Source organism: Brassica napus, chromosome C9 (assembly GCF_020379485.1).
Source record: "Brassica napus cultivar Da-Ae chromosome C9, Da-Ae, whole genome shotgun sequence".
In the NCBI taxonomy this organism is placed as follows: domain Eukaryota; kingdom Viridiplantae; phylum Streptophyta; class Magnoliopsida; order Brassicales; family Brassicaceae; genus Brassica; species Brassica napus.
The window spans coordinates 17112932-17230734 of record NC_063452.1 but is presented as its reverse complement, the minus strand read 5'-3'; the positions used below and the strand labels follow the sequence as shown (position 1 = coordinate 17230734).

General features: G+C 37.4%; 11 protein-coding genes, 1 long non-coding RNA gene and 2 other non-coding genes across 15 annotated transcripts; 7 read left to right on the top strand and 7 right to left on the bottom strand.

Annotated features, from left to right (window-relative positions):
* Positions 1–7919: 7919 nt before the first annotated feature.
* On the bottom strand, positions 7920–10521 carry LOC125593468. Its single transcript, XR_007329382.1, has 2 exons — positions 10163–10521; positions 7920–9135 (listed from the first exon to the last, which is right to left on the bottom strand). It is a non-coding gene; the product is annotated as an uncharacterized LOC125593468 (long non-coding RNA).
* An 18799-nt stretch (positions 10522–29320) lies between these two features.
* LOC106362862 lies at positions 29321–30255 on the top strand. The gene has a single exon (XM_013802698.3). It carries the CDS (start codon positions 29574–29576, stop codon positions 30102–30104), a length of 531 nt encoding a protein of 176 aa, XP_013658152.2. The 5' UTR covers positions 29321–29573; the 3' UTR covers positions 30105–30255.
* Positions 30256–34561: 4306 nt separating this feature from the next.
* LOC111209416 lies at positions 34562–36380 on the top strand. Its single transcript, XM_022709304.1, has 2 exons — positions 34562–34993; positions 35043–36380. The coding sequence occupies exons 1-2, from the start codon at positions 34562–34564 to the stop codon at positions 36378–36380; spliced, it is 1770 nt and encodes a 589-aa protein (XP_022565025.1).
* Positions 36381–37818: 1438 nt separating this feature from the next.
* On the bottom strand, positions 37819–39729 carry LOC125592498. The gene is made up of 5 exons (XM_048767702.1): positions 39409–39729; positions 38753–39138; positions 38593–38674; positions 38259–38510; positions 37819–38169 (listed from the first exon to the last, which is right to left on the bottom strand). The coding sequence occupies exons 1-5, from the start codon at positions 39727–39729 to the stop codon at positions 37819–37821; spliced, it is 1392 nt and encodes a 463-aa protein (XP_048623659.1).
* A 32-nt stretch (positions 39730–39761) lies between these two features.
* LOC111209415 lies at positions 39762–41035 on the bottom strand. Its single transcript, XM_048767701.1, has 2 exons — positions 40286–41035; positions 39762–40112 (listed from the first exon to the last, which is right to left on the bottom strand). Exons 1-2 carry the CDS (start codon positions 41033–41035, stop codon positions 39762–39764), a joined length of 1101 nt encoding a protein of 366 aa, XP_048623658.1.
* A 15298-nt stretch (positions 41036–56333) lies between these two features.
* LOC111210042 lies at positions 56334–57714 on the top strand. Its single transcript, XM_022710319.2, has one exon. The coding sequence runs from the start codon at positions 56986–56988 to the stop codon at positions 57514–57516; it is 531 nt and encodes a 176-aa protein (XP_022566040.1). The 5' UTR covers positions 56334–56985; the 3' UTR covers positions 57517–57714.
* Positions 57715–59122: 1408 nt separating this feature from the next.
* On the bottom strand, positions 59123–61810 carry LOC111211195 (squalene epoxidase 1-like). The gene is made up of 8 exons (XM_022712139.2): positions 61457–61810; positions 61225–61336; positions 60824–60998; positions 60492–60660; positions 60195–60413; positions 59850–60125; positions 59502–59780; positions 59123–59430 (listed from the first exon to the last, which is right to left on the bottom strand). Exons 1-8 carry the CDS (start codon positions 61733–61735, stop codon positions 59308–59310), a joined length of 1632 nt encoding a protein of 543 aa, XP_022567860.1. The 5' UTR covers positions 61736–61810; the 3' UTR covers positions 59123–59307.
* Positions 61811–68864: 7054 nt separating this feature from the next.
* LOC111211193 lies at positions 68865–69603 on the top strand. The gene is made up of 2 exons (XM_022712134.1): positions 68865–69428; positions 69514–69603. Exons 1-2 carry the CDS (start codon positions 68865–68867, stop codon positions 69601–69603), a joined length of 654 nt encoding a protein of 217 aa, XP_022567855.1.
* Positions 69604–70178: 575 nt separating this feature from the next.
* On the bottom strand, positions 70179–70796 carry LOC111211192 (uncharacterized protein At4g04775-like). The gene is made up of 2 exons (XM_022712133.2): positions 70638–70796; positions 70179–70553 (listed from the first exon to the last, which is right to left on the bottom strand). The coding sequence occupies exons 1-2, from the start codon at positions 70794–70796 to the stop codon at positions 70179–70181; spliced, it is 534 nt and encodes a 177-aa protein (XP_022567854.2).
* A 6165-nt stretch (positions 70797–76961) lies between these two features.
* LOC111211183 (protein SOB FIVE-LIKE 6-like) lies at positions 76962–78622 on the top strand. The gene is made up of 4 exons (XM_022712122.2): positions 76962–77377; positions 77570–77668; positions 77857–77929; positions 78233–78622. Exons 1-4 carry the CDS (start codon positions 77054–77056, stop codon positions 78262–78264), a joined length of 528 nt encoding a protein of 175 aa, XP_022567843.1. The 5' UTR covers positions 76962–77053; the 3' UTR covers positions 78265–78622.
* A 7890-nt stretch (positions 78623–86512) lies between these two features.
* On the top strand, positions 86513–88545 carry LOC111211184 (RNA-binding protein 1-like). 2 transcript variants are annotated; one of them, XM_022712123.2, is made up of 3 exons: positions 86513–86629; positions 86882–87122; positions 87415–88545. In XM_022712123.2, exons 2-3 carry the CDS (start codon positions 86901–86903, stop codon positions 88282–88284), a joined length of 1092 nt encoding a protein of 363 aa, XP_022567844.1. In that variant the 5' UTR covers positions 86513–86629; positions 86882–86900; the 3' UTR covers positions 88285–88545. The 2 variants fall into 2 exon arrangements, with proteins under 2 accessions (XP_022567844.1, XP_022567845.1); XM_022712124.2 differs by having other exon boundaries at positions 86553–86629; positions 86887–87122.
* Positions 88546–89302: 757 nt separating this feature from the next.
* LOC111211188 (GDSL esterase/lipase At3g43550-like) lies at positions 89303–98495 on the top strand. Its single transcript, XM_048767700.1, has 3 exons — positions 89303–89432; positions 89526–89656; positions 98316–98495. The coding sequence occupies exons 1-3, from the start codon at positions 89303–89305 to the stop codon at positions 98493–98495; spliced, it is 441 nt and encodes a 146-aa protein (XP_048623657.1).
* On the bottom strand, positions 93444–93550 carry LOC125593644. Its single transcript, XR_007329544.1, has one exon. It is a non-coding gene; the product is annotated as a small nucleolar RNA R71 (small nucleolar RNA).
* Positions 98496–104329: 5834 nt separating the features above from the next.
* On the bottom strand, positions 104330–104436 carry LOC125593643. The gene has a single exon (XR_007329543.1). It is a non-coding gene; the product is annotated as a small nucleolar RNA R71 (small nucleolar RNA).
* Between the last annotated feature and the right edge of the window lie 13367 nt (positions 104437–117803).

Below are 117803 nucleotides of genomic sequence, written 5' to 3'. Positions count from 1 at the left end.
ACAGAGCCATTAGTATAAGCATAGAGAACATTGTTGAGCTCATAATGTTCTAGATTAAAGGCCTTGAGATTAATTGCGTCTTCATGGTGTTTCTAAACCATCACGGTTCTATAAGTGATTGGTTCTTGTAAAATCTTATTGATCTAGTGGATTTCGGGAGCAAGAGATCTCCCACGAGACGTACTGGTTAGAGGCCGTGAACTCGTTAAAGTTGCTTGTGTTCATTAAGCTTAACTTACAAGTAACAAGTCGATTGCTTAGGTTTGAGATTCACAAGACTGAAATCGTAACAAAGTGGAATCATAGCTCAGGTCAAAAGCGTGTGTTTAATCTAAGCTAAGAGGAAGGTCAGCATGTCCAACTCACGGATTGAAGTGGACATGTTTGATGGTACTGGAGATTTTTCGTTGTGGAAGGTCAGGATGTTGGCACACTTCGGTGTACTGGGTTTGAATAGTATTCTTGATTATGAGAAGCTGCTAAAGGATCCACCAACGACAAAGAAAGAGCTTGAGAAAGCTATGAAAGATCCACAGAAGGAACTAGCAGGAAAAGTAGAGACAGTTACAGATATAGATCCAATCAAGTTCGAAAATTCTGAGAAGGCAAAAGACTTGATAGTGTTGAACGTGGGTAATAAAGTCCTACGTATTACACACTGTGAGACAGCCGCATCAATGTGGTCTACATTGAACAAGCTGTACATGGAGACATCTTTTCCGAATAAAATTTACCTTCCGCTAAGGTTCTATATTCAAGATGTCTCTGATTCCAAGAGAATCGACGAGAATGTTGATGACTTTCTGAAACTGCTGGCAGACCTCAACAATCTACAAGTAGATGTGTCTGAGGAGGTACAAGCCATCCTTGTTATTGAGTTCACTATCACACCGGTATGATCAGTTGAAAGAGACTTTAAAGTATGGTAGAGACACTCTGAGTCTCAACGAGGTTGCTGAAGCTGCAAGGTTAAAGAAACGAGAGTTGATTGAAAGCGGAAAGGGTTCTAGGTCCGCTGGAGAAGGATTGTACGTTGACATGGACATATAAGATAACAGGTCAAACCGTGGCAGTGGAAGGAATGGAAATGGAAGATCGAAGAGCAGATTTGGTAGGTCAAAGTCTCGACCTAAGAACAACAAGGGCTGTTTTATTTGTTGAAAGGAGGGGCACTGGAAAAGAGATTGCCCTGATCGGAAGTACAACAAACCAGAGAAATCAGCCAACATTGCAGAGGAACCGAAACAGCCTCTAGTGTTAACCGTGAGCACTCAAGACATGCACGAAAGGGTCATGGATTCTAGTTGTTCTTTTCCCATAACCCCAGAGAAGGAATTCATGTTCGATCTGGAAGAGTTCAAAGGAGGCAAGGTACTGATGGCAAACAATATGCACAACAATATTCAGGGAATTGGAAAGATAAAGATAAGAAATCTTGATGGCTCGGTTGTAGTCCTTACTGGTGTAAGATACATGCCAGGAATGAGCCAGAATCTAATCTCATATGTAATGCTGGAGACTTCAGGTTGCATGTATGAAGGGAAAGAATTAATGGTTCACTTCTACAAGGATGATAAAAAGGATAAACTTGTACAACAAAACATCTGATCGGACAAGTCTGTGGCACTCAAGACTTGGACACATGAACCTGAAGAGTATGAAAATTCTAGCCAAGGAGGGATATGTGCATGAGAAAGAGGTTGATGAGTTGAAGTTTTGTGAGGAGTGTGTATTGGGAAAGTCCCATAAACAAAGTTTCACCGTCGCAAAGCATGTTACAAAAGGATTCCTAGATTATGTACATTCAGACATGTGGGGTTCACCATCAACGCCAGACATCTTGGGAGGTTGCAAGTACTTCATAACCTTCATTGATTATTACTCTAAGAAGGTATGGCTATACTTTCTAAAGAATAAGAGTGATTCATTCGCCACATTCAAGGAATGGAAGACTATTGTGGAAACTTAAATAGAGAGGAAGATCAAGTGTTTAAGGACAGACAATGGTCTTGAATTTGCAACAAGGGAGTTCGATGGTTTTTGCAAAGATGCAGGCATTAAACGGCATATAACATGTACTTACACTCCACAGCAAAATGGAGTGTCGGAGAGGATGAATCGAACTATAATGGACAAGGTCAGGTGTATGCTTGCTGAGACAGGGTTGGATCAAAGTTTCTAGGCTGAAGTTGCATCAACGGCTGTCTACCTGATCAATAAGTCCTCGAATTCAATAGTTAACTCCAAGTTACCTGAACAAGTTTGATTAGGATAAAAACCGAATATGAAGCATCAAATATGGCTTGGATGTTCAGCGTTTGTTCATGTTCAGCGTGTATTCATGGGGTACCCGTTTCCTACAAAAGGATACATGGTTTGGATACCTGAAGAAAGAAAGTGCAGAACAAGCAGAAATGTGGTGTTCAATGAGAATGAAACCTACAAAGATACGTTGAACAAAAGAGTTGAACAGGTTGAATCAGTTGCTCAAGAGGAAATTCAGAAAAGAAGAAGCCCAAGAAAAGAGTGTTATTCAGTGATGATCTGATTCAGGGTCCAACCATAACTACTAATGAGTTGGAAAGGAGTGTCACGTCAGATCATGGGAATGATATGGAAGATTCTTCATCATCAGAAAACTCAGAAAGCAAAACATGTCCAACCGAGGAAGCTGATGAACATGCATACGACGACACACCTCAATCATTAGACAATTATGTTCTTGCACGAGACAGAGAAAGGATGAGGAACATGAGACCTCCATCGAGGTATGAAGATGGAAATTTTGTGGCCTACGCTTTAACTATTTCTGAGGATTTGGAAATTGATGAACCAAGATCATATGCTTAGGCAATGAGGAGCAAAAAACAAAAGCTATGGAAAAAAGCTGCACAGGAAGAGATGGATTCTCATAAGAAGAACATGACCTAGGATTTGATCGAAAAACCAGACAACCAAAAGCTGGTTGGGTGCAAGTGGATCTTCAAAATCAAACCAGGTATACCAGGGGTTGAGGATGTGAGATACAAAGGAAGACTGGTAGCAAATGGGTATTCACAGACTGAGAGAATTGACAACAATGAGATCTTCTCTCCAATGGTGAAATACGTCTCCATCAGGTTCATGCTATCAGTTGTTGTAAAATTAGATTTCAAATTGGAACAGATGGACGTTAAGACTACTTTTCTACATGGAAGTTTAGAAGAAATAATCATAATGACTCAGCCAGAAGGGTTCATACAACCAGGAGATGAGAATAAAGTTTGCTTATTGAGAAGGTCATTTTATGGACTTAAGCAATCTCCAAGAAGGTGAAATCACATGTTTGATAGCTTCATGAAAGATCAGTTGTTTGACAGAAGCACCAAAGATCAATATGTGTACGTCAGAGATGCACAAACTGATAAAGTTGCCTACTTATTGCTCTATGTCGATGATATGCTCATTTTATCAGGAAATAAGAAGGTGATTAAGAAACTCAAAGATTGGCTGAATGGGAAATTCGAAATGAAGGATATGGAACATGCTTCGAGAATTCTAGGAATGGATATTCGAAGGGACAGAGAGAAAGACACACTGACATTGTCGCAGGATACCTTCATTTAGAAGGTATTGAAAAAGTTTGGGATGATAGGTGCACGTTCAGTGATTACGCCAACCGCTGCACAATTCAACTTGAGAAGTTTGACTGAGAAAGAATGGAAGCTCGAAGCACCATACATGGAAAACGTTCCATACGCTAGTGATGTGGAGAGCTTAATGTATGCTATGGTCGGTTCAAGGCCAGACCTAGGGTTCAGCAGGTTCATGAGTAAACCTAGCAGAAAAAATTGGGAGGCAGTTAAATGGGTGTTAAAGTATCTAAAGGGAGCATCTAAGATCAACCTATAACTCAAGAAGCATACAAAGTTCATTATTGAAGGTTACACAGATTCAGACTATGCAACTGACTTGGACAGGCGGAGATCAGTCACATGATACATCTTCGAGGTTGGAGGGAACACGGTTTCATGGAAATCGTGTCTGCAGTCTGTGGTTGCTCTTTCCACCACAGAAACAGAGTACATAGCAATAAATGAGGCAGCAGAGGAAGGTTTGTGGTTAAAAAGATTATGTGCAGAGTTAGGTTTCAAGCACCACAATTTTCACTTGCATTATGATTCACAGAGTGTTATAACCCTAGCAAGAAACCCAATTCATCACGAAAGGACAAAGCACATAGACAATAAATTCCACTTCATCAGGGATCTAATATCATATGGAGTTAAAATCCTAAACAAGATCCACACTACAGTCAATCCAACAGATTTTCTAACTAAGACCGTACCTGATCAGAAGTTCCAGCTATGCTGCAAGATTGTGAACCTTCACTGAGACAGGAACGGCCACGCCAGGTAACTCCAGAGTATACAAGAATACCTCACAAGACACGTCACAGAGCAGAGGGCTAGCATGTGTCAGAGTCAGAGGATGAGTTACTCTAAGTGTTTGAAGAAGGACTACCTAGCAAAAGGGGTGGACTCGTGTTAACACTCACGTGTTCAAGGTGGAGCATCTTTCACCTGAGAAGCAAACAGAGAGACATAGTCACTGTTAAGAAGGCTTAATTAAAGAAAAAGGCGATTCAAGGTTAGACTTAGCTCGAAGATTCTTGTGAAAGACAGAGGAAATGCGCAGGAAGAATTGGGTTGAACAAGTTGTTATGAATGATTGTAATCTTGAGGATTAAGGGTATGAGACAACAATAATCAACACTTGGTCAAGAAGCATAAAGTCGCTACCACATCTAGTAGAAGCGTCTGTGAGTTTAGCTTAGAGGAATCGTCATGAAGTGTCTGAGTCGGAGGTGTTCAACTTTGAATTGAACAGGCTCGGAAGAAGTAAGGGACGCAGTTTGGTCTCACGACCACTGTCGGAGTTAACTTGGGTGGACTGACTCACCTCAAGTAAATAGCTGAAAGACCGAAGCTTTAGCAACATCAACCATCATAGATTGAGGTGGAGCTCCAGATTCATCATCAGAGTTCGTCAAGAGGAACATACATCAAGATCGGTGGACAAATTGATCAGTTACCTTTACAGAACCAAAGTTATTTCAAGAGAAAGAAGTCAAGGAAGAAGGCCAGAGTTACCTAAGGTTCAGCAGAGTGAACATAGATGGTGTTCGACGGATTCATTCACCGGAGGCAAATCGGTAACTCATCCGAGATGAGAGAAGGAATACGAAGAGAGAAGGTGGTGACTTTCTCAGGGTCGTCACAAGTGAGAAGAGACAGAGACAAGGAAGTGTCATCAGAGAAGCAAGGGTTATGGACTTAGGCCAAACATGTGAAGTTTTGTGAGGTTTGGTCAAAGTCCATCAGACTTGTTCAATGTTGGGCTGGTTTGCACAAGTTACACACGGACAATCTATGGACTTAATAGACGAAGCCCATTAGGTTAAGTGCAACATAACAAGTGTGTTAGGTCAAGTTACAAGACACGGTTCTTCTTCTTCAGGCACAAGAGATCGAGACAAGTTGCACGAGAGAGACATAGACATTAGTATAAGCATAGAGAACATTGTTGAGCTCATATTGTTCTAGCTTAAAGGCCTTGAGACTAATCGTGTCTTCTTGGTGTTTCTAAACCATCACGGTTCTATAATTGATTGGTTCTTGTAAACTCTTATTGAGATACAAGTTGCACAAGAGAGGCATAGACATTAGTATAAGCATAAAGAACATTGTTGAGCTCATATTGTTCTAGCTTAAAGGCCTTGAGACTAATTGCGTCTTCTTGGTGTTTCTTAACCATCACAGTTCTATAAGTGATTGGTTCTTGTAAACTCTTATGGATCTAGTAGAGTTTGGAGCAAGAGTTCTCCCACGAGACGTACCGGTTAGAGGTCGGGAACTCGTTAAAGTTGCTTGTGTTCATTAAGCTTAACTTACAAGTAACAAGTTGATTGCTTAGGTTTGAGATTCACAGGCTGAAATCGTAACATAGACCGGTCCATGTTTTGTAGATTGACTGATCTCGTGTGTTGCAAATCCACTTAACATGAACCAACCAGAATCCGACAAAAGAATAGCATTTATACCCGAATACATATTAAATCAAGAAAACTCGTATTTTTATGTATTATATTCACTTTTCTTTTCTTTTCTGAGTTCTGGAGAAGCCATTGAGATTTTGTAAACATATGGAGAAGATCTCCTCTTCTTCTCAATTTGGAGAAGTTTTCAGAACCCTCTGGCTTATTATGTTCAATCACATGATGTTAAAACAGCTTATATGAATTGACCGTATAAATCAATGTTATTAACAAAATCACGCTTATATAAATTGACTATCGGAGTGTTAGTCATCTGTTAATTTATGAAAACAGCATTGTTTTGGATAAATTTTGTAAAACTAAAAATTAATTTTCTTGGAGGTTTGAACTCTTACACAAGTGGACAAGTAAGAGCATATTAGCTGTTAGACAAAGTAACGTTCTTGTATAAATTGTGTAAACATTAATTTATATATAAGTTTTAGTTTAATCAAATAAATGTTATCAAGTTTTTATTTTTTTAGTTTTATCAAATAAATAAATTGTTATTTATATTTTTTAATTTAACTTTAAAAATCATTGTTTTACATATTTTAATTATTTATTATTAATTTAAATATTTACTTTATATTATTGCTAAAAAATTGAATTATATTGTAAAGTTTTGAACTCTGTGTTCTTTATTTATATAAAGTTACATTTTAAAATACCATTAAAGAAATATTTTAAATTAATTACATTTAAAAAAAAACTTTATTTTAAAATTTGACAATCAATATATATATAAGCACGATTTTGAGAGTTTGTGTAGTAGTTATCAAAAATGATGTCTTTTTGATAAACTAACGGATGACTAACACCTTGACGGTCAGTGTATATATAAGCACGATTTTGAAAGTTCATGAAATATTTTTAAATTATTTTTTAATTAAATATGGAATATGCACTAGTATAAAGTTTGGGAAGGAAAGAGCACAACGCATAAATTTCATGTAGTATTTTTGAATTTTTGTTTAGAGCATCTCTAACCCACTTCTATTTCTACCTCTATAATAGCATTTCGAGCCAAAACCATTCTAACCCATCTCTATTTTAGACCATCTCTATTTTTGCCTCTAAAATAGAGATTGCTATTTTTTCTGTATTTATAGAGTAAAAAATAGCATTCCTCTGTATTTTGCTCTATATGTAGAGATCTCTATTTGAGAGAAATACATTGGAGTAAAACTCATCTCTATTATAAAGTTCTTCTATTTTAGAGGTAAAATTAGAAGAATACATTGGAGATGGTCCACTATGGAATATACGGTGCTATAAAGTTTGAGAAAGAAAATGCTGGACGCTTAAAATTAACGTTGAAAATGAAAATATTGATATCTTCGTAGGAATCACCCAGGTATTCGCAATACCTAAAAGGAAAAAAAAAGTTAAGGAATGGTTTCGCAAGGTTGAACAAATTATTCTTAACCGGTAAAAAACTCTTGAAGAATCAAAAGTTGGAATTGCTTCCATCCAGTTTTATGGGATACCAGAAACATGGCATCAATCATTATTACAAGAAGAAGATTACAAAGTTGTTAGGAATTGGATAACGTATAAGAATCTGCTCATAGAAGGATTTGAGGAGGTGTGTTAGATGATCCTGTAGCAAAGTTGAAAGAACTGAATGAAACAGATTGCTGATAGATATCACAGTGATAGAAGTTTTGGAATAGGTGATGCAGTCTATGTGAAGCTTCAGCCATATATGCAGGGCTGGCCTATGGCGGAAGCAAGAGAAGCATCTGCTTAGGGCCACTTAGATTTTTGTTTTGTTTCTTATGAAATTATCATATATTTTCATAATTAGTATTGAGAATGATGAGAGTAGAAGATGGGAAGATGGGAAGAATATTGTATTTACTCTCATAATCCTTAGCTTTATATTACACACGTTTATATACTACTATGATTACTTAAACTAGACTAGATATAAATATACGAGAATCTAATAATAAAAACATATACATCATAATTATGATATACAGTGAAACATCTATGAATTAATACTCGATAAATTAATAATCTCTATAAATTAATAAATTTCGTCGGTTCCAACTTGGGCCGGTGTAAAATATGACACAAATCGATAAAATAATAAGAAAATAATATTTTTCAAACTCCCATGTAAATATATAGTCCCATTAAAATCATAAATTAATAATATATTCTATATATGTTTTATATAAGTACAAACTATCATAAACTAAACATTATATTGTTGGTTTTATATTCACAATGAAAATACTTTTATTTTTTTTATTTTTTAATAATATTTAGTAAATTATATCGAAAACCACGTAACAATTCTATGAAACATAACAATATACACCAAATAAGATAATACAATAATATGAAAATCAATGTTCTAAAATTTAAATAATTTATATACGGTAAAATCAAATATTTTTTTTATTTTATTAATAAAAATATTTAAAAATTGACAAAAATCTAAAAAAAAGAAATTTTTGTAAATTAGTATCTCTATAAATTAATAAAATTTTAAAATTCCAACATTATTAATTTATAGAGGTTCTACTCCAATATCTTCAACATCTTTCTATACGCCCCTCAAGCTCAAGGCGGATAAAGTGTAAACGGAAGCAACGGCTTGAGATTGACTTGCAGATTCGAAGTAGTGATAGGAACATGTGAGTTATGGTGGCTAATTTGCTTGACACTGAGAGAGATGGACCTGTAGATGGAGGCTGGTGCGAAACAAGGTGGTGTAGATGAATATGCAGATTGTAGACTCGTCCGGAGTGTAAGGCTTGAGACCCACGCTTGCGCAAAGAGATTTCGGAAAGCTCATGCGAAGATCGGCTGATCTTGTGACGGTGATTGAGATCCAAGGTTAGTAGATCCAGTGTACCAACGGCCAGTGGTGATGGTGGGAGGTGATCATTTGTGGTGATGGTGGTGATTACTGATTTAAAATGAAGCGATATGATGCTTGTTGAGTAAGGAGCAGAGATCAAAGATCTCGTTGTTAGGCATCCTTAAGTGACTTGAGTTGCCGCAAACGTTAAAAAGCCTAGAGTTGCCATGGAGATTGTGCTCTGGACGAAGAAGATTTTTTTTTTTAAAGAAAATTTAAATAACAAAAATTTAAATAAATAGCTAATAAGTTTTCAGAAAATATAAAACTTTTATTTTTTTTCTTTTATAGGAGAAAACTGTTTTTTTTTTTATTTTTTGCAAAAGAAACAAAAATTAAATGACTAAAATGGTTTTAGAATCCAGAGGCATGTGATATGCTTGAATTGTAGAACTAGGCCTGGATTCAGAAGTTTATAATAGGCTTGGACAATGAGAAGCTCGATGGCTTAGATTCAAGGGTTCATGATGAACCTGAATAGTGAAAACATTTAGTTTGATAAAAATAACATAAAAAGAGGCTCAATGGCTTGAAAACGAAAAAATAAAGAAGATCTGTGGCTTGAAGAGCAAAAAAAAAACAGGAACGGAACCAATCGTTAGATCATTGTGGCTCTAATACAATTTTAAGTTAGATGAACTTCCAACCTAAAACCAATTGGTGATAAGTAGATTGTCTCATCTATCTTATATACTGATTAGGATCCCTTCAAACTAACGATACACTTTGTGTCTAATAATTATCACTCATGTTTATAGTTTTTTTTTTTGGGTCAGAATCTCTGTTTATAGTTTAAGCATGACATTTTGTGGTTTAACTTCTTCGCCCATCATTTTCCTGCATATATGTGATGCAGTCTTTTTTGTTCGAACGATGATTCTGTTTATAGAGAATCCTCTATTACAAATGATGATGAATTTTGTATTACACATTGATCTTAGTATATGTTGTTCTAGCTGAGACACTAGCTAATTAACGCGCTTCATACGTAAATGTCTTTAAAGATGAAATTCACATTTATTTGCAAATAATAGCACCAATCAAACTACCAGAAATTTCTAAGGACAATGTTTTACTGTGAAGACTTGAGAGAAATAAATAAACAAAAGAAAATAGAGATCTTATTCACAGCAACCAAAGAAATTTGCTAAGGAAAAAAAGAAAAGAAAAGAAACCAGATCGATAACATTAAAAGAAAAATGACTAACCTCTTGATGCCGCCTGGGAAGAATAGAGAGATTAATTCCTAGCTCTTTCGTTCCTCCAAACAAAAAGATTTAGGTTTATGTTTTCAAAGTTAAAATATCCCGTTCTTCAGGTATTTTTCTTAGATTTCTCGCAACTTGTGGTGTATCTTCTTATCCATTAACCTCACATTCTATGATTCAGACTTTACAACTCTCCACAGACAACAAGGAAACTACGTAACTGTGTGGTATACTCGTCTTCCATATTTGTACTCGCAGCAACTTGTTGTGTGTCTTCTTGCCCATCAATATCATAATCGATGGTTCAGACTTTTCAACTCACCACAGACAACGCTGTACTCGTCTTCCTCTTAACTCTCCACAGAAACACTACAAGAAAACAGCAGCATACCGAGAGAAAAAAATCGTCGGTACGTCGTCGGAATAACGTTATTCCGACGACATACCGACGAAACAAGTCCTCGGAAATAACTCCTCGGAAATTCATTTTTCCTCGGAAATCCCTCGGAAATTTCCGACGGAATTCCGGGGAAATGAATTTCCGAGGAAACTCCGAGGACCACCAGTTTGTCGGAAAGGTCCTCAGAATATACCGAGGGAGAATTTCCTCGGGATATTTCGATGGACTTTCCGATGGTCCAATCCTCAGAAGTTCCGACGAAATGTTCCTCAGAATTTTCATCGGGAATTTCCGAGGAAGGAGCCCTCGGAAAATTCCGAGGAATGAGTCCCTCGGTATATTCCGAAGAAGGAGTCCCTCGGTATATTCCGAGGAAATGTTCGTCGGAAATTTCTGAGGGTTCATTTCCTCGGAATTTCAAAAAAAAATTATTTTTTTTAAAAAAATAAAATTTTTGCAATTTAAATTCGAAAATATAAAATTAAAATTAAAATTGAAAACATATTAGATAATATTCAAAGTTGTACAAATAAAAATAAAACATTCCGAGTTTTTGAAAAAAAAAACTACGGGTCTTGCACGTTCGGGAAGACCTCGTTCGGGTACATCATCTGCATCATCTCCATCATTTGCTGGTTCAGCCTCTTCTGTGCCTCATAGCCCGCTTGTTGAGCCGCCATCTGGGTCCCCAACAAAGATATGCGATCATCCTTGTCCTTCAACTGAGCCGTAAGTACTTCTGGATCAACAAAGGGCTGTGGTACAGAAGAAGGAGGAACCGACCGGGTGCGACGACCCAAACCGACCAAACGTCCCTTCTTCTTTGGAACCGACTGAAATAGAAAATAGCCAAATTTAAATAATATAAAAAGATGATAAAATAAAAATCAAGAAATAAATGAATTGAACTTTAAAAAAAAAACTTACCGATTCAACGATTTCGTTGATTCGAAACCGGGACAAGTTGGTCGAAGCCGTCGAATCGTCATCCTCGGTTTGAAGCTGAGACACTTCGTCTTGCACCTGAGTTTGGACCAGGGTGACCACTTCCCTCACAAGACCGTCATCAATCTGGCTGGTCTTCTTGTTGGTATACGCCCTCTTCATTAGGGCGAGATCATCAACCGGCTCGCCATCATTTTCTTCCGCCTTGAAAAAAACATAAATTAAAAAAACATTAGAAATTAGAAGAAATGCACAAAAAATAAAATTTCAAAACTTAAATAATTGAAGAAAAAGCGGCTGAACTTACCATTCGATCCCCCAGAGTGGCAATAGATTGAGCACCCAAGTTATGCTTGAAGACGCCCTTCCCTTTACGGTCGCTCCTGCGGTTGGTGGAGTTGGTGGAAGAAGTTTCTTTCGTCTCTTCCTTATCCCAATGCCCACACAACTTCGTCCAGACCGTGTTGTTGATCGACTTTGGGACCTTTTAAAAATAAAAAAATAGTTTAATAAATTAAAAAATTGTTTAATAAATTAAAAAATTGTTTAATAAATTAAAAACAACCTTGTTGATTTTCCACTTCTTCTTCCCCTCGTGGATCTGCTTCTCATAGTTGTCCATAACTTTATGGACGAAGTGGTGATAGATAAAGAGCGTCTCATCGGAATTCCAGTTGAATTCTTGCTAAAAAAAACACAATTAGTGGAAAATTTATATTAAAGATTAAAAATATAACTAAAAAATTAGAATACTTACCGCAAACTAACGAAACCACAGATGCTGCTTCTCGGTAGGGAAGTCAGTGAAAGTCGGATGTCCCTTGTCGAGCGCCGAGTACATCATACGGTTGATCCATGCGCTGATCCCGTTCCCGGATCGGTTGAACCCTAATAAAAAGAACAAATTATTAATAATGAATCAAATTTTAATGAAAAAAAAATACGTTTAATTACCATGTTTGACCCCGTCCATGTGGATACGGAGTGAGATAGGGAAGACGGTCACGACCGGGCTGTCGAACCAACTCCGTAACACTCATCACTCCCGGAGGACCCGGAGGACCCGGAGGAGCAGGAGCGGGTACAGCAGCGGGAACGAGAGGAGCAGAAGCGGGGAATGGAGAGGGAAATGTATGGTAGGAGCTGTGGGGCGAAGCATAATCCTGAATCTGGTTGGAATCCCGAGACTGGCTCCCCGTACCACCACGACCACGACGCTGTCGAGGCCGGGTCTGATCATCATTAGACCTGTAAATTAAAAAAAAAACATATTTAAAAATTAGTTATAATAATTTTAATAAATAAAAAAACATATTTGAAAAATAGTTTTTAATCACAAATAAAAAAATAGTTTTACAAAAAATAGTTTTAATAAATAAAAAATAGTTTAATAATTACAAAGAAATAATTTTAATAATTAAAAAATAGTTTAATAATTACAAAAAATAGTTTTAATAAATAAAAAATAGTTTAATAATTACAAAAAATAGTTTTAATAATATATAAAATGTTTAATAATTACAAAAAATAGTTTTAATAAATAAAAAATAGTTTAATAATTACAAAATAGTTTTAATAAATAAAAAATAGTTTAATAATTACAAAGAAATAGTTTTAATAAATAAAAAGTAGTTTAATAATTACAAAAAATAGTTTAATAATTACAAAAAATAGTTATAATAAATAAAAAATAGTTTAATAATTAAAAAAATAGTTTTAATAATATTAAAAATGTTTAATAATTACAAAAAATAGTTTTAATAAATAAAAAATATTTTAATAATTACAAAAAATAGTTTTAATAATATTAAAAATGTTAAATGAATATAGAAATTTATATTATATATATAAAAATGTTAAAAAAATGTTTTTAACGAAAATTCCAAATAATAGTTTTTAATCACAAAATTAATAAAAACTAAAAACAAAATTCCAAATCAAGTGAATACCATAATCAAACTCGATTTTACACAATCCTACCATTCACCCTAACAAAAATCTATAAATATCATTCCAAAATCATCAAATCTACTTAAAAACCTAACAAATCTAACCTAAGAGAGTGAGATAAGGTTCATACATGATCAGTGACTGAAATTGAGGAGGATTAGGGCGTTTGGCGGAGAGAGGAAGAGAGAAATCGCGAGAGAGAATAAGGAGGCGTACGGCGGAGAGAAGAAGAGAGAAATGGGGAAGAAGATCTGGTTCGACCTAATGTTATGAGGCGTCCGACGGAAAATGTCCGTCGGAATTTCCTCGGACTAATTAAATATTTCCGTCGGAATTTCCTCGGAAATCATTAATTCAATTTTCGTGAAATATTTGGCGGCTTGGTTTACCCGGTTTGGGGTTTCAAAACATCAGTTTTTTTTGTCGTATTTCATTTCTTATACAATTGTAATGCATACCATTAGGCATGGGCGTTCGGGTACCCGTTCGGGTTCGGATCGGGTTTTTCGGATTTCGGTTCTATTTTGTAACACCTCCTAGGTCCCATTCTAGTAAATTTACAAGTAAGGATCGGATTCGGATATAACACTTCGGTTTCGGATCGGTTCGAATATATCCAATGTAACCACATATCATTCGAATTCGGATTATATCGGATCGGTTCGGATATATCCAAAGTAAAATCTAAAATTTAAAAGTAAAACATAAGAAATATATGCTTCTTTGTAATATAATGGAGTATTTAAGGTATTTATTTAAATTTTAAATAGTTATTGTTAGATATCATATCCAAATAAATATGAAATTGAATATTTGAAATACATATTCATGTTTCAAATATTTATATTATATATTAATTTGGACATTCGGATCGGTTTCTTCGGATATATTTCCGGATTTTTGGGTTTTTCGGGTTTTCGGATTACCCGTTCGGATTCGGTATATAACACTTCGGGTTCGGATATATTTTGTAACACCCTACAAGATCCATTGAGGTATTTTTTACATTTCGGATCGGGTACGGATCGGGTTTTTCGGTTCGGATTCGGTTCGGATTTCGGGTTTCGGATTTTATGCCCAGCCCTACATACCATTGAGGATTCTTTGTATAGATGATCATAAACCATGAAATAACAAAATAACAAAAAATTGTAAGTATTCCTTTTACCGTTTATTAAAGTGTATAAGTGTTTCTCTTATGTTGTGTGGTTTTCGTTCATGCAATCGTAAAAATGTTTGTTATTGGGTAAAACACCAAAGTTTGACTTCATAATCTGGTTAAGACACGTAATGAAGGTTATATACGTGTTATTCAATCCGCAAAACGTTGTTTTCGGTTAAAAACTCCTAGTTCCTCGGAATTTCCTCGGAATATTCCGAGAGAATTCCGAGGAAACCCCTATCTTCCTCGGAATTCCGTCGGAATATTCCGAGGAAATTCCGAGGAAAAAAACTCTATAATCAAATCCCTAAATCGACAAGGTCTATTCCGAGGAAATTCCGAGGAAAACCTATCTTCCCTCGGAATTTCCTCGGTATTTCTATTAAAAAAAAAAAAGTCGATGCTAGTCTGTTTCTGAGTCATCATCACCAGATGAATCTGAATATGGATCTTGGTGAAACTCTCCAATCACTGGTTCATCCTCTACGTGAACGACGGCTTCCTCTCCGAAGTCGGTTAAATCGACTACAAGGCCAACTCCAGGTAAATCTTCTGCTGCACTTAAGTTGCCGGATGTGCTTGGTTGTAGTGGGTCTTCCAGCTCAGAACTTCCCTGAACTCGGCCTCTCGGGTTGAGTCTTGTAACAGTAACCCATGGATCATCTATGTTCCTTACCCGGGGGTACTTGATATAACAAACATGTAACATTTAAAAAATTATTAGTAAAATTATAAATTAATACACATGATGATGAATCATTCTGAATAATTAACATTTAATTACCTGATCGGCCTAAGAAGCAAGAATGAAAGGATAATAATATTGCAGCTTTCGCCTCGAATTTACTGATGTAACACCAAATGCATCTGTTCTCACACCTCGATCTAGAGTGTTGTCGTGCCAATCACAATAGAAAACAGTACAGCGCATTCCAACCATGCCCAAATACTTGATTTCCAAAATCTCATGTATGTGTCCATATTATACATCATCTCCTGATGCAGAACAAATGCCAGCATCATAAGTCGTACTTGAACGTCTCCTCTTCTGAGTTATGAATGCATATCCTCGAGTACAAAATCTCGGATATGACTTCACAACAAAGTTTGGTCCAATGACCATCTCACGTATCCAATCGTCAAATGTTTCACCTCTGGCTAAACCAGCAGACACCTATTAATATCACATATATATGTTATATCAATAAATGTGAATTAGTATAAATATGTGATAAATTATATTTTAATTTGTTTAAAGCACTCACATAAGTAAACGTCCAGCCAGCAAATTCTCTCTTCTTCATTTCTTCTAGTTTGTCCTCTGTGGCGTATCTATATTCGAACCGCTTTTCTGCCATGAAAATCCTGTACATATGATGACAATAGTGTAATTAATTAAGATTTAAATTTTAACTTGTTAAAATAAAAATTTGTAAGTTAATCTATTTACCTCTCATATTAAAGAACATCTTCGCAGTTGGTGAGCAAATATGTTTGCAAATTACTGCGCTCCTGCTCAGTAAGTCGACGGTCCTTTGGTTTTCCGCTAAGTCGTCCAACGTCTGTGAAAATGTCTGGAACCGTAACATGATATGTTGCCCGTTCGCCTCTATCATCATGCCGAGCAGGTCATCTGTTTTTGGTCTGAACTTCTGCTGGAAAGTAGTACTCGGCAAAGTTTGAAGTTTCTTCATTGATCATCGGTGCGACTATAGAACCTTCCACCCTACTTAAATTTTTCACCATCTTCTTCAAATGGAACATATACCGCTCATACAGATACATCCATCTATACTGCCCAGGACCACCAAGTTCCAATTCTCTTGCCAGGTGAATAACAAGATGCTCCATAACATCAAAAAATGAGGGAGGAAATATCTTCTCAAGGTTGCACTGAATCACGGCTATGTTAGTCTTCAAATTTTCAATAACTTCAAGAGTCACTGATCTCGTGCATAAATCGCGGAAGAGACCACTTATCCCTGCAATTGCTTCATGAACATTTCGTGGTAATAGTTCCTTGAAGGCAAACGGAAGGAGGCGCTGCATCATTACATGGAAATCGTGGCTTTTCAAGCCAGTAAACTTTCTTTCCTTTCTGTCGATACAGTTACGTAAATTAGATGCGTAACCGTCTGGAAATTCTACATCGTTTGAAATCCAATCAAAGAACGCATCTTTTCCCTCTGCATCAAGTCGGTATATGGGAAAAGGAGCCTTACCATTCTCATCAACATGAAGTTCTGAACGAGCACATATATCGACTAAATCCAGTCTTGACTTCAAATTATCCTTTGTTTTACCTTGAACATTAAGGATCGTGTTCATGAGATTGTCAAAAAAGTTCTTCTCAATATGCATGACATCTAAATTATGCCTTAGCAGATGATCCTCCCAGTATGGCAGATCCCAGAAAATACTTTTTTTGTGCCAGTTATATAGGTCTCCAACAGCATCTACCGGAAAACGCTCATGTCCACCGACATCTGGCGTCCTTTCTACACCAAAATCTCTTAGTTGTGTCTTCAAATCTTTCCCACAAATTTCCGGAGGTGGACTGTCAAACACCCTCTTGTTCTTCGTAAACAAATTCCTACTCCTACGATATGGATGATCAGGTGGTAGGAATCTCCTGTGACAGTCAAACAAACACGTTTTCCTTCCGTGTTTTAGTTGGAAAGCATCAGTGTTATCTTGACAATATGGACATGATAGCCTTCCATGCGTTGTCCATCAAGATAACATACCATATGCTTAAAAATCACTTATTGTCCACATTAGTACTGTCTGCATTTGAAAGTTTTCTTTACACAAAACATCGTATGTTTCAGCACCTTGAGCTCATAGTTGTTGCAACTCATATATTAGTGGCTGAAGAAACACATCAAGTGATCTCTTAGGATGCTCTGGTCCGGGAACGAGAATCGAGAGAAACAAAAACTCTCGTCGCAAGCACAAGTTTGGGAGTAGGTTGTATGGTGTAAGAATGACTGGCCATAGAGAATACTGTCTTCCACTCTTGCCAAACGGGCTAAAACCATCAGTACATAATCCAAGGTAGACATTTCTTCTCTCATACGCAAAGTCGGGATACTTTGATTGGAAATGCTTCCACGCTTTTGCATCTGAAGGATGTCTGATCTCACCATCTGTTGAGTGCTCCGCATGCCATCTCATTGGTTGCGCTGTGCGTTCAGACAGATACAACCTCTGCAACCTTTCCGTCAAAGGCAAATACCACATCCTTTTATATGGCACTGGAACTCTTCCACTCGTATCTTTATAACGAGGCTTCCCACAAAATTTGCATGTAACCCGCTGTTCATCCGCCCTCCAATAAATCATGCAGTTGTCGCTGCATACATCTATTACCTGATACGATAAACCAAGACCAGCTACGAGTTTCTGAACCTCGTAGTATGAACCAGGAGCTACATTATCCTCGGGTAGAATACCTTTTACAAAATCAGCAATCGCATCCACACAGTCTTCAGCCAAATTATAATCTGTTTTAATGTCCATCAATCTTGTAGCAAATAATAAAGCTGAATGACCATCTCTGCAACCTTCGTACAATGGTTGCTTTCCAGCATCCAACATATCATAAAATCTCCTAGCTTGTGCATTTGGTAAATCTTCCCTTCTAAAATCATCATTTACCATCTGCTCAGTACCTACACCATAATCTACATCCGTTCTAATTGGTTCTTCTAATATAACCGATGGCTGAGGTTCGCTAGTACTACCATGTTCATAATCAGTTTCCCCATGATGATACCAAATTTTGTAACTTCGTGTAAACCCACTCAAATATAGATGAGTCCAAACATCCCACTCTTTAATAACCTTTCTATTTTTACAATTAGAGCAAGGACATCTTAACATACCTGTTTTTGCTTCCGGTTGTCGGTGAACTAACCCCATGAATTCGGTTATACCTCGTTGGTATTCTTCCGTAAGCAATCTCGTGTTCGGATCCAAATGAGGTCGATCGATCCAAGAACGAAAATAATTTGAATAAGACATGTTTTTTATGAATCAAATTCGTGTGTAAAGAGAGTAAGAGGGAGGATGAAGATATGGAGTGAATGAAGAGGAAGAAGGGTGCTTGTATTTATAGTTGAAATCCTGCCGACAGACCGAGGAAATTCCGACGCCAACGGCTAGTTCGTCGGAATTTCCTCGGAATTTTTAAAATCCCCGAACGGCTCTCCAACGGCTATAATATATCCTCAGAATTCATCGGTTTTTTCCGAGGAATACATTTTTCCTCGGTATTCCATAAGAATATTCCGACGGATTGATATTTCTTCGGAATTCCGTCGGTATATTCCGAGGAAACCAAATTTTGTGTTTCCTCGGAATATCTTCGGGAATTCCTCGGGATATTCCGAAGATTTAATTTTCCGTCGGAATGTCTCGGGATATTCCGAGGATTTCATTTTCCGTCGGAATGTCCGTCAGAATACCGCTGTTTTCTTATAGTGAAAAACTCCATATGTTGTGGAACTTCTTGACGCGGACTACGTAGTTTTTTTCTACCTTTCTTTTCTTATCTTCATTGCAGAAATTATTTTCACTCCCTCTTATCAGCCTCTTAGAAACAGTTTTAGGTTTAGGCTGTTATATCTTCTTTTTTTTTTTTTTTTTGTTAGGCTGTTATATCTATATACATATTATTATTATTAGATGTCTTCCTGCACGTGCAGTAAAAAAATTTAAAATATTTTTTAACAGATAAATATAAAATATTTTTTAAAATAAAATTTTATTAATATTGTAAATTTTTTTTTTCGTATCAATACTTTAATATAAATTTGATTTAATTAAGCATAAAATTATATTTAAGAATATGCATGTATATATCAAGTTGAATTTAAATTTAAGATTTTTTCTCTGCGATGGCGACGGCGACTTTCTGTTTCTAGGGTTTCTTGGGTTTGATGTTGATTTTCGAATGGGATCTGGGGGTCTATGGGAGTTGACTTGATCTCTATCATTATGATAGGATTGGAGGGATACATAACGAATGATTGGAATCAAGGGTTTTCGAAGGAGAACATGGCATGACGGGGTTAGAACAATGAGGGGGCTTCAATGGATCGGGATTTTCACGCGATCTGAGGAGAAGATGGGGAATTCGGAGTATCAATCACGAGATCTGAGAGAGGAGCATTAGCAGGGGGGGACTGGAGATCAGAGCACTCAAGCAGGAGATGAGGAGACGAAGAAAGGAGCACGCAAGGCCTTGTTCAAGAGAACGACGGCGATCGCAGTAGGGACCTCTAGGATGAGGTTTGTCCAGCAGTGCTTCCACCACGAAAGAATGCTCCTGCTAAGCCAGGGAAGTGTCGTGGAGGAGGAGATGGAGCAAGGCAGACAAAGGATGAGGGCCCATTAAACCCTAAACTTTCCTCTTCCAAACCGTTTAATTGATTATGCGGATTAAGACTCAGGAAGTATTGTGGTGGGGTTGGGGTTTTTCGTTCTTTTTTATCAATAAGCTATATGAACATTTTGTTTTTGGGGTTTGGGGGTTTATGGCATTGGGTTGGCCGTTTGGTTTGTGTATTTCTAGTTTATCTGGTTCTGGTTTTATGTTGGAACAAATTTGGTGCTTTTGATGTTTCTTGTATCTCTCATTGGATATGGTTGATATGGACTGTGAGAGACTTGGTAATGTACTGGTATATATTTAGGTGGAGGGAGAGATATTGGTCTTTAGATGGTTCTCAGGTTTTTTGGAATCCGAAAATGGATCACGGAAGGAGCTTGCAGATGTGGTCTCTGGTCTCATCAAACCGAAGACGGCCACATCGCGCATTAGTTGGATTTGGACATGGAGGTCATCAGCGAGTTGTGGGATATAGAGATTCTTTTGGACTTGGATATGGAGTTCAAAAGTGGGTACTTGCACATATGGTTTTAGTTCTTTTATAAAGAACGTATTATGGGATTTAAATCATCATGGCCTTATGTTTTGGAGTTTCCCCGATGCCACAAAGGATCACTTTTAATGGGTTTTATGAATTGGTGTAATATTTTCTTTCTCATGATATGGAGCAGGATTTTTATAATTTATTTAAATTATAACTTTAGACAGATATTTTTGTTACGTATTAAAGGCTTTACGGAGGACGCTCGAGGTGTTTCAATGGGATCTTATATGGTATTCGGAAGAATAACGAATCACAAGAGACGGTTGGAGATTAGGAACTTGTTGTTAGCTAGAGACCATTCTAATATTTTATTTCATAACGGACACACAAGTGTTTTCTTTGGAGGTTTCAAGGAAAATTATTATGGGATGGGGAGATAGTAAAGTTAATAAGCTTGAAGGCATTAACGTGGCGGAGAGCCTTTTTACTATGGGGGTTGGAAAATTCAGGGTATCATTACACCTAATTTAGACAGCTCAAAGGAGCCTTTCTATATATTTTTTAAATGAGAGCACTAAGTTGGAATTGCCGAGGAATGGGAAGTAAGTGGACTATAAGTTATTTAACGGAGATATGGCATAAACATAAGCCGTATTTTTTATTTTTATCGGAGACAAAGCAAGAGTTTGAGTTTGTCCAGAAATTTCAATCTCATTTCGGATTTGATAATCTAGTCACAGTGGATCCAGTGGGACGAAGTGGTGGACTAGCGATTTATTACAATAATGAATATCAGGTTAATGTTTTATATTCAAGTAATCGAATGATAGATGTGGAAGCAGTGGCTCTTGGGAAAACGGTCTATATGACGTTTGTGTATAGAGATCCAGTGCAAGACCTACGAGAACAAGTGTGGGAACGTTTAACTAGATATGGAATTTCGCGATCCGAACCTTGGTTTATTATTGATGATTTAAATGAGATCACATGAAATCATGAAAAAGAAGGTGGAGCTTTGAGAAGTGCGAACTCATTTGTTCCTTTTAACAATATGATAAGGAATTATGGTTTACTGGAGTTTCCTGCCAAAGGAAATAAGTTGTCATGGCAAGGAAGAAGAGGCAAAGGCAAAGGGGCAGTAATGGTTAGATGTCATTTAGATCGTGCATTAGCGAATGAGGAGTGGCACACGCTATTCCCATGTTCGTATACAGAATATTTAGGGATGGTGGCATCGGATCACCGCCCAGTGGTGGCTTACTTAGAAGATAAAGTTCTCAGGAGAAAAGGGCAGTTTAGATTTGATAAGAGATGGGTTGGACAAGAAGGCCTTCTGGAATCAATTACAATGGGATGGTCCGATAATAGTGAAGGAACATGAACTGGTATAGTGGCAAAAATTAGTAATTGCCGCCATGAAATAGCCAAATGGAGGAAAAATAATCCACCTTATGGGAAAAAAAAAAAGATCAGACTTACAGAAAGCTCTTGAAGAGGTACAAACAGATGATACTAGATCTCAGGAGGATATTATAGAGGTGTCTAGAAAGTTGCAAGAGGCATACAAGGACGAAGAGGAGTACTGGCATCAGAAAAGTAGAAATATGTGGTATTCATCTGGAGACCTCAATACAAAATTCTATCACGCTTTAACTAAGAAACGAAGGGTCTGTAATAGGATCGTAGGGCTATATGATGCTGAGGGAAATTGGATTACAGAGAATAATGGAGTAGAGAAAGTTGCGGTTGACTATTTTGAAGAATTATTTACTACAACTTCTCCATTGGAGTTTGATGATTTTCTCTCAGAGGTAACACCGGGCATAACTCCACAGATGAATCAACGATCATTGAGGATAGCAACAGAGGATGAGGTCAGAGAGGCTATGTTTATGATGCATCCAGAGAAGGCACAAGGACCGGATGGCATGACACCTCTCTTTTTTCAACACTCATGGCATATTATTAAGAGAGATTTGGTGGAGATGGTGAATGATTTTTTGGTTTCTGGAGAAATGGATTCAAGGTTAAATATTACTAATATATGTATGATTCCAAAGACAGAGAGACCTACAAGGATGACGGAGTTGCGACCTATCAGTTTATGGAATGTAGGGTATAAAATTATTTCGAAGGTTTTGTGTCAACGTTTGAAGTTATTTCTACCCTCTCTCGTATCAGAAACACAATCGGCATTTGTAGCAGGACGACTGATTTCTGATTATATTCTTATAGCACAGGAAATTTTTCATGGATTACGGACTAATGAGGCGTGTAAAGGAAAGTATATGGCAGTCAAAACGGATATGAGTAAGGCCTACGATAGGGTAGAATGGGAGTTTATTAAGGCATTACTACAGAAAATGGGGTTTCATGATCATTGGATTAAACTAATGATGGAGTGTATATCATCGGTTCAATATCGGGTCCTTTTAAATGGCCAACCTCGGGGCCTCATTGTGCCACAAAGGAGTTTACGTTAAGGAGATCCTTTATCTCCCTATTTATTTATTCTGTGCACCGAGGCTTTGATAGCAAATATTAAGAAGGCGGAGAGGGAGAAACAATTAACAGGAATAAAGGTGGCCAGAGCATGCCCTTCAATATCACATTTGTTTTTTGCGGACGATAGTCTCTTTTTTTGTAAAGCTCAAAAAGAAGAGTGTCACACCATTCTCAAGATTTTAAAGGAATATGAGATAGCTTCAGGTCAACTAATAAACTTTGATAAGTCTTCAATTCAATTTGGGCACAAGATCAAAGAATCTATCAGACAGGAGCTAAGAGATATTTTGGGCATACAAAATTTGGGAGGGATGGGAACTTATCTAGGACTGCCGGAAAGTCTTGGGGTTCTAAGATACAAGTTTTTGTCTTCGTACAGGATCGGCTAAATAATAGGGTCAATGGTTGGACTTTTAAGTTCTTTACGAAAGGAGGAAAGAAAGTGATCATCAAATCAGTGATTACGGCTTTGCCAAATCATGTGATGTGTTGCTATCGTTTACCCAAAAAACTGACGAGTGCGGTAGCACAATTTTGGTGGAGCCCTGGCGGTAATACAAGAGGAATGCATTGAAAATCATGGGATAAAGTATGTATTAGTAAGGACGATGGAGGTTTAGGGTTTAAAGATATCACTGATTTCAACACAGCGATGCTTGGTAAACAATTATGGCGGCTGATAGAGAAGCCAAATATTTTATTTTCTCGAGTTTTTAAAGGTCGGTATTACAGGAATGCATCACCGCTAGATCCGATTCGTTCATATTCTCCGTCATATGGCTGGCGAAGTATTGTATCTGCTAGATCTCTGGTAAGTAAAGGACTAATCAAAAGGGTGGAACATGGTCCTCTATATCCGTATGGAATGATCCTTGGCTCCCAACCACTCGCCCGAAACCAGCTAATAAAAATCAACACAATCTTTACCCAGACCTTACAGTGGATTCTCTTATTGATCCTCATTTGCGAAGATGGAATGCGCCGGCGCTTCGGGCTTTGGTGGACCCACATGATGTGAAATTGATAGAAAGTATACCACTGAGTAGAACTCGAATGGCAGATCAAGAAGGATGACATTTCACAAATAATGGAAAATATACGGTTAGATCTGGATATCAGGTTGAAAGGATATACCCAGATAAGGAAAGACCACCATTGGTGTTTGGACCCACAGTGGATATTTTGAAGGCATATTGTTGGAAAATACGGTGTCCACCGAAAATTAAGCATTTTCTATGGCAATTGCTGACAGAGTGCATAGCAGTTAAGAAAAATTTGCATATGCGAGGAATACCCGGAGATATCTGTTGTGCAAGATGTGGAGCTGAGGAGGAATCGATCAACCATTTTTTTTTTAATGTCCTCCTGCACTTCAGGTATGGGCTCTTTCAAAGATTCCAACAAATCCATCTATGTTCCCAACAAGCTCTCTCTTTGTGAACATGGATCATCTCTTTTGGAGAGTTGTTCCACAGATGGAGGATCATCAGTTTGCATGGATATTGTAGTACATCTGGAAAGGAAGAAATAATAAAGTCTTTAGTAATCTGGATGTGGATACCCTTAAACTGGCAGAAACAGAATCAAAACTCTGGGGTGAGACACAAATATTGAATGACAAAAAGAGGACTCCACAGGTAGAGGCTACGACTCTTCCGTCAATTCCAGGAAGATGGTGTTTTACAGATGGTTCCTGGAAAGACAATGATATTTTTTCAGGTCAAAGATGGTACAGTACCTTAGAAGGATTTGAGGGTTTGATGGGGGCAAGGAATGTCCGGGCTTCCCTCTCTCCTCTTCATGCAGAGATGGAAGCGTTACTATGGGCAATGGAATGCATGAAAAACTTACGACAATTTCAGGTTACGTTTGCAACGAATTGTTCTCAATTGGTGAAGATGGTTTCAGAACCAGAAGAATGGCCAGCGTTTGCAAGTTATTTGGAAGATATAAACAGCCTGAAAAAGAGTTTTTTCCGAGCAGAGATTATCTATGTACCAAGAACGCAGAACAACAAGGCGGATAGCTTAGCCCGCAGTGCTAGGAAGGAAACGTCTTTTGAAGTTCACATGGATCAAGATCTCCCAGTGTGGTTCACAGAGTCAATATGAGTCTGTAAAGTTGATGACAACAACAAAAAAAAATTATTTGAAATTATAATCTTACATAGATTTTTCTATCTATTTATTTTAATTAAATATATTAAATAAATTTGTAAAAGTTGCATAATTACCAAAAATTAAAATTAAACAATATTTATAAAAAATTTAGATATATAAGAAAATAATGATTTTACGATTAAATTTTTATAATTTTCTAAAAAAATTGTATACATTTTTGAAAATTTTAGTAATAAAATTGTATAATTAAAAAATATATAATTAAATTATATTTTGAAATTTATAATGCCATATTTGAATATATTTATTTTAATGATGATTTATGAGTTATTTCCATATTCTAAAAAAATTTCCAAAAATATAAATTGACATTAAATGTAATATATTAGTTATTACCATATTTTAAGAAGTTTACCCAAAATATAAATTAACATTAAATGCAATTGTCCATGTTATATTAAGATATAAGACATGTCATCAATTTCAGTAGCCTTGTCATATTTGTTTTGTGAAATTGATTGTAGAAAAGACATGTGGCAAAATCATTTCGCAAATATAGTCTAAGGGATTGCCTAAGATGTTACAATATATAATTGATCAATAATTAAAAAAATTAATTCCCTTTCGATTTGAAGTTATACATATTTTTGAAAGATTCCTGCTAAAAGTTCAATACATTTAATTTGACATAGACAAAATGTGTTACAAAATGAAAACAAATGCAGCGTATTCCGTATGAATTATGGTAAGAAACATCATCATCCCATATAGCTGAAAAATTGTTGGAGATATTCTTTCATACCATATCGAGTTCAGAAGGATCTCGATCTTTGACATCAAAGATAATAGCATTGTTTCTACCTCATGTGATCTTGCAATGTTTATATTAGCATCAGCAGTGGCAACCGTGTTTGTGTACATATCGTTTGTTTTTTTGGTCTTTTCTCTATGATCACATTTGGCATCTAGCATAACATGCCTTTTCCTGCTGACAAACAACAAATCAAACATGCTTTAGAATGAATGTGCTTAAAGATAGTGTCGTGCGAGCATCCAAAGGTGCCCTTAGATGTAGAAGGTGGATTATATACCTCCACAAGGCCCACCAAATAGCAGGCTCGGCCCATCATAATTAGTATCAGCTCGCCTCCACGAACTGAGTGACGAAACACCAATTCGACTAGTGACTGCTTTTAGCCGGCTCAATCATGCGACTAAAAGCAGATCGTCCCAGCGGCTTAACTCAAACGGCCTAACTGTTCGGTTTGACGGGCTGAAGCCCCTCAAACAAGGCGACCTAGGGTAGGGAGAAGTAACGACCGGCTATATAAAGAGACAAGGAGACATCAAGAAAGGGATCCGAAATCAACTACACACACTTTGCGGCTAGAATTAGGGTTTTACTTCTTCTTATTCTTCTCGACTTGTACTTTTCTGGTGAACTCATCTTCACCGGCTTGTTTCACCGCTTGTTTCCTTATTTGTAAACCGACAAAACTTCTTCTGATCTAATAAAACGTCTTTGTTACTAACTCACCGACGAGTTTCGTCTCTCTCACTTGTTTCTGACCAAACTCGGTACAAACATTAGCGATTAAAAATTATATACCACCACGTAATTATAATTCATTAACTAGTCCATATAGTAAAAACAAATGAAAAGTTAAATTACTAAAAAAATATAAAAAAAATAATAAATATTTTACAAGATGATCTTAAAAGTTATAAAATAGCCAACCAAATATATATTTTTTTACATGACACAACCAGATTTTATTTATTGTATTGCTTTTTACCAATTAAAAATGAGTATATACCAGTTTGGTTGCTTAAGTATGAAAACCATAATTTATAATATACCCTTTTGTTTTCAAGTATCATAAAGCCTTAATTTTTTTTAACATTTTTCTATATTTTTATTAATTGAGTTTAAGTAGATGAATCTTAAAAATTTGCGCTTTATTATTTTTAGAAAATTAGATGCTCTAAGCCAATGCTTCAATTTTAAACTTTGAGGCACGGCTCTGCTTAAAGAGAAACTATAACCTCGAGGAAACATTAAAGACAACTAATACCAACACTTGCATACTACTTTAGCTTTGGGTCTGCCGTTTGAACAGAGCTGTGTATTTTTTAAAGCAATAGACTTTGTATTACCTTTCCGTCAATAATCGTTTCTATAGTGGAATCTAAAGGCACTTTTCACTAACCCTGGCTTGAAACCCGTTTTTCCTTGATCAATCTAGCCAATGTTCAAAATGATATTCTCTCTTACCTGCAATAAAACCATAAACAACAACTGAGTGATTTTTTTTTTTGAATGAATTGAATGAATGAATGTTAAATTTATTCATCGCAAAAAAACATGTGTTACAATCAATGCATCGTTTGTGTGGAAAGAAATAGAGATATAGAAACTTTTACAAGCAGTGCCGCAAGAACTGGTGGAGCCTAGGACTAGTAGTAGCTGATTCCACTCGTTAGAGTATCCACTCCCAAGGATGTTTTGAATAACTTTGCGCCACACTTCTTCTGAATACGAGCATGTGAAGAACAGGTGATCCCTGGTCTCCATAGGATCATTACACAACCAGCATTTTGTTATAGCATGTGGATTCCATTTAAGCATACAAGCGCCGTGTGCTTTGGAGTGCTTCTTGAAACCATACACCTACCGACCATGGAACCTTGGGAAATACCATTCTCGTTAGGTTCCAGGTTCCTGTTGTGCTGAATCCCGCTTGTACATACCATTCTCGACCTTCCACCGCCAATTATCCTCTGATTTCGTTAGACCTCTTTGTTCTCATATCAAGAATTATCTCATCTATTTGAACCAGAGAACTTACTCTGCGCCTTCGACCTCTATACGACTGAATTGCCATCTCGAATTAATCGGAATACCAAGATCAATACATCCCCTCTCAGCTAGTTTCTGCTCTTGACATTTTAGCTTCATTATTTTTGTTAAAGACAAGTTCCCTGGAGTTTGATCAAACTGTGCATCATATCCACCATCTGTTAGCTATAAGTAAAGAAGATTATTAGCAACGTTGCACGAAAGCAAATCTGCTAAAATCAACCGAAAGGTTGACACAAACTTGTGCATAGTAGTAAATGTCATCCAACGGGTCAAGATTCTTATTGCAGTCACCAACAAAGAAAAAAGAACCAGCCTTTGAGGATCTAGCAGACAGCCTTCTGCCATGGCAACTACCTTGGACATACACTCTTTACTATAGAAAAGAAAACGACAGTCGTATACGACAGTCGGACATGATATATCATATTTTTTTGGATAAAAGCAATTGAAGCTTTGAGGTCACCTTACATACTAACATCAAACACAAATACATCATTTTAAAGATTCTGAGAATCAGTAAACCCTCCAAATACAAAGTAGTTCCTCTCAAGTGCAACAATGACGTGACCGGCCCAGGTGCTTCCCTGAAGTTTCCAGCTGCGTCCATACAAACATATCTGAAAAACATGACTAGAACTATCTTAAGACATACACACGTACACATTAAAGAAGATATGACTCAAGAATGCTTTTCGGACATGTATCAAGGATGTGAACACATGGAGAGCTAATAGTTATCCAATATGAACATTCGAGAGATAATATCCAAATTTTTACTGCCGACTTCAATGATTTTGTTCTTCCTCGTTGAGTAAGCTTGGCTATCTCGTGGAGAGAGAGGCTTCTCATGATATTAGGGTTTGACAAGACTATGACTCATTTTTATACTAAATAAGAGAAGAAACCGAACCATTTTGTGTGTGTGATAAATGTGTCCGTTCGGAGGAGGAAATGGAAGGAACTAATAACGTGAATTGATGTGATAGTGTGATTTGTTGTTATGGAGAGTTGACATGGTACAAATCCATATTTTTGATTGGATGGTTATTTTTTTCTAACATGGCATATCATTGCCTTTAAAATTTTCCTTTTCTAGTGTAAAATTTCCTTTTATAACTATTCAATTTTTAATGTTACAAAAAAAAAACTATTCAATTTATATATTGCAAAAATTATGACTTTACATTCAGTTTATTTAAATATAACAAATTACTGTTTAACAGTCCAATTTAAAAATTCAATTTGGACGTTTTTATTTTTCCCCTACCCCCGATCAGATATATCACAAGTTACGTATATAAAATGGCAGAGAAATAACAATTACGCGCTCTTGGCAGCGTGCTAAGGTAGCCTTTTTCGTTAAAGAAAAGAATACTAACGTAGACTTTGTCCAAAATTTCACAACATAACTCCGTATCACCAAGTCAACAAAACCATAGTCCATTTATTTCTTCAACACGCTATTTTTCCTTTCTCAAAATTGACTTCAAACAATCTACCTACCTATACACAAAACCATTTCATGCTCCAAAACCAAACCCATCATCACTACTTCGAAACCAAAACAGAAACACAAAAACAGAGAATATGAGAAAGAGAGGAGAAAACAAGAACAGATTCTTTAGAATCATTACCATGCCTCTAAAAGTTTTAGGCAAGGCTCGTGACCTCTACATGCGAAGCATCACAGGCTGCGCAGCTCGCACTCACTACTCCTCAGCCGATGCCGTCTCCATTCCCTTTCCGAGAAGCCGAAGCACCTCCTCAGCCTTCTCCTCCACCACCTCTTCGCGGAGGATGTCTTCCGATTTCACCTTCGACGATGACTACAGCGAGCTGGTCAGAGCTGCTTCCGTTAGGAGTTTAGGTCATAAGAACGAGATTGACATGATCAGACACCAGCAACTTCAGCAGCGGCAAGAAAATCGCGTGGCGGTGGGAGCGGTTGCGGCTGCAAAAGGAGGTTTGCCAAAGAGCTCAAGTGTAGGGATGCCAATGGCGAGGATTGATGAAGAAAATGAAGAAGAGAGATCACTGAAGAATCATAAGAAAGGATCTGATTTCTTATACCCTCGTAGCAGATCACACGCGGTTACTATTAGAGGATCCAAGTTTTAATTTACTAATTATATAAGTCTCATTTTTAGTTTTAAAGAAGTATGATTCTTGAAAATTTACGTTGGGGGGGATTAAGGAGAAGACAGAAAATGATCGCGAGGTATAGTGTTATAGATTTGTACCAAAGGAAGCTATTTAAAAATATTTTTAATATAAAAAATCGTATTTACACTAGAAGAAAACATCGGTATTCTGACGGACATTCCGACGGAAAATGAAATCCTTGGAAATTCCGAGGAAACCCAAAATTTGGGTTTCCTCGGAATTTCCTCGGAATATACCGACGGAATTCCGAGGAAACATCAATTCGTCGGAATATTCCGAGGAAATTCCGACGAACTAGTGATCGATCGATGCGTTTTTGGACATATACCCATCGATCGATCACATTGTTACGCTTTGGTCCATCTTAGTGATCGATCGATGCGTTTTTGGACATAAATACATCGATCGATCCGTTTATAAAAAAACATTCGAGATTTTGAAACCCCAAACACTAGTTCCTCAGAATTTCTTCGGAATATTCCGAGGAAATTCCGAGGAACATTTGATATCCTTGATCGATCGATGGGATAATCTCATCGATCGATCACATTGTTACGCTTTGGTCCATCTTAGTGATCGATCGATGCGTTTTTGGACATAAATACATCGATCGATCCGTTTATAAAAAAACATTCGAGATTTTGAAACCCCAAACACTAGTTCCTCAGAATTTCCTCGGAATATTCCGAGGAAATTCCGAGGAACACTTGATATCCTCGATCGATCGATGGGATAATCTCATCGATCGATCACATTGTTACGCTTTGGTCCATCTTAGTGATCGATCGATGCGTTTTTGGACATATATCCATCGATCGATCCGTTTAAAAAAAAATTGACGTTTTGAAACTCCAAACACTAGTTCCTCGGAATTTCCTCGGAATATTTCGACGGAATTCTGAGGAAGAAAAGGGTTTCCTCGGAATTCCCTCGGAATATTCCGAGGAAATTCCGAGGAAATAGGGTTTTTAAACCGAAAACAACGTTTTGCGGTTTGAATAACACCTATATAACCCTTATTAAGTGTCTTACGTTCATTATGAAGTCAAAAATTTGTTCATTACCCTATAATAAACACTTTTCCGATTGTATGAACGAAATCCCCACAACATAAGAGAAACACTTATACACTTTAATGAACGGTAAAGGGAATACTTACAATTCGTTTTGAAATTTGTTATTTCATGGTTTATGCTCATCTATACAAAGAATCTTCAATGGTATGCATTACAATTGTATAAGAAATGAAATACGGCAAAAAACATTGATGTTTTGAAACCCCAAACACTAGTTCCTCGGTATTTCCTCGGAATATTCCGAGGAAATTCCGAGGAACAATATAAATTAATAGAAATACATGCACATGATATTCTTTTTCCTCGAATTAATGAAAATATTCAGAGGAAATTCCGACGGATATTTAAGTGGCCGTCGGAATTTCCTCGGAATATTTTCATTTAACCGGGCAAACAAGCCGCCAAATATTTCGCGAAAATTGAAATTGAAAATACTGAGGGAATTCCGACGGAAAATATCCGTCAGACCCAAGGTTTTATAAACTCGAACCGCATCTTCTTCCCCATTTCTCTCTTCTTCCCCATTTCTCTCTTCTTCCTCTCCGGCGATCTCTCTCTCCTTCCGGCGTTCTCCACCTTCTCTCGCGACGATCTCTCCGGCGAATCCTTTCCATTCCTTTACAAATCATGTAAGGACCTTATCCCACTCTCTTAGGTCCTATTTGTTAGGTTTTTAAGTAGATTTGATGAATTTAGAAGTTTTTTGATAGATTTTTGTTAGGGTGATTGGGTAGGATTGTGATTTGTTGTGTAATAGGTTTAGAATTGTGATTTGGTTGTGTTGAATTGATTAAGAACTATTTTTATAAATTGTTTATTATTTTTGTATTTACAAAACGTTTATATAAATTCGATTTTACAAAACGTTTTTGTATATAAATTCGATTTTTGGATTTATAAAAGATGATTTCATATTTATAAAAATATTTATATTTATTAAAACTAATTTTGTATTTATAAAACATTTTTTTTGATTTATAAACACTATTTTTTATTTTTGTATTTATAAAAACTATTTTTAAATATGCAAAACGTTCTTTGTATATAAATTCGTTTTTTTGATTTATAAAAGATGATTTCATATTTTAAAATTAATTTTGTATTTATAAAACATTTTTTTGATTTATAAACACTATTTTATTATTTTTTGTATTTATAAATACTATTTTGTATTTATAAAAAGATGATTTCATATCTATAAAAATATTTATATTTATTAAAACTAATTTTGTATTTATAAAACATTTTTTTTATTTATAAAAACTATTTTGTATTTATAAAAAGATGATTTCATATTTATAAAAATATTTATATTTATTAAAACTAATTTTGTATTTATAAAACATTTTTTTATTTATAAAACCTATTTTATTATTTTTTGTATTTTAAATATGTTTTCTATTTCAATTTTAATTTTATATTTTTGAATTTCAATTTAAAAAAATAAATTTATAATTTTTTTTGAATTTTGGAAATATTCCGAGGAAGTGTATCCCTCGGAATATTCCGACGACATATTCCTCGGAATAGTCCGAGGAATTTCCGACGAAAAAAGTTCTCGGAATTCCGTCGGAAATTTCCGAGGGATTTCCGAGGAAAGATGAATTTCCGAGGAGTTATTTCCGAGGACTTTTTTCGTCGGTATGTCGTCGGAATAGCGTTATTCCGACGAAATACCGACGATTTTTTCCCTTAGTATGCCGTTGTTTTCTTGTAGTGTTAATATAACGGCATAATCTAAGTTTCATTACAATGTTTGGTAAAGAACCTGAGATTTTCTTTTGAAGAACAATCATCATGATCAATTCCTTTTCCCGAATTTAATACCTACCATATATATATATATATATATCAATAAAAAAATACAAAAAAATGTAGCTGAAATGAAAACATATAGAACAACTATACCAAAGTTTTTACCAAAAAAAAAACTATATCAAAGTTCCAAATAACAAACTTATTTTTGTTTTATCTAATTGACTTTTCTACGCCAAGAAAATCAAATTATTCGAAGTCTCGAACAAAATTAATTAGGGAAAACTGTTTTTTAAGAGCAAAAAATTAGTAACTATGTCCCTTTAGACTAATCTATATTTTGTGTCATATTTTTCTATAACACCCTTTAATATTTATGAAAATAATTTTAATAAATAGTTTTACAAACAAAAAAAATTGAAAAAATAGTAACATTTGTTAAAATACCTATATGAACTTAATAGTATATTTTCCAGTTATAAAAAAGTTAAAATTATAAATTTCAGATTATGTTCTAAAAAAAGTAGAAATGACATTCTACGTAGTAGAAAACGAAATATACTTTTTTCATTGAATCTACAATGTTTAGAATACGTGATCTACGTATATAGGAGTATTCTACAAATATGTAGAATACACATTCCGCGCTTAACCTACCATTCTAAAATTCTTAGAAATCGAAATCTACACATTAATCTAATTCTAAAACATGTAGAAACCGACTTCTACAGATTTACTATAAATCTAAAACATGTAGAAATCAAATTCTAAACATTACTATAATTCTAAAAAACTGTAGAAACTGATTTCTACATATTAGTTGTATTCTACGGATAAGAAATCAGTTCCTAAAAATATGGAAACAAAATATTTGAGAATATTCACTTTTATATTTTTAAAAAAATCGATTTTTAAAAAAAAAAATGAAAAAGGAACAAAAAAAAGCGACAAAAAAAACCTTGGCAACCTTCTTCGCCGTCTTCTATATTCCATTGATTGTTCACAAAATTTTCACAAAATTTTCACATTATTTCTACCATGATTCATGTCTATGCTTCATGTGGTGTTTTGGAATTGGTTGTATCTTCAGGTTGGAGTTTTAATGTTGATAAAAAGAAAGGGGGAAGGTTACTTGCTTTGGAATTGAAGTCTTCTCTGAAAGAGTTACAAAAAAACGTTATAGAGGATTTTGTTTTTGAAGAAACAGATGCTGATTTGGAGTTGAGTTACCTTCCTATTGGATTGATCAATTCATCAAAATGTCCACCAGTGATCATTGGAAACTCAAGGCAAGTTCAAAATTTTCTAGGGTTTTGTAAGAAGCATCAGTCAACTCAATTGTGTGTCAGCTATAAAGCAAAGCAAGGAAATCCAAATAAGATCGACATTGATCTTAATAAGATGCCAACTGATGCAAGTACTAGTGAAGAGAACGAGCGAAATCCTTGTGACATTGGGACAGCTTCAAATATTGTTAAGGGGGCTAAGCATAACGAGAAGAGGAAAGGGAAGATGAAGCAAAGTGAAGTTGATGGAGATGATTATGATGCTGACAAGCATAACGAGAAGAAGAAAGGAAAGATGAAGCAAGACGAGGTTGAAGGAGATGATTATGATGCTGGCAAGATCAATTCTGAAAAAGAAAACAGAGAAAAATTGGCAAAGAGTCAGGTGGTGGAATTGGTTAAGACGGGAGATCTTTTCCTCAACAAAACAGTTTTGAAAGCGAGGTTTGAGTTATGTGCAATGAAGCATAACTTTCACTACACAGTGACCAACTCCAATAAATCAGTTTGGTGTATTAGATGCGCTGATAAAGTGTGCTTTTGGGGTGCTCGAGCTGAGTGTTTGAAGGGCTCCACATATTTTATTATTAAGAAGTATGTCGGTGTACATTCCTGCGCACCTTCAAACAAAACCAGTGCCGGAAAGACAGCTTCAGCGAAAACGATAGGCAGTCTGCTAATGCATAAATATGAAGGTATCAAGGAAGGGCCTAAAGCGAAAGATATTGTTTAGATTATGCGTAATGATTATGGATGTGAGATCTCTGATTCTTTAGCATGGGATTCCCGTGAATATGCAGTCAACGCTGTTAGAGGTATTGGAAAGTTATGGGAAAATACCAAAATACTTACACATGCTGCGAGAGGCCAATCCGGGTACACATTCCTCTTACAAGACTGACGTCGATGGTAGATTTCGATATCTGTTTATAGCGTTTGGTCAATCGATCAGAGGCTTTAACACAGTCATGAGGCGTGTCATTGTTGTCGATGGAACATTCTTGAAGAGTAAATTCAAAGGGGTGCTACTGGTTGCAACTGCTATAGATGGAAATTCAAATTTATATCCTATTGCATTTGGGATAGTAGACTCTGAGAATGAACAGTCTTGGGAATGGTTTATGAGACAATTAAAAGTTGTTGTTGCTGATGATAATGGTTTGGCTTTTATTTCGGATAGACAAGTGTCAATAGCGAAGGCACTGGAGAAAGTGTATCCGCTAGCGAGACATGGTATTTGTATTCATCATTTGTTGAATAATGTGATATCATATTTCAAGGGGAAGGGATTAGCTAGGTTGATTTCTAAGGCTTCAAAGACTTATAGAGTGGTTGATTTCAAGAAGACGTTTTCTCATGTTTGCAATATCAGTCCAGCAATTGGAAATTATCTTATAGAAGCAGATGTCAAAAAGTGGGCTAGATGTCAATTTCATGGATACAGGTATGACATTAGGACAAACAATCCTGCAGAGTCGATAAATTTTGCGTTGCATTCGCTGAGAGAGTTTCCCGTAATTCCTTTGTTGGACAGTATTAGAGAAATGCTGACACGCTGGTTTTTTAAGCGTAAGAAGTTGATTTCAAAGCACACCCACCGTTTGACCATAGATGTGGAGGAAAAGATTGATAAGAGAATTGGAAAGGGGAAAACTTTCAGAGTTTACCATGTAACCGATAGCCAGCTGCTTGTTAAAGGCGATAAAATTGACTGCTTTGTTGATTTGGACAAACGGACTTGTTCTTGTGGGAAGTACGACCTCTTGAAAATCCCTTGTAGACACGCAATAAAAGCTGGTTTCTTTGTTGGTAGAGAACTATATACATTGACTGATTTTTTGTATACCACGGGAGCTTGGAGAGAAGCTTATCAAGAAAGCATAAATCCCTTTTCAGTTCCTGAAGATGGTTGGTCTGTCCCACAAGTTGTGGAAAATTCTGAAGTGCTACCGCCTGAGACAAGAAGATCTCTTGGAAGAAATAGAAAACGCAGATATGAAGCTGTTGAAGACAAAATCCGATCACCACAAGGATCACAGGGGGGTCAGTCTCGTAAGTGCAGTAGATGTGGTCTTGGTGGTCATAATAGAGCAACTTGCAAGATGCCAATATAGTGGATTTGTTTGCTGTGTTCTTCACAATTTAGTGAAAGTTTTCCAAACTTCATTTGCTTGATTTCTAGTAACTTTGTTTCTGTTGTGACAACTTTGTTTCAGTTTTTCTGATTATATTTGCTTGAATTTTAGTAACTTTGTTTCAGTTTGGGACAACTTTGTTTAATTTTCATGCCGTATTAACTTGGTTAGAAGATCTGAGTCAATCAATCCCTTAAACAAACTGTGATGTCCACTACGTGTGGATCGATCGATCTGTATATTGAACGGTCGATCCATCGTTCGATCCTGATCAATATGCAAAACAAACAAAAACACGGACAATCTTTTGATCGACCTGGTACAGTTCTCTCGATCGGCAAAGCTCGATCTCGTACCGACCGATCGATCGAAAATATGGATCGATCGATCAGAAATTTGGATCGATCGATTGACAGTTTGGAACGATCGATCTCATACTCTGACACATCTTATTTGAACCGAATTTAACTCAGCAAAATAGAGAGAATATGATAAAAACCTCCATTTACTACATAACTATACTTAATAGAATGATAGCTTACTATAGGTTATATAATTTATAAAAGTTATAATCCAAACTGGACTAATAAAACATGCAAACAATCCAGATCCGAATTCGAAATGCGCAGAAAATTTAAAAAACCGGTGGAATACAATGGAAAGATATAACTGATACTGATCATTGGTGGTCGTCAGGATTGCAGCTCCTACTCTGTCCTGGTGCTCGTCTGCTCCTATGGAGGTGTGAACCTCGCTCTTCATCGGTTGCTTCATCAGATGGTTCATTTCCTGCGTCGTCTCTAGTCATACCAGCTGCCTCTGAAGTCTTTGGAGCGCGGCAGCAGGAAGGAGTAGGTGGACATCTAATCTTTGCAAGTGCACCCCACACAGTCTGCATCATCGTCGAGAGCTTGACTAATGTATCGGCAGTCCATGCGAACTGCTGCTGCTGTGTACCATCTAATGGTGGTGCTCCAGAATCAAACTGACCAGTATATGGTGGTAACAAATACTCCATAGAAGGGTTTGGAGTATGATTGACTGAGATATCCGGGATGGTGTCATCCTCACATTGTGTCTGCGCAGGACCAGAAGAAGAAGAACCACGGCGACGTTTTGAAGCTGGTGGAGGAGGCGTGTAAAGAACTTCAGCAGGAGGCATGAACTCCATGTTCTCCACAGACGTCAGAGATGTGATAGCGGGTTGTGTCAAACAGCTTATGTCGATCGATCGATCAATTTAGGCTGACCGGATTTGCAATTGTTTTTTGAGTTTAGTGAACTTTATGGTTTCTCAATTGATAATGTTATCTTTCATTTTGTAAACTCAAGTACTGTATATAGAAAAAATACCATTATAACAGAAACTCCTAAAATCATTACAAAATAAGTTTGAAAAAGCATAACCAACAATAAATCATAAATCATCAATCTCAACATACTCGGTAGGCTTACTACACTTAATAGGTTCATACTTTGACATTCTCTCAATCAGTTCTAGATCATTAGCTGCTTCCCATAGATCCCACATAATCTTTATTCGAGCTCCCCAGATGTTCTCATCACTCACCATAGATATGTCCAACCCAAGCACGTGGCATTCGATGTGTTTTATAGTGTACACACCACAATGACATTGAAGTCGGTTAAGACCACTCATAGGTACATAGGAAACATTGTACGGAGTGATGTGGAGATGCTTCTGTATTGTCAATGACTGCACGGCCTTGACAATCCGAGGAATAAACTGCGCGAAAGCTTCCACTTCCTTGATTTTTTTTTACCCCCGCAATCAAACACCTGGATATTCCTAGTCACAAAACTGATGCATAAAGCAATCCAATGGTTGCAATTGACCCAGACAGGAACGTACATCCGATCCACATCGACATTCCACAGCATCCGTGTTTTTCCATGGGAAGGCAGTTCACCTTTACCGTATTGCAGTAATAATGGATCCATAGTGTATTTCTTAATACCCTTACAGAAATTCTGGTAATCCTTAGCAATGAGGTCGCTGAAGACGCATGTCATGAAAGCAACACGGTCTACGTTCCATCGTTTCAATGTTGTTCTTTCCCGAAAAACATACATTATAGCATCAATTTCCTACAAAAACAAAGACAAATCTGTAATGTATACATTTATATAATAGGTAACATTTTATAGAAATAATCGGTTGAATGCTTACGTAGTTTTTAAGCCAACTGCTGGCAGACATAATACGTCCGGCTAGATCACCGTCTAACATAGATGGACCAATCTGTATAACTCTGTAAACAAAATACAATGGTAGAGATGTCAATTATTAAGAAAATCAACGGAATGATATATACAAAGGAATAACATACGTTCGTGTATCTTGCCAGTCCTGCATCTTCTTAAAATCTGTAGGATGCACAAACACCAAGCAGCGATCAGGGAAATCTTCGCCGTCTAGCTCTATATCTCGGTCATCTAATCGGACCGCTGGCTTCTTCAATGATTTTAGAAGTTCCAATGAATCTGTTGGCTTCTTCAATGATTTTGAAAGTTCCAACCAATCCAATGAATCTTCGACTTTAGCTTGAGAAGGATTCAAACCTTTCACAAATGTGTCTAATGGAAGGTTCTTCATGCAACTTTCCAAAAACTTTTGTGTACCCATACGAAGATCACTAGCTGATGCTTGAGTAACTTTTGCACGAGGTAAATTGACACACGAATCAGCAGTCTTTAACACTTGGTTTTTTACAGCCTGTTGACAAACACGTACAATTACAAATTACACATACAAATTTCAAGTTCAAAATAGAGAATAGACATAAATGACAATTTTCGAAATCCATAATAAACATACAAACTTCCAAATACATATTACATTAAATATAGTCATTACATATACGACAAGTTTCAAATACATATTACCGCCTCATTCCAAGTTCCAACAACCTAGCTTCAAAGACCTACATTCCATCGCCTAGTTCCAAGCTTTCAACAATTTTTAACTCTTTCTCTTAGTAGTTACCTTTTTCTTTGATGGAGCAGTGCCTTTTTTGCTGGTGCTAGGACCACTGTTGATTTTGGTCATGCTAGGACCGCTTGCTTGATCACTCTTTCCCACCAATTTAGTCACCACTATAGTTGTCCTGAGCTGTGTAACCTCAGCCTCAATTTTCCCCAATCTGTCGGTTACAACTGTCTCAAATTGCTCAGTTCTCTCCGAAGCTGTCCTGAGTTGTGTAACCTCAGTCTCAATCTTACCCAACCTGTCCGAGAACTGCTGACAGAATTTCTCCCCAAAAGTAGTAAAAGAAGCTTGTACCAGATCCTCCAAGAAATTTTTCATATCTGTGTCAATATTCCCTTTTGATGAAGCAGCTAGGTGGCACAAAACATTCTTCTCCTTGACTCTACTCCTCGGTCTGCATGCTTTCTTTTGTTTCTTCCCGAAACATCAGCTGTGCCATCAACATTCCCTGCAACATGACTATTTTCACCTCTCTCAGTATCAACTGTTTGATCCTCTCCTTTCTCTTCGCCAGATTCCTCAAATTCAGAGTTCGTAGCTTCTTTTACTCCCCAAACATGATTGGAACAATCATGTTTACTATTGATCATATCCAAAATGCGATCTACTCTTTCATCTTTCTTCTCATCCTTCTGTACAAAATCAGTTGCCAAAAGGACCACTCCATCTATGTGGGATTCCATGAATGAATGCAAAATCCCCTACAAACAATCAAATCATTAGTAAAGTGAACAAGAGAATAAATATTTTAATTTGAAAAATATATGCATACATTTTCTGTAAATAAGTTCTCAACGCCAATGATATCTTCATAAGAACATTTTGCACATCCTCTCCAATTACCACACAGTGGACCTGTAAAATTTTTACTGACTTTTGTGCCACAAATCTCTCCTAAAGCAGGAACAGCTTCCATTATCCAAATTTGGAAACCAAACAAGAATTCTTCCATTAGATACCCCTCTTTCTGCTCTAATTTATGCCTTGTTTTATCAATTTGCTTCAGAAGGAAATCAAACGAATACAGACCCCATGGGTAATTCCGAAGCTTCTCCAAATCCATCGCCAACTTCATGTACAGATGCGGGATATTCACCTTCTCATCCTTCCCCATCACCACACCCATAATAACGCAAAGATATATCAGTCTCACCCTATCAACCCAACTCCAGGTATTGCTCTCTTCTAAATGCTTCTTTTTAATGATCTGCAAATTTATTTTTCCATTTGTCTTTATCTGCTTGCTCCAAAAACCATCATCATCTTTCCATGTCACTAACCCACTGTTATTCTCTCGCTTCACTTTCAGACCAGTGACAGCATGATACTCTTGCAATCCAAAACGCAGAGGTCTCCTAGCGAAAGTGAACCACTTCTCATGTTTCTTGCTTGTCATCAACTCCTTACACAAGAAAGAGTGTACCAACCTCGCCGAAAACTTCAGATCATTCTTCTGGATAACCATAATCTGTGAAAAAATGGGATCTTTCATAACTTCATCGAATTCTGGCTCCATTTTTTCTTTCAGCAATTCGAGAAGTTTTAGTCGGCATCTGTTATTAATCTTCTTAACCTGAGGTTCCAATCCCTCACCGTATAAACGATTAGGCAACTCCAACTCCATACCTGAAAATTGAAAACAATACAACATATATCTATTAATAACAAATATCACAGCTCAGTTAAATAATGTCTCTTAATACTTTATCAATAACCAATGTCAAAGAATTAGCATTCTCACTGTATTAATTTCAATTTTATGGTGTTTTAATTTTTTTTTTTTTAAACAAAACCTAAAATTCCTAAATCTATCCCAAAAATATGATTTAAGCCATGATTGTGTACAAAATCTTCTCTAATCATCACCTTAACACATGATTGAAGCCTAAACATCCAAACTAACTCAAAAAATTAACCTTTTACCTTTCTATTTTCAAACTCTAAAAAGAAGTGGAGATAGAGTTTCATACCTTTGCAGAACGAACTAAAGAGTGATAGATTCGTAAAAAGCTCACGAAATCGTATGGGTTAGGCCAAATAATCGTCCAAATCAGAGTGAAATTGAGTGAGTTAGGGTTAATGAACTTGGGTGAGAATTTGATTTTGTCTCCCTTTATTCGTGAATGGGAAATTATGGGTTTCATCCAAGAGAAATCGAGTTTAAAGAGTTGAAATCATGCTTGGTCGGTTCAAATCAAGTGTGAATCAATCCGGATATAATCATGCAAAACCAAAAAAAATCGATTTGGGATTCTTTCCTCGGCACGGGATCGATCGATCTATTCTTACAGATCGGTCGATCTGTGTAAATCGACCTTCGCCGATCGAGTGAAATGGACCAGGTCGATCAGTATATATTTCGCGTTTTTTTGTTCTGAATAATGATCGGGATCGATCGATCCACTATAACTTGTAAAGTGGGATCGTTCGATCCCCCTTGTCGAACTCAATATATATATTTTTTTTTAAATTACAATTTTAAGGGCATTACTGCCATTTTGGAAAAAAATAGTCTAATAGGACATAAAATAGTATAAATTAGTCTAAAGGGACATAGTTACCATTTTTTTTGCACTAAAAAAACAGATTTCCCAATTAATTAACGTTATTTTTGGTTTTAAGCATTTCTTGGAAAAGTGGACCAAAATCTGATTTTCAGGTGGTAGTTAGAATTTAAAGTATGAAAACTTATGCAATTGTGTTTCAAAAGAAAAAAAAAAAAAACTTATGCAATTTTAATATAGACCTTACGTATTTTACTATGAATGAAACAAGTTTTTATTAGGAAATATACGATGATTGGTAAAGTTAGAAAAGCGTCGTTGTAACTTATAACGCCTAAATCACGGGAAATCTATGAATTGTTTTTTTTTGTAACAAAAAAAAGTTAAACCCGGATCTATTAAAGACACAGATCTAACCTCCGGGTGGAGATACAGCCCACGGATAAATTCTCTCCTAGATATTCAAATGAGGCGAAAGTATAGCTCATATCCATGTGGCCAACAAAATTCAAACCAGGGTTCGCCGTAATGGATTTATTCCCTCAAGCGTCACTGAACTACCGCCACCTCAAGCACCAATAGCACCAATAAATCTATGAATTATTGAATTCTTGTTTACAAATGTATAAACTTTTGACAAAGTTTTACAAATATATACATTTGTTTCGCGTTTCTGGTTGCACTTTTATTTACTTCAGTATCGAGTTGTTGTTTACACATGTACACACACACTCGTGTCTTCATGTGTTCTGGTAGCAAACTTAAATAAATGATTATTTTGTTCTGCCATTTAATATAGCTGACCAATAGGCTGTGGGTGTGTCACTGTTTATAGTTCTTCTGAAACATTAAATTTGATTTGTCTTCACTGTGGCTTAAGTCATATGTTCACCAGACCTTTTTTGTCGCATTAATAAAATGAAACTAACAACCACTGATTTTCATAACTGCATATGCTGACTACCTTTTTTTTTTCTTATTATACGCTGACTACCTGCATATACGTAATGGACTTGCTGCCGACTTTCTCAGACTTTATAGCTTATATATTTATGGGTTCATCTGAATTTAAGCCTTCTGAATTCTGTACATGTACCTAGTAGGTAAGCAACTACAATTTCGACAGAAAAAAACACTAATGTATTCTTCTTCACCTTAAGGTCTTCAATGTTATCTTTGTAATCTCAAAACAAAATTTCTAATAATTTAACAAAATAATATATAGCTTATATATTTATGGGTCCATCTGAATTTAAGCCTTTTGAATTCTTTACATTTACCTAGTATGTATGTAAGTAAGTACAATTTCGACAAGTTTTTCTTGGGTTGATCCCATATGTATTTTGTTATTTCATATTTCATATTTTAAAAAAAAAAACAAAATAATAAGAATTTGCAAAGTTATATTATGTTTTTCAAATAAAAAGATAAAAATTAATAATTTTCTTTCTCTCGAGCGACGCCAAAGGCGATTTTCCAACAACTGTTTTTTATGTTATAAATCAATTGATGGATGTCCATAACCGGCCTGATCTATTAGAGACACAAACCTCAGGAGAGAGAGAGGAGAGAGAGTCGGCCGAGTATGAGAGAGAGGCGGCCAAGAGACTTTCCATTCTTCTAGTTTTCCTAATTTACTTATGTTTATGATTTGTAATCTTTCCTATTCTTGTATTTCCATTTATCTCTCGTGTAACCCTTATATAAAGGGAACATTTATTCATTAATAATACACAGAAACTTACAGCTCTAAATCCTAAGTTTCACAACATCTGAAACTTTTTTCACCGGATTTCTGCGATTTCCGCGGCTACGGCCGCTGGATTTTATCTTTTGTTTTGTTTTTCTTGATTGGACGAATCTCACGATCCAAGACTATAAGTCTGTGGACGAGTATAACTCTGCACTATTTAAGATCGTTTCTAAAATGAAACTGTGTGGTGAAAGTATTACGGATCAGGATATGCTTGAGAAAACTTTTTCCACTTTCCATACAAGCAATGTATTGTTACAACAACAGTACCGTGAGAAAGGTTTCAAAACCTATGCTGATCTTATTTCTTGTCTCTTGCTCGCTGAGCAGAACAATGAATTATTGATGAGAAACATTCATATGAGACCTCTTGGATCAGCTCCACTACCTAAAGCACACACGACAGAGGACAATAAAGAGTCCAACCACGTTCAAGGAAACGGCCAGCATGGCCGTGGTCGAGACAAATCGAACGGACTTGGCCGCGGTCAAAAATGTTTTGGCCGCGGGCGAGGGAATGGTCGAGACCATGGACGAGATCATGGCTCATTTGGAAGAGGCCATGGTCGCGGCCGTGGATCTACATTCAAACCCCAACACTCGACCAAATCATCAGACAAATTTGTGTGTCATAGGTGTGGAATGAGCAATCATTGGGCTAAGACTTGTAGGACTCCCAAGCTTCTAGTTGACCTCTATCAAGAGAGTTTGAAAGGGAAGAATCCTGAAGCCCATATGACATATCAAGATGATGAAAATGATTTCGATCATGAAAATGACGATCTTATGGATTATGAAACTTCAGATTGTCTTAAAGACTAAAGTTTGATTTCGACATTTGTAATCTAAATTTTGGTGTTCTTTGATTTGGTGTTTTCATTTACCAATGTTGTCATTTCCAATGTTATCACCAGTTAAAGTCACTAAGGAAATGATAAACTTGGCATTTGCCAGGTTACTTGCTCGAATAATTTGATTACGAGCTCATTTCCAGACTATACGTCTTGGTAATACTGGTGAATTCACTTCCCAAGCGTTTAATGATTACTGTATGTCCATGGGGGTAAGTGTGGAACACTCCGTGGTACATGTACATACACAGAACGGCTTGGCCGAATCATTTATGAAACGCTTACAGCTCATAGCTCGACCATTACTCATGAGGTCAAGACTTCCGGTCTCAGTGTGGGGACACGCGGCCGATATTCCCCATTACAATTGCTTACAGGTCACGAGCCAGACATTTCCCATCTAAAGACATTCGGCTATGCCGTTTATGTTCCAATTGCTCCACCATAGAGAACAAAGATGAGACCTCAAAGAAGGATGGGAATATATGTTGGATTTGATTCCCCCACGATTTTAAAGTATCTCGAACCAATTACGGGTGATTTGTTTAAAGGCCAGATACGCAGATTGACATTTCAATGAATCTGAACTTCGAACATAGGGGGGGGAGATAGCAGTAAAATGGTAAAAGAAATATCATGGAATCAAACATCCATATCTTGGCAAGATCCTCGGACTCAAGAATGAGATTTAGAAGTCCAAAATATTATACAAAAGCTAGCTTAAACAATTGCCAGATTCTGTTACTGACCCGAATAGAATGACTAAGTCATATATACCAGCTGCTAATGCACCAATAAGAATTGATGTTCAAGAAGGACACAATCAAGTTGCTACTGAGTCTAAGGCACGCTTGAAAACGTGGTAGACCAGTAAGTTCCAAAGATAAGATCCCTCGGATATTAAAGAAATGTGCTAATAAATATGTGGACGAAGGAATCCTAGACATGGTCGATCCTAAGATGGACAAACTTAAAAGCCACAGCCGTGGATAAGGAAACCATAAAATGGTTGTACCTAAGCTACCTAACAATGAGGCTTGGGACGCCAAGCTTCAGGGTACTGAAGGTCATAATGAAACCTCAATAAGTTATGTAATGTCCGGGACACAAATGGAACAAGAGAAAGAATGTCGACATTGATGATATATTTGCATGCAGTGTAGCACTTGAGATTATGAAATGAATGAGGATCATGAACTCACGTCCATACATGAGTGCACTCAACGAATCAGATTAGATCAAATGGAAAGGGGACGTGGAGTTAAGTTCATTAAGAAAAGAGAGGTTTTGGTCCCATAGTTCGGACACCTCTGACACAATGAGTCTTTGTGAAAGAAATGATACATGGCGAGATAGCAAGATATAAAGCACTGCCATATGCACAAGGATTGCACAAAGACCAGGAATCAATTATGAGGAGACATACTTCCCTGTGGTGGATACAACAAACATTTAGATTCCTAACAAGTCTGGTCATCAAAGAAGAAAAATAGACTTGCGGTTAAAGGATGTAGAAATCGCCTACTTGTATGGTCCACTGGATAATGAGATATATATAAGAGTCTCAGAGGGTATTGAGTTGTCTAATGCAACAGGTTCTCGAGAACTAAAGTATACAAGCATAGGTTAATGATATAAAATATCCTAGGAACCTCTGGAGAGATTTTCCAAACGGTTGAATACCTTAAGAAAGAATTGAGATGAAAGATCTCGGGAAAACGAAATTTTGTTTGGGATTACAGCTTGAGTACATAAATGACGGTATCCTTGTGCATCAAATGACTTATACAGAAAAGGTACTCAAGAGGTTTAATATGGCCGATTGCCATCCTCTGACAAGTCCCACGGTTGTGAGATCTCTCGGCCTGGACACTGATCCATTTCGTCCCAAAATGGACGATGAAGATGTCCTAGGTCCCGAAATGCCATATCTCAGTGCCATATGAGCTTTAATGTACTTGGCAACTCACACACGGCCTGATATAGCCTTTACCGTGAACCTACTATCTAGGTTTAGCTCCAGTCCGACCCAAAGGCACTGGAACAGGATAAAACATGTTCTCCGTTACCTGCAAGGAACGAAAGGCTTGAGTCTATATTATACTAACCATAACAACGATGGTTTAGTTGGCTTTGCTGATGCTGGTTATTTATCAGATCCACATCAAGCTCGATCACAGACAGGATATGTCTTTACACATGGAGGTACGGCCATATCATGGCGTTCCATGAAACAAACCATCGCGGCCACATCATCCAATCACTCGGAAATCTTGGCCATATATGAGGCCAGACGTGAGTGTGTTTGGTTGAGGTCGATGACCCAACACATCCGAGCTGATTGCGGGATGGCCGAGAGCATAGAGCCAACCGTGATGTATGAGGACAATGTTGCGTGCATTGCTCAGCTCAAGGACGGTTACATAAAAGGTGATAGGACGAAGCACATATTGCCTAAGTTCTTCTTCACTCACGTGCTTCAGAAAGCCGGTGAGGTTCAGGTCGTCCAAGTATGATCAAGTGACAATTCAGCAGACCTATTCACCAAAGCACTTCCTACCTGCACGTTCAGGAAACTCACGCATCAGATTGGGATGCGTAGGCTGAAGGACCTCCACTAAGGTTCACATCAGGGGGAGTAGTGCGTGTTGTACTCTTTTTTCTTCATCATGGTTTTGTCCCACTGGGTTTTCCTGATAATGTTTTAATGAGGCAACATTAAGTGTATTACAATCCATGTATGGTTATGGCATCCAAGGGGGAAGTGTTATAAATCAATAGATGGATGTCCATAACCGGCTCGATCTATTAGAGGAACAAACCCCAGGAGAGAGAGAGAGAGAGGAGAGAGAGTCGGCCGAGTATGAGAGAGAGGCGGCCAAGAGACTTTCCATTCTTCTAGTTTTCCTAATTTACTTATGTTTATGATTTGTAATCTTTCCTATTCTTGTATTTCCATTTATCTCTCTTGTAACCCTTATATAAAAGGGAACACTTATTCATTAATAATACACAAAAACTTACAGCTTTAAATCCTAAGTTTCACAAATCTGAGACTTTTTTCACCGGATTTCTACGATTCCGGCGGCTACGGCCGCTGGATTTTATATTTTGTTTTGTTTTTCTTTTTTTCTACAGTAGATAATAAACCGCTTGATGTTGATTTCCACAACAAGTGCGATGATTTGGGGTAAACCCAATCGTTTGATCTTACCACCTACCAATCGGTGCTCATCCTATATCACTCACCTATTAGATACCTTGAATATCCTATATATTATGTATCAGTACGTTAGAGTAAATATAGGGAGATCCCTCAAATATTGTAACCAATCTGTTTATATATTGAGATGATCAATAGAACGTACATTCAAGGGGAATACTTTGTCTAACATGGTATCAGAGGGTTCCTTTCCTGAACCATTATAATCCTTCGATCTTCTTCTTTCATCTTCTCTACTTCTTTCTCAACTCATTCTCTTCTCTTCTCATGGCGGCTCCTCAAACAAATGTTGATCGTATTTACGGTGTGACGAATATTAAAACACACATACCGATCATCCTCGACACTGACGATCATAACTATGATGCCTGGAGGGAGCTATTTCTAACTCTCTGTCAGAGTTTTGATGTTGCGGGTCACTTGGATGGCACGTTACTTCCAGCCAATGACGACGATGTAACTTAGACAAAACGCGATGGAATTGTGAAGCTCTGGCTTTATGGAACATTGTCCAAAGAGATTTTCAAGAGTACTTTCAAAACTGGGGGTACATCTCGTGAGATTTGGAATCGTATTGAAAATTTTTTCCGTAACAACAAAGAGGCTCGGGCCATTCAACTCGATCATGCTCTCCATAACACAGAGATCGGCGACCTCACAATTCAGGCTTACTGCCAAGAGTTGAAGTCGATTGCTGACCTCCTATCAAATGTCAATGTGCCAGTAACTGATCGTACGTTGGTCACCTACTTGCTGAATGGTCTCACGGCCAAATATGACAACATAATCAATGTTGTCATGCATCGGCAACCGTTTCCATCATTTGATGATGCTCGATCGTTGCTACTCCTTGAGGAGGAACGTCTCAACAAAGGAAAGAAGCCAAATCCTTCAAACAATGACACGTCCTCATCAGACAAAGTCCTGTTGACTTCTTCCTCTCCGCATGATCAGAAAGCGGTTCAAACTATAAACCAGCCACAGCAACAACAACGATACAACAACAGAAGACAAAGGAAGAATCGAGGAAGAGGCCGCAACAACAACTACACTCAACGTCCTCAGTACCAACAATGGAATGCTCCGTTTTGGACCAACAGCTACCCAATGTGGACTCAGCAACAACATCAGCCTTGGCTTCCAATGCAACAGCAGCAGTTTGCTCAACAAGGTGTTCTTGGACAGAGACCACAGACTCCTCATCAACAGTTTCAACATCCAAATCAGTTCCAGAACACGGCACCACAGCCAACGGTGGACTTTGCGTCAGCCTTCAATACCATGACCCTTGTCGATCCATCAAACACACAATGGTACATGGATACTGGTGCCACTGCCCATCTAGCAAACACCGCAGGTATTCTAAAGTCTACTTTTAATCTTAGCACTGGAAAAACGGTAATGGTAGCCAATGGCAACCGCATTCCTATAAAAAAAGCTGGATCAGTTTCCTTTCCAACTAGAACTCGGCCACTTGCTTTAAACACTGTTCTGGTTACTCCTTCTATCATCAAAAACCTAATCTCTGTCAGAAAATTCACTAAAGACAATCTTTGCTCTATTGAATTTGACCCTTTTGGTTTCTCTGTGAAGGATCTTCTAATACGGAGGACGATTCTCTGCAGTGACAGCACTGGAGACCTTTATCCAGTTTTCCCTTCACCAAATAAAATGTCTCAAGATCATTCTGCTTCTCTCTACATCTTCAAGCATTTGGCATCAACGTCTGGCTCATCCTAATAACCAAACGTTGAACTCTTTATTTTCTTCTTCTCTTTTGGCTTGTAATAAACATGACATGCATACTCTTTGTAATGCTTGTCAACTTGGAAAGCAGAATAAACTTTCATTCTCTCATTTTGATTCAATTGTCACTGCACCTTTTGACATTATTCATTCTGACCTCTGGACCTCTCCAGTTCAAAGCTTAAGTGGCATCAAATATTATGTCATTTTACTAGATCAATTCTCTCATTTCCTTTGGGTCTATCCTTTAAGACACAAGAGTGAAGTGTTCTCCAAGTTCTTACATTTCTTTGCATATGTTAAGAATCAGTTTTCAAAATGCATTAAGTCTCTCCAATGTGATAATGGAGGAGAGTACGACAATGCTGAATTTCACAAACACTTTGCAACTCATGGCATAAAATTCCGCTTTTCTTGCCCATATACTTCACAACAAAATGGACGCTCTGAAAGAATGTTACAGACCATAAACAATGCGGTCCGTACACTCTTGTTTCAAGCCAATCTCCCATCTTCCTTTTGGGTAGAGGCTTTGCACACTGTTGTCTACCTACTCAACATCCTTCCTTCAAAAGCTATTCAAAACCACACACCTTACACCACTCTTTTTAAAAAGCCTCCTATCTACTCTCACTTAAAAACGTTAATTTGGTTGCCTTTGTTACCCCAACCAGAACAACTCCACAAAACACAAGCTCTCTCCTCGGTCATCTCGTTGTATCTTTCTGGGCTATCCCACAGACCACAGAGGATATCGATGTTATGACTTCACTTCTCGCAAAATCATTCTTTCGCGTCATGTGCGCTTTGATGAAACTTCCTTCCCTTACCCAAACACAGTTCCTCAAGACAAGTCATCATATGACTTTCTTGATCTTGACTCAGGGCCATCTGCTCTGTTTCGACAAATTCTTGAAAATACTTCTCCTCCGGTTCAAACTTCACCGGAGACGCAAGCCTTGTCCCAGGAGCCAACTCAAGTACGTCAAATGACTACTGAGGCACCACGGCATGCCATGACAACTCGCTCGAAACATGGGATTCACAAGACAAAACAAATAATGTCTTTACACACAAACACCTTCTCTCCTTTACCAAAAAATCACCGAGAAGCTCTAGCTGACCCTTTTTGGAATCCACCCATGAACGATGAGTACAGTGCTATTATTAAAAATAAAACTTATGAGTTGGTACCTCGACCGCCTGGTGCTAACATTATCAACTCATTGTGGCTTTACAAACATAAATTTGATGCTAATGGAGTCTTTCGCAAGCCAAAGGCAAGACTTGTTGCAGATGGTAAAACACAGGAGCAAGGAATTGATTTTACAGAAACATTTAGCCCAGTAGTCAAGCCAGCTACCATACAAACTCTTCTACACATCGCGCTTGTTCATGACTGGCCAGTGAATCAACTAGATGTGCAAAATGCATTCTTGCACGGCAAGCTAGAGGAGACTGTGTACATGTTTCAACCACCAGGTTTTGTGGACAAATCTAAACCTAACCATGTATGTAAACTGAACAGGTCCATCTACGGCTTGAAGCAGGCGCCTCGCGCATGGAATGCACGGTTTGTCAACTTCATCACCAACCAAGGGTTCAAACGAAGCAAGAATGACACGAGCTTGTTTACATACGCAAAGAATGGAACGAGGGCATATCTGATCCTGTATGTCGATGACATTGTCATCACGGCTTCAACGTCGGAGCTCCGCAACTCAGTTATTGCGGCTCTAAAGATGGAATTTCCAATAACAGATGAAGGCCAGATAAGTTCGTTCTTGGGCATCTCTGCACAGTTCAATGACAAAGGTTTGTTCTTGAACCAAAGTCGATATGCAGAGGAGATAATTGAGCGTGCGGGAATGAAAGAATGCAAGCCGTGTGCCACTCCTGTTGACTTGAAGGCTAAACTAAGTGATAAAGAAGGCAAAGCTGTTGACAATCCAACAGAGTATAGGAGCATGGCAGGAGCTCTCCAATATCTCACATTCACACGCCATGACATCTCCTACGCAGTACAGCAGATATGCCTCTTCATGCATGATCTGCGCGAACATCATCTTGCAGCTCTGAAGCGAGTGCTAAGGTACCTTCAAGGAATGAAACATCTTGGTCTTCAGCTTTTGAAGCACCAGAAGATGTCAATGACAGCGTACTCGGATGCCGATTGGGCAGGCTGTCCATCAACAAGAAGATCAACCTCCGGCTTTTGTATCTATCTTGGTGACAACCTCATCTCCTGGTCTGCGAAGCGACAACTAACAGTGTCCCGATCAAGTGCCGAAGCAGAGTACAAAGGTGTAGCTAACGCGGTGGCAGAGGCATGTTGGCTTCGTAACCTTCTTCTCGAAATGGATTATCACATTCCTCAAGCCACAATCGTCTATTGCGACAACATTAGTGCAGTATACTTGTCCTCAAATCCGGTACAACATCAACGTACAAAGCACATTGAGATAGATATCAATTTTGTCCGAGAGAAGGTGCAATTGGGTCAAGTATGTGTGCTACACGTTCCATCTGAGCTCCAATATGCCGACATTTTTACAAAAGGCCTTCCAACTTCTCTCTTTCAATAACTTTCGCTCCAGTCTTGGCGTTACGTGAACACCACGCTTCGACTGCGGGGGAGTATTAGATACCTTGAATATCCTATATATTATGTATCAGTACGTTAGAGTAAATATAGGGAGATCCCTCAAATATTGTAACCAATCTGTGTATATATTGAGATGATCAATAGAACGTACATTCAAGGGAAATACTTTGTCTAACATCACCTACTGATGTCATCTATGATGTTGGCAAGTAATCTCCTTTTGTTTCTACATCCGCGTATTAGGAACTTGGAGAGCAGTTCAATGGAGTTTGATCGATTGGTTGTTGTGTTCCTTTTCTCCTTATGTGAGTGTTTCTATCCGAGCATGAACTTCTGGTGTCTAAAGAGGCTTATGATCGATGTTTTGATTTGTTGTTTGATGGCTTTGGTTATCGATGGTCTTTTCTCCCTCGTGGAGTGTTATCCAGCGACGAGATCTTCTTGGCGATGTTTGTTAATTGGCATACTGTCTTTGCTTTTGCAAAATTGTGTTCTCTCAGAATTTCTTTGGGGGTCACAAGATTTTCTGGTTAAAAATTGGTGGCTAAAACAACCTTGGCCTGGAGATGAACCATTGCAACATATGGTCTGGATAGATTATACGACTTGTCCAAAGGTGGGCTAGATTCAGTTACCTCTGATGATGCGGTTCTGCAATTACCCAACAACATCGTTTCCATAATATCAGCAAGTGAGGCTACAAGACAACACCCAAGTCACAAAGACAGATCAGATGCTATCGTACGGAGAATTGGAAGTTTGTGTGATTATTGATTTCAAACCGGGAAAATATGTAAATCATAGATAGTAAGTACAACATCAACACATGTTATCTCGGGAGTATTTGGGACGGATTGCAATGTAACAGATGGATCGCATCCAATGATCTTTTTAGAGAAAAATGCATTTACTCACAAGAACTGAGAGCCATAAAAAAGATCTTATAAGACCAAGAGCGAAGTAGAGAAAAGTTAGCGAATCCGCCTGTCCTACGAATGCGTTAGGAAGCATCGTGTTACTGCTGTCTCTATTAAAAGTTCTTTTTAACAACATTTTTGTTGTAATTTATGTTTTATGTAATGTGTTACATTGATTTGAAATCAATAAAGTTAGATGTTATAAAAAATAAATAAAAATTAATAAAAAATAGTTGCAGTTGCCAAAAAAAAAGATTTTTTTAAAAATAATTTTAACAACGTCAGCAAAACAATAAACTCTAAATCCAAAATAATAATCCCTAAACTTTTGGGTAAACCCTAAACCTTTGGGTAAACCCTAAATCCTATGATAAATCTTAAACCCTAAATTATAAACACTAAACATTAAATCTTAAAAATACTAAACCCTTAACCCCAAACATTAAACTCTTCGATAAGTTCTAAACCCTAGGGTTTATGGTTTACCAAAGAGTTTAGAGTTTAGTGTTTAAGATTTAGGGTTTTGCTGAAGTCGATAAAAATATTTAAGAAAAAAATTGGCAACTATTACTATTTTTATTCATTTTTACTTTTTTTAATTTAAAAACATAATATAAAGATAAACCCAAGAAAAACTCAATTTCGACGGAAAAAAAAAAGAACATTAATGTATTCTTCTTCACATTAAGGTCTTCAATGTTATCTTTTGGGTGTACCAACAATATGTACATCTATTTCCCCACGATAACTATCGTATATCTCCATATCCCCACCAAACAACGATCTTGTGCTAAAACTCTATGAATTTAAAGTTGTAAACTTATTTCTCCTTAAATTATAAGTTGAAAAATGATTTCTCCACAAATCAATAGTTCGAAACTTAATTGTCCATAGACCATGGTTTTAATCGGTTTACTATTAACTCACCAATTTTAAACCAATTAAACCCAAGAAAACCTAATTTTTATTTTTATATTTTTTAAACTGATTCGTAAGAAAAAATTGAATTAAAATTGCCAAAAAATTGTTTGTCTACATAGTGTCCATCTCTATCTCAACACCGATCAGCCATAGCTTCCGGGCAACACCAAAGACTTATTAATTTTGCTTAGTCTCACCAGTCAACAGTCACCACTCGCCCTCCTCCCTCCACAATCTGCGAGGAATAACTCACATGTAGCAGTTCACCACTCATCCACCGCCTTCAAATTCACCTCCTCCCACGGTTCAAAAAAGCTTAAGAGAGCAGTGATGATTTGTTTAGAAAACACAAGTACACTGCTTTGATACGTGTGATTGAGATCGAAGGAGAATGTACAGATGTTGATAATCAAAACAAAAATTCTGGGAGTCACTTTTTTCTGTCTTTGAATCAGATTTTTTTTTTTTTTAAATTTTTTTATAAAAATATTTTGATATATAATTGGTTTAATTGGTGAGTTAATAGTAAACCGATTAAAACCATGGTCTATGGACAATTAGGTTTCGAACTATCGGTTTGGGGAGAAATCAATTTACAACTTATAGTTCGTGGAGAAATAAGTTTACAACTTTAAATTCATAGAGTTTTAGCACGAGGTCATAGTTTGGTGGTGATCCGATGCTATACGATAGTTCTTCTGGGGAAATAGATCGTTCATCACCCCAAATAAAATGAAACTGCTTTGGTGTAATGTCACGGAGTGTATGAGGAATTTGCATCAGATTCATGTCACGTTTGCAGCGGATTGTTCTCATTTGGTGAAGATGATTTCAGAACCAGAAAAATGAACATCATTTGAAATGTATCTGGAATGCATTAAGATTTTGAAAACAAATTTCCGCAACTCAGAGAATATTCATGTTCCTCAGACGGAGACTTTACGGACGGATAGTCTAGCATGCAATGTCAGAAAACAATCGTCCTTTGTCGTTCAAATAAATGGATGCAGAGTTACCCGTTTAGTTCACAAAGTCGTTTAGTTCACGAAGTCAGTTTATGATGACAAAACAAAAGAAAATATAGTAAAAATGCATTGAACACTTTTAATAAAGTAAGACACTTAGCTACGAAAAAGAATGATATTCCATTAGTAAGATACAACCGTCCCAACCCATATAACAGAAATAATCATTCACACGTTTAAAAAACACAGACACAACAAAACTCGCCACAAAGTTCATCTCTTTAGTGCCTTTTTCATTTTCTTTTGGACGTCATTTCTTGTGATAGAGAATCAAACTGGAGCTATGAACATTTGGTTTCTCCTTTAACCGGAGGAGCTCTGTAGTATGCAGGCACAGTCACTGGGAAAAACATCTGCCTAACTCCTTCCGCCCTTATTATCGGAAATATTATCCCCGATGCTCCCTGCCATTTTCGTGTCAAGATCATGCAACTTTAAAACAAGAACTGATTAAATAGAACAATGTGATTTGTACCGAGATCAATTTGGCTCCAAGCCACATGCGTTTTGGAGAAGGGAACGGGGTCAACAACTGTATGACTCCATAAGTAAAGAAGATTATTAGCAACGTTGCACGAAAGCAAATCTGCTAAAATCAACCGAAAGGTTGACACAAACTTGTGCATAGTAGTAAATGTCATCCAACGGGTCAAGATTCTTATTGCAGTCACCAACAAAGAAAAAAGAACCAGCCTTTGAGGATCTAGCAGACAGCCTTCTGCCATGGCAACTACCTTGGACATACACTCTTTACTATAGAAAAGAAAACGACAATCATATATATATATATATATATATATATATATTGGATAAAGCAATTGAAGCGTTGAGGTCACCTTACATACTAACATCAAACACAGAGAGATCATTTTAAAGATTCTGAGAATCAGTAAGCCCTCAAAATACTAATTAGTTCCTCTCAAGTGCAACAATGAGGTGACCCGCGCGAGGTGCTTCCCTGACGTTTCCAGTTGCTTCCATACAAACGTATCTGACAACATGACCAGAAAATATCTGAAGACATACACACGTACACATTAAACAAGATGTGACTCAAGAATGCTTTTCGGACATGTATCAAGGATGTGAACACCGGAGAGCTAATAGTTATCCAATATGAACATTGGAGAGATAATATCCAAATCTTTACTGCCGACTTCAAAAATACTTTGTTCTTCCTCGTGGAGTAAGCTTGGCTATCTCGTGGAGAGAGAGGCTTCTCATGAGATTAGGGTTTGACAAGACTATGACTCATTTTTATACTAAATAGGAGAAGAAACCGAACCATTTTGTGTGTGTGATTAATGTGTACGTTAGGAGGAGGAAATTGAAGGAACTAAGAACGTGAATTGATGTGATAGTGTGATTTGTTGTTATGGAGAGTTGACATGGTACAAATCCATATTTTTTATTGGATGATTATTTTTTTTCCAACATGGCATATCACTGCCCTTAAAATTTTCCTTTTCTAGAGTAAAATTTCCTTTTATAACTATTCAATTTTTATATGGTAAAAATTATGACTTTTTTTTTTGCTAAAGTTCTGCAATCGAACCCGAAACATGTTTCAACTAAAAATCTGGAAATACCACTACACCACAGATAATCTTTTAAATATTATGACTTTACATTCAATTTATTTAAATATAACAAATAACTATTTAACAGTCCAATTTAAAAATTCAATTTGGATTTTTTTTCCCCTACCCCCGGATCAGATATATCACAAGTTACGTATATAAAATGGCAGAGAAATAACAATTACACGCTCTTGGCAGCGTGACTAAGGTAGCCTTTTTCGTTAAAGAAAAGAATACTAACGTAGACTTTGTCCAAAATTTCACAACATAACTCCGTACCACCAAGTCAACAAAACCATGGTCCATTTATTTCTTCAACACGCTATTTTTCCTTTCTCAAAATTGACCTTAAACAATCTACCTACCTACACATAAAACCATTTCATGCTCCAAACCCAAACCCATCATCACTACTTCAAAACCAAAACTGAAACACAAAAACAGAGAATATGAGAAAGAGAGGAGAAAACAAGAACAGATTCTTTAGAATCATTACCATGCCTCTAAAAGTTTTAGGCAAGGCTCGTGACCTCTACATGCGAAGCATCACAGGCTGCGCAGCTCGCACTCACTACTCCTCAGCTGATGCCGTCTCCGTTCCCTTTCCGAGAAGCCGGAGCACCTCCTCAGCCTTCTCCTCCACCACCTCTTCGCGGAGGATGTCTTCCGATTTCACCTTCGACGATGACTACAGCGAGCTGGTCAGAGCTGCTTCCGTTAGGAGTTTAGGTCATAAGAACGAGATTGACATGATCAGACATCAGCAGCTTCAGCAGCGACAAGAAAATCGCGTTGCGGTGGGAGCGGTTGCTGGTGTAAAAGGAGGTTTGCCAAAGAGCTCGAGTGTAGGGATGCCAATGGCGAGGATTGATGAAGAAAATGAAGAAGAGGGATCACTGAAGAATCATAAGAAAGGATCTGATTTCTTATACCCTCGTAGCAGATCACACGCGGTTACTATTAGAGGATCCAAGTTTTAAATTACTAATTATATAAGTCTCATTTTTATTTTTAAAGAAGTATGATTTCTCGAAAATTTACGTTGGGGGGATTAAGGAGAAGACAGAAAATGATTGCGAGATATAGTAGTTACTAGTGTTATAGATTTGTACTAAAAGAAGCTATTGTTAAATATTTTTATACAATAAATCGTATTTAATATAACGACAGAATCTAAGTTTCATTACAAGTTTTTGTAAAGAACCTGAGATCTTCTTATGAAGAACAATCATCATGATCAATTCCTTTTGCTGAATTTGATACCTACAATAGAATTTATATATCAATAAAGAAATACAAAAATTGCAGCTGAAATAAAAACATATAGAACAACTATGCCAAAGTTGAAAATAACAACCTTATTTTTGTTTTATCTAATTGACTTTTATAAACCAAGAAAATCAAATGACTCGAAGTCTCGAACAGAACTAATTAACGTTATTTTTGGTTTTAAGGTGTACTTTCTTGGAGAAGGTGGACCAGAATCTGATTTCAGGTGGTAGAAATTAGATTTTAAAGTTTCAAACGTATGCAATTTAAATATATAAATTACATATTTTACTATGAATGTAGCTAGTCTTTTTTTCTAAAGAATAAAAACAAGTTTTATATTAGGAAATAAGTTAGAGAAGCGTTGTTGTAACGCCTAAGTCAAGGGAAATCAATGAATTTACTGAATTCTTGTTTACAAATATATAAACTTTTGACAAAGATTTTAAAATACATTTTTCGTGTTTCAGGTTGCACTTTTATATATGAGTTGTTGTTTACACATGTACACATACTCGTGTCTTCATGTGTTCTGGTAGCAAACTTAAATAAAATCATTTATTTTGTTCTGCCATTTAATATAGCAGACCAACAGGGCAACAGGTTGTGGTTGTGTCACTGTTGATAGTTATTCTGAAACATTAAATTCGCTTTGTCTTCACTGTGGCTTAAGTCCTATGTTCACCAGACTTTTTTGTCGCATTAATAAAATGAAACTACCAACCACTGATTTTCATAACTTCATTTACTGACTACCTGCGTATACGTAATGGACTTACTGCCGACTTTGTGAGACTTTTTTTTTTTTTTTTGACTTTTGGACTCTGTAAGACTTGTTATAGCTTATATATTTATGGGTTCATCTGAATTTAAGCCTTCTGAATTCTATACAAGTACCTAGTAGGTTAATAACTACAATTTGGACAGAAAAAAAAAAAGAACACTAATGCATTCTTCTTCACATAATGTCTTCAACGTTATCTTTGTAATCTCAAAACAAAAATTCTAATAATTTTACAACAAACTATAACCTTTAAAGTATATTTATACTGTTGGGTGTACCAACAACATATACACTGAGACAATGTACTCCGATTCTGCATATAAGCAACCAAATAAAATAAAGCTTGCCTTAGGAAAGAAGTGCTTCAACTTTAGTTGGCACTTTAGTTTCCGATATGTTAAATTCAGTAACATGATATAATATTTACCAGCTTTGGTGTAATTTCACGGGTGGCAAAATTTTCTACAACTAATTATTGCATAAAAATAGTAAAAACGCATTGAACAATTTTTAAAAGTAAGACACTTGGGAGCTACGAAAAAGAATGATATTCCATTAGTAAGATACAACCGTCGCAACCTATAAAACAGAAATAATCAATCATTCATACGTTTAAAAACACACAGACACAACAAAACTCGCCACAAAGTTGATCTCTTTAGTGCCTTTTTCATTTTCTTTTGGACGTCATTTCTTGTGATAGAGAATCAAACTGGAGCTATGAACATTTGGTTTCTCCTTTAACCGGAGGAGCTCTGTAGTATGCAGGCACAGTCGCTGGGAAAAACATCTGCCTCACTCCTTCCGCTTTTATTATCGGAAATATTATCCCCGATGCTCCCTGCCATTTTCGTGTTAAGATCATGCAACTTTAAAACAAGAACTGATTAAATAGAACAATGTGATTCGTACCGAGATCAATTTGGCTCCAAGCCACATGCGTTTTGGAGAAGGGAAGGGGATTAACAACCGAATGACTCCATAAACGGCAACCGCAAAGAAATGGCAGACAAGAGTCAACGGTCGAGGGTTCAAACCCGAAAGCAAAGACACTGGTCCGCTCGTGCACATACCACCAAGGCTCAGATAATCAAAACAAGCTTCCCTCATCTCGTTTCTCGCTTCATCTTTCGACGAACAGAACACTTTGTAAAGCGCATTCGCAAGGGTGTTGATCGTTGACGCCACTGGCTGCAAAGTGAGAGATCATTTTCAGACAATGTTTCACAGTTAACACCACAAGAAAACTTAATATCTCACCTTCCGTAGAGTGTAAAAAGATTCGAGATATTTGCAGAGACTAGAACCGTCACTAAGGTCACGGAGCGGTCTAAGGAGATTACGCAGGACAACAATGTCGGATAACGCAACCGTCATGCCTCCACCTGTTAACGGATGACGCATGTTGAATGCGTCTCCCATCAACAAAGCTCCTGGAGTAGGGTAAGGAGAAGCCGGCATGCTTCTGTTGGGCATGGACTTGATGTTTCCTTTGTTAACCGCGGCGATGAAAGAGTCATAGACCTCATGAGGCATCTACAACACACCAAGTGTGTTACCAACAGAGAGAAGAAAGTGCACAGAATGATAAAAGTAGTCATTTACCTGAGGAGCCACAACGGTTTTCAAATAGTTTTCCATTTCACCGTTTGCGATAGAAGGCACTTTCTGACCAGGGACGTCGACCAGACATCTGACCTCTGTGCTGCTGATTGGATACATCAAGATTGGTGATGGATCTGCTAAGACGACGTGTCCGTGGTTTGCGTATGGGAGGTTGCAGTTCTCTAGGACCAAACCCACAAAACATGATGGTACATCGACCTGCGCCAAGATAATACAGACATATACTAACTTGTAGAATCAAAAAAGAGAGAGAACAATACTAAAGAGCAAGTTAACCTGAGGATTGCATAGAGAGCGACGCAGGTTTGAGAAGCAACCGTCACAGACTATAGTCAAAGCTGCAAATGCTGTTGATTCCTCTCCTGCTTTATTCTTATATCTAACACCTTTGATTGTTCCATTCTCTTCTAGAAGAGAAACAACTGTTCCTTGCTCTAACTGAACACTGTTGAGTAAATCAGTTAAAAACAGTCAGTACCATTACTCTAAGAGTGGCTACCAAATATATTGCCTCATATCAAAAACATATCAGTGATTCAAATAATGTTCTATGCATCTTCGTTTGGTTTTAACATAAGCTAATACTATATGTGAAACCAGAAACGTACTTGGGAAGTGAAGCAGCTTTCTCACGCATTCTTTGAATAAAGCGACCATTGTGAAAGCTCCTTCCAGATACATCTGTGTGAAACTTCTCCAAGGGGTAAGCTAAGCGAATGCGTTTCCCGTTCTTGAAAAGTGCATAACCATACACTCGCTGAGCATCTATTTCCTCCACGCAATCTGTAGATTAGCTCCCATGATGTCATGTTATAACAGATGCGAGAAGATAGTGCAGAAACAGATAGATAAACAAAAAAAAAACACCAAGATTCAACGCGGTTCAACAACTCGACTATACCGGTTCGGGTTAGGATTCGGATTGGACAAGTGAAACCGCGGTCTAGATATATAACCATGTCATTTACTACAAAACATCTACAGAGTTCTGAAATAAATTTGTCCTTACCTTCAATACCCAACTCAAGTAACTTGAGATAGCCACCGGGTTGTAAAAGCTCCCCAACGATACGATCCGGCTCTGATAAATCTCTTTCAATCACATGAACACGACGATTATCCTACAACATATAAACACTTGTCTCTTTCAATCACGTGTCCTGAATCAATACATCTAAAAACCGTCACCACCTAGTTTCGATCATTAACCTCTCAAAATTCAAAACATAGAGGACAATGACCTTTCCAAGAGTGTAGGCCAGAGCAGAACCAGCGACTCCGGCTCCAACAACGATAACATCAGAGACTGTATCTCCGCCGTTAACATTCAGGGATCCAACGGTTGATGTGACTGTGCGATCGTGATGGATCTTCGAAGTTGTAGAGTCTAGTTTATTACTGTTCCGCCTCGTCTTCACGAGAAGTCCGTAGAAAGCGAAGACTGAGATCACTAGAACGACAGAGATCACGAGAGGCGAGAGCCAACCGAGTAATTGAGGCTCCATCATCGTCGTTAGCATTAACAGAAAAGTTTCGATTTCTCAGCGGAGAGAACTAGAAAGGAGATGTGTCACGAGACTTTTGCTTTGGTTTTCTATTTTCTAATTTTTATTTGACTTTTTTTATTTGTTTTGTTTTAACTTTTACGCAAACGCCAAGTTAATTTACGCTGGCAATTTGAATTAGGACAGGACATCCAGTTCAAATACTTAGAGCATCCACGGTGGGAGAGTTCTTAAGTGAATCCTTAGTGGGTGTGGAGCCCACTTTCTTAGAGTTTGTGCAAAAAAGAATCCTTAAAATCCTTTGATAAGGATTGATCCTTACACTGTTCACGGGTCTCATTGACTACGTGGCGGCCCGTGAATGGTCATTTTTTTTTTTTTTTTTTTTTTTTTAAAAAAATCCAAAATATCCAAAATTAATCCGAAATGCCTTTGTGTTAAGGACTCCAATGAGTCTCACCATTGCGGATGGTCTTATGCTGGCCAATGGTATTCTCTGATTCTCAGACTACAAAATAAGATAAATTACACCAACTAACCATAAAACTAAAAACTAAACTAAAGATAACATAAATAGATGTTTTTTATAGAATGTTTTAACGCAAATAAAGAGTTTGCAAAATTTTGGACCAGTTTTCCTTTCTAGAATTGTTGGAAATCTATAACTAGTTTTCAAAATATATTAGTTTGTTTATAAACGATTTTATGGTGATATGTCACAGATTTTTTAATTTCTTCATTCTTTTCCCCCAAAACAATAATCTTCTTTCTCAAGTCACTTTTCAATTATACTCATACGTATTGTAATTATTAACATTTTAGATTCTAAAATGTGTATATATATATATGTGTGTGTATTTGTTTACAAAATAAATTATAAATAATTTTATTTGTATTTTAATATTTGTAGGTATATGTTAAGGATATATAATCGATGAAGCAATTTTTTGTCTAAAAAAGAACGCCTATTTTATTTTCTTGATACAATTTCTGGTTTGTGAGCTTAGCTCGAAGCCTTACAGAGACAAGTAATCAAAGCCTTACAGAGACAAGTAATCAAAGATGAATTTCACACGAGAAAACAACAATGCCTTTGCGGGTGACCCTAGAATTATTTTCGGAAGGCTGGACCTTAAGAGAAAGGATGGAAATATACTTTTAAACAGTTGGAGCAAAGTGTACAAAAGTTATCACCACTCAAAGTTGAGAACTTGGTTCTCTAGGAAGAAAACTCAGCCCTGGCGATACAAGAAGAACACGCCACAGATTTCAAACTAATGTTTGACCAATGCAACCCCTGGACACTCCCGCTGGAGGAGAGAACATGACCCGTGAACTCCTGCAACAAATGGATAGCCAACTGAAGGAGTGACCATCTAAACACGGACCGTAGGTAGATGACGATAACTCAGATACAGACACGAACAACTAAATGCAAGAGACATATGTGGCCAAGAAATCAGTAAAAACTACCTACATGGAAGAGGTTTTCTCCAAGAAATTTAAAGTAGTACGTGCATTAATCTAAAGACTCCTTGGTGTTGCTCTCCCAATCATGAGGAGTGCTCTGAATTCCTACGCGGATACTCCATTCTTGGACAACATCGCCTTGATCGAGATGCCAAAGAATTTTTTTCAAAGCATGAGAATGTATAACAGGACTAATGATCCTGATAATCATGTATCACAATACAAACAAATGATACTCATTATAGCTATCCATAAGATTTGTATCCAGAGTCTGGATCACTTCTCAACAACAGCAACCTGGGAATGCATTCCGTCTAAGTGACATGAGATTTATTGGCATCGGATTGTTTGGTATGCTCAGGGAATTCCTAGAGATTCATTCATGGTTTGGTTGGCTCTAAAGGAAAAATTATCTACATGCGTTCGTATGAGACAAGGGGTATCATCCAAGAGTGTGTATTTTTTGGAGAGTGAGATGAGAGTAGAGATCACCTCTATTTAGCTTGTCTTTACACTTACACAATATGGATGACCCTTGTGGCAAAGCTTCTTGGCTTCAGGGCTACTCCAGATTGGCCAGACACAGTTTCACTGCTGCTGCGCCCAATCTTAGTCCGTACCATTGAAAAGACGATCCCTAACAAAATTATTTATCTGAATTATCATGGCACACATAGGCTGGAGGGGAAACAAGTGAACATTCAAATTAGGCGTCTATCTCACTCTTCAACTCATAGCTATAAAAACCAGAGTTAACGAGATCACATTCAACCGCATTAAATTGCTAAAAGATAGCAACTGCGAACACCTTTGGGACCTTTTTCAACCCTAGGATGTGATGAGTCGATATCGAGGTGCCAAGCGACTCTATCGATAAAATCTCTTTGGTGTCATCAGCTTGTTATCCCCGGCGTACCTTTGCTCGACTTTCGTCTCTGTTCTACCAGTCTGTCTCACAGCCAGGCATGCTTATACCATTACACTTACGAGCAGAATCTTTGCTCGAGCCTACCTTCTCACAACTTCCGTTACTCTTTAGGAGGCATCGGCAAGCGTAGATGGCTGCTTGAAGGACCTGCATCTTTTCTTTTAGTTTTCATACGAGTTCTATAGTGATTTAAATTTATAAATTCATATTGCTCACAATTTATAAATGTTCGTCATTCATTTGATTGATCAATATAAAAATTAATCCAAAAATCCAATTTTGTTGTTGTTTACAATCTCATATGCCATTTTGGTAATTAACTAATTACACATCATTTCAATGTTTACTAAATATTATATACTTTACACATATTTACATAACTGCCATATATATTTTAATATTTACAGAAATAGTCATGCATGTTTTATATTTAAATAGAAACCAATAATATTTAATATTTACAAAACTATCACTTCTTTGATCTTTCCAGTTATATAAGTGCGCTTTATTTTAATATTTTCAAACATACATTTTATCTTTTTCTGTTTACAAAATTGTTATATATCTTTAGGTATTTGCAAATATACTCCATATCTATAATATTCATGACCCCTTGTGTTTTGTATTTATAAAAGTATCACATATCTTTCAACATTTACAAAAAAAACTTATATGTTTTGTTAGTTTTGTAACTACCTCGACTTTTTAAAACTTACAAAAATAAATACATTATTTATTTTGGTATTTATTAAAAGTACCTTGTTTTTAATTAAATCTAAGTTAATTTAGGTACATCATAACATTTTGAATTTTTTTATCTAATATACTAATATATCTAATCTAAGTGGTTTTATCCAAAACCGAAGTATCAAACTAAAATGAACCAAGAAAAAAAATCCGAACCAAATTTCATAAGTTGCCAAATGAATTAGATTTTCTGAAATTATGAACTAAAGACAAACTAAAAAATGAATGGTTATCCGAATACCTAAAATACAATTTGTACCAAAATATTAGTTATATTTTATTTTGAAACAATAAATATCTACAAATAAAATTTACAAATTGAACGTTTATATATGTAAATAGCTAAAATTACCTAAAACTTTGAATTTCTCATATATAAATTCAATCTTGTTATCTAAAATAATTGAAATTATCTAATTTATCTGATATTTTAATGTGCATAACCCTAACAACATGATACTTTAGTCCAAATGTTCTGATATTTTATTCAAACAACCAAAATTTTCAAATATATTATCCAAATTATATGAAATAACCAAAAAAAAACGGAACCAAACGTGACATGCTTTTTGGGTATTAGCCTTTTAATTTTATTTCTCGAACCAAACCAAAAAATATAGAAAACTTACATAAACTGAATAACCACAAACCGGAAAAGATAAACTAAACAAAATTTTACATATGCCATACAATAAAAGGTTTTCCAATGTTGAACCCAAATTAAGAGCACCGGCAACGGCCAAGAGACCATATGGATTTTTTTACCAAATATAATACTAATATTTATATGTGACTTAATTATTCAATTAACTTTAAATTAAAAATATTGAGAATGATCATTTGTGTATATAATCTCTTATGAACTTTCATGAGTTTCTCAGTTAAGAACCTATTCCGAACTTACTTTTTTATTGTTCTTTTTCTCTTTCTTATTTTTGACTATTTTCTATTTTTTAATAGATAAAGTATTGCCTCACGTATCAGAAATGTTGGTGCTCTATAAAGTTCCAATATCTGAATCTGAGCCCAAGTGCTATATCACAAACTTTATTTGGTCACTGTAAAATAATTTATTTTGATAATTCTAATAATATTCCATTTCCATATTTAAATGATATTGAGTTTGGTAAAATAAGAAAAATATACTTCACTTTGATATTATAAATAAAATATAAATTTAATTTTCTAAAATATCAAAATTATATTTAAAAAAAAATCTTCATATTCAACAAAAAAAAATCCAAAGGTAACCTAAATACTCATTTGATACTTAAAAATAACTACTATCTGAATACTCAAAGTGGTTTCATTAGTAATTACTCAAATATCCAATGAGTTGATTACCAGAAGGGACACAATATATCTTTTGTTTGCATATAGAGACACAATGAGCTTGTAAGTCACATTATCTTGGATCAAGTAGGAAATTAGACATTTCTGCCTCCATAGTTGCTTTAGGGAAGTTGTTGTCCGGTTAGGAAACCGGCTTGCTAGTTGTCTGGCCGGTTTGTACACTCCAAGGATCGTGTGTGTATTTTTTTTTTTACACCGTTGGATTGGAAAAAGCACTTTTAAATCCAAGGGTGAGTTTTGAAAGTTGTGTGAGCGTTGGGTGTGAAAATGACGTGAGTTAAATGCACATTGGTGCTCAACGTTTAAGAACAAGTTACAGACACTATATTCTGTGTTTGCGCAAGAGGGAGCAAACTAGGTTTTTTTTTTTTGTTTCCTTTCAGCATAATGAAGGCAAAAGAAGCTAAATCCTCACTCGTATTTCGTATTCTGTTATGTCTTTTTGAGTTTTTCATGCGCTATGGAGGAGCAGTGCTTGGTGATGTGCGGCGACTGGGTGTGTGGACATGGAAGCAAGTGAGATTTTGTGGTTGTTAAATGGCAAATGGCGCGGCTTGTTCCTGTTTCATAAGGTATTACAATGAAAGAACTTCAAGTGAGTGTATTGACGGAGTTTGGTAAAGAAGAGAAGCTGTGGAAACCTGTTCTCAGTTACTGGCCGCCGAGTAGCTTGGAGCTAGCAACGGGGATTCGAACACCTCCTGTCCAGCTTACAAGTGATGGAGCTATAAAGTATTTTGTGCAGCACTTTAGGGTGAAGGGGGCTATGAATCTGTTTGTGAGGTTTGAGCAGAAACTTACAACCTGTGATGTGAGCGAGAATGTTGACGACTCTGGAATGGGTTTCGTTACGCCGGTTGCCTTTGGACCTAAGCGTTCATCAAAAATAGGGTCTGGTATCTCCAACGGGGGATATGTTACAACGGATGGTTCGAAGGCAAAAGCTGTTGACTTTGTCGATGTGGAGTTTATGAGCGAGGTGGAGAGAGTTGAGGCAGAGATTGAAAGCGGAAGCAAGTGTGGGAAAGGTGACACTTTTGGGGCTAGTGGTGGTGGGGAGAAAAGCAAAAGCGGTAGCAAGTATGTCAAAGGAGAAGCTTTTAGCGGTAGTAGTGGTGGGGAGGACGAAACTGTAAGAGGAGAAGAAGTGAACGAGCTAGACATTCGCCCTCGAGGGTATGACAAAGATTTCTGGAACCCATTACTAAGCAGTGACTATAAAGGCTCCAATGCTGTTAATGTCATCTACAATGAGGACGAGATTGTTGATGGTTTGACAAGAAATAGTGGACCTCGCCGTTACACTTGCACCACTAATGATGCTTTTGACCATATTGTTGAGTTGGGTGCTAGTAGCAGTGGCGTCAAACTCCCGAAAGATGAAGACTTTTGTAAGCAAAACCCGTGGCTCTATGGCGTGGTTGCCCATGTTAGTGTGGATAGGCCGCGCAGGGTGTCCACAAGAAAATTAGATGAAGTTGATGATGAGGAGTTTGATATCCCTCCACTGTTTGATGATACTAGCTACGCTGCAGCAGAGATCCCGGACATGGATTTGGATGACAGGGATGGGAGGATCTATGTTGGGAAGGTCTTTGGTAACAAGGAAGATTTTCAGATATCTTTGGCAATATATGCTATTAAGAATCAATTTCATTTCAAGCAGACAAGAACCAAAGTTGATTCCTTTGTTGTTGAGTGTCCTGATGAACACTGTGATTGGAGGGTTACATCTCACGAGATTAGAGGATGTGGGTATTATGAGATAAGGAAAGCTCAACTAGATCATCGTTGCCCCATCGAGTCAAGGCAGGGGTATAAGAGCAAAGCTACATCTAAGGTGATTGCAGCGGTTTACAAAAGTAAGTTTGGGCAACCCGGTAAAGGGCCAGTGGCGTCTGAGTTGCAGAGGCTAGTGCTGGAGGATCTCCGAGTGACAACATATTACATGAAGTGCTATCGGGCAAAAGAAAAAGCTATCATTGACATTCGTGGATCAGAGGAAGAGTCGTACTTGAAGCTGCCCGAGTATTTACACATGTTAAAACTTGCTAATCCTGAAACTGTTGCTGATTTGGAAACTGATATAGATGAGGATGGAGATGAGCGATTTCTTTATATGTTCCTTTCCTTTGGGGTGTCCATAGATGGTTTTAAGAAGCTACGTCGTGTGCTGGTGATAGATGGTACACACCTAGGAGGTAAGTACAAGGGGGTGCTATTGACTGCTAGTGGGCAGGATACAAATTTCCAGATATTTCCTCTAGCTTTTGCTGTTGTGGACAGTGAAGACACTGATACGTGGACATGGTTCCTCCAGAAGGTTGAGCGTATATTAGCTGATTCCCCAAGTCTGACTATTATATCTGATCGTGCTACATCAATCTCTAATGCTGTGAAACGTGTATATCCATCAGCTCAATATGGGGCCTGCATTGTCCATTTGGCAAGGAACGTCAACTCACGCTACTCTAGCAAGCACTTGGCCAAGATGGTGACTGATGCTGCAACTGCATATAGACAACGGGATTACAGAGATCTGTTCAGTAAGGTGAGAGCAACGAATAGTGCATGCGGTGTTTATTTGGGGAAGATCGGTTCTCCTCATTGGTCTAGAGTAAACTTTCCTGGCGAGCCTATAATATAATGACTAGCAATATAGCTGAGCAGCTGAACAACGCTTTGGTGGAAGGGAGGACGTCTCCGATAATGGAATTGATAATATTCATTCAGAGGATGATGACAAGGTGGTTTTCTGCTAGGAGAAAGAAAGCAGAGAAGCATAGGGGGATTGTTAGTGTGGAGGTTGATAAAGAGATGACCAAAAGTATGGCAATAATGAAGGGTAGCAAAGTGAACTCGGTCTCTAATTGGACTTGTGAAATTGTGGGAAAGTTTAGAAGAAAGGAGCGTGTGATGCTTGCTGAAAAGAAATGTGATTGCAAGTATTTTGATAAGCTACAAATTCCCTGTGGTCATGCAATGATTGCTGCTGACAGTTTGGGAGTGACATATGAAACATTGGTGGGTCACTGGTACAAGACAACGACTTGGAGGGAGACATATGCTGGTATAATTAATCCGGAGGGAGATCCAAGAGATGTGGATGTTCCTGAACACGTTAAGGAGATGGTGTTGATGCCGCCCTTAACGTCGAGGCCAGCAGGGCGTCGTAGGAAGAATAGAATCCCCTCTACTGGTGAATTCCCGGTACGTACATGCATAGTTATGTCTTTACCTCGTGAACATAATGTGTGACCAATGAGAATCATTAAAATTGGTAAATTTGTTTCAGGTGTTTAAGAAGACAAAGCTGATTCCTAATAGGTGTGGAAGATATCGTGGTGTAGGGCACAACAGGAGCCGTTGCAATGAACCCATATAGAGAGGAGAGTGAGATTTTTTTGCAGGAAACATAAGTGGGATAGGACCCCATTGGAGGAGAGAAGCATTTTTCAGAAAAAACGAACTTATCATGTTTAAGTCGTTTATTTGGGATCAATATTGCTTTTCGGAGTATTTTGAGACTAAATCATTTGCTTATCAAGACTTAAGTGTATTTTTTTTTGAACTAAGTTGGGATAATTGTGTTTCCAAAAATTAAGGATTTTGAGTTGTTGTTGATTTTTGTTATCACTTTTGATTGTCGGATTAGGTAGTGTGTAGTGCATGTGGGTGTTGTTATACGCACACATAAATAGAGGTGTGGATGTGGATATGTACATGGAACACATGTACAACGAACCTAAAGTAAGGCAAACACAGAGTAAATCCCCTCCATCACAAAAAACACTTTGAGATCATTTGTGCTAATTATATATGTAAAGAGTTGTAAATCAGATTAGATTATATGATGAGATAGTTGGTTGAACTAGGATTCATAGATTGACATAAAAACTTAGAGTAGTGACGAAGAAGAACTAAAACGAGAAGCAAGCATCGATAACTTAGTTATAATGTTCAGAGGAGCTTCCAATAGAGGCATGCGATAGCTAACACAATGCCAACAGCAGATGCGAAGTTATGAACCGGTCCATTGTTGCTGAGAAGTGTTGTGTTCGTGTTTGAATTGAGAGTAGCATGCATGTCTTCTTTGAACTGTCGAGTTGCTTCATCCATAGATTGGGCCACCTTCGACATGTGTTCATTGAGCTTAGACATCATCTCAACCTCAAGCTCCTGTAGCCAAGTCTTGTGTGAGTCAATCTGTTCAGTTACGCTCTTCGAGAGGGACTGAAAGTCGTGGACGAGATCCAAGACTTTGGCCTCCACCGTACTAACTTCATCTAGTATTGCTTCGTCTTTCCACTTAAAGAGGTGGGACTCATATTTCCTCTGTTTTAGGGGCAGAACAGAAGAAAAAGTTACGACTTAAAGCAGTGATATTCGAATAATAGATAACTGGGGTGAAAGGAGGACCTGTAGGGCGATTTCGCAGCGGTAAAATCTTCGGAATGGGTTCTCCTTGGTTTCTGAAGCCCAGATGCTGAGTCCTTTCCCACACCAACATTTTTTTGGGACGCCGTGAACGGACCTGCGGGCAGCGGATCCGGAGCTTGAAGAAGACGAACTGGTCATCTTCACTCCGACGAGGATGTAGAAAGTAGTGAGGCGGAGATGGTTTTCAGAGTTTTAACCCTAATTGAGAGATACGTCTTAAGCTTATCGTTTGGTACATATATAGAAGACCTGTTAAGTAATGGTGGTTTAGATTGATATAACCGGTCGGTATGTACATCCAATTATAAGGTGATTTAAGGGACCATTATGCAGCTATGTTGGTTCCAATTAAACAGAAGCAACAATAGGAAACTTAAAACAATTCCAACACAAACTGGGCAAAAAGTCTGGAAAACATTATCACCCTAGAGAAAGCCGATTAAGAAGCCAACTAGTGACTCTACAAAAAAAGGTTTTGCAGTCACCAGAGTGTACATAGCATAAGACACAATTAAAAGCTTAGAGACAATAGTACTAGAGTGGTGATGGAATGGACTCGTGATCAAGGAAATGTTGGAGCGTGATAAGCAGGTAGGACGATGGTTTTGTAGACATCCATGGCATACTGCTTATGTAGATCATCAACTGCGATGTATGTGATTCCAGACATGTGGGGTGCTGGATCACCGTGAGCGTGAAACTCCATGAACTTGATGATGAGAGGTCCACAATCACCCGAGCGTTCGTTGATGTAGATATCCTTCATCCTTTTCCAATAGAAAGGCTCGAGACCACGGAACTGAGTTTGCTGTGGTTTGGCAACCTTCTTCACGAGGTAGAGGAGTGCAGTGAGAAGCGCTTCCATAAACGTGGACACCTTCTTGTCTTTGTTCAACGAAGGTTGTGGGTCCATAATCTCAACGTAGCCCATGTCGAGGTTAATAGCGAGCCCCACCCAATGTTTATCGGCCCAGATCATTGGAGTGTATATCGTGGTCACATCCTCCATCCACTTTTCCCCCGCCTTTAGCACCAACTCAGTCAGACGCTCGCCCCATGGGAATAGGTCTTTCCTTCTCAACGGTTTGAACCTCTTCCATAACTCCTGAATTCCGGAAACTAGAGGTGTTGTGAACGCAAGAGCCTCTCGATGAAGCATTTCTTTGTGCCTTCCAGCGAGCATGTACATGAAAATTTCCATATGCTGCATTAGGATGAAACGTCTTATGTTATAACGTGATAAGACAAGTATTGATCATAAAATCTACAAACCACAATAAAAAGAACTTACAAATGTGGTGACCCATTTTGAGGTTCCGCTATTTCAAGAATGAATTTGTTGGAAAAGTCAAATTTAGAGAGCGTGATGTGAAACCTGTTCAAGTGTTAGAACTTGAATGTCAAGATGGCGGTAAATGCTTAAATGTGTCGTTTGGACATGAATAAAGGTAGCAACACCTTACACTTGAATATTTGACTTAAGAGTCGACTTGAAGAGCTCCCACTGAGTATGTGGGAGCGGAACCAAGAGTGCAAGGGCTGATATAGAAGGGCATTTCCTGAGTTCTACTGCGAGGTGGCATTCCTCATCTGATGGCTGATGCCATGGAGTGGGCCTTGCCGGGGAGGAGTCACTTACATCAACACAATCCTCCTTTACAAAAGAGGTTAAGGCAGTAAGGATTGGAAAGAAGGAATGATAGATTAAAGGTACATCTACAATCAATTTCTACCTGGCGTTGATCAAAATTTAAGATGGGGGCGGAGGTACGTTTAGATGTAGCGGTTGCAGCGAAGGCATTGACAGAGTCGGCATGTTCAGGAAAGCCGCTGCTCTTAGTTGGAGAAGTCTCTGGTGTGATGGGGTTTAGTTGTTGCTGAGGATCTTTGCGCGATGAAGTGTCGTATCGAGGATTATTCAGTGAAGAGGGCTCTTGACTGAAGGGCTCGAAGATTTCAAGACCTTGGTTAAGGAGGTGGTGCAAGGGCGGGGGGGGGGGGGCTGTTAGGATGATCAGCAGTATCGTAGATGAAGAACGATAAATGACAGGGAAGGACTCGGGAGTGTACAACCAAGGAGGTGTGCCAGAAGGGGAAGCTGGGAATGGTGAAGTTCGTACATGTGCAATGAGTTTGGAACGTGGTGGAACAGAGGGAGTGTGTTGCGGTGAGTTGTGGACGGTGGTGGTTTGTTTGGGTGAGTTGTGGACGGGAGATGTGTGTTGTGGAGAGTTGGGGACGGGGTGTGTGTGTTCAGGGGATCTGTGGATGGGAGAGGTGTTCTCAGGGGAGTTGTGGACGGGGGGTGTGTGTTCAGGGGATTTGTGAACGAGAGAGGTGTTCTCAGGGGAGTTGTGGACGGGGGGGTGTGTGTTCAGGGGATTTGTGAACGGGAGAGGTGTTCTCAGGGGAGTTGTGGACGGGGGATGTGTGTTGGGGTAGTGCAGGGATGTGTAACGGATCTGATTTGCTTGTATTTTGGCCGTAGTGCTGAGCTGCATATTGGCTGACGACAGGGGAGTTGCATTGAGGCTGGTCTTCCTCCATAGGTGTCGGTCCCTGCAATTGGTGGCGGAGACGAGTAACGAAAAAATATTTTTTGTGAATTTGAAGGAAATTAATAAATTGTACCGTTTTGTTAGGTGGAACATCTGTAGTTTGGACCATTGGGTCAGTCTGACATCCTCTATGTGATAGATGAGCTTTCTTAGAACAACAAATGACAGAGTGGAAAGCAGATTGCTTGCTGTGGATACGAGACTTTCTGCGTTTGATCAGCTGGCGCATCACCTTGTTCTCTTTTCAGAGTTTGGAAACCTGGGTAGAAACTTTAGTCAACATTTGAAGAACCTGATCGTTTGAGTTGCTGGTTGAACCAGTTCTGGGGAAGTAGTTACTGATCCTCCTCTGCTTACGAGACGATGATGGTTTCTTTAGGGTTTTCCTGGGCTTGAGAGCATTCCTATTCGGTGATGGTTGCTCCTCAAGAGGTACATAAATTAGAATGGGCCCAGACCTGTCTCCTCCAAGCCAAAGATGCTTCTTGAAGGGGTAGTGGTTTGCTATGAGGTTCTCCATGTAAGTTACCCGCTCAACAGCAACAACGTCAGTCCAAACTCCCCATCCCGATTGTGTTTGGCTTTGTATTTGTATCAGTGATGTTACTGCAAGCTGTAAATGGCAAAAAAATGAGCAGCATAAATCATAATCTCAACAATTATCAGACATAGCTTATATGCACATATCTCAACCAGCATCAGCCTAGCTCTAATAGACAAGCAAACTAAACTTAAAAAACAAAGACAGTGAGGTTCTTACATTCTGCTCAGCTTCCACGCGGAGTATGTCAACGTAGTTAATGTTCGAGTGAAGAGGAAAATGAGGTTCTTCAAGTTGACTGATTGATAAAGTGTCTACAGGCGCATGGATTATGGTCTGAAGTTGTGGGACAGCTTGAAATGCAAGAAGTTGTAATGCTAGGGGGAATCCCTTGAGTCTGAAAGAACCCTGCCTCAACACACAGACAAGCTCTCCGATTGCGTCTTTGCATTCCTAGGGAGGTTTCATGCAAGTAATGGTCTTCAGAAAAGACTCCATGCTCCCAAGGGTGTTGGCAGAAAGCGTCGACGTTCTGGACCATTTTGACATACTTCAAAGTAGGGCGTGTCTTCTGTTCATGAGCAATTAGAACACCGTCAACAATTAATATTAGAGCCAGTTGCAGCTTCTTCCACCCTGGCATTTGTGCGTCGGTCTCGAGCTTGTGGCGTAGATCAGCAATGGTAACAATTTTTTCCTTCCCGAACAGCTTGACTCAGTCAGGATCTCTGATGTTGTTGCTCTGGACTTCTAGTTTGGTGTCATAGTCTGTAGGGAACTCTCCACATGGTAACCCTGTGATTGTGCCAAACTCTTGAAGCCCAAACCGGATGGGATCGCTACGGAAGACTGTCCAGAGTGTGTTATTATCCTCGCAAAGTAGTTGTCTGGTGAGAAAGGCGTGAAATAGTTTACACGAGACATGACAATGACGTGCTGCGAGCTCAAACAACTTCCCGAAACAAGAGTTTTTGATGTACCGAAGCTCCTTCGTGTTCCTTAAGACATGTTGTATGAAAGGTAGAATGTCTGGCTTGGAGTAGATGTTGAGCCGACCGGTAGGGAACCGGTCTGTCGCGAAAAGCCTCGGTGGGAGGCGTTTGTCCGGTTTGTTGTTTCCTACAACGAGATGAGAAAAAGATTATAACCGTGAGAATAAAACAAACAAAACACATGAATAGAGAGGGGAGAAAGCATAAGACAAATGGATAGAGAAGGGGGAAATCTCGTAAATTAAAAATCAAATCTTTAGTAAGACAGAAAAAATCGCGAAAATAAAAAATCAAATTTCAGAGTTTGGTTTGAGAGACCAGTTTCAGAAAGTGTTTACTTCGGAGTAAACCTCGAATGTTGGAATCTGTCTACGCCGGCGTAAAAAGTCTTATCGGCTGGGATAGTAGAGGTGAAACAGGCGAGTCTGAAACTAGGGTTCTTAGTCTCCCCCGCAAACGTTGGAAGAGAGTGAGAGAGTTAGAAAAAAGGGGAAATGAGGGAGATAGATCGATAGGGTTTCGTATAAGTTGGTCTTGGTATGATTTGGTTTAGGGGAATACTCAGTTCGGTTTGGTTTCATTTACTATGAGGGTATCGATTTCTTTAACTTATATGAAAGGTTGCCTCAGGTGAGATGTGCCTCATCATGAAATACCTAAGTTAAAAAGTGCCTTGGAGAGTAAAAAGATCATATCCAACTGCATGATTCAGATTGCGTCAATACCAGAAACGATTCAAAATACGTAATAAAATTTTTATGGGATTAACAATTAAATACCTACTCATGTTTTCGTAACAAGTAATACAATTATTTAAGCAGAAGAAAACAAGTAATACAATTACTTCTATTATCCATTTTAAAGTATAAATTTCCGAGGTAGTATAGTCACCTATAAAGGATGGTGCAGGGCGTAGGTGTAAAGTATTTTGTAAGATGGGATGTAAATGAATAGTACGTGACATCTATTACTACTACCACTAAACTATGGCCGTTTCATGGCCCAACGTTTATAATCAGTAAGCCAACTGTCAATTATCTACTGAATGCAAGCTAGAGTGTCCAAAACGAGTTCTGCGCTATAAGACAACATTTCTTAAATTATATTGCCTTTCTTGTCTTTTTGAGTTTTGTATTCGATCTCATGTTTAGACTTAAAACGATAGGAACAAAATAATTTTGTTTGTTCTCATACAAAATGTCAAAAAATATCACATCATTTCAATCTCTAATGATATGTTGGATTAGTTTTCTATAGGTGGAAGAACAAACAAAAGAAAGAATGATCTCTCACTTTAAATAAACTTTAGACAAAATTAAACGCTTTTCGAATATCATGAAAATCTATTTACTTTTCCGGTTTTGTATTGCTCATAAATTGTGTAACTATCTATGTATGGATTTTAGATTAGTAGGTGACTGAAAAGTGAAAACCCCAACTTGAAAAACACTAAAAATATCTTTGATACCAAAACATTTTTACCATCGAGTTTAATACTTAACTAATTTTTTTTTTTCAATACACTAAGTTTAAAATGGTGCTTACAAACTATTCTTCCCAATGAAAATATTGATAAGTTTTTTTTAAAAAAAAATTAAAAATCTCCAAAATTCAAAAAATAAATCTGAAAATTTTATAATTTTATTTTAAGTTTCAAAATAAAATTTATTATTGATAATTTTAATATTTATTTTTATTTATAATATCAAATTTAATATATTGTCTGAAACTTAATACTAATTTATTTATTTTTCATTCAAAATTAAGTTTTCTACAATTTAAAATATCATCCAAAATTTAGTTAGTTTTTAAATTAGATATTTTCAAATATTTTTTATGAATTTAGAAATTTTTTCAGTTGAAATCTATTAATATTTATGATTAAAATTAACATAGCTTGATAATCAAAATGAACATTATTTTAAAGTTAGTGTAATAAAATGAAAAAAAAAATTATTAGTTGAAGTATTAAACTGAATACTAAAAAGTTTAGATATTAAAATGTTTAACAAAATTTGGTTGATATATTTTTTGGATATTTCTCCCCAAAAAAACCCCAAACTAGCTTGTAATTTTCGACAACCATATGTTTATTTTAAAGTTTCAAAAGTGAAATAAATTTCAAGAGATATGTTACATATATATATATATATATTTTTTTTTTTTTTTTCCAAACATTACCCTTATAACTACTGCAATGGCTGCATCAAAAGAGTGTATCTTCTTCTTAAAGGCCTTGAAGCCTAGAGAGAAAGCAAAAAAATAACAAAAATAATTAGTATTTTCGGAACGAATCAAAAGAGAATGGATTTGTCGGATTTAGAATACAGCGATGCGGGAGAATCAGGTTGGACAATGTACTTGGACCATTCTTGTTCTGTTACATTGCATCATTTTGATGATGACAATGGAGTAACAAAACAAGAACATGATGATGATTCTTCAATGGTGTCGGATGCATCATCCGGGCCTCCTTATTACTCTGAAGAGGCAGTCCCCGAGGTTCCCCTCCAACAAAACACACAATATTGGTGCAAGAGCAAAATCAAGAACAAGAAGAAAGTTCATGAAGAACAAGGATATATTGAGGGATTCAATTCTTGTCTTGATGACACAGCTTCTTCATTGGTATTGTTTTACAAACTTGTCATGTCAACATACTTAGAATCTTTTCTTAATACTTATAGCCAAATTGTTCCTTGCTATATGTTAACATTGTCATTATTAAAAAAAAGAGTTCTTACATATTTCGTTTCAACTAAATTCATTTGTCTCAGTTATATCATTATACTCTCAACTTTTGTAAACTTATGTATATAGGCAACTGGAAAAGAAGTATCAGCACATAAGAAACATCGAGATCAATACCAACAATTAGATTATTTCTCCCAAAGCTACTCCACGAGAAGAATAATCAAGGTTATTAGTTATTACGACTTTGGCGCTTCTAAAAATTAGTGTATGCCAAATATTTTTTAATTTTTTTGTTTTTTTAACTAAACGAAAAGTTGTGTTTAGTTACATCATCGCATCTGAGAAAAAAAATTCTTAATTTTTAGTATGATAATTTCCTTGAATCAGTTTTCTAATATTATGTTTTTTTGCAGGGAAAATATGAATCGGGTTTCCTACAACAAGCTTTCCCGGTTGAGAAATTTGCATCGGATCATCAAGGTTATGGTATGTTCATTGCTTACTGGCCATTAATTAATACAACTATTATACATAATGATGCAGAAAAATCGCATACATTAGTCAATTTACTTAATTAGTTCTTGTAGATATGTTGTAATGTAAACAAACATCCTTTGGAAAGTATATTGTGGATCCAGTTATTCACATTCCTATATTAAAATAATGCATTTTAAAAATTTATGATGTTTCATGCATGTATGAGTATAAATGTATGCATGTATAAGTGATTTATTTTCTTTTTGTCCACGTATAAGTGAATTCTTTGCTTGGGTATATGTGTATTTGCAGGCGGCAGTAACCAGATAAAGAGAACAGGATAAAAAATGGCGGATATTTATTGTTTTATTCCATCTCTTGAACAGAGAACACCTTCTTCCTTTGAGTATGTTGGCTATATATGTCTTTGAGAAAGCCATGTGGGTTTCTCCATTTTTTTCTTGATAATGCCCATACTATGTTGTTGTTTTTTCACTTTTCTCGATTTTGCAACTATCAAGTTATTTTCCTTAACAAATAAAAAAATGCAAGTAACGTTTGAAACCAAAAAAATGGATGACAAAAAACAAAGAAGAGAAAACTTGGATTAATCTTTTGGGTTATTTGACTATTTCATAGCACGATAAATAAGTCTGAGAAAAGATAAATAAGTTTGTAATAGCATATTGATAGTACGTATTGTATAGTTCAGCTTACCATCGGTTTAGTGTGGTATAGTTTCCTTTTTGTTAAACCACTTATGTATAAATACAGAACCGTACCGTTGAACATATTTCAGAGTAACTAGAGATATTCTGTTACAAACTCATCTTCTTCAATAGTTTGCATTGCATCTAACCAACTTGGAACATTAAGAGGGGTTTTATGTCAATCATTTGCCATGTCAGGCTACGGTAGAATTATAGATTGTCCTAATTAGTACAAGTAGATTTCGTTATTCGTAAAACTCCAACAAAAATACGTCTTGACTATCGAAATCAGATGAATATTGATGATAAGGGAAATTAATCAAAGAAGAAGCAACAGTACATTGATTGAACATGTAAACATAGCTACCATTTCTACTTATTTACTACTTTAAGTTTCGTACTCTCATTACTTGTATTGTACATTCCTACACAGCAGCTGGTCATGGACCCTTCTCATTATTGTACACTTTTCTGTGTATTAGTGGTTACATTTAATTGTTTTTATATAAAGCATGTTATGCAAAGTCAGATTTATATTATTCTTTACTTGTAAAATCTTTTTTTTTTGAAAAATCTTTGCTTGTAACATCATAAAGAAGTTGGAAGCTGTTTTTTTTTTTTTTGAAAATATGTTTGAAAAAAAAAATCTGTTTCTTGACTGTTCGAACTTGTGAAATAATTTAAATACAAACGGTAGAAATTTAAACAGATAAAACTTTAGAATAAAATAAACCTATCTTCCACGAGCGCAAAATCAGATTTCAGACTCTCTAGCTAGGACTGCTAGGTCTTTTCATAGGAAAATTTATTTTATTGGTTGTTCTATTCCGGTTTTGTTACTCGGACCACCTCAAGTTGAGTAATAGAATAGCTTTAGAATAGAACGAGTGAAATTGCCACAGATACCACATTCATAGTACCACTTTTCAAGTTTACACTAATCACTTTTGCCTTCACTTTTAATGAAAGGTAAAAGACACATACCCTTAGGGTTAACTAATCTAGACTTAGGGTATGACTGGTTAAAACGCAGCGGTTGCGGTTGCGGGAGTTTGCGGATGCGGGTGGTTGCGGTTTCTAGCGGTTTTAAGATTTTTGTACGACAGGTTCTGCGGTTAGAAATTGGTGCATTTGCGGGATACTTATGACTGGTTAACTACCAAATACAGCAGCGGTTAAATAATAAATTAACAATATTTACATTTTATTTAATTATAAAATATCAAAAATCATAATATTATAATAAATATGAAAATTATATTTAGAAAGTTATAGTTTTAATTTTTTTTATATTATAGAAAATATTTTTATTTTAAAATTTTATAATAGTAACTAAAATATAATATATTTATTTTAGTATTTTTATAATTCCAATTATAAAATTTTATTGAATATTTTTATTTTTGTATTTATATGTTTTAAAAAAAAGAAAAAAAATTATCCTCCCACAACCGCAAATGCTAGCTGGAACCAGCTTTTGATTTTAAGAGGTTCAGAGCGGTTTGAAACGATTAGCGGTTTGTATGATTGTTTCGAATCACCGTCACCGTTACCAGCCGCAAAAACTGTGTTTGCGTGTGGTAGCGGAAAAACAAGTCAGGCCCTTAGGGTTTAGAGTTGAGGAGTGTGATAGAGTTTTTGGAATGTGAAATTTAATATTCTAATAAATATATAAATAAATACTTAAAAATTTATAAAAAAATAGTTTCAAACATAATTTTTGATTTTCAAAAAATAATTTTAAAAAAAAATTATAAAAAAGTTCGAATTTGAAAAAGTATAATTCAAAAACATAAAAAAAAAATATTATTATTTTTTAAAATAATGATTTATTATATATATAGATAACAAGAGTATAAGAGTCTTTTGCTACTTAATAAATAAGGTACTTTTGAAAATGTCTCTTTAGTTGGGTAAAGATGAAAAGTAGTACTATGAAAGTGGTAAACATACACGCCAGCGAATATAATTTTTTTTTTTGTAAAAAATGTTAAATCCGGATCTATTAAAGACACGGACCTAATCCATGGATGGGAGGTGTAGCCCACGGCATAGTCAGTCTCTCGAGTTATCATAAAGACGTATCTGCAGCCGTAGTGAACAAAATAATGTGACTTAGTTTCCGCAGTAGAAAGATTAAACTCGGAATGTGTTTGCTTCCGCGGTCCGTCTATTACTACCGGACCACAAGACCCGTCCAGATACGAATTTTTAGAAAGAGATTTCACGCTAGAGCCGGTGCATTAAATCTTGACCACCTTAATTTGGGGTGACCACAATATCTTTCTCAAACCAGTTTTGACATTTTACCCAAAAAAAAATCAGTTTTGATATGAAAATATATGAGCAGCACATGATGACAAGATATGGAAAATTGTTTAAGCAAAAAAAAAAGATATAGAAAAATATTGTTTGTTTATCAATACTACTTTCAAATAAAATATAGTTGTTTTTCAAGGCGGTTTAATCTTAAAATCTTACTTAGCTGCAGATTTTGGTTACGTTAATGTAAAAAAAAAAAAGATATATTCCAAAATAGACAAATTTAATTTCTAAATCGTAAATTTTGATAATGAAACAAAGATAAATCATAAACGAGTTGGTGAAAGGAACAGTTTTAACCTTTTTTATATAAAACAATTACGTTGTTGCTATTGGAAAAACATTAAAATGATACACTAGATAGATTTTTTTTTTTTTGATCAAAACACTAGATAGATATGTTATTGGCCTTATTAGACGATATTTGTTTGTTCATATCTTATTTTTCTTATCAGTACATAACTCAACTGTGAACATTTATTAAAAGTTTTTATTCATCCATTCAACAGAGGTTACAATATTCCAGTTGTTATCATTGTCTTTTTTTTTTTTTTTTGCTAAATAGTTGTTATCATTGTCGACCAAAATATTATAAGGTTTGTTAATATTGATTTCCTTGGATTCGTATAGTGAATATGTACATTTGAAAGATATTTACTTCCTTGGATGTGTATACGCAAGGGGTGTTCAATCCGGATATCGGTTCGGTTTCAGTTCGGTTTTTTTCGGTTTTTCAGTTTTTCGGTTTGTAAAATATAACTACCATTCTAAATCCATATTTACTTCGGTTCGGTTTATATACCGTCGGTTTTCGGTTGATTCAGTTTTATACCAAAACATAATTATTTAGTTTGGGATCATTTTATATAAATTGTAGAGTCATATTGTCATCGCAGTCATTTATTAAAAAAATATTATATTTTCAAATAAAAGAACAAAAAAATAAAAACGCTTATACCTTCAGATGAAATAATCAAATTTAGAATTAAAATCAAAGCTAGAAATTTTGAAAATAAAAATAAAAAACAAAAGAGAAGTATGAAAGAAAAGTTTTTCCACTCTTGCATATTTAGTGTTTATTAAAGTCATGCTTCTTCGAGTGAAACTCTATTCGTTTATAAACAAGAAAAAAATCGCGAAGAATTTTTTCTAGTTATTATCCATCAAATTTATAACATTCAATTCAATTTAATTAATGCTAAAAAAAGCAAAATAATTAAAAGAAAAAGACTAAGAAAATAAAAAGCCTCAGTTGCGATGAATTGTTATTTAATTATATTTTAAGTGTTTTACAAATTAGAATTTTTTATTACTATAAAAAATATGGTAATAATTATTAACAAAAGAATAATTTATATAACAAATAGATTTTCATGTGATGTTATAAAATATGTACATATTTACATGTTTATACTTTTGATCGGTTTTGTTTGGTTCATTCGGTTTAATCGGTTATAAATCAAACTATATCCAAATTCCACGTTTTTGTAAAATTATGTCCATTCGGTTTATATGGTATATACCTAAACCATGCCATATTGTCTATTTCGGTTCGGTTCGGTTCGGTTTTACCATATTGGATAGACCATTTCGCATGTAAGTGAATGCATGTGAGACTATAAATGTATTTATGTATATGTTTGTAGATGATGAATTTATAAAATGGTAATAATGAAAATGGACCAAATGGTCCCTTAGGAAGTGATATTTCATGTTCACATGGCAAATTGGTCAGTGGCTACTGGTCCTTTTGCCAGTCTATGGTCCGTAATCTGCGTTTGTAGGTACAACCCCCATCGCTTCTGTCATTTTATTTCATGTATGTCACAAAATTTAAATATGTAGATAAGAGTAGATATTATAGTGGTTTCAGGTACAGATTCAGTTGTGATCTTTCGGGTTTTTGGATTCTTAGGTTTATGAGATAACTCAGCTGAATTAGAACATAATCTATGTCTGTTTGGTGATGACTCAGTTTTGAGTATAAGACAATAAATTGAAGCTACTTGTTATGTAAATCTTAACAAACTTGATATTACCATTAAAATGAAATTTTTACTTAATACTTATTTTGATTATTTTTAACTACATATTTTCAATTAGGAGTTTGAATGATTTAGGTTAAATTGACAAATCTAATCTTATTCGAATATGAATTTTAAAATTTATTTTAACATCAACTGTTATTGAATTTGCTATTTGATAAACTATTTAAAATCTACTACTATTGAAATTTTTTAAGTTTTGAATTTTAAGATTCTTTTAGTCATTTTAGAGTATTTTGGTGTTGTTTTAAAAATAACAATTCAAATCTCATAATTTTAAGCGAGATTCTGAATTTGTTTAACTAAAATCATATTAAATTCTCAATTCACCTTAAACTATCTAAAACCTTAGGAAAAATCAAATCAATTTCAATTCTAGATTGAATACACTCCCTAAGTTTTCAAAATATATTTGTAAAGTGTACATAATGTAGATGATATCCACATTTGGAGATGTGAAGTCATCACTAGTGGTGGGGGAGGAGCTGCCAAGAAGGAAGCGTGGTCGGCCAAAAAAGATACCTAAGGTAGAAGAGAGCACTCTAAAATGGAAGAAGTTTTGGATAGTACTAGAGTGGTTGGTTCATGATTAATTATAAAACTTATAATGAATGCATTAAAATTATAAAAAAAACACATGTGCAGTTTGCTGAGCAGACTCTAGTAAATTCTTATTTTTGAGAAAAATGTTCATATTACATAGTAAACATGTTTTTGTAAAATAATAATATACTTACCAGGAAAAAACTCACATCAATAAAATTAAATTGCATAGTTTTTATATACTTTTATAAAAACAATCAAATTTCATATGATTTTGTATATTTATTTTTTATAAAGCTAACCTACATAAGATTAAATTTCAGGAAGATCCATGGATCCAAACAATCTGTGGGAGGCCCTACCCAAAACTATTGTACATCCAATTTTAATATCATATCAGCGCTAAATTAAAACTATTACACATGTGGTCTATGATGACAATGAGTGATTTATTGTTGCGGAGGAAAAATATGGAATACAAAGTTATTAAGCATGTGGAAGCGGAATGCCAAACAAACAACCAGAAGAACGATTGAATCCAGAGAAGGTTACGTAAAAAGACACATTTCGTCTTTTCTTTGCAGCAAAAGACACATTATGGTTTTAGCGCACTTTATTTGTACGGGTTGGTAGATTCGAGACCAAAATGCCCCCGTCTTATTTTTAGAAGGAAGTAACAAATAAACTAGTTATTTCTTTTTATGTTAATAAATTAAACGGTGCGTTTTGCTAGGATATGGTGGTTACAGAGTCGTGGATAGGAGATAGTGGTTAGGCGTGTATATTAGAACGCATTATTATTGTTGTGGACGTGATTGTTGTGGTTAAAGTACAAAAGATACAAAGTTTCTAGCACATATAGTATGGATGTGATACATTGAATAGGTCAAATATCTTAACTTGATAAGCATACATAATGTTTGATAATATAAAAGACCTAGAAACCCATATATTACAAAAACATACATAATGTTTAGGAAGGGGATGTATGGACAGGCGTGATGTTTCCAAGTCAGTAACCACGAACTTCATATCCATAACCACACAACCTCATTTACGGTATCTATCGTCACCACAGTCTCCACCTCTGTATCCACTTTCGCATTCATCGCCTCTGTATCCATAACCACCATATTCTCCACTCCGGTGTCAACCACCATCTCCACCTCCGTATCCCCCCTACTATCCCGTCTTCCACATCCACTGTATCCACCACCATCTCCTCATCTCGAGCAACCACCTTAGTATCCACCATTTTCATATCCATAACCACCTTCCTAAGTCACCAAAATTAGTCTCGTCGGAACTCAGATCTCCTCAGCGACTCAACCACAATCCCAGATCTCTGCTCAAGCTTCAAAAGCTCACTGTTCTCAACTTTAGTCTCAATTCGAACCTTCTTGACGGATTAATTGCCTTAGTCACCGGAGCTGGATTTTGGAATTCACTCTCCTCTGTGACTTCACTAAACTCTCCAAATCTCCTCTGTTCAAGTCCAGAAAGCTTGAATCTGCTTCTAGTAATAGCCATGGTAGCTACAACCATCTTCTCCTCCACCCCCAATTTCTTCCAATCTAAATCCTCACTGACCTATGTCCCTTCTGTCCCTGACCACCTCCTCTGCCAGCTCCACAAAATCCACACCGCCATCAACCGCCTCACAAACCACCAGCAAGAAAAGTCCATTTCAACTGCTTCCAGCCTTACACCGTCTCCTCCTCCGTGTCATAAGATCTTCTCATCTACTCTAAGTTATCCTCATAGCTTATGCTTGACATAACAACCCTGGCCTCTATAAGTACATGGACTACACTTGTTTCTCTCTTTGCCCTTTCGATCTGGTTAGACTCATCCTCTGTGGCTGCAACACACACTGTCGTTGCTTCTCGTGTACGCTGCGTAATTCTATAGACACGAAACCACGACAATTATTTTCGGTGAGAGATGTGTCTTGTGATGGAGGAGGAGCCTGAATCTTGGTGAAAGACAAAAGATCGGTGGATTTCTCATCTAATTTGATTTTTTTAAAACATTTACTCAATTTGGAATTTGAAATCGAGAAACGAAGAAGAAGATAAATTGTTATGCTTTTCTATTAACTTTTTCATTTTCATTTTTTCTTTAATTTTGGTTTAGAAGAAACTAGAGATGGTGTTGTACAAGGATAATAAAGTCTTTTCGCAGCTAAAAAGTGTGTCTAGTATTCAATGTGTCTTTGAATGTAATTGATATGTTGAAATGTGTCTGTGGTTGTAATTTTCTCTTGAATCCATCATTTATCCGAGGAGTAAGCTCACATGAGAGTTGTATGGTTGGTGGATCATGCACTCATGACTCATTCTTTAGTGGATGTGGATGGATGGGTCTGAATATATTCATCATGTAAAATTCAAGTTTTGAGAGCTAAAAGTCATCGATACATACGGAGGTTGATACCCTATATTTGAATACGGAATACATTCTATAAATGTCAATGTGTCAACACTTTGATACTAATTGCAACGACTTGATCTCGATGATACAAGATCTATAAGTGTGGTCAAACTTTATAACGGAGTTAAAGAAGTTATCAAAACTGAGTAATATATTTGTAGAATTTATGTTGTGTATCATCTTCGTTCTGAAAAAAAAAAAAAAAAATAGATCTATTATCTAAGATAGCGAAAACATATCATATGAATATGTATTACACTGATTGTTTTATCCCAGTCTAATTTTTTAGATCATTTCAAGCTTAAATAAGAAATTAACCGTTTGATGTGAAAAAAAAAGGAGAAGAAGATAACTACTACAAAATCGAAAAGCCTAATTTTTAAAAAAGGGAAAAATATCGGAAAGCTTAGGTCAGCCTCAAATTCGAAACGCTCTACCGACCCGTAACACCAATTGGGCCTAAAATCTAATAAATAAAGGCTTAAGCCCGGTAGTTCCATTCTAGAATATCCAATAATTATCCGATGTATATTTAAATAAACAAAAAAAAAAAAGTTTAACCAAAGCTGAAGAGTTTTTAACTTTTAACTCTCTTCGACTTCTCGTGCCGTGTCAAATCAACCTACTGTGTTCTCTCTCTCTCTCTCTCCTATCTGGTAAACTTTCCTCTTCGCCATGAAACTTTGATGTTTTTATCTTCTAGGGTTTTTTTTCTACAGTTTTCCCGGAAAATTAGGGCCTCCCTATATCTTCTCAATCTCTAGTTTTCTCTCCGTGATTCATGCTTAATTTAGCTTCCCTGTTTCAAGAATTTTACGAATTAGGGTTTCCGTACACATCACTGTTCAATTTTTAGGGGTTTTTTATTTTTGATCTGAAATCTCTGATCATTTGACTTGGAATTGAAGATTAGGGTTTTTGGGTGATATGGATTGCGACCAATACAAGCTATTCGTCGGAGGCATACCGAGAGAGACTAGTGAAGAGTCTCTGAAGCAGCATTTCAGTAGATATGGAGCTGTCTTGGGAGCTCTTGTTGCTAAGGAGAGAGCCACTGGTCAACCCAGAGGGTTTGGGTTTGTTCGCTTTGCTAATGCTCTTGATGTTGATAAGGCTCTCACTGATTCTCATTTCATCCTCGGTCGTGCCGTAAGTTCCACTCTTTGTTCTTTACTTATATGTCCCTGTCTTGTGTCACTGTTAAAGGGCTCAGCTTTGGTTTCAATTGGGTTTTGTTTTCTTTTAGGTTTGGTCGGAAAGTTGAATTTGTTATCACGTTTATTCTCTAACTTATGTCTTCTGTTTTGTGACACTTTATGTCAGTGGGATCAGCTTTGGTCTCAACTGTTTTTTTTTTTGTTTTAGGTTTGGTCGGAAAGTTGAACTCTGAACTGATTCTGCATTGTAGATTGATTAGTGTCTCATATCACTTTGTTATCAGGTTGATGTGAAAAAGGCGATACCAAAACAGGAACATATGAGATATCAGCAACCGAACATGCAACCATATGTGAGTCAAGTTCAACAGAACAACGGTGGTGGTGTTCATGACATCTTAAGCAATGGTAATAACAACAACCACAGGACCAAGAAACTGTTCGTTGGGGGCTTATCGTCCGAGACGACAGAAGAGGAGTTCAAGACATACTTTGAGAAATTCGGCAAGACGACCGATGTGGTTGTGATGCATGACAGCGTGACGAACAGGCCGAGGGGTTTCGGGTTTGTCACATATGATTCAGAGAACTCTGTTGAGATCGTAATGCAGAGTCATTTCCATGAGTTGAGTAATAAGCGCGTCGAGGTGAAACGCGCAATACCTAAAGAAGGAATCCAGAGCAATAACGGTGGTAATCATCATAACCTTCCGCCTACCTACAGCAGCTTTAAAGCAACACCGTATGTGCCTGAGAGTAACGGATATGGGATGTTTCTTCAGTATCCTCCTCCTGTCCTTGGTTATCATCAAGGTCTCCCAGGCTTTCACTATCCTTATGGTTATCCAGTCACAGCTCAAGGGCCTAACCTTCCATGGAATAACCAGATTATGCCACCCACCACCGGATTTTACGGCCATCCTCCTCCTCTTCCCACCAACACTCCTTGGTATCTCCCTTCCATGAACGGGTTTGATCCTACGGGTATGAGCGTTACTGTGTTCAATGCTATGCCATGGCCTGTAGCTGGTGATGGAGTTGGTGTGATAATACCTCGGTTGGAAGATATGAAGCTTGAGGTCCCTAGTCAAGCCCATGAGAGAATGAATGGAGGTATCATGGTGAAGCCATTGCCCAATGGTACATATAGATGACAGTTGCAGAATAAAAATGCAGTTAGGATCTCACAAGGCTAGTGAAATTCTTTTAAACTCTTTTAATGTTTTTAGGTCTCTCATCTTTGTTGTTCAAAAAAAAAAAGGGGTCTCTCATCTTTCTTTCTTTAACGTACATGTGTTGGTGGCTTTGGTTTCCTTGTATATTATTTAGCTATTTTATTTAACCCCCAAAACATCTGTAATATATCAACATCATTTGTAATATGCCACACATTTCGTTCAACCTCTTTTGCTTTATGTGGTGTTGTTTTCCTCCTTGTGTTTATGCTTACCAAACAACATTGCCAATGACGTTTTAATTTCAAAGGCGAATACAGAGAAATAGAGCGGTTATACAAATTCATAGAAAAATTAATATACTCCCTTGAAAGATCAATATATCAACGTTAAGAATATATTAAAATAATTAATGTTAAATTATAAATATATGATTTTTAACTAAACAATTTTTTGATCTGAACTGATAGCAATTAAAATTATAACTTTTTTAAAAAAAGTTTTTTGAAACACAATTAAAATTAAAATTATAACTATTGATAAATATTTTTTGATACCTGAAATTAAAAAATTGTCTTTCAAAAACATTAAAAACTGGAAAATCATTAATGAAATATGTGTAGAAACTAAACATAGTACATTCAAGTTGTGAAAAGAATTGATTCAAAAGAATTGATTCCGTTGTCGTTGTGACGAACCATCATCCAAGTAAGTTTTAATAACTAACTAGAGATAAGACATCTGGTGTAACAAACTATTGTTCATAGGATATATTTTTAGAAGTCCAACAATCTGAAACAATCTATAAATGCATGCATGTCTTCAACATTGTAAAACACACAAGCAAATTTCGAGCACAACAGCAAATAACGCAGACAAAACAATGAAGCTTTAAATGTTATGGCTCGCTTTGGTACTAATAGCCGTTAAAACTGATGCAGCAAAGCAAGATAACAATGCAACAATCCCAGCACTAATAGTTTTTGGAGATTCCATAATGGATACTGGTAATAACAATGGACTTCACACTATTCTAAAATGCAACTTTCCTCCCTACGGCAAGGACTTTCCCGGCGGCTATGCCACTGGAAGATTTTCTGATGGAAGAGTTCCCTCTGATCTAATTGGTAACGATTCAAATTATTTTTGTTTACATTTGCTAATAGAAATCTTCTAGCTATTTTAATGACACTTTTTGTTTTTAACCAATTGTCTTTCAGCGGAGAAGTTGGGATTGACTAAAACATTGCCAGCATATATGAGCCCAAATTTGAAGCCAGAAGATCTTCTTCAAGGTGTAACATTTGCATCTGGGGGAACTGGTTACGATCCATTAACGGCTAAGATGATGGTACGTTATAATATATTTTCATCGTCAACGTTAGCTTCATATTATAAACTAATACATTTTATATTTTTTTTTGTTATTTTGTAGTCTGTAATATCAGTGTGGGATCAACTAACATATTTCAAACAATACATAGCAACCATCAAGCAACATTTTGGAGAAGAAAAAGCCCAAAATATCTTGGACCATAGTTTTTTTCTTGTGGTTTCTAGTAGCAATGATCTTGCTCACACGTTTCTAGCTCAATCTTATAAATATGATCGTACTTCTTATGCTAACTTTTTGGCTGATTCAGCAGCTAAGTTCGTACGAGTAAGTATCTTAAACTGATATATAAATCAAATATAAATTCATATTTTAAACTAAATAATTATCGTATATGTAATATATAGGAATTACATAAGCTTGGAGCTCGAAAAATTGGAGTATTTAGCGCAGTGCCTGTTGGATGTGTACCACTTCAAAGAACAATGTTCGGAGGCTTATTTACAAGAAGATGTAATAAGCCTTTAAACAATATGGCAAAACAATTCAACGCTAGACTTTCTCCAGCACTGGATTCTCTAGATAAAGAATTAGATGGTGTTATCTTCTACATTAATGTTTATGATACTCTTTTAGACATTATCCAAAACCCTGAAAAATACGGTGAGTTCATCTTACAAATACAACTATATAATTTTTCTATTTTATAACATTAACTAATTTATAAGTCTCATTCTCTTTCAGGTTTTGAGGTAGCTGATAGAGGATGTTGCGGTAAAGGCACTGTTGCAATATCTTATTTGTGTAACTCACTGAACCCATTCACATGTTCTAATTCTTCTGCGTATGTATTCTGGGATAGCTACCATCCGACTGAAAGAGCTTATCAAGTTATTGTTGACAAGTTACTCGACAAATACTTGAGCAAGATCTATTGATGTTGATCATCTAAATTAAACCTATTTATATCATTGTGTCTTGTTGGCTTTCTTTATCTATGTATTCTTTTATTTTTCTTTTTTTTATTTTCTTTTCTATATGTATTCACTCTTTATATTTTCAAGGTATTATGCCACTTTTACTCATTATACTTTTCTTTAACTTCAAGACTCCTTTATAAATGACTCATTAACATATGAAAGAAGCACTAGTAAAGCACAAATTAAAAGCTTTTGGGGTTATTTCTTAAGTAATTGAACTTAATAGATCATTATGTTAGATGTTGTTGTTGTTTTGATATTACGACATTGGTTCCTCGTTCTCTCAGCATGTGGAATAAAAACGTAAGTACTTATGTTTTCTCATAGAGGTGAAGAGTATCAGCGGGGAAACTCATCTCCCTGACCTCTTCGGCAAGAATCCAAGGGAGGTGTGCAACACTATGAAACCTAAATCCGCCATTGTTAAATCTAGAACTGAGGATTTTATTAGAACATATGGATGTAAATTTGGTTATTGGAGGATCATGATAGGTAGTCAATCATAAGATCAAAATTGGGCAAGATGTTTTTAGCAATCAAGAAGATTCTGCGAAAAAAAGAAACCTAAAGAGTACAAGAGAGCAGTGTAAAGAACAGAAAGACTGGCAAAAAGAAATGCTATGTTTTTACAAAGATTAGACTCATGTTCCAAGCTGAATTGAATTTCTTGCTATATAATCATTTATGTGGCCTAAGTGTTGCTAGAGATTCTAGGTTATCAAAAAATATTGGTAAAGAACCGCTTACGTTGCTGATATTCCGTATTTTTAACGGTTTTAAACTCGTTTTGGAGCAATTAAATGGTCGGTTTTAATTAATGTTTTGGTCTATTTGATGCGTTTTGGTGTTCTTAAGTGTAATATGCAGGTTACTAGATAGCTTGAAAGAAAAGAACGCATTCGGGATTTATTCAGAAGCAAGATGGACCGAACAATGGACCGAATGAAGTATTGATCGCACAGAGCACGAGATCGACCGATCCGGGATACTTGGATCGACCGATCCCAGGCTTTCATACACGCGACCGATCCGAGCCATGGGGATCGACCGATCTCAGGCGCTACGGGCTCCACACGCACAAACGAGCTTTTCACTCCTTTTTACCCACTCCCCTCAATAATTCACAGAGGAACTCGACTTTGGAGACTCAGAAAAGACCAGGGGGCGACCAAGGAGGAGATTTACAAGTTCTATAGAGAGATTTGAGTGTTTTGTACTTGTTTTGGTGTGATTTGTGAAGATTTGTAAAGGAGTTCATCTCAAAACCATTTGGAGAAGATCTTCTGAACCTTTACTCTGTTTTAATACAATCTTATCATGTTTTCTTCATCAAAATCGTTTTGTTCTTGCTTAGTTATGTGTGAGTAGTCATCTAGTTGGGTTTAGGGGTTCTCATAGGGGATTTCTTGATGTTTTGATCCATAAAACGTGTGTAGACTAAGGGATTACGTTTTGGTTCTTCATCTAATGGATTTCTTACTGCTTGAACTGAATTGATCACTTAGTTCATGATTTAGATTGTTTGATGCACCGAAAGTGATTGTTTGAACTTCCGAAAATACTTTAGATGAGCAAAGTGTCCTTAACCCTCGGAAGTTGATGTTATTGCGCTTTGTGAACATATTGAACCTGTTCTTAATGCTTGTTTAGAAATTGAAACTCAGCGGAAGTTAGTGTGGAGATTTCTATAACATAGAGAATTAGCGCTACGGAAGTAGGTTAATTCTAATATCGTGTTTGAGTTCTAGACGGTTCTTAATATATCCCTGTGTCTTCCATTAATTGTATCTTGATTAAAAAGAAATCCCTGAGAATTCCCAATGCCCAACGTTTGTTTTAAAATAGTTTTCAAATCGTTTAAATCATCTTTTTACACTTGTTTATGCTTTGTGACACTAGAGAAAATTAAATAAAAACCAACAAAAATATATCTTGTTTCGCTGTAGCTATTAACTTGTCTGCAACTCTACGTGTGATCATCGGTCCCTGTGGATTCGATCCCGTATTACTACTGCGTACTTTACTGTGCACTTGCAGTTAGATAATCGGGTTAAAACTCGAGACATCAAGTTTTTGGCGCCGTTGCCGGGGACCATTTGGTCACCCTAGAGTTAATGATCAGTTTAAGACTATAGCATTTTCTTTATTTTGTCTAATGTTTCTGTCTTTCTCTTTCTGTTTGTGTTTTCAGGTGAATGAGCGGATTTCATACTAGAAGCAAAGGATCATCGAATTTAATACCTTTGGAGTTAGAGCTCGGCCGCCTAGAGAGACAAGTGAAAAAGAAAAGACTTGAGTCCGCTGAAGAGGTTGAAATGGCTGAACACCAAGAAGACCAATTTCAGGACAACCCGCAAAATCCAATTCCTGTAAATGAACGAGAAGGCAACAATGCTGGTGATAATCAGCAGGCTGGTGTAGCTGCAAGACAACAGGCTGGAGACTATGGCATGCCTAGGATGACGCTTGCACATTATGATACACCAGATGCATTCTATGCCGATCGTTCTGGGATTCGCCCACCTCCCATTGAGAGAAGAGACTTTGAGATCAAGACTGGTCTCATTAATTTGGTGGAGAAAAATCCGTTTCATGGAAACCCGTCTGAGGACCCGATGTATCACTTGGAGCATTTTGAGCGAGTCTGTGACACCAGCAGACATAATGGAGTTCCTCAAGGCGCTTTGAAATGCAGGTTGTTCCCGTTTTCCTTAGCTGATAAAGCTATCAGATGGTTAAAGTCCATCCCTCCAGGATCTCTTACTACATGGGAAGAGACAAGAGCTGCTTTTCTACAGCATTTCTTCACCAAGTCAAGGTCCACATATCTGAGAAGCAGAATTGGAAGCTTTCAGCAACTTGATTCAGAAAGCTTTCATGAGGCTTGGGAGCGTTTCAAGGAGTACACACAGGACTGCCCTCACCATGGCTACACTGATGTGAGTTTGCTGAACATTTTCTATAATGGAGTTCATGAAGAGAGTCAAGATGCCATGGACACAGCAAGTAATGGTGATTTCATGACCAAGACTGTTGAAGAAGCTTACACCTTGTTGAACAACCTGTCATCCAGCAAAGCAAACCGCAAGTCAAGGTTTGATACCAGCCAGAAGGGTGTTGGTTATGAATCCAAGAAGATAGATGAGCTGAATGCCAAGATTGAGATGCTTCTCAAGAGAGATCAGAAATCTGTGAAATTTGTGGAGGAGCAAGGCTATCGTTCCTCACAAGAAGCTGTTGGTGATGATTCAAGTGATATGCAGGCTGATGTGAACTACATTGGTGGTCAAGGAAACTACAACAGAGGCTACAATCAGAACCTTGGGTGGAATCAAAATCAGCAAAATAATCTGTCTTACCGGAGCAACAATGTGGAGAATCCACAACATCAGTCCTACCCTCAGGCAGGAAACAGGCAGAACCAGAATCAGAACCAGAGTGTGTTCAACCAAGGATTTCAGAACAGAAATCAATATCAGGGGAACAACTCGGGCAACTCAGGATTTCAGCAAAGGCAGCAGTACAACAACTATCAGAATCAAGGAAATGCCTCTTCGTCACAGCCTTCTCAGGATAACGAAATTAAGAAGATGCTGCAAATGGTGCTAGAAGGTCAGAAGAATAGCACTGCAGAGATAAACACCAAGGTGGATAACATGTATGGAGAGCTTAATGGGAAGTTCGAAGCTTTGAACACCCATTTGAAAGTTTTGGAAAAGCAAGTTGCTCAAACCGCCTCCAGCAGCAGAACAGCACCTGGATTTCTACCAGGGAAGTCAGAGACGAATCCCAAGGAGTTTGTGAATGCTATAACACTTAGGAGTGGAAAAACGATTGAGGAATCGAAAGAGAAAGAGATCGACCGATCTCAAGAACAGATCGACCGATCCAAGGGGAAGGAGATCGACCGATCCGGTCCATCTGGATCGACCGATCCCGTGTCGACGAAGCCAAATTCCTCTGAACCTGAAGAGGTGTATGTGGCGCCTCCTGCTTATGTTCCTAAGGCTCCATACCCATCCAGACCAAGGCAGAAGATCAAAGAACGTGAGTACGAGAAGCTAAAGAACCTTGTTGGGGAGTTACATGTGAGATTGCCATTTGTTGAAGCGGTGAAGATGGTACCTTCTCTTAAAAGGTACATGAAGGAGATTCTTACCGATAAGATGAGCCTAGAGCGGGGTGTGTTGATGCTCAATGAGGAGTGTAGCGCAGTTCTACAAAATGTCATGCCTAAAAAGCGTGAAGATCCCGGAGCATTTGTTCTACCATGCCGCATTGGATCACTTACTTTTGAGAAGAGTCTCTGCGATCTGGGTTCAGGAGTGAGCCTAATGCCTTTCTCTGTCTCTGAGAGGCTAGGCATGACGAACTACAAACCTACAAGGATCTCCTTGGTCCTTGCTGACCGATCAGTGCGAAGACCAGTCGGTGTACTAGAGAACATCCCTGTTGGTGTTGGAAAGGGATACGTGCTTACCGATTTTGTAGTTCTGGAGCTGGAAGAGGAACCTAAAGATCCTCTCATTTTGGGCAGACCGTTTTTAGCTACTGCTGGAGCCATGATTGATGTACAGAATGGGCATATAGACTTACGTCTAGGAGACATGGCGATGAGATACAATGTGGAGAAGGTGCTGAAAAATCCGACTATTGATGGACAGACTTTCTGGGTTGATACATTGACTGAACTGGTGGAGGAAATGGATGAAGAGTTGCACACTGATGATCCTCTACAAGTCGCATTGACCCAAAGGGAGAGTGAGTTCGGGTTCATGAACCAAGAAGTGGTTGGATTTTCTGAGATTTTGGATTCAGCCTCACCGATTGAGAAGCATGTCGCCTATGTCAGCCTTGAAGACTCAGGCACCGATAAAACCGTCAAACCGTCATCCTCCCAACCAGATTGGAGTGAGGAGAATGCTCCAAAGGTGGAACTTAAAGCCCTCCCAGCTGGGCTGAGGTATGCATTCTTGGGACCGAATTCCACATATCCTGTTATTATTTGTGCTAACCTGAATAATGTGGAGACCGCTTTGCTTCTTTCAAAATTGCGAAAGTATAGAAAAGCATTGGGGTACTCTTTGGATGATATTACAGGTATTTCTCCAGATCTTTGCATGCACAAGATTCACTTGGAGGATGAGTCAAAGACGTCCATAGAGCACCAGCGAAGACTGAATCCCAAACTGATGGAAGTTGTGAAAAAGGAGATTCTAAAGCTGTTGAGTGCAGGGGTGATCTACCCAATTTCAGACAGCACTTGGGTGAGCCCGGTTCATGTGGTTCCTAAGAAGGGTGGCATCACTGTCATCACAAATGAGAAAGCTGAGCTGATTCCTACCAGAACAGTCACAGGGCATAGGATGTGCATTGACTACAGGAAGCTAAACTCAGCCACAAGGAAGGACCACTTCCCACTTCCTTTCATTGACCAGATGCTGGAAAGACTAGCCAACCACCCCTACTACTGTTTTCTCGATGGCTACTCCGGGTTCTTTCAGATACCCATTCATCCAGACGACCAAGAGAAGACAACATTCACCTGTCCATACGGTACTTTTGCCTACAGGAGAATGCCTTTCGGATTGTGCAATGCTCCTGCCACTTTCCAGAGATGCATGATGTCGATCTTTACTGATCTTATTGAGGACATTATGGAGGTTTTTATGGACGATTTCTCAGTCTACGGTTCTTCATTTAGCGACTGCCTTGCTAATCTGTGCAAGGTGCTGGAAAGATGTGAGGAGAAGAACTTGGTGTTAAATTGGGAGAAGTGTCATTTCATGGTGAAAGATGGCATTGTTTTGGGTCACAGGATATCAGAGCAGGGTATCGAGGTTGACAAAGCAAAGATTGAAGTTATGACCAGCCTACAGCCTCCCAGGACAGTGAGGGATATTCGGAGTTTTCTGGGACATGCCGGTTTCTACAGGAGGTTTATCAAAGACTTCTCTATGATAGCGAGGCCACTCACCCGTCTGCTGTGCAAAGAAGCGAAGTTTGTTTTTGATGCTGACTGCCTCGCTGCGTTTCAGATTCTCAAGAAGTCTCTAGTCAGTGCTCCCATTGTGCAGCCACCAGATTGGGACTTGCCATTTGAAATAATGTGTGACGCAAGTGATTACGCGATTGGAGCTGTTTTGGGGCAGAGAAAAGACAAGAAACTCCATGTGATCTATTATGCCAGCCGAACGCTTGATGATGCTCAAATCAAGTATGCTACCACTGAGAAGGAGTTGCTGGCAGTAGTTTATGCTTTCGAGAAGTTCAGGTCCTATTTGGTGGGCTCGAAAGTAATTGTGCACACAGATCATGCAGCCTTGAAGTACCTGATGACGAAAAAAGATGCTAAACCGAGACTCTTAAGGTGGATCTTACTCCTACAGGAGTTTGATATTGAGATCAGAGACAAGAGAGGAGCAGAAAATGGAGTGGCAGATCATCTTTCCCGAATGAGAGTGGAAGCTGAAACACCACTGGATGATACATTACCCGAGGAGAATGTCTATGTGATCACCTTGCTGGAGGATGAGTATTTGGATCAGGCTGATTGCTGTGCCATGAGACAAATTCAGGATGATCTCCCATGGTTTGCAGACTTTGCAAACTACCTATGTGCTGGAATTGAACCACCGAACCTGAAGGGATATGAGAGGAAGAAGTTCATGAGAGATGTGAACCACTATTACTGGGATGATCCCTTCCTCTACAAGAGATGCTCAGATGGTTTATTCAGGAGATGCGTTCTGGAGAATGAGATGCAAGGGATTCTTTTCCACTGCCACAGCTCAGAATACGCAGGCCATTTTGCAACATTCAAGACGGTTTCTAAGGTCCTGCAGGCTGGTTACTGGTGGCCTACACTTTTCAGAGACGCCCATGAGTTTGTCTCAAAGTGTGATGCATGTCAGCGGAAGGGTAACATCAGTAAGAGAAATGAGATGCCCCAAAATTTCATCCTTGAAGTTGAAGTTTTTGATGTATGGGGAATTGATTTTATGGGCCCTTTCCCATCTTCTTATGGAAATGAGTACATCTTGGTTGCGGTTGATTATGTCTCCAAGTGGGTGGAAGCAGTAGCCAGCAAGACAAATGACTCTAGTGTTGTCAAGAAAATGTTCAAGACAGTCATTTTTCCAAGATTCGGGATCCCGAGAGTGGTTATTAGTGATGGAGGCTCTCACTTCATCAACAAGACGTTCGATAAACTGCTGAAGAAACATGGAGTAAAGCATAAGGTAGCTACACCTTATCATCCTCAGACAAGTGGGCAGGTTGAAATATCGAACCGAGAAATCAAGGGAATTTTGGAGAAGGCTGTAGGCAAAACAAGGAAAGACTGGGCTGTGAAGCTTGATGACGCCTTATGGGCGTATAGAACCGCCTACAAGACTCCCTTGGGCACCACTCCTTTTAATCTGGTCTATGGAAAGTCTTGTCACCTACCTGTGGAATTGGAGTACAGTGGTTTTTGGGCAACGAAGTTGATGAACTTCGACATTAAAACCGCTGCAGAAAGGAGGATGGTTCAGTTGAACGAGCTGGACGAGATTCGGTTGAACGCCTATGAGAACACCAAAATCTACAAGGAAAGAACTAAGGCGTGGCATGACAGAAAGATAATCCCGAGAGACTTCGCTGCTGGAGACAAAGTCCTTCTGTTCAACTCTAGACTCAAGCTATTTCCTGGAAAGCTTAAGTCTCGTTGGTCCGGACCTTTCACCATCACAGACGTTAGACCTTATGGAGCTGTTGTCTTGGAAGACAATGGGAGGAAGTTCACAGTCATTGGGCAGAGGCTGAAACCTTACTTCACAGATGCAAAACCCGAAGAAGGAACCAACATTCCTTTAACGGAACCCGATCTCGCCTAAGGACAACAAAATAGTCAGGCTCGCGACTTTAAACAAGCGCTGACTGGGAGGCAACCCACATGGTTTGATTTTCTTTCTCTTTTGTGATTATATTTTCTTGTGTGAATTGATTTTTGGTTGTGTTTTTAGATGATTTTTAGGCATGTATCACGATCAGGCATAGATCGATCGATCCACGACACTAAGATAGGTCGATCCACGTCAAAGATCGCTCGATCGGGGATACTAAGATCGGTCGATCCAAGTCAAAGATCGGTCGATCCGACTCGTATGGATCGGTCGATCCAAGGTAAGTATTGACCGGTTTGATTTCACTTAGTTTAAACCGGAAAACACCCATACAAACACCCACATCTCGAAAATGTCGATCAAAACACCTACAATTTCATCTCCTTCTCCTCTCAAACTCTCTCAAACCTCTCAAGAACACCCAAAATCGATTTTCATCATTTCTCAACCGATTTTTGTAATTCTTGGTGCTAAACTCATTAGTTTTTCGAGCTCTATCCATTTCTACCATCAGTTTTCATCAAGACACAGGTATGACTCTCTAAATTGGGAATCAAAAATCGCCCTAGGTTTAGATTTAGGGGAATCTCCGAATTCTAAATGGAATAGCATCTAGAATGGTTTATTTGTGATGATTATACTCATGGGTTACCTAGATTGCCAATTTTTAGGATGAATTGCGATTTTGCCAAAAAAAAAAAAAAAAAAAAAAAAAAATTTGGAGTTTAATTGAAAAACGAAAATGGGAATGGAGTGTGATATGTTATCTTGAGTTTTGAGAAGAGATGTGTGCTAAATTTTTACATGTTTAGGATGTTGATCAGAAATGATTATATAAGAGTGTTTTTCTATATGTCTCTTACTTGGGTTTTGATGAATCAATTTTGCAGATAATGCCTAAGAGACAGAAGAACCAGGGTGAGCGTGAGAGTTCCTCGGTACAGACTGCTAGGCTCAGCACAAAGGGCAGGTTCCGAAAGACGGATAGGTCTCATCCTGCGAATCGAGAGATAACCCAGCAGTGGGATATACATGATGATGATTTCTATGAGCAGATGAGGGGAGTGGAAATATGTCCGTCGCGTTTCGCTCACAGAGACACTACAGATGCATTGGGGATAACCGAGGATATTGAAGCCTTGTTCGAGAAGATTGGCCTGGGGTACATCTTCGATCTCCACTGTGATTGCTATGCTGATTTGACCAGGCAGTTCCTCGCATCAGCCCGCCTCTACCATCCTGACGAGGACAACCCGGTAGCTGATAAGGCGATGTTCTCCTTCATTGTGAACAGGCAGTTCCACTCCATGACCATCTTTCAGCTGTGCGACGTCTTTGGGTTCGGGAAAGGACGTCAATCTTGTGTTCCTGACTTCCCGGAACACAATGATTTCTGGACATTCATCGCTTCAGGAAACTTCATCTCTCGAGAGGCCAAGCAAGCTAGGATTCGTAGCCCTGTTCTGCGATATGCAGTGAGAGTGATCAGCAGTGTTATCTATGGGAAGACGGAACCCGCTGCAGTGACAAAAGATGAGCTAGCTCTTCTGTTCATTGGGGCTGGACACCTATGGCCTCAAGGCGCGGACATTACCTATGTTAGCGGGAAGGACATAAACATAGGAGCTGTGATCGCGGAGAAGCTTGCGTACTTCAAAGTTTCAGATACGAAGAGATGTGGGTTTGGAGCGGTTATCACACAGATCTTAAGGCATTGTGGAGTGTTTCTTCCACCTGTTGACAGAGTGGTGGATAAGAAGGGGATGTATCAGACCTTTTTCGACATGAGAGCACTCATTAGCAGCCACTACCTCACCGGCCCTTGGCGAGGAAGCATCGACAAGTCCGCCCCTCATATCTACCAGTTCCAGAACCAACAAGGGAGAGAGCAATTTGTCAAGCTACCCGATACCGCCATCACCGAGCTGACTGATCCAGGTGCCCTCACATTTCTACCACCGCCCCCATCTCTCTGCACCAGACCCGCGACACTGAAGAAGAAAGGAGTCGCATCATCATCGACACACCAGCAGGCACCACATGATGATATAGAGGAGGAACCTGAAGATGAGGAAAGTCTTTTCCCCACGGATTTCACTCCGTATATGCTGCCACCAGCACCTCCCGCTACTGCATCCGCTGCTGAGATCAACGCTTGGTCCATCAAGAGCCATCAAACCAACAACTCCATACTGCTGAAGATGTGGAAGGGAATCTGCAACATTAAGAAGGGATGCGCATCACAGCCAGCTGTTTCTGGAGATAGCGATGACGACTCAGGCGCTCACGACACCGCTGCTGGACCTGAGGCAGCGGAGGACTCTGATGATGATGGAGCCTTGGAGAGGCGCTCCAAGAGGCGTACTGACCGCAACGCCTGATCGGTAATCTCTCTTGGAATTACATTCACCCCGAGACGGTGTGAAGTAAGTCTGGGGGAGGATGCTACTTATGTACCATATTGCTTTTATTTCTTTTATTTTCTTTGTGTTTTTAAAAAAAAAAAAAAAAAAAAAAAAAAAAAAAACTCTCTACGTATTTTTCTCAGACCCTGTGATGATTATTAGACTATTTCCTTGTGTGTTGTGCATTACATTTCATATTGACCATTTTTCAGGACTGTTAGCGCAGACAAACCGAGGAACCACTTGACCAAGCAACCTCTCTTTAAATCTTTTATCAAGTCTCGGTGAATTGTAATCGATTCAACTATTTTTGACCATTAATGAATTTAATTTCTTTTGACCAGGAATCAACATCAGGAAACGGTACACCATATACACATTCAGGATTTTCTTTACCACATTTTACCACTCTTTAATAATCCTGAATGGCCAGACTCATCAATAGTTTGGTACCTCACCTACACCTTACCCTTTTATTTCATCTCCATGCATTCTTACACACTGATCATATGTGCATACATGTGCAAAAACAATGGAGAGATTAGGGTAGACATGGTTCATCCGACTGCTTAGGTAGGATCGGAACATTTAGGTGGTTAGACACGGACCTGTGTGTCTAGAGGTGTAAATAGAAAAATTGGGTGTTGTAAGTGTGTGATTGCATCGCAGTGTATATATTCGATTTCGGTTTGTATAAATTTTCGTTCTAAAAAAAAAAAAAAAAAAATAAAAATATATATATATAAAAAAAAAAAAAAAATAATAAAAAAAAAAAAAAAAAAAAGAGTTCATGTTTATATCTCATTCAGTAGATTTGATTTAGACATTTTATTTTTATTTTGTGTACTAGAGATGATGCTTTGTTTTAATTTGGGGTTAGAGTTTGAGATTTGTTGGGTTTTGATCATTTGAGACTTGAGCAGTTCGAAAACATGGTTATCAATATACTCGGTCTCTCCAGCGATTTTGCATAATGTTTTGCATTTTTTTTTTTTTTTTTTTGATATCGCTGATACCCACAAACACTTGAGCCTCACCTAATTAAACACTAAAACAGCCTCCCAAACACCGAGCCCGTTAAACCTGATGGAGATATCTTTGGTGGAAAGGTCACGCCCTTTTTAATGAATGTAAAGAGTTGATTACTTGAAACTGAGACTTGCAGGTCTGAAATATGGAAAGGTTTGCGCGGTCTTGGTGGGGATTTGGAATGAATGCCTTGACAGTCTCTGATTTAAGTGGTTAGCGAAATCACAAGGTAAGGTCTACTGAGGGTTAGTGAGCTCCCAAATTTTAATCCTCTTTACTTGAGGACAAGCAAAGATTCAAGTCTGGGGGAGTTGATATTCCGTGTTTTTAACGGTTTTAAACTCGTTTTGGAGCAATTAAATGGTCGGTTTTAATTAATGTTTTGGTCTATTTGATGCGTTTTGGTGTTCTTAAGTGTAATATGCAGGTTACTAGATAGCTTGAAAGAAAAGAACGCATTCGGGATTTATTCAGAAGCAAGATGGACCGAACAATGGACCGAATGAAGTATTGATCGCACAGGGCACGAGATCGACCGATCCGGGATACTTGGATCGACCGATCCCAGGCTTTCATACACGAGATCGACCGATCCGAGCCATGGGGATCGACCGATCTCAGGCGCTACGGGCTCCACATGCACAAACGAGCTTTTCACTCCTTTTTACCCACTCCCCTCAATAATTCACAGAGGAACTCGACTTTGGAGACTCAGAAAAGACCAGGGGGCGACCAAGGAGGAGATTTACAAGTTCTAGAGAGAGATTTGAGTGTTTTGTACTTGTTTTGGTGTGATTTGTGAAGATTTGTAAAGGAGTTCATCTCAAAACCATTTGGAGAAGATCTTCTGAACCTTTACTCTGTTTTAATACAATCTTATCATGTTTTCTTCATCAAAATCGTTTTGTTCTTGCTTAGTTATGTGTGAGTAGTCATCTAGTTGGGTTTAGGGGTTCTCATAAGGGATTTCTTGATGTTTTGATCCATAAAACGTGTGTAGACTAAGGGATTACGTTTTGGTTCTTCATCTAATGGATTTCTTACTGCTTGAACTGAATTGATCACTTAGTTCATGATATTAGATTGTTTGATGCACCGAAAGTGATTGTTTGAACTTCCGAAAATACTTTAGATGAGCAAAGTGTCCTTAACCCTCGGAAGTTGATGTTATTGCGCTTTGTGAACATATTGAACCTGTTCTTAATGCTTGTTTAGAAATTGAAACTCAGCGGAAGTTAGTGTGGAGATTTCTATAACATAGAGAATTAGCGCTACGGAAGTAGGTTAATTCTAATATCGTGTTTGAGTTCTAGACGGTTCTTAATATATCCCTGTCTCTTCCATTAATTGTATCTTGATTAAAAAGAAATCTCTGAGAATTCCCAATGCCCAACGTTTGTTTTAAAATAGTTTTCAAATCGTTTAAATCATCTTTTTACAACTTGTTTATGCTTTGTGACACTAGAGAAAATTAAATAAAAACCAACAAAAATATATCTTGTTTCGCTGTAGCTATTAACTTGTCTGCAACTCTACGTGTGATCATCGGTCCCTGTGGATTCGATCCCGTATTACTACTGCGTACTTTACTGTGCACTTGCAGTTAGATAATCGGGTAAAAACTCAAGACATCAAGTTTTTGGCGCCGTTGCCGGGGACCATTTGGTCACCCTAGAGTTAATGATCAGTTTAAGACTATAGCATTTTCTTTATTTTGTCTAATGCTTCTGTCTTTCTCTTTTTGTTTGTGTTTTCAGGTGAATGAGCGGATTTCATACTAGAAGCAAAGGATCATCGAATTTAATACCTTTGGAGTTAGAGCTCGGCCGCCTAGAGAGACAAGTGAAAAAGAAAAGACTTGAGTCCGCTGAAGAGGTTGAAATGGCTGAACACCAAGAAGATCAATTTCAGGACAACCCGCAAAATCCAATTCCTGTAAATGAACGAGAAGGCAACAATGCCGGTGATAATCAGCAGGCTGGTGTAGCTGCAAGACAACAAGCTGGAGACTATGGCATGCCTAGGATGACGCTTGCACATTATGATACACCAGATGCATTCTATGCCGATCGTTCTGGGATTCGCCCACCTCCCATTGAGAGAAGAGACTTTGAGATCAAGACTGGTCTCATTAATTTGGTGGAGAAAAATCCGTTTCATGGAAACCCGTCTGAGGACCCGATGTATCACTTGGAGCATTTTGAGCGAGTCTGTGACACCAGCAGACATAATGGAGTTCCCCAAGGCGCTTTGAAATGCAGATTGTTCCCGTTTTCCTTAGCTGATAAAGCTATCAGATGGTTAAAGTCCATCCCTCCAGGATCTCTTACTACATGGGAAGAGACAAGAGCTGCTTTTCTACAGCATTTCTTCACCAAGTCAAGGTCCACATATCTGAGAAGCAGAATTGGAAGCTTTCAGCAACTTGATTCAGAAAGCTTTCATGAGGCTTGGGAGCGTTTCAAGGAGTACACACAGGACTGCCCTCACCATGGCTACACTGATGTGAGTTTGCTGAACATTTTCTATAATGGAGTTCATGAAGAGAGTCAAGATGCCATGGACACAGCAAGTAATGGTGATTTCATGACCAAGACTGTTGAAGAAGCTTACACCTTGTTGAACAACCTGTCATCCAGCAAAGCAAACCGCAATCGCACTAAGAAAATCCTTCAAATTTATTTTAGACAAAAATTTGCATATGATATTAGAGTTTATGGCCTTACATCAAACATAACAAGTCTTAACTTAAAGTAAGGCAATGCAGTGAATCTTCTACACTACTGATATGAAATAAGTTTAAACTTAAGTAGTTGTAGTACTTTACGGTCAATCAAATCTCTAGGTAATTTCAATTACTAAGAATGCAAGCTATACAACTCAATCTTAGTGCAATTAGTGAATTTAAATTGATAAGTAACAAGATTTAAACTAAGCAATGCAATATCTATAGCTTTCAATAAATTCTTCAAAGGAGAACCCATGGGCTAAGACAATTGATCCAAGACAATCAATTTCCAAGTCAAGGTGTTAACTTTAAGCAATCACAAGTTTCTATAGGCATAGAACACTAATAAAGATCAATCATTTCCGAAGATAGAGATCCCTATGCAATCATAAGCTAAACATCAATTCCCATTGGTTCAAATCATTCAAGCATGAATTATGTTCAAGACTATTAACCATCTAGCAATCATAACATCAAATCCTTTGGTTATTCAAGTTAGAGTAATATTAAGTTCAGTCAAGCATTTTAATAAACACTTTCGGTGCATAAAATAACTTAATATCAAGATGAGAGTGATCAAGTCAAATGAAACATTAAGAACACTTAATAAGCATAAAAACAAGTACATATAACATTAAACACCTTAACTCTTTACTAATCACCCTAGATCTACCTAACCCATGGATTCAAAAGGAGTCTACTCACTAATCACTATGTTTAACCTTAAACCCATGATAGATTCAAGATTAATCATGCTAAGAAGATGATATAAACTCAAATCACTCAAAGAAAGATATATTAAAATACTAAAAATTCAAGCTTTCACCAAAGTAGAAGAATATTTTGGGAGAAAACAAGATAATCCCAAATTTATGCCTAAAAAGTATTTATAGAAGGCTAAAACTCGAGCTGGGTTAACCCAATAAACATGGGCTAACCCATGAAAATATAGGTCTTTTTCTCAATAGTGAAAAGATGAGGTCGCTACAGTGGGTCGCTATGCTCATATCGACTTGTCTTGGCCGCTACGACACTTGGGAGATTCAGAAGTCTTGATTCCATAGCAACCTTGTGAAGTTTCTATGGTGCAACGATGTGGAAGGTGCTCCGAAATTAGCGGCTTCTCTGAACCGATATAACACTACCGCTACGGTACTTAGGACGTGTCTCAGGTTTCCGTCTCTATCTTCTGTAGCGACCAGCATTTACCGCTACGCCTGGCCGCTACGATCCTTCAACGACTCTTCTACACTCTTAAGACACCAAACACTCTTTTGGCCACAAAATTCATCATGAAGCTCTCTCGAACACCTGATGACTAATGCATGATAAGGCAAACCTAAATATGTATAAATCCTATTATAAGAGATCAAAATATACAAGAATGGATGATTAAAACAATGTAAATATGCAAAATATTAACTACGCTAAAAAAAATTTTGAAACACAAATTAATTTCATTATCACTAAACTTTTTTGGTTACAAGAAAAGGGAATACACTACAATACAAAAAGGCAGTGTCTGTGATTGAATACACAACAATACAAAAAGGCAGTGTATGTAATTGAGTTTAACCGGACTTTTACTCATTTTAAATAACGTGGCAATTTTGTTGGGCATATAATAGAACTAGGGGGTGTTCGCGCTTCGAGCGGAATATTGTTTTATTATTTTTAAATATGATTTTTTTTGGATTATGTGATTATGTGGATGATGTGATTATTTGTGAAGAGCATTATTTTGTGTTTTATTGTGTTACGTAGTAGTAGATAATAAGTTAATATATTATGTGTATGTCTTTTTAATAATGTGTTGTTGTGTGTATAATATTACTTATTAGAGGTGAAGTGAACTTCTGATGTAAAACATATTGAATTTCAATAACTTTGCATTTAGGCATTTGTTGATTTTAAGATTAACGGCGTCAAAATTGTATTTTAATTTTTCACATTACTTTTTTCAGATGTTTTTTGCACTCTCCCCATATTTTATCCTTGAACCGTCACCATCTATATATTTCGTTTACCTTTCCAATGTGCAGAGTTTCTCACCATCACTGAGAAAAGACTTACCTCCGTGCTCTTGTTTTTCCTCACCTTCTTCTTCTGTGAGATTATCTGGTATTTGTTATAGATCACTCATATTAGTTCCATGTTGTGCGGTTGTTTCTTACGGAGTTGTAGGTTATTTCAGTTAATATTGGTAATTTTTTCCTTAGATTTTGGCTAATGTTAGAAACTACATCTCGTTGGGTAAAGTTAGAGTTTAGCTGTCTTTCTCGTCGTTGGTTTACCGTCGCTAGTCTCTGTTGTCTTGGGTTGGTTTTTGGTGATCAGACTTTTATACTCTTTTTCATAGTTCGAGGATGGCTCCCCAATTTGTTGATTTCATTTCGTCTCCGTTTATCTCTTTATTCTCTCATCTCGTTGCACCTTAATAGCTGATCACGTCTCTGGTGACTCTCTCTTTCGCCATATTTTCTACTCCAGGGTTGGATAGTGTTTCTCTCTATGTATGCTTGGAATGTTGTTATGGTTTCAAGCTTGAGCTCTGATTTCTCGGTGGTTGGCTTCCATTCCTCCCCACTCATGTTGTTTATCTTTTTCTCATGCGTCTCTTTGTGTAGGTGTGCAGAGTTAGTCTTTCAAAGCTTTGGTTTCTTCTATTCAGACCTTTGTGATGCTTTGTTGGCATGGACGCCTTTATGTGCTTGTTTAGTTTGTGATGTGCTTCTTACCTCTTAGGTGGTGGTTGTGCTTCCGGTGCTTTAGGCATGTGTCTTCTTGTTTCGTGGTAACTTTGTTCATCCGATGATTATTCTTTCTCTAACCCATTTTTTTTTCTTTTTGTGCAGGTGCTTGATCGCGATCCTTTGTGTTCTGAAGATTGTTTTGTCTCATATTTTATCATTTTACCTTTTTCTGACATATGTTTGTTCTAATCAAGACATTCTATGGTAAGATGAGATAGATTAGTCTTCTTTGTTGATATATTTTCAGCTCCAAACATTTATTAAGTTGGTGTTACTATGGTATTATTCTTTTTCTCTATGATTGTGGAAGTCTTAAGTTTAGATTATGTATTGCACTCTAGTTTCTTCTTATTAGTTTAGTCATTTTGTATTTTTAATAGTTAAATAAATATATAATTTGTAAATAAAATAATAAAAATGATAAAATTAATAAGATAACAAAATATGTTATTTTTAGTTGTGAATAAATTAAATATTTAAAATAAATTTTTATTATTTTATTTATTTTTTTATTCATCTTGAATTTTAATGAACAATAAATGGTCCCACAATAAATAGATTATCAAATTTCATACAATAATAGTTAGTGAGAAAAAGATTAGATAGTGCACAATTAGAAAGAATTTGGTCAAATTGCAATAATCTAAAAAAAAGACTTAAAATATAAAAAATGTATATGGATGACACGTGTCGCAAAACCCCTCTGACACTTGTCAGAAAAAAGAAAAAAAAACCAACTTTATATATATGGATTGTACAATTCAAACTATATGGCCTTAATTACATCAAATTGACCAAGTAAAACAATCTTATACACAGTTTGAAGACGACTTAGTAAAACGCTAAAGTTATTGAAAATTCTACTCGTTAAAATTGAATTGGAGAAAAAAAAAGTATTAAAGACGGAATATATCTTTCAACAAAATCTCCGATATCAAAAATCATAAGCTTAATAAAACTACTTCTTAACTGACAATTCTCAACCTCATACAATGCAAGTACAATCTTAAGCTTGGTCTTCAACCTCGGTAATAGCCTTGGCCGCATAATCAAGCTTGATAGCCAAGAGATCCGTGTACTCTTGGTATGGCGATTTCTGAAACCTAGTCTCTTTCCAACATTCAGGTGTAAGAAACCCATATGTCTTCTGAAGACAATCAAATGTAGCCTGTGTAGTCCCAAAAACAAAACATCAAATCCCAAGATCAATCAATAATCCATCAACGAATTGAACATAGTCGAGAATGTATGTGCTTAAATCTTCTACAGATTACATGTAGAACCACACTGCATACATACTAAGGCTAATAAAGAATCATAAAGATACAAAATGTGGATTACTTAATATTGCATTCAAATATAAAACAACTAAGCAAACATGCACTAAATACATATTGGCCGTAGAAACAACACAGCTTCAAACCCAATATAAATCAATCAAAGATAACTTAGCAGTCGATTTGAACATAATCAAAAAGGTATGTGCTTAAGTCTTCTACAGATTACAATTGACAAAAAAAAACTAAACTAAGGCTAATTAAGAATCATTAAGATAAAAAATTTATCATTACATTCACACATGAAAAAACTTAACATGTGTGCACTATATACATATTCATCGTAACAACACAGAACCAAACCCATTCTCAAACAATCAAATATAACTAAGCAGTTGTATCAAACACAATCGTAACTTCGGCTACAAGTAAGGACATAAACAGACCTTAACGAAGTTTCCGAGAGTTTTAGTAGATCCTCTAGAGGAAGTGAAGACATCATCAATACCAGCAAACTTAAGAACTTTCTTAGGAACCCTAGCCGCCACAATACCAGCACCTCTCGGAGCAGGAACCATCCTCACACTTCCCAGTAACCTTACAAGGAATTGTATGTGGCTTCCCAATCTTGTTACCGCAATAGCCTCTCCTCACAGGAACCACAGAATCCCACCTCTAATAGCAGTCGCAACCTCCTTCGAGCATTTCACTCCCAACCCCACGTGTCCGTTACCATCTCTGACAACGACAAAGGCCTTGAACCTTCTCCTCTGACCAGCTCTGGTCTGTTTCTGGACATGCATGATCTTCATGACCTCGTCTTTCAACGAAGTACTGACGAGGAGGTCTATGATTTGGTACTCCTTGACGGGGAGAGAGTGGAGATATAGATTGAATGACTTGATTCATTAGAAGAGTAGATGTACAATATATATACAGACGTCTATGCTAGGGTATCTAATACAAGTAATTACATTGTAATCCCTAATCATATATTTCCTTATCTTGTCTATATGCCCCTTCAAGATGGAGGTGTCTTGACAACTCCAATCTTGTTGCAGATAAGCTGAAAAGGTGTCCGAGGTAATGGTTTTGTGAGAACATCAACCAGTTGGTCTCTTGTGGAGACATGTGTAACTCGAAGACAGCCTGTTTGTATTTGTTCCCTGACGAAATGATAATCCAAAGCGATATGCTTCATTCTTGAGTGGAAAACAGGATTAGCACATAGGTATGTTGCTCTAATATTGTCACGATATATGACTGGTGCCTGTGGTAAATTGATCCCGAGTTCAGTCAACAACGAACATACCCATCTTAGTTCAGACGATGTGTTGGCTACAGATCGATAGTCCGCCTCAGTGGTGGATCGTGCTACTCCCTTTTGTTTCTTTGAGGACCAGGAGATAGGATGTCCTCCTAGATACAGAACATAACCATTTGTGGACACAAAATCATCACCGCCAGCCCAGTCAGCATCAAAATAAGCATGAAGAGTCAAATGGTTATGTTTCCATAGTAGGATCCCATGATTGACGGTACCTGCGAGATATCGAAGCACCCTCTTTGCTGCAGTCCAATGGTCATCAGTGGGGCGATGCATATACTGTGAGAGTTTATTGACTGCAAACGCTAAGTCCGGACAGGTGAAGGCCAAGTACTGGAAGCTGCCAACTAGTGTTCGGAATTGCGTAGGGTCCTGAAGTCGTTCGCCTTTGGTGATTGTAAGTTTGTTGTTGGCATCCAACGGAGTTGAGACAGTTTTTGTATTTATCATGTTGAACTTGGTAAGCAGATCGGTGATGTACTTCCGTTGCATTAAGTGTAGACCCTCCTTTGCTCTTGTGACCTCTATACCCAGAAGGTAATGCAAATCTCCCAAGTCTTTGAGTGAAAATCGCTTTGAGAGTGAGGCAGTGATCATATTAACCAGACTTGTCGATACGCCCTAGACTGAAGTATCACTTTAGCTGGGTGTTGGATATGATCAGAGAACGCAAACAACACTTCTGGAACTGAGATGAATTAAAAGGATCGCCAAGAGATGCGGAATGGCTCTTGATATACCCACGATCTAAGGCAAACCACCAAAGAAAGAATGAATGTGTTGGCTAACCACCAAACAACACACAAAGATGAATTGGTTGACCACCAAATCAACAAGCCGATTGACACCAATGAACAAGCTAAAGAACTCTCTCTCTCTCATTCAGAGAAGAAACGAAATAAACTCAAAACATAGACTGATTTTATTCATAGAATGAGATTATACATATTTATATTGTTTGTAGTCAAAGACTAATAAAGAAGATACACGAAAAATAATGCATAGAAAATATAAATTTGACCAGATCTGAATTAATGAGTCAAAGATTCAGTCTTCCATGCAGATTGGTCAAAAATGGCCCTTTAGATAATGTCCAGGTTCTTCCAAACCAGATGGATGCACGGGGTAAAGATAAGGACGCTTGCAGGAATGTCCGGATGGTCTGCCGAATGAGAATGCATGTCCGTCTTCGGTTTCTTCACGACCCAAGCTAAGTCTTGCTCGACCGTGGGTCTTAGAATGTCGAGTTGGTCGGGGGAGACGAGCCCTGGTACGGTCAGTTCGGTCGTCTGGTCGTGGTTCCAGCCGAAGCTCCAACCAGGACGCACGCGGGACGAACCTCGGTCAAATTATTCAGAACGTCCTGATCTCCATGCTGGCCGGCTCCAATGGAATGATCCACGAACCAGGGCAAATCATTCCCTCCCTCTTCAAAAAAATTTGTCCTCAAATCTAAAACATTAAAAGGAAAAGGATTATAAGCAAAAGAACCATAATCAGCACAATGCTCACCTTGAGTTCGGTCTATTTTTTGAATGGAAGATGATTCTTCTTGGTTGGCTTGATGACCATGAATTTGTTCTTCATCTAGCCCCTCCATTGGCTCATATGTTAAGTCATCGAAAATTGGCAATGGGTATTCCTTTTCAGGCTCGGTTTCAACGTTCTCATTCTCAAAAGTCACCAACGGTCTTTGCTTTTGACACTTGTTAGCATAATGACTGATCCTATGGCATTTGAAGCACCTGGTAGAACGAGATTTGCTTGTGAGTTTCACAGCTTTGCTTTTATCAGAAGAAAACACATTAGTTTTCAAATCAGAATTTGAAAAAGAAGAAAAATTACTTTGTTGTTTTGGTGTAGGAGAAGTGTTGGTGTTTCCCTTCTTTTTGAGTCATGAATTGCCTTATGCAACATCTTCTCCAAGCTGACATAAGTCTGAAGCACATTCTGATCAAACACAACACGGTTGCTTCTCTTGGCTTTGGTGAAGGGACGATCACCACTTCTGACCCACTTCTCATCATCATCGAACATGTTTTGTCTTTTCCTTTGGTTTCTTTGTTTCTGCACAAAATCAAACCCATTAGAAACAAACTGTTTCTTATTTCTAAAAATCAATTGCTCTTTTTCTAACACGGTTTTAAAAGGAAAGTAAACGTCTTGTTGTGGTTTTGATTTCATGAGAAGTCCAAATATCCTGAAAATACTTAACAAAATAGTTATCAAATAAAAATCCTCACACTCTCAAAGTGTTTAGCTCACGATTTTTAGGTGATCACTCAGAGTTCTTTCCACTGGTTCAAAGGATGATAGGCAATCAAAATTCAGCAATCAAAACCCAAAACAAACTTTTGTGGGAAAAAGAAAAGATAAAGAAAGATGAAGAGATTTTTGATATGGATCCGTCTTAACTGTCCTAAGGGTGAGTTTCTCTTCAGCCAGTAGAGTTTCTCTTCCACCACTCCCCCCTGGATTTATCTTCAAGAGTGATTCAAGCCAAAACTTTTTTTTTATCGATATATATATTTTTTTGATAATAGGCGATCACAAAGGAGTAAAGGAACAACCCGGATCCAAGAAATAAGAAAAGAAAAACGTGGAGAAATGAGAAGATGAAAGATGAAAGAAAACAAACCAGCCAAAGTGGCTCTGATACCACTTGATACGCCTTAGACTGAAGGATCACTTTAGCTGGGTGTTGGATATGATACAAGAAGGCAAACAACACTTCTGGAACTGAGATGGATTGAAAGGATCGTTAAGAGATGCGGAATGGCTCTTGATATACCCACGATCTAAGGCAAAACACCAAAGAAAGAATGAATGTGTCGGCTAACCACCAAACAACACACAAAGATGAATTGGTTGACCACCAAATCAACAAGCTGGTTCACACCAATGAACTAGCTAAAGAAAACTCTCTCTCTCACTCAGAGAAGAAACAAAATAAACTCAAAACATAGACTGATTTTATTCATAGAATGAGACTACATATTTATAGTGTTTGTAGTCAAAGACTAATAAAGAAAATACACGGAAAAGAATGCATAGAAAATACAAATTTGACCAGATCTGAATTAATGAGTCAAAGACTTAGTCTTCCATGCAGATTGGTCAAAGATGGCCCCTTCAGATAATGTTCAGGTTCATCTGAACCAGATGGATGCACGGGGTAAAGATAAGGACGCTTGCGGGACTGTCCGGATGGTCCACCGAATGAGAATGCATATCCGTCTTCGGTTTCTTCACGACCCAAGCTAAGTCTGGCTCGACCGTGGGTTTTAGAATGTCGAGTTGGTCGGGGAAGACGAGCTCCGTTACGGTCAGTTCGGTCATCTGGTCGTGGTTCCAGCCGAAGCTCCAACCAGGACGCACGCGGGACGGCTCGGTCAGTCTGATCGCTACGGTCGGATGAACGAACCCCGGTCAAATTTTTCAAAACGTCCTGATCTCCATGCTGGTCGGCTCCAATGGACCGATCCACGAACCAGGGCACATCACTTGTGTTGCTATCAGTAACGATGATATCGTTGACGTATACTAGAAGATAGACTATGTCATTGCCTTGTCGTAGCACAAAGAGTGAGGTATCAGCGACAGAGTTCCGAAAATCAAGTGATAGTACATAGACCTTGAGTTCTTGGTACCAAGCGCATGGGGACTGTTTCAAGCCGTAAATCACTTTATTAAGGCGACAAACATAGTCAGGTCGATCCTTGTCCACAAATCCCGGTGGTTGCGTCATATACACTTCTTCTGTGAAGCGAGCTTGCAGGAAAGCGTGGTTTACGTCGAGTTGTCAAAGAGGCCATGTCTTAGTTTCTGCAACGCCAAGTATCGTTCTCATTGTTGTTGCTTTGATCACATGACTGAAAGTATCTGCAAAATCAATCCCATATTATAAACACGAGCCACGAGCCTTGATTTGTGCATGTCAAGTTGATCGTTATGGAGCAATTTTTATCTGTAAAAATCCAACGACAACCAACAATGTTTTGATGCGGGGATGGTGGAATCGAATCCTAAGTTCTGTTTTTGATTTGAGCATTCAACTTTACCGAACAAGCTTGTCTCCAGGATGGATATCGCAACGCCTGGTTAATGGTTTTGGGTATTTGGTATTTTTGTATTTTGGTGGTGAGGGTGTTCACATACTTTTTGTTTGGCTTGCTTATGTTGTTTTGAGAACGAGTTTGTTGAGGTTGAACTGCAGATTGGTTGACATTAGAGATCGTCGAAGGTTTTGGTTCTGGGATTATAGGAATTGTGTGGGAAGACAACATTGCGGTGAAAAGTTGAGTGGCCCATTTATCTTATATATTACTAAGGATCTCTTCCAACATCCGATGTGGGGTACTTTGTGTCTAATACGCTCCCTCGAGATGATGGCTCTTTGAGCATCAATCTCAGAATGCTCGGGCAAGGATCGATGGGCCAACTTTGGGCCAGATCGATGGGCCAACTTTGGGCAAGATTGATGTGGATCGAGTTGAACTGTATGAATCGGGTTCTGATACCATGTTGGTTGAATGACTTGATTCATTAGAAGAGTAGATGTACAATATATATACAGACGTCTAATGCTAGGGTATCTAATACAAGTAATTACATTGTAATCCCTAATCATATATTTCCTTATCTTGTCTATAGGAGATAGATATGCTCTAGCTGCGTGATTTTACCGCTCTGAACGAGACGACCGAGCTTGGTGACTGGTGTCCATTTCTTGTCTGGGATGGCCTCCATGGTGTCCGCGGCCTCTTCTAGGACCGCCTCTTCCGCCACCGCGACTGCTGAATCCACGTCCGAAAGTGCCACGGTCACCGCCACGCTCAGTGCTGCGTTCTCCGCCTCTTTCCACCATTGTCGATGCAGTGAGCTTGCTTAGGGGTTTGAAGGTATATAGGTGGGCAAAAGATCAGGGTTTTCTTAAACCAGAATTATGGGCTCGTGGACTGAAGTTTGATTAATTTGCCTATTTAGGATAACCCCGGTTTTTCAAAGAAAAATTCAAATAATTCGAACTTTTTTATAAGATATTGGATAATTCAAACATTTTGAAATATTTTTGATAAAAAAAATTCTGATAATTCAGCTTTTTTTTTTAATAATTTGATCTATAAATGAGTTTTAGAATATTTGGTTATTTTAAAACTTTAAATATTTAATTAATATTTTATGTATATAAGCTGTATTTTGAAATTTCGGATATGCGTTCAGTTTTTTGTTTGGTTTTCAGTTCGATTTTGATTTTTTCATCTAAAAATATAAAAGAAACCCAATCAGATATTTACTAATTTGTTGACAAAAAAAAAGATATTTACTAATTTGATTTAATTTTATTGGTTCAGTAATGTATGGTTCGGTTTCAGGGAAATGTGCCCGAACTTCAATCAATACTATCCTCACATAGACCAAGCGAGTCAGATCGACCACATGATGAATTAAGGGGCTATGTTCAACAGACGAGGCTCCTCTTTCTGGCAACCTGTTCAGAACACGTGGTGGCGGCTATTGACAACATGTGTGGACGCGTCTCTAAACTCTACTTTTCTTTTAACGTTTTTGACCCGCGTCTCTAAACTCTACTTTTCTTTTAACGTTTTTAACGTTATGGTCATCCTTATGTGTGGAGTTCGGCTAATTTGGGGTTCTCTAATTCCAGTTTAGTTGCAGAGACAATAGCTTTACTTGTGGCAATATATCCTATAAAAGCTGTCACAATTATTAATGGGAAGATTACAACTCCAAGTCAGCAGAATGTTTGGATAGGACGATATAGCAATATGATCTTTGAAAGAGACTCAGAAATCTTGGTTAAAACGATCAATGATCAACTAACGAACTCAACCATTCATAATCTTCTTGAAGAAATTACTAGCTTGAAGAATAAGCTTTTTCTATCAATATTTACTTTTGTCAAACGTAATGGAAATCAAATCACCCATAAAATTGTTTGACATGGTCCAGCAAATTCTATTTTTGAAAATTGTAAAGTTTATCCACCCAAGTGGTTAATTCCAACTTTGTATTAAGATATTATGTTTTCATATTAATAAAATTTAAGTTCGTCGGAAAAAAAAAGGGCTTTTTGCAAAAGTGACTCAAAACTTGGAGTCAAACAGAAAACTAACCTTTTCTTTTGACTCCTTTTTTTTTGAGATTTTAACCCCACACCTGCATTTTATCTACGAAAATGCCATTAACATTTTTTTTTTTTTTTTTCGAAAATGGCTTCTTTACTATCTCAACCTCATCTTCTTCAAGTATTTACAATATTGCCACTGCAATGAATAGTGGCAACAACCTTGTACGAACTGTTTGGAGCTTTTAATGCCCTTTAATGCACGTAAATCTCTTTACACTCTCTCTGTTTCAATTGTTATGAACTAAAAACAACATTTCTTTCACTTTCTCTCTATATTCATCCAAAAAACTCAAGCTTTTGATTCAAAATATGGGCTATGGTTGACAGAGCCATATTTCTTTCGTTTTTACTTACGGTTGCTTTCGTTTGAGGTTCTGGGTGGTTGGAGAAGACCCTGTGTGCAAACGAAGTCATCTCACCTAGTTTAAGGTACGAATTTGATTTTTTTTTCAAGATCTGTTCGCGTAGAAGACTTACTAGTAAGTCATCTGTATGTAGAAGACTTACTGATGAGTCTTCTGGTCAAACGGACGACTTAAATTAAGTCGTCCAGCTTTGTTTGTTAAAAAAAACACTCCAGACGACTTATATATACGTCGTCTACGAGAAACGGGCTAGTTTTGCATTTGACCGAATCGTGTCAGATCTTTGACTATTTCTGGACGACTTATAATTCAGTCGTCTCTGGGAAAGTTAAAATTTTAATATTTTATGAAAACTTGACGACTTACGTGTAAGTCGTCCTAGGTTAGTTTTGTAATTGAAAAATAAAACTTCATAATTTAACTTTAACCAGACGACTTAATATAAAGTCGTCCCTCCAGAAGACTTAATTTAAAGTCGTCCGGGGAAAGCAAAGTCGTCCAGAATTTTTCCCAATTTTCTGGTCAAACCTTGCTTATCCCGGACGACCTTAAATTAAGTCGTTTAGCTGGACGACTTTCATCTAAGTCGTCTGGAGAAAGTTAAATTTCAAGTTTTATTTTTCAATTACAAAACTAACCTTAGGACGACTTACACGTAAGTCGTCAAGTTTTCATAAAATATTGAAATTTTAACTTTCCCAGAGACGACTGAATTATAAGTCGTCCAGAAATAGTCAAAGATCTGACACGATTCGGTCAAATGCAAAACTAGCCCGTTTCTCGTAGACGACTTATATATAAGTCGTCTGAAGTTTTTTTTTTAACAAACAAAGCCGGACGACTTAGAATTAAGTCGTCCCTTTTAATTTTCAATTGCAAAAGTGACCTCTTTAGACGACTTACCTTTAAGTCTTCTGGACGACTTAATGCTAAGTCGTCTGCGGCAATGTTTATTGAACTTCTTCATTTTCTCTATGTTTACTAATGTGTTTTATTTTGAATATTTGCAGATGATTTTTCAGTTACATGCAGTGTATGGAGAATGGTTGTTGAGAGATTTCCGTTGGGATTTTGTGGTTGATGATCTCAAAGGAGCAAGATTGTTTTTATTGAATGAAGATTCAACACATGCTGAACTTGTTGCAATGGCTCAAGAAGATTATAACCTGGACATGAGAACAGTGAGTGTGGAGATTAGCTACTCATTACCAGCAGAAATGATGATGGCTCCAGGCAGTCTTCCCATTCATGTTACAAGTGATAG

Excerpts from the sequence above, each read along its gene's own strand:
- LOC106362862 (XM_013802698.3), top strand. The coding sequence starts at position 29,574 with ATGAGAAAGAGAGGAGAAAACAAGAACAGATTCTTTAGAATCATTACC.
- LOC111209416 (XM_022709304.1), top strand. The coding sequence starts at position 34,562 with ATGAAGCAAGACGAGGTTGAAGGAGATGATTATGATGCTGGCAAGATC. Across the intron at positions 34,994-35,042 it reads GGCCTAAAGCGAAAGATATT|CATGGGATTCCCGTGAATAT; the intron begins GTTTAGATTATG and ends CTGATTCTTTAG.
- LOC125592498 (XM_048767702.1), bottom strand. The coding sequence starts at position 39,729 with ATGAAAAATTTCTTGGAGGATCTGGTACAAGCTTCTTTTACTACTTTT. Across the intron at positions 38,675-38,752 it reads GACTGGCAAGATACACGAAC|AGTTATACAGATTGGTCCAT; the intron begins GTATGTTATTCC and ends TTTTGTTTACAG. Across the intron at positions 38,170-38,258 it reads GGATGTACGTTCCTGTCTGG|GAAGTGGAAGCTTTCGCGCA; the intron begins GTCAATTGCAAC and ends AAAAAAATCAAG.
- LOC111209415 (XM_048767701.1), bottom strand. The coding sequence starts at position 41,035 with ATGGAGTTGGAGTTGCCTAATCGTTTATACGGTGAGGGATTGGAACCT. Across the intron at positions 40,113-40,285 it reads GAGAGATTTGTGGCACAAAA|GGGATTTTGCATTCATTCAT; the intron begins GTCAGTAAAAAT and ends GATTGTTTGTAG.
- LOC111210042 (XM_022710319.2), top strand. The coding sequence starts at position 56,986 with ATGAGAAAGAGAGGAGAAAACAAGAACAGATTCTTTAGAATCATTACC.
- LOC111211195 (XM_022712139.2), bottom strand. The coding sequence starts at position 61,735 with ATGCTAACGACGATGATGGAGCCTCAATTACTCGGTTGGCTCTCGCCT. Across the intron at positions 61,337-61,456 it reads TGGCCTACACTCTTGGAAAG|GATAATCGTCGTGTTCATGT; the intron begins GTCATTGTCCTC and ends TATATGTTGTAG. Across the intron at positions 60,999-61,224 it reads ACTTGAGTTGGGTATTGAAG|ATTGCGTGGAGGAAATAGAT; the intron begins GTAAGGACAAAT and ends GCTAATCTACAG.
- LOC111211193 (XM_022712134.1), top strand. The coding sequence starts at position 68,865 with ATGACTAGCAATATAGCTGAGCAGCTGAACAACGCTTTGGTGGAAGGG. Across the intron at positions 69,429-69,513 it reads CCTCTACTGGTGAATTCCCG|GTGTTTAAGAAGACAAAGCT; the intron begins GTACGTACATGC and ends AATTTGTTTCAG.
- LOC111211192 (XM_022712133.2), bottom strand. The coding sequence starts at position 70,796 with ATGACCAGTTCGTCTTCTTCAAGCTCCGGATCCGCTGCCCGCAGGTCC. Across the intron at positions 70,554-70,637 it reads GCTGCGAAATCGCCCTACAG|AGGAAATATGAGTCCCACCT; the intron begins GTCCTCCTTTCA and ends CCCCTAAAACAG.
- LOC111211183 (XM_022712122.2), top strand. The coding sequence starts at position 77,054 with ATGGATTTGTCGGATTTAGAATACAGCGATGCGGGAGAATCAGGTTGG. Across the intron at positions 77,378-77,569 it reads ATGACACAGCTTCTTCATTG|GCAACTGGAAAAGAAGTATC; the intron begins GTATTGTTTTAC and ends TTATGTATATAG. Across the intron at positions 77,930-78,232 it reads ATCGGATCATCAAGGTTATG|GCGGCAGTAACCAGATAAAG; the intron begins GTATGTTCATTG and ends GTGTATTTGCAG.
- LOC111211184 (XM_022712123.2), top strand. The coding sequence starts at position 86,901 with ATGGATTGCGACCAATACAAGCTATTCGTCGGAGGCATACCGAGAGAG. Across the intron at positions 87,123-87,414 it reads ATTTCATCCTCGGTCGTGCC|GTTGATGTGAAAAAGGCGAT; the intron begins GTAAGTTCCACT and ends CTTTGTTATCAG.
- LOC111211188 (XM_048767700.1), top strand. The coding sequence starts at position 89,303 with ATGGATACTGGTAATAACAATGGACTTCACACTATTCTAAAATGCAAC. Across the intron at positions 89,433-89,525 it reads AGTTCCCTCTGATCTAATTG|CGGAGAAGTTGGGATTGACT; the intron begins GTAACGATTCAA and ends ATTGTCTTTCAG. Across the intron at positions 89,657-98,315 it reads CATTAACGGCTAAGATGATG|CTTAAGTCTCGTTGGTCCGG; the intron begins GTACGTTATAAT and ends TTTCCTGGAAAG.